Source organism: Arvicola amphibius, chromosome 12 (genome assembly GCF_903992535.2).
Source record: "Arvicola amphibius chromosome 12, mArvAmp1.2, whole genome shotgun sequence".
Taxonomy (NCBI): domain Eukaryota; kingdom Metazoa; phylum Chordata; class Mammalia; order Rodentia; family Cricetidae; genus Arvicola; species Arvicola amphibius.
Window position 1 is genome coordinate 152,743,656 of NC_052058.2, and position 144,179 is coordinate 152,887,834.

Below are 144,179 nucleotides of genomic sequence, written 5' to 3' on the forward strand. Positions count from 1 at the left end.
GGAAAATACCAGGGGGAAGAAAAATAGAAAAAAAAAACAACAATCATAAAATGATAAAATTAGGAATTTACATGTAAATTCCAAAGCTGGTTCTTTGAAAAGATGAATGAAAACTAATTATTGAAAAATAATCAGAATAACAACGCGAAGCATAGACACACAGCACTAAGGGAAAAATAACACGACCCCATGTCAACAGATCCCAAAAACTTAAAGACAATTATTATTTGGGAAAATTTAAATTTGTCAAAAATCTCACAGAATAAGAAACTCTGAAGAGACCAATGAACATGGAAAAAGATTTAAATTATCAAAAGATTATTTCTTTAAAAGGCACTAGACTTGGACAGTTTATGCTTATTATAAAAACTTCAAAGAACAGGGAGTTCTGAATATTATTTGAACTATCCCAGGGCCTAGAAAAAGATATAGAAAGTGTCCCAAGATATAGTTTAAAGGAACTTCACATAAAAACACCTGACAAAGACAGCAGAAAAACCACACTCATCTCAAATAAGATATGAAATTCCAAAATAAAAGGAACCCACCAAATCAAGAAGAGTATTTTCTCATTGTAACGCTCTTCATTTTATTATACAACTTTTATAGAAAAATCCGAAAGCACAAATAAGACAAAATAAAAATGTGCCAAAGACCAAGCGATCGTGAGTAGCCACTGTCAACTCTGGAAGGAGAGGTCTGGTAAATGGATACACACTGTGACTGCCTCAGGCTTCTGGACAAGCAGGAGAGGGCTCTACTAACATTACCGCACCCACGAGGATCACTCATCCTAAGTCACGACCGAGAAAAATCATTTCATCAGCGCGACAGGAGTTAAGATTTGCTCCCTAAAACCCCAGTACCCCTTACTGGTAAAATTACCGGCAAACTAGAGACACAGGAGCATGGCTTGAGCATCCAACATGGAGTCAGTCACGTGTGTGCTGCTGGAAAAGACTCACCGGGGGAGGGGCTACGGAGAAGCATGTTCCAGACCAGCACAATCATGGACAAATCGGGACAGAAAATTACCGTCACTAATCAAAACCATCACCTATGAAGAAGGCAAATGGCATTAAGAACAAAAGTTTTAGGATGGAAAGAATCATGACTAGCTGAATGCAGATGATGTAAACCTGTTCGCCGACACACACTCTTCTACGTAGAGGTAAGAATGAGGTAGATGGATGCTTCTTGGCGGCCAAGACCCTCCGAGAAAAAAATGCAAATAGCGGAAGGGCTGTATCCAACTGTCAAAATGATAAAACACGTGTGTGTGTGTGTGTGTGTGCACGTGCTTGTCTGTGAGACACAGCCAGTGTGTGTGTGAAAGTGTGAGACAGTGTGTGTGTGTGTGTGTGTGCATGCATGTGCATGTGTGAGAAAGACAGAGACAGAGTGTGTGTGTGTAAAGAAAGTGAGAGAGACAGTGTGTGTGTGTGTGTGTGTGTGTATTTTACATAATTGTTGAGGATCTTGGATCAGAGGGAAATGTGACTACAGGAGAGACATTGATTTTCTACAGTTTTTTTCGCGTTTACATTTATGTAACCTATATGTAGTGTCCTCAATTAGAAAACAAAGGGGAAGGATTTCCATTAACAATGCAGTGTTATAGAGTAAACTGTTGGAAAAGATCTCATTTACAACAGTAATCACAATTAAAAAATTACCTTTATTGGAAAAAATACACCAAGGGACATAAAACTGGGCATTATAAATTTCATGAAACGAAAGAGGTTATAAAGATGCTACTTCTTTTGTAATACAGAAATAGTATATAATTCAATTTCCAATTGTTCCAGAATTTATAAAATGGTCCCTGAATTTCTTCAGTAAATATTAGTATGTAAAATGGACTAGGAAATTTAGAAAATTCCATTAGTGGGAATTTTAAACCTAAAGTTAGGATTACCAAACACTATAGTACCAGTACTAGAATATACAGGCAGGCAACTCAGGAAAGTCTACAGCCACTAGAAGGGCGGGGTCAATAATAAATATGCAGTTTGATAACAGTAGAGAATGAATCATTTTCCCCCAGGTAGTGCAATTTAGAATTAAATTGCGAGCAGAATAGAAAGGAAGCTTTAGTTGTCGTTGTTGTTTTATTTTGTTTTGGAGACAGAGTCTCACTGTGCAACTCTGGTTGGCCTGGGACTTCTTATATAGACCAGGTTGGCCTCGAACTCACAGAGCTCCGCCTGCCTCTGCCTCCTGAGTGCTGGGATTAAAGGCGTGTGCCACACACCTGGCTGGTTTTTTGAGATGGGGTCTCTATAGCCAAACTGGTTCTTAAACTTGCTGTGCAGCTAATCCTTCTGCCTCCACCTCCCAAATTCTGGGATTACAGGAGTGTGCCACCACGCCTGGCCTAGATCAGGGATTCAACAGTTGAAAAAAGAAACAATGAATACACAAGAATAATATACGAACGTATAAAACGCACTAGAATTGGGAAACCTTTCCCAATCGTGACAGCAAAGGACTAACTATAAAGAAAAAGACACAGTTGACTAAAAAGGTTTCTTTTTAATGCTTAAGCATTTTTTTCTAAGAGCCATAATACAACTTTAATTTTTATATAATACTTCTGAAAAAAACTTTGAAATCAAAGAGACTGCATGTGGTGGAGAAAGCCTGCAGCCCCAGCACTTGGAAGGCTGAGGCAGGAGGACCGCCACGAATTAAGGCTAGTGTGGTCTACTTAGTGAGTTGCAGGCTAGCCACAGTTACAGAGTTGAGACCTTGTTTCAAAAAAAAAAAAAAAGATAAATAAAAGGGGTTGGAGGATGGAGAGATGGCTCAGTGGTTAAGAGTACTAGCTACTCTTTCAGAGGACCGGGGTTTGGCTCCCAGCACCCACATGGCTGCTCACAACCTTCTGTAACTCCAGTTCCAGGAGATCCGATGGCCTCTTCTGGCCTCTTTGGGCATCAGGCATCCAAGGGATACACAGACAGACATGTGGGCAAAACACCTATACATTAAAAAAAACAATTAACGAGACTGCTAAAGACCTTATAAGAAAGCTGGCCAGAGATGAACAGAAGATACAAAACATATAGTCTAATAAATATTTCTGCCAACAAGGATCCTATTTTAATACAAAAAAAATGTAGCTTTGTTAGCTCCTGCTTCCATGCTAATGACAGCGTTACAGAGGGAGCACGGTGCTCACACACATTGCTAGTGGCGGGACACTTGGGGGACATATTTCTGAAAGGCAATTGGAAATATGTTTAAAACCCTAAAAACATGCATGCCTTTTCTCTTACTGGTTAAAACAGGGGCTATGTTATGCTGCAGTAAAAAAATACACCAACCCTGAAATCCCAGAGGTAAAACCTGTAAGGTTTATCTCTGCTCGGGGCCACAGGTCCACACAGGTTGGTGGGTGGGGTGGAGAGAAAGGAGCCGTCTCATCTAGTCACTCAAGGACCCAGGCTGGAAGACGGTCTACCCCTGGGATGTCACCACTTGCCAAGTCAAAGGATCGGGGACACTACAGTCCTAGCTCGAGTTTCACACGTTCCTTCTGGATTCACTCACAGGGTCCCGAATCACTGACCACAGCGGGGCTGGTGAGTGGAGTCTCTCATGTCTAGGAAGGAGAGGAGCCATGGTCTGGAGATCAGGGAAGACTGGTTTTAGCAATTGATTCTAAGTCATTATTCTGAACAGTTTACAAAGATGTCAGAACAATTTCATCGTGTCCTGACTACAAGGGTAGAAAATGGGAAACAGCTTAGACATCCAAGGTATGATCCACACGGCGGCTAAAAAGCAGTAGTTTCGTATCTACCGATGGAGAAGTCCATTCACGAGTGTCCGTGGAGAGTGTGCATGAGATGGTATGTCACGGAAAAGGAACAGGAGCGGCTGTGCTGGGAAGCGTGTTAACAGTGGTTACAATCAGACAGAACAACAGGTGATTTTTTTTTTTGTTCCTTTTGTCTTTAGTTTCTTTTTGTAAAAAAAAAAAAATCTATTACTTATATTCCAAAAAAATCATTTAAAAAGAAAAAAGGTGTTACTCCTGAAATAATTTGCTTATCCAGTCCATACTTAGCACTAAGCTCTTATGGAGATGTAAGAAATGCCTTCCTGCTGTCACATCATGAGACATTGCACAAGGGACTGAAAGTCAGGCTCTCCTATCAAAAGAGGTACAGGAGAGGGGGAGGGGAGAGTGGAGACAGCCACGTGTACCCAACAGCTGTGAATCATCAGTCTCCTGCCAATCTCTCAACAAAGTGCACAAGTGTGGGCTCCACTGTGGCCCACCTGGGCTTCTGGAGGGGTCCCTGTGGCCAGAACATTCAGCATCACCACTAGAAATACTCCAAGACGCCTCCTGGTCACGGAGCTGTAGCTGATCTCTCCTAGGTGTTACCCCGGCTTTCCATCAGGCTGTCTTCCCCAATGCGTGTGCATGCACACACCACACACACGGGCACACACATACACACACACACACACACACACACACACACACACTCATGGACATTTGACACAGCTCAGAATTCCTACTGGAATTCTTGCCAGATTTGATTTTAAAGAGGGAAGGTGTAAGGAAAAGACATGAAGTAATTCACACTTCTGCTCAGGGCTCTGTTCCACGCCATCACACCCACTATCCCCAGAATATTGTCTATTTCTTCGGGGAAGCCACGTACTCAGAAGTCTTGGTCTATTTAAATCATGCCTTCTGCTCAAAATATGTACGTACGGACGTTGACTGGGAAGTGTCTGGTTTGTGTTGCAAGTATTTCAAATTCCAGCAGGGTCCCCCTGAATTTTGATAGTAACTTCTAGTGACTCACTATCAGTTCTTAGCGAACAGTAGCGGCTGGCGCTCCCTGAAGGGGAAGCTCCTATCAGGTCGCCTCATTTCCAAGAATGCATCTGGCTACTACACCTGAGGTTCAAGTTGGGTCTCATTCGCAGTTGCCCCTGGGGTCTGCAGGAGAGGGGATCTGTCTCTAGGAAAAGAGCCCCTGCAAAGTGGACACGATGCTTTACGGCCACACACGGACTATATGACACGCCACCCTTTTTTTTTTTTTTTTTTTTTTGATGTCTCACATCCAATGCAGTACATGCTGCCCATCACATAGCTGAAGGCTGTGGCTATGGAGCCCGCAGGTGGCAGAGCAGCCGCCCTTGCGGGCAGCTCATGCGTGCAAACCGCTCTAAGCCCTGGGCAAGCAGCGCCTCCCCAGCTGTGGCTCATCTGGACTGACCATCTCCGGGCGGGAACACCGTTTATGTCCTTGCAGTCAAAGGCCTGCTGCCTCTTGAAAAAGATGAGTGTGTGCCCAGAAAAACCATCACTAGAGAACTTAAAGCCAGTCTGCGTTCTACCAAACTGGCCTCTCAGAGCACAGAGGTTACTGAAGAGTCCCTACAGACCAGAACCATTCAGAAACAGGCCTCACTATGTCTGGTGAGAGGAAGTGCGATCAGCCTCAGTCCCCTGCCAGCTGTCCTGTGCTGTGGACACACACTGAAATAATACAGTGTGTTTTTTTTATTTATTTATTGGCATCTTATTTATTTATTTATTTCTTTATTTCTTCTTGGCATCTAAGAAACATCAGAGAACCACAATATGGTTCTGAGGAGAACAGTGGACCAAGGTCCAAGAGACCCAAGAGCCCAAGGTTGCTGGTAACAGCTGGGGTCCCCTGGGCACGCCACTCTGCCTCCACTTCCTGCTGATGATCTCTGCCAAGTTCTCTCCCCCAATGAAGGTCTACAGTGACAGCTCTTGGGGGGGAGGGGATGATCGGAGGGCTAGCATGGGCTCTGTGTGGCTCTCCTAATCTGCACTTCTAGTTACATTCCTGAAGCACCAGAAGCACGTCCTGTCCCTACCAGACTTGTCAGAAATGCACACGGGTTATGGTTAAAGGGTTCTCTGAGTTTTCCTTGGCCTCTTTTAGGCCCCGTGTGAACGGCTGCAGAAAGCCAGCTAAGCAAGGCATGGACTGCCAGTCTCGGAGTTGTCAAGACCAGGAGAGCTCAGGGGTCACCTGGTTTGGAGGCGGCACACACCGCAGCAGTAATTGCTGGGAGCCGACAGCTCACTGCACCTGCACAAGGTTAGAGGTCATGACATCAGTCCCAGGGCTGGGCCCGACATCACAATAACTGGAGGCACGTCACATGAGTGTGAATGGAGACTGAACAATTAGTGGGTTGTTTGCTCTGTACAGAGCCCACCTTTTGCAGGGCTGGAGGTTGTATTCGGGGTCAGCCTCCTGTTGGCCACCCAGGCTGTTTCTGGGTCACGACTGTTCTTAAAAGGAGAGCAGATGAAGAAACATGAGCTCTTTAGAGAAAGCAGGTGGAAGGGAAGGTCAGTGCTTAGTCTCGCACATGTTTGCTGCGGAGCCTAAATCACCCTGCGAGAGGTCTCTAGGCCTGCAGGCTCCTGGGTTGCGGCAGTTTGGGGGATGCCCCAAAACTCTAGTTTCCCCATCTGCTGGCTACGAGAAGCTGCCAGACTCTTCAATGGCTCACAACAAGGATCATGGACTCAGCCCACTGTAGTACTAACTTCCAGAACTTTCTGCATTTCCATTTTCAGCGCTTTTGGAAGTCACTGCCATGAGGATGAAGAAGGGGCTTTAGCAGCTATGTTCATACGGCCCTGTCACCAGCTCACACCCTCACCAGCCAAGAGCTCCTTCTACATGCCTACGTCTATCTACCTGCGAAGCCCAAGATGAGAATCCCGGTGTCTGCTGCTCCTGGGCAGCCGTGTGCCCAGGCTGCTGACAGACAGGGAGGCCAAGATGGTCTAAGAAGACAGCCCCTTACCCAGGCTGGGTCATAGCTAGCCCAGTCTTTGTTCCTAGTGGTCCAGCAGGAGCTGCTACTGATGAGACCTATTGGGAGCTGCAGGGGAAGGTGGGATCAGTCACACCCTGGGGTGAATTACATCACAGGTGACCACTCCCATTGCACAAGACACCACAATTTGACGGGTCCCCCTTAACACACCTCAGCACTCCATATCGCCAGCCTTCCTTCCTTTCCCATCCCAATAGAGTTCCTTGACCAGAGTGACTGCTACAGCAGGGAAAGATGAGGGCTTGGAAGTCACCACGGGGGCCCGGGTGGCAGACATGCCGGCCCGGCCCCTTCCTCAGGCTGTCTGCATGAATAAGAGAGTTCATGCAAAGTCACGAGGATGAATTCCTAACTGTGTGAATTCATATCTAGAGCTAGGGAATACCAAAGTTCCCCTTGACCAGGGCATTTAGAAGGGCTGGGGGTCCGGACTTAAAACATCTTGTTTCCCATGGGCATCTCTCTAAAGGACGGATGCCTGTGGGTGGACCTCAGTGCCCAATGGCTCCACTAAGAAGTCTGCGAGAGGAGAGCTTTAGGACTCCAGGTCCTTCCTTAGCAGGACCTAAGGGAAGGCAGACCCGGGCAGAGCAGAGCTGCTCTGTCACCAAGGCCAAGGGCTGCCACCTGAGCAGCTCTCTTACCCTCATGGCCTGTAGGACATCTTCTCGGTTGTTCAAGCCCATTGTAGGAACCCGGCCGAGCTTCTAGGCCCGTGGTAGCTCCTATCCCAGGCTCTCCCAGGATCCTCGAAGCCTCAGACTACAGGAGCTCTACCTGGAAGAGAAGGCAGTCCCACGGCAATGCCCTCTATGGGGATCACGGCTGGGCACCCTGCAGGAGGGTCACTCCATTGCCGGTGTCCCTCCTCAGAGCCACATCTGGGTTTGCCTGCAGCAGACTGCATTCCCTGCAGGTCATCTCTTCAGCCCTGGGAAGATGCTGCATGATTCAACAAGGGCCGGAACTCTGCTGTGGGATCCGATTAAAGCACTAAGTTTAATTGAACAAATGTTTATTAAGCACCTATGGTGTGCCCAGCACTATCCTAAGCACACTCCTGCATCCGTTCCCACAGCGTAAGCATATGCTCGGAAATAGAAACAAAACAAAAACCAACCAACCAACAACAAAAAACAAAAACAAAACAAAACAAAAAAAAGAAACACAAGAAAAGAAACATAGCCGCAACCGTAGTAATGGGGGAGATGGGGCACAGTGGATACAGTGAGTTCCTGTCTATAGGTACACCCCAAAAGTTCTGGGTTTTCTTCCCTCTGGTAAAGTTTCCACTAAATGGTTCCTTTTAAGAAGGTATGCCTGACCTACAGTCCGAGGGCCACATGTAGCCAAGGATAACTAAGAATGTGCTCCAACACAAAACAGTAAATTGGCTTAAAACATTGTAAGGTGGTTTGTTTGTTTGTTTTTGACAATTATTTCTTTGTAGGTAAGTCAATCCTTGAGTGTGAATTTTACGGATGACGAAGCTGTATCACAACGTCAAAAGGTTAGATACATCAGCTGAAGCATCAAAATGCAGACGGAGGGAAAAGATGATCCCCTCATGTGCCCCATGGACTAGAATCTGCTGGAGAGTCACACACCCTGAATGCTACTCAGTAGAAGGCGCCCAGTGGCCTGTTGTAAAGGATATTGATAGTTGGATTAGAAAATACTCCCCCACCCACCCAGTTCATAGGGTTGCAACAGCCCTTAAAAAAAAAAAAAAAAAAAAAAGATATAAACATCCCTGCCTGACTGCGTAAACGGCTAAGGTAGACCGAGTTCTGGATTCCTGAGTCAGAAGCTTCCAGTCGCCCACACCTCACGAGGCCAGAGAAGCGAGAGATTTTTCTATCCGGGAGGACTGGGTGGACGGCACGACTGGTCTGGAGACAGATAGGATGCACCTGCATTGGCAGAAGCGACACAAATGGAGGATGTCCTATGCCTACTTCACCTCACACACACACTCGCCACTCGTGGCCTGGCCTAGTTATCTGCGCCCAGCTTGGAGAGTCCCCGGCGGAAGTCGTGGAGGTCATCGATCTTGCCATCCAACACCTCCAGGAAGCTCTTCAACTCCCCCTTCAGGTGGCGCTGTCGGTATTTGCTCTCCTCGATGTCTGTCTTTAGAGACCGCACTTTGTCTTCCAAGTTTTGATTGTCTCTTTCGGCCGCCTGGCGAGACAAGAGGGAGAAGGGTCTGGAAGACAGCGACAGATGGAGGATGGAGCTGCCACTCAAGGCGTCAGTCCTGACGGTTCTCCAGGAGGAGGAGTCAAAGGGGTAGGTGACCAACAGCTGGCCTGAACACCTCAAGCAGCAAGCAGAAATGCAGACTGCAAGTTCTACCCAGAGGGCTTCCCACAGATTCCAGCAGAGAAGCTCAGAAATCTGGGCCCCAGTCCTGGAGCGGTTGGCAGAGACCGCCTTTCTTTCATTATAGCCTACCAAAGCCAGAACACGGGACAGTGACGTGGCTTGCTTCCTTGGCCCCACGAGAGCACTCCTTGGCCTCTAGCTGGCCACCAGTCCTTTGTGAGGGAGGAACGTTTAACACCATAGAAGAGCTTTATCCTGTGGGCCTGAACTACGACTTTCTTGAACCTGTGCCCAGAAACTGGTTCTCGACACGGCCCCCGGGGTTGTGTACTTCAGTAAAGCATCCCATGTGTGTATCAAAGGGACTGAAGCGAGGTGACCCCCAGGGGTGAAGACAGACCAGGAAGCTGATGCAGGTCAAAGGTCAGTACCCAAAGTCACAGGCTGGGGAGAGGCCAAGGTGGCCTTGTCCCTGACCCTGTACATACGGGGTACACATCTGTCCTTCCTAACCAGCTGCGGTTCTGCAGGGATTTTCTGTGGGCAAGGAAACAGTCACACACACTCTGGTTGTGCACAAGACCCTTCGTTCAAATGGGAAAACAAAAAACCTAACACTGGGGAGGCAGCCCCCAGGGGTGCTTGTAACACACAATTACTAGCATTTTTTCTTTGTAAGGAGAAACCCACCCTTGACCCTCCTAGAAGCATAACTGAAGGAGAGTGGAGAGATAAGGGATATGCCAATCACCTCGGGACCAAATCATACAACCACACCCCTTACCTCTAGTTTCTCAGAGACGTATTCACACTCGGACATGAGCTGAGGTATGATCTCACTCTGTTTCCGGAGGTCTTTCAACTCCTGGGGGAGACAGACAGTTTTAAAAACAAACACACCCACACCCCCACACACACCCACACACATACACATCCCCTACACACACCCCCACACTCACACCCACATACACCCCCCCCATCCCCCCCACCCCCACACACCCTCTTGGAAATTGCTGGAGCTGTGTGTGCAGTAGCAGGTGCTGTTCCCAGAGCCTGTCTTGCTCACATGAACAATGATGGGTGGGAGGCTTTTCTGAAGCCTCAATGACCCTCAGGGTGTAGTATCTTACATGGATCATCGCGTGAAATCTTTACCCACGGACATTGCTGTTCTGTTGTGGGGAAAACTGAGGCTTAGGGCGGTTTCGTTAACTTGCCCATGTTCCAGGGTTGTGGGCTTAATTTTCTCCTTCCCAAAACACAAATGACTGTGAGAATGGATGTTCTATTAGGTGAGGTTGGCTCCCAACGCCCCTTCTACTGGTGGGTCATCTTTAACACGGTGTGGGGCTTTAGCTAAGTCTCCTGTCTCTTTTCTTCCTTCCCAGAAAGCCTCTTAGGTATCCCAGGCTGGCCTCAATGAAGATGGCCATTGAACTCCTGATCTTCCTGCCTCTACACCCAAGTTCCGGGATTACAGGTGTGTGCCACCGTGGTGGGTTTATGAGGTACTGGGGATCAAACCCCAAGACTTCATGAATGCTAGGCTAACCTTCAACCTTCAGAGCCACACATGCCACCCTCAATTCTCTCCAGAGAGTCATAGGCACAATGCTACAAGCAAGGGGCAGCATGAGGCTTTGGCTCCAGAGAAGCTGAGCCATGGTGCGAGTCCTGATTCTCTGTGCAGGCGGTCCCAGAGCTCCCAACTCACCACCTCCTTTTCCCGGAGCTCGGACTCCAGCTCCTCGATCCTGCTCTTCAGCTCGGAGTTCTTCTCCTTCTCTCTGTTTATCTCTTCGCACTGCTCTTCCAGCTGCTCGACCTTAAAGAACACGGCAGTTAGGGCGAGGGAGCTGGTTCAGCCGCCAAGCACGAGCTCGCCATGACTCCTTTTGTGCTTGCGTCTCAAATGAGGCATAGGCTACCCCACTTCCATACTTTCCACAAACAGGTACCATGCAGCTCCCCTGTGCCGTCTGGCCCTGCTTGCCTGAGGCCAGTAAGTCATGAAAGGCGGCCTACGTGCTGGGCTTCTGGGTTTCTTTATGACCACACAGGAGTGGGTTCAGGATCGCTTTATGGATCTGTCACAGGCCAGAGGTTCCCCTGAACTGATCTGCTTTCCCCAAGAATGGCTTTGACATCATTTTAATCACGTTCAGAATTACTCGGTTTCATCTCAAGGATTTAAGAGGGCAGCAGAATTTAGCAACGCTACTGGACAGGAAGTCAAAGATAAAATCGCTGCATATCAAGGTGACCCCACCCACTGAGACACAGCAGGGTCCTGCCTGGGGAGCAGTGTACGGGGGTAGGTATCATCTTCAAGATGAACTAGTACAACCCAGGACTGCATCTTCTCGTGGCCTTGACCCTGCAAAGGGGCTAACCAGGCAGAGGGGGCGTACAGAGCCCTCAATACTGACAGCGTCATCAGTTGCTCAGCGTTTCTTGGAAACCTGAATGTGTGTGCGGAGTGGATGGCAGGAGCGGAGCCAACGTACAACCCACAGCAGACACCCTGGGTTGCTGCACCCAGACAATGCCAGTCTTTGACAGGAGGCCTCTTCCCAGCAGTGGCCGCACCAGCCCGCAGGACCTGAACCCTCAGCCCCCTGACACTGATGTCCCAGTTTCTACCGCCAGCCTGGAATCCAGCACCCAAAGAGCTTATGCTAGGGAGGCCCACGCCCTCCCAGGCTCTGGTGACATTATCCCTCACCTCTGGGCTCTGGTGATGATGTTAGCCCACACCTCTGGGCTCTGGTGACATTACCCCTCACCTCTGGGCTCTGGTGACATTACCCCTCACCTCTGGGCTCTGGTGATGATGTTAGCCCACACCTCTGGGCTCTGGTGACATTACCCCTCACCTCTGGGCTCTGGTGATGATGTTAGCCCACACCTCTGGGCTCTAGTGACATTACCCCTCACCTCTGGGCTCTGGTGACATTATCCCTCACCTCTGGGCTCTGGTGACATTACCCCACACCTCTGGGCTCTGGTGATGTTAGCCCTCACCTCTGGGCTCTGGTGACGTTACCCCTCACCTCTGGACTCTGGTGACATTACCCCTCATGGTGACATTACCCCACACCTCTGGGCTCTGGTGATGTTAGCCCACACCTCTGGGTTCTGGTGACGTTACCCTTCATCTCTAGGCTCTGATGACGTTACCCCTCATCTCTGGGTTCTGGTGATGTTACCCTTCATCTTTGGGCTCTGGTGACATTACCCCTCATCTCTGGGCTCTGATGGCGTTACCCCACACCTCAGCACTGCATCTGATTATCATGACCAGAGTGAGAAAAACATCTCTGCTTAAACAGGAGCAATCGATCCCTCCAGCAGGCAGATCAGCTCAGGCTCAAATAGGAATATACAAACTCAGCAACTGGCCCAGCGCCCTGACTGTTGGCATCCTCATCACAGGGATGGAAGAGAGGCAGCTCTGTGGGCAATTAACACTCAACAAAGGTGGCAACGTGGGGCTCCACTTCAGTGGAGCACAGGCCGGTCAGGGCAAGGGACTCATGGGGGCCAAGGGACAGGTCCCACCAAACCCTGCACTTACAGAGCATTTTCTGAAGCCCTCTGGGCTCATATCTAGTACAGTCTAAACAGAAACCTGAGAGCCTCTACAGGGGCATCTCTGAGTGCCCCAAACTACTGGATCAATGCCACAGGAGAACAGAGGAGACTGACCACAGGTCTGGTTACAGGGAAACTTTGAGCAAATTTAAACCCGTAGTCATCAAAGTGGGACAACAGAAAGCACTTCATAGTTGGCGCCCATCTTTCTCCTCTTTCAACATAAATCCTCTTTTTGCTTTCAAATTTATATTTTTGGAGATAATGATCTGGATGGGAGCAGAGTTTCTGTGCAAATAGACTCCTCAGCATTCTGGATCAATTTTCTCATTTATCCTTGGGTTCCCTTTCCTCCACTGGAGAGCCCAAGCCACAGAGACACTAAGGGAAGCTCACCTACAGCAAAGGTCAGCCTGGGAGAAATATGGGGGAACCCTTGAGAGGGGGTCTGGTTCAATCATCTCTTCCTTAGTAACGGAAGTTCAAAGTCGATAATTTACATCATTGACGTCCTACTAAGAAAGGAAGATGTTCAAGGAGAAGATAAAAAAATATCTTCGCCTGTGGGGTGAGGGCACGAGAGAGAGAGAGGCCAAGGGCCTTCAGTGACCCATCTCCGGCTGCCCAGGGCCCTAGTCCTGCTCCCTACTGAAGCCCACCTTGCTGCGGAGTCGGTCATTCTCATCACGACAGATGGAGAACTGCCTCTTCCACTGCTCCACGCTGGCCGCCGACTCCTGCAGGGCTGTGGTCAGCCGGGCGTTGCTCTCCCGCAGGGTCTGCAGCTCAATCTCCCACTTCTTCACATTGGCAGCACTGTAGGGGTGACAGGTGACGACAGAGATTAGGAGCGGTGTGGTGTCTGGTGTCCGTCACCCTGCGCCTCCATTTGCTGGGGAACAGGAACTCTGCCACTCATCGCTCACCCAAGGGAAGCTCAGACTCTTGTCTCGCAGTCAGCACCAACTGCCAAGGGGGACTGGAGTCTCTCTAGTGTGAACATGTCCCCTGACCCAGCCATTTTCTTAAAGAGTTGCCTTGAACAGGGGCCAGGACAGCTTCATCCTTAAGAGCACACACGGCCTCCCGTTTCACCTTTGATTTCTGTGCTAGGAGAAGACCCAACAGTGAGGATCCAGGTTCTCTCAGCCACCACACCCTTTTGTCGAGTCCAGCACGGAGTGTGACCTGACGTGATGGAGCAGAGCCTGACAGGACAAGGCTATAGAAAGTTCTGCTGATGGTTGGAGTGACAGCTTCATCTACAAAGGGCTTGTCACATGGGCAAGAGGGGCCGAGTCTGATTTATAACATGATGTAAAAGCCAGGAGCAGCGCACACGTCTGTAACCCCCATGGTGGGAGGCAGAGGCAGGAGGATTTCTGGGACCTGCTGGCGGTATAGCCCAGATGATTGATGACCTCTAGGTTGGGTGAGAGATCCCACCTCAAAAAAAAATCACAACAAACAAAACAAAACGGGAGCCAGGCATAGTGATGCACGCCTTTTAATCCCAGCACCTGAGAGGCAGAGGCAGGTGGATCCCTACAAGTTTGAAGCCATCGTGGTCTACAGAGCAAGTTCCAGGACAACCAGAGCTACAGGGAGACCCTGTCTTAAACAAAACAGAACAGCAAAAATGGGGCCGGATAAGAGTGATGGCCGTGAACATAAGAGGAGCAGAGTTCAAATCCCCAGCACCCTTGGAAAAGCTGGGCATAGATGGTCACATGTGCCTGCAATGCCAGCTCTGAGGGGCAGAGATGGACACATCACAGAAACTGGATGGTGAACCAGCCCAGCCGAATGGTGAGCTTCTGGTTTCATCAGGGAACCTTGACTCAAAAACTAAGGTGAGAAGTGACAGAGGAAAATGCCAGCATCCCCTTCTGGTTCCTGTAAGTACACATAGGTGCATGCCACCCACAGGCATGCACATGCCCCAGACACACAGACACACGCAGAAAGTCAGCCTCGCTCTCTACAGACACAGTAATTTGGTGTTTGTCTCCAAGGTAGATGACTTCAGAGGAACAACATGCAAGGTCGACTTTTGGCCTTCACATACACACACTCTCTTTCTCTTCCTCTCTCTCTTTCTCTCAAATGCATGCACACCTGCATGCACAGGAACATGCACACATATATACAAAGAGAATTTCTGCCCAGCAGAGAAATGCCCATTTTCTAATGACTGAAAGAAAAAATTGAGATAAATGCACTATACCTGAGCCACATGTTATCTTTCTAGCTACTGCCTCATGAATCTATGATGTGACTGGGAAATGCATGCTTTCGGCTTTAAATGTGACACATTGAATAAAAAAATCCCAGCAAAATGTTTCTATCTGATGAGTTTTAGAGGTGGTGAGTGTCAGCTAACTGACAATTTAGGGGATGGCTTCACGGCTTTTCCTTTACCTTTCTTTACATTGAACTCGGATTTAAAACATTTACTTTTGGGGTTGGAATATTTCATCTGGACATCCCACTGTGACTTAAATAACCAAAAATAGGCGAGAAAGGAGGACTGGTCAGCTTTGTCTTTGAAGCATCTAAAAAGAGGCGGCATCCAGACGCAGAAGGTGGGATTGAAAAGTCTCCTGTGCTTTCTGGAATTTCTAGGTCAGCTCACAGGAATTAAGTTCCATATGGCAGCCAGGATGCTGAGCAACGGCAATGACAGCCCTTTTGGGGTCTCCAGCTGGGGCTGCGGCGGGCTGCGGAGACTATCTGCAGAGGTAAGTGCAAACACAGCAGTCCTGGGACCGTGGGCAGGGAGTCACTTTACTAACTGTGTCTAGTTTCCTCAACAGTCCAGTGGGGAAAGTTAGACGGGACGGGCCTGAAGGTGATCCGTCTCTGACATGGGGAAGTCTGGAGAGAGTAGAGAGCCCTCTTAGCCATGACAGGAGACTGAGGGCATCTCCTCAGCTAGGTGACAGAGTAATTCTGAAGGTGTTAAGTCAGTCCTGAAGACCCGGAAACACAAGGGCAGCTTGTGTTGTCATCTGACATCTAAGACTTCTTGGTGTCAGTATTGGGATCATGCTAACGGGACAGAACCACTTAGAAGAGACCAAAACCTTGTAAACAACCCGGGCTTCTTACCCCTTCTCGGCTGAAAGCGCCTGTGTTTGAAATGAAGGGGCTGCTGTTTCTGATTTTATCAACACATATTATATTCACACCGTATGCAATAAATATGTAGAACGATGTGTTAAAGACAAATGTTTTTTAAGATCTGTGGTTTATTCGTGTGTGTGTCACGTGTGTGCCGGGGTTCTCAGAGGCCAAGTGAAGGGCTAGATTCCCTGCAGTGGCAATCATGAGCCACCAGTGTGGGCTTTGGCAACAGAACTCACGATCTCCATGAGAACAGCAAGCACTCTTGACTGCTGAGCCATCTTTCCCATCTCCATACATTTCCCTCTCTCTTTCTCCCCAAAAATATTTTTAAAGACAAGAAGTAACATATCTTTGCATTAATTTTTTCATCTGTGACCCTCAGAAATCACTTTAAAGAGAGAAGCATTTATGATCCCAGCACTGGCGAAGCCGAGGCAGGAAGACCAGGTCCAAGACTACCCTGAGCTACAGAGTGAGGTCAGGGCTTTCTTGTATTTAAGACCCTGTTTCAAAACAACAATAACCACGTGCTCTGCGCCATCCTGGACATTCTTCACCAACATTTTCCAGTTATTATTTATTTTGGTTTTTTGAGACAGGGTTTCTCTGTAGCTTTGGAGCCTGTCTTGGAACTAGGTCTTGTAGACCAGGCTGGCCTCGAACTCACAGAGATTCACCTGCCTCTGCCTCCCGAGTGCTGGGATTAAAGGCATGCGCCACCACTGCCTGGCTCCAGTTAATTTTATAAAGGAAACCTCTTTTCCAAATATTATCCTAGGAATACTACTGATTTTGTGTGATCTCATATTATTTTTCATGGTTTTAGGGGTTTTTTTGTTTTTTGTTTTTTTTTTGTTTTTTTAGCAGAACTGAAGGGCGTTTTCGCCTAGATCTGAAGCCCAGAGGCAACAGAAAGGTACAGGGCACACCTGAGCGTGTGGGTGAGGGCTTTTCAAAGACAGCTGATGTTTCTTAGGGTTTTATAGACTTCTCTGGGGTGTTTAACTCTTTCTTGTCGAAGATGAATAAATGTCAAAGGTTCCTCTTCACCAACAAAACACAGACTCTCTCTCACGCATTCACACATAACTATATCCTCCACACACACTGGCTCAGACTGACACACTCATACACACTGACGACCACTGGCTGGTGATATCAACTGGTCTTCGTCCTCCGACCAGGAGGTAAACTGTGATGCATGGAGCAGCAAGGACAGTCTTCTCTTCCAGCTCCCGACACCCTGCCCAGCGGGAAAGGCCTTCAGGAAATACAGAGCATAAAGAAGAGGGGGTGTGGGTGGGGAAGCAGCCTCACCTCTGTGTCAACGCTATCTTCAGCTTGTCATTCTCAGACTTGAGGTGTGTGTCGGCCGGGCTGGCATGTGAGGCCTTTTCATCGTCTGTTCCGTTGACGCTGGATGCCTGAGTGGAAGACGGGGTTTCACACCCAGATTCCTGGCCAAAGTGAATTATCTTCACATGTTACTGCTTGTCCTTATATTGGCAGCAAATTAGGCATAATGAGAAAATATGTGTTTATGAGTCTGGACAAACCGATTCATTGAACCAGAATGCAGTGTAGACTAATCAGCAAAAAGGTTGACCAAGACAACCAATCCCAGGGCCCAAAGGCCCTGAACATGCCGCAAGGAAGTTCATAAAGCCTGCAATTTACTGATAAGACCTGGGGCCACCACTCACAGATTTTTTTTTTTTTTTTCGAGACAGGGTTTCCCTGTAGTTTCTAGAGCCTGTCCTGGAACTAGCTCTTGTAGACCAGGCTGGCCTCGAACTCAGAGATCCGCCTGCTTCTGCCTCCCGAGTGCTGGTATTAAAGGCGTGCGCCACCACCGCCCGGCCACTCACAGATTTTTAATTCAGACTTTATGTTCCTATTTCCTGTGTTCAAGCTCTGTCAAGCTTGAATGTCCAGTCTCCTGAAATACCCCAGCACAGAAGTTACAACTGTCAAAGGGATTGCTATATACAAGAAGGAGCCCCGGGAGCAGCAAATCCTTGAGGCTACAGAAAGTATCAGAAACAGAGAGACAATGCACAGCTCCTGGCTAGGAGAGCTAGATCAACACTTATTAAAAACACAGGAACCAAATATGGTGTTTGCTGGCTTCAATACTGTTTAGCATCCTTATGAATATCCTGAAGTGCCTTTTTGTAATAAACCAAGCCACCAGGAGGAAAAACTTCATCTAGTCTTAAGATTTTAGATCTTATTTAGCCTCCAGTAGGCATGAAGGCAACTAAAAGCAGCATGAGGAGAATAATGTGTAAATCTGACTAACTTACATTTCTGCATTACAAAACAGAAACCATAAACAAAATTAAAATGCAAATGAAACCCCAGGGAAAACATACGCAGTAGGCATTGGAAGTGAAATTTAAATATCTTTTCTTGAGTCATTTTTTAAATTAAAACTAAGATTTTATATACATGCTTGTGGGGTGTGCACGCACGCAAACGCACACAAGCGCGCACGCGCGAATACATATGTGGAGTCAGAGAACAACTTTCAGAGGCCCATTCTTTTCAACTGCAGGGTCCTTGGACTCAACTGACGTCATTCAGTTCATCAGGCTTGTATGGCAAGTGCTCTTACCCGCTGGGCTGTCTCGCTGGCCCAAGACTCCTCAATTTTTAGAATTATATGCTGAGATATTTTTGGATGTATTCAGATATCTTGGATTTCCTTTAAAACATGGGACAGGCAACAGAAGTAGGGGCTATAACAAAACAACTGGTCACTGAGGTTTATTATTCAGTATACATCCAAAATCTTCACATAAATTAAAAAAGTATCTAAAGTCAGCAGCTGTGGCTGTCTGACCAAGGCTTGAGGCTTGCATATGATCAAGCCAGTCAATAGTCTGGCATGTAGGGTGGGGCTCAGGGGCCCCTACTCCTAACTAAGGAGCTGCTGACATGTGGTGTCTTGTGGTGGAGGGAGACTGAGTTTTCTTTAAGGGTGTGGCTCCTGGTAGGTCAGCCACGCTCCAGTGGACAATCTCACATCCAAAAGTGTAAAGGCAGCACAAACTGGACTTGTGTTATAGAAAGAAATAAAGGAAAGTAGGAAGGAAGAGAGAGAGGAAGGGAGGGAGGGAGGAAGGAAGGGAGGGAGAGGGAAGAGAAATTAAGGTCAGAAGTTAGGAGGGGAAATAGGGGTGGATATGGGAGGGGTTGGGGGTAAATATAATCAAAATCTATTGTATGGAATTCTCAAAAAATTAATATTGCATTACATATTTAATAGTATACAACTTGTCAAATCAACAAGTCGTCTTTTTTTTTTTTTTTTTTTTTTTTTTTTTTTTTTGGTTTTTCGAGACAGGGTTTCTCTGTAGCTTTAGAGCCTGTCCTGGAGCTAGCTCTTGTAGACCAGGCTGGTCTCGAACTCACAGAGATCCGCCTGCCTCTGCCTTCCAAGTGCTGGGATTAAAGGCGTGCGCCACCACCGCCCGGCTCAACAAGTCGTCTTAGTCAAGTGTGGGACGGGAAAGTTTAGTCACTGCTGGTGGGAGGTGAGAGTTGGAACTGATCATCGCTGTAGGCTAAGAGCAGACACCTCAAGACCTGTTTCCATCTCCAAAATTTATCCTGCAGAGAATTTATCAAATGCTCACAGATGGGCAGGAATGCTTACAGCCACGGTATTTATGTTAATGAGAAAAACAAACCAAAACAACTAGCTGCCCCAGATTGTAAGAGGCGAAAGGAATACGTCACGATACAAACCGGAATATTACCTGGGCAGTAAAGCAGTTTTGAAAGGGAATACTGGAAGTCAGGAGAAAATGATCATGACTTACAAAGTATTTTCATCAATGGTTAAAAGGAATAACAAAAAATGTACTAGAAAGGTATACTAAAAACACACATTTTCAAATACTACTGACCTATCCTTCCATGGTGGCACAGCACACAGGCGTGTGCTTGTTCTCTGGTGACGGGGTGGGAACTCAGGGCCTTGTGCTTGTCGGGCGAGCATTCTGCTCCTGAGCCGCAACCCCAGCCTGAGAGCAGGCTGGCTCCATTGCTTTCTCGACAGCAAGCTATGCTGCAGCTCTTTTGCTCTCATGAAACCTGTGTCTTTGTAATCTGACTGCATAACAATTTTCAACTATTTGTAAAACGTGGTTAGTGTTCATTCGTGGGAAAGATTCAGGAAGATCAGCGGCTGATTGTTAAAAGGAAAACAGACACCGACACATCAGCGAGGATGGATAAGAACTAAGGCTTACGAGACAAAACCTCATTTCTATTTAATATCTTACGAGGCACACTTTATCTATAAAATGTGGTATTCGGGAAAAGACTGTGTGTTAGAATTCTCTATACCAGGAACCATCTCTGCAGCTTTAAACATGCATGGGGCGTGGGGGCTGGAGAGATGGCTCGGTGGTCAAGAAACACATTAGTCTTCCGGAGGACCCCAGGTATTGCCAGCATGTGTATCAGGGGATTTCTAACAGCCGGCAAACACCCGGTTCCAGTGGACCTGATACCACTGCTCTCCTCGGCCACTCCCCAACACGTGACATACAGACACACATACGCATATGATTAAACACAAAATTAAAAAAGAGAGAGATAGAGAAGATGTCTATAGTTTCTACCCACATTTCCATTTCAAGAACTCAGCCTGGATGATTACTCAATATATTCCACTAAATCAAATTGTCACTTGGATTAAGGACTACTAATCCAAAGGTCCAGGGAAGCTCCTGTCCATCTGAGGCCTGGCATAGATTCCGTCCCATATACCCACCTGGAGTGTCTTTTACTATGGCAAGCGCAGGACACAGTGTGGCCATGTATCTCAAGACAAGCCTAGGCCTTCCCCATGTGGACCACCCCAGCCACCAAGTCTGTCACAAGCCTGTGCCCTGGTAGCCTCTCTCACCCTGAGGGATTGCTGGGTTCTCCCGTCAGTGTTCTTGCTCCTGACCTTCTCTTTTCCTTACTTCCTGGGCCCTGACGATTCTGTTTGGCTCATGGTCAGGTCGGGTGAGCTGACTACTTCAGTGTGCCTGGTCTTCCTGGCTCCTTCTCATCGCACCACAGCTACCCAGGCCAAACTGTTCTTCCCCCAGCAGCCTCCTGAGACACATCCTGCAGTGAGCTCTTACATCATCCTCACGCCAACTCCACATTACTAGCCATATAACAACCCTGGTGTCTGCTGACCACCTAGTTAATGAAATGGATTCCCCGGCTCACAGTATCTCCGGGCTCTATCTCCACACCTGATGCGGAAGTGTGCAAGGCAGATAGATATCCAGGCTGTCTGGTTCGACCACCACTGCTCCTACCTATAGGATCGCCAAGCCTTCACTCATCAACAAAGACACCAGGCATGCTGGTACTTTTCTAACTCTCAGGTTAAATGGGTCCGTTATAGCCATTATCATCACATTTTTAAGCAGACAGCTAATCAAATCCTGGCACAGCCAGGTCTCTTCAGACTTCTAGCTTGCAGGGGGCGGAAGCACCCCCCACCTATCTTTTGTTAAGATGGGGAGAGGCTTGGAGCTCTCTCTGTGAGAGCAGTTACTCTAGTGGGCAGGAGGTGCCCGCAGCACTGAAGAACCCACTGTGGACTTCCCAACAGTCAGTAAACACGGCCTCACCACACACACCGCCTGTCCTCAAGGTTGCTGGAATTCTAGAAAGCCCAACACTGCCCTTAACCTAGCAGGATGGGTCTAACGTGGACACTGTGCACTAACCAAGCCCCGCCCCTGCCCCCGCCCCCGCCCCCTTGCAATGCTGGGCACACACCTGGTCTTGAATATTGAATAGGCTAAGGGTTCTACCACCGCGTTACACCCTGACCTTTAAACATGGTCACCACACAAGCGCTTCGCGGCCCGGGGACAGGCAGCTCTGGCTGTATCTACAGCTCTCTGTCAAGAGTCCAGTAGTATGCCTGAGAAATCCCAAAGCCTCATAAACGCGAGTCGCTTCATCTTGCTGAGAGCAGGCTAAACGTTGAAAAATGCCTCCAGATTTTACTCCTGCTGCTAAAATTACCTACTTCTTGCCGAGAGCGACAAGGAAGAAGGAATCTCAATTACTGATCACCCCCCATATTTATTTTAGGGACAGATTACTTACTTGGGAATGATTACTCGAGGTCTCGATTTTCTCCTGGGACTTGTCTCTGGCTAGCCTGGCAGCTTCTTTCACCTCCTGGAACTTCTCTGCAAACTAAACATGCAGAACAGTTATCAGAACTGACTTTAATCTTATTCCCGGCCATACCCAGCAGCCACCTTTATTATTCTGTATCCATTTTAAGCCTATAAATTCTGTACAAATGGCAGAGAACCTTTAACTGTCATTAAAAGGAAACAGAGATAAGAAATCCCCCCCCCTTCCAATACCAATAAACACGACTGGTCCGGGGTCACACTGGGAGCAGTTTCAAAGTTACAGGTGCTAACTGGATACAGTAACTAAGAGAAACACACATTTTAAATTCCCTGGTTAACGGTACTTAATACAAAGGCGACACAGAAATAGAGCCTTCCTGCGCTGAAGGCTCTATTTTGAGAGTTTGAGAAAACCCACAAACACCATGGGAGGGATTCAAGAACTTGGAAATTAAAGCCATGAGAAAGGAAAGCGAGGCTGGGTTTGGTGGCGCATACCTGCACCCCCAGAACTTGGGAGGCTGAGGTGACAGAACTAAAATCTCAAAGTCAGTTCATGTCATACAAAGAGGTCTAGGGCAGCCTCATATAAATAATTAGACCCCGACAAGCATCAGCAACACAACCACAAAACGAACACCAAAAATGTCAGGGGTAATTTCAGGTACAAAATAGAAAAATGCAATAAATAGCCTATGACTAGCTCTTTTTTGGTTTTAAATGCTTCAGCAAGAAAGTTGACACATGACAAAATGCTAATGTGACAGTTAATCTTCACAGTCTACTTGACTCCCTTGGCAGCCACCTAGGAGACACACCACCTCTCTGTAAGTCTGCAGAAGTGTTTCCACAGAGGTTTGACTGAGGCGGAAAGACACATCCTGTTTGCTGGATCTCAGAACACATAAAGGTGGCGGGGGGGGGGGTGAGTACCAGCATTCTCTCTGCTTCCTGTACAGAAGCAAAGGGACCAGCAGCCACTTCCTGTCTTCCCTACCCTGAGGGACTGCACCCTCAAAGCATGAGCCAATAGAAAGCCTGCTTTAGGTTGCTTAGATCACAGCGATAAGGAACCGATACTAAGAAAATTGAAATCTAGGTGTTATGTGCAGTGTTTATTATTCTATCTTCTCTATTTTGAAAAATGTTTTAATATTTCCATAGTTTAAAAATCCTAAAGCCAGGGCTAGAGAGATGGCTCAGCAGTTAAGAGCACTTACTGCTCTTGCAGAGGACATGGATTTGGTTCCTAACGCCCACGTCAGGTAGGTGGCTCACACCCATCTGGAACTCCAGCCCCAGGGGACCCAACACCCTCTTCTGGGGTCTCTGTGCACTGCACTCAGGGCACAAATCCACACTCACATACACACAGACACATAATTTAAAGAATCTTTTTAAAAATCCTAAAGTCACAGGAAAATCCTGTCGATTGCTGGTTCATAGTCACTGACTGGCGAGAGGACTGAGTTCCGTTAGCAGGACACTGTTAGCCCAGAGAATGCTGGTATTATAAACCAGGGGAGGGTAAAAATGGCAACACCGGGAAACAAGAAAAGCCAGCAAGCTACACGACCTTGACATTTCTTGGGGTTTTGTCAAGTGCTCATTTGGGGTGAGCACAAGCTCCCTTCTCTGAGCAGCACTGAGCACTGGGAGCCCCGACAGACAGCAGGTGCTGGCAAGCCCAGAGCCTGCCCCATCCCAGAAGAAAACAGCATCCTTCCTGTTAGAGCCTGCGCCCCCTGCAGGCCTACTAACCAAGCTACAGACATGGGGCTTCACTACGTCTTGACCAGTCCAGAGCTGTAAAAGGAAAACTCACTTTACCTGCTGCTTAAAACAGTAGACTCATTCGGGATGGAGGCCACAACTCCCCCTTTGGGAAACACCTGATGGGGAAGGGCCCTGCTTCTCCTTCCGGTAAACTGCCCCTTCGCCCCCTCCCAGCCCCAGGTACATGTGGGTTTATTCCTGAATGAGCTCTTGCCTACTGAGAAGGAAACAGTCATGTCAAAGACTTGCTCCCTCTCCACAAAGGAACTCGAATTTTGTAATGGATTCTGCTAACATTCAATAGACACAAACTAAGAACGAAATTTCAGGGGAAAAAAGTTTTAAAGTAAGAAAAGAGGAGATTGGGGCTAGAGAGATGGCTTACATGACAGGTTTACTATATAACAGTTCAAAGCCTTTGAGTGGAGAAACAAAACGTCAAAACCAACCAAACAAACAAACAAACAAAAAACAAAACAAAAACCCTAATTCAGAAGGGAAACAACAGCCCGGGAAAATGCCCTCAGCCAGGACAGGACAGCAGGGAAAAAAAAAAAAAAAAAGACCATTATTTTTTTCAGAGTTTATACAAGATAAAAACGCCAATAGATAAAAGGCAAAATTCCTGAGGAAAAATGCACACAGTAAATAAACAACCTCAGGAGGGTTGCTCAGCTTGGCTAGAAATTTGAAGCAAAATAATGAAGTGCTGTTCTTTGCCTGTGAAATCAGCACACACTAAATACAATCATAAACCCCGGTGCTGGCAAGATCCTTCTGGTAGCATGTTTTGGTACAGCCCCACTGAGAAGCAGTTTGGAAGCACATATTGTAAGTGACAAAACATTCATACCTACTGACGCGGAGATATCGCTTCTGAGAAACTGCAGAGAAGGTAATTGAGAATATGAGAAAAGGGGCCTCCAATATAATGATCATTATCCTAGCATTATCTACAATAATGAAAAACTGGAAGCGGTCCAAGGCCTGCGGGGCTGGTGGGAGAGTGATCCCTTCACAAGCCTCCCACTGCCGGGAGAGCAGAGGCAGGCTCGAAGTTCCCAAAAAGTTATCACTGGCAGAGACCACCTCCGGGTCTAATATTTCTAATATTTCTCCTTGACTATATTACAAAGCAATACACTCGTAAGCTTGGGAAAATGCTGTTGTAGTTTTTTTGCGTCCGCGCGTGCATGCGGAGGTCAGGATGGTTTCTACAGTCAGTTCTTGCCCTTCCACTTTTATGTGGGTCCCGGGGATTGAACTCAGGATGTGTGGCAAGTATCCCTACACCTGCTGAACCATCAGTAGCCCCAGAAGATGTTTCTAGAACCTGTGGTCTCATCAGACATGAGCACAAAGCATGTAAGCTTTCTATATGTATTCATCGTCTAAAAATGAAATGATATTATATATCTCACAATCACTTTTGAAATTAATAATATGGCTTCAATACTTTCAACCATTTATATGATCTTCTAATAATTACCTTAATCTTTGTACAATATTTTCTTGAAAGATACACCAGACTATTTAATCATTTTCTTTTAATACAGGGTCTTGCTGGGTAGCTCTGGCTGGCCAGGAACTCACTGAGATCTGCCTGCCTCTCCTTCTTGAGTGCTGGGATTCAAGACATACATCACCACGTCCAGGTCACCAGTTCCCTTATGTTGGATTTTTTTAGTTTGTCTGTCTGTCTCTTTCTCTGATCCTGCAAGAAATCCCCATAGCAGCTGCATCTTGCCAACAATATTTCCTTACACCTACTCATGGATCGAAGGAGATCAAAACAGTTTTCTGAAATACACTGCCAAATACATTTTTAAAAAATTCTGAGGTCATTTTCTCAAGTTGTAATAATTTTGATCAAAATTATCATCATTTATGAAAAATGAGACTATTACCGCTTGATCTTATGTGCCTCTGCTTTGGGGTGGGGGTAGGGTCGCTCTGGAAGACCTGAACCCTATTGCCTGCCTGCTAAAAATTCTTTTTTTATTAGCTTAACAGAATCTCACAGTTGCCTGGAACAGTGAAGAGTGAGAGCAGTCTAGGCTGATCATGGCAACCTACTTTATTATTTATTTATTTTGGTGTGGTGGGCTGAGGACCCAGAGCTGACAGGGGAGCCAAAGATGATGCCTGTCTCAGTGTTTCTCAGGGAAGTGCTGGGTACCACTCCCTGCTTTCTTCCATGAACGCAGATGTGTTGAGTGCAGCTTGAGAGGAAAGATTGACAAAGCGTAAAACAAATGAAACTAAACGCAGCAAACTCTCCGGCCCCACAGCCTGGAGCCAGGCAGGGTGTCTCTGCCACGGCTCTGGCTCTGTCACCGTGCGGTGGCTCTGAAACACCACGGCCAAGGCCACTCTCAGGAAAGGAAGCGTCTACTTGGGTCCTCCTTCACAATATATCCTGAACTGGATCTGTTTGGATACCGCCACTGTTTTTCTGGTCCAGGCCACTGCCATCTGTGACCTGGGTGTGCACTACAGCCATCTGTGACCTGGGTGTGCACTACAGCCATCTGTGACCTGGGTGTGCACTACTGCTTCCTAACTGGTGATGCTTCCATCCGTGCCTCCAGCAGATCTCTCTTCAGTACAGTAGGAAGGCGTGGTAATGTACACCTAAGATCCTAGCACTCAGAAGGCAGAGGCACGAGGGTGACAAATCTGAGGCCAGTCCAGGCTACAGAGTGAAACCTGTCTCGAAAATACACACATACATATGTACATACATGCATGCACATACATACATATGTACATACATATATGCATGCACACACATTGTTTTAGTCACTGTCATATTGCTATGAAGAGACACCAGGACCAAGGTAACACTTAAAAAGAAAGCATTTTTCTCTCCCCATCTTCCCTTGGCCCAGTCTTGCCCAACCATCAAGTTCCCAATTTTGCCTGGCGATCGTGTCTACTTCCAATATCCAGGAGGATTGCCAACAGTGGGGGCTGACTGAGAAGCAAAGGACAATGGCTCTGGGCTCTGATTGTTCTTCATGGACGGGCTCTGTGGGAGCCTTCTCAGCTTGGTCGATCACCTTCCTGGACCTGGGGGGAGTTGGGAGGACCTTGGTCTTAGCATAGAGTGGGGAACCCTGATGGCTCCTTGGCCTTGAGAGGGAGGGAGGGGAGGTATGGGTGGAGGGGAGGAGAGGGAAGGGGGAGAAGGAGGGGAGAGAAGGGGGAGAAGGAGGGGAGGGAGGGGGGAGGAGGAGGGAAGGAGATGGAAATTTTTAAATATAAAAAAAATAAACCATGAGAAAAAAAAAAAAAGAAAGCATTTAATTGGGGACTTGCTTACAGTTTCAGAGGGTTAGTACATTATCATGATGGTGGGGAGCATGGTGGCATGCATGATGCTGGAGCATTAGCTGAGAGTTATATCCTGATCCATAGGTATGGGGGAAGAGAGAGAGAGAGACAACAGAGAGAGAGAGAGAGAGAGAGAGAGAGAGAGAGAGAGAGAGAGAGAGAGAGAGAGAGAGGCTGGGCTTGGTGTGAGTTTGAAACCTCAAGCCCACCCCCAGTGACACACTTCCTCCAATAAAGCCACGCCTCCTAATCCTTCTCCAATAGTGCTACTCTCTGATGACTGCGCAATCAAACAGATGAACCTATGGGAGTCACATGGTGTGAGCAACGGACTGCCTCAGGACTTCGCTTTACATAATAATCCTATTCTCTTCTGTTACTTGCAGCCAAAAGTACTCTAAAACATATTAGAAGAACAGCCCCAAGGTAGAAAAGTGGCCTTTAAATCAGACAACTGGGAGACAGGAGGCTGGGTAACACTCTTATGATTATACTCAATTAATAAAGGGAATGCCGGGGGGGGCATGTGGGTTATAGATTATTTTTATTTAAAATTTGCATCACATTTATGTATCCTGTGCACACATATACCCACATATACCACGACAAGCACGTGGAGATCGGAGGACAGCTTGCAGGAGCTATTTCTCTCCTCTCACCACGTGGGTCCCAGGGGTTGAATTCAGGTCATTAGACTTGGTGGCAGATGCCCATAGTAACCAAGACAACTCACTGGGTCCCTGCCTTGGTTTCATTTTTGTTGATGAGGTTAAAATACTCTGGGGGGTAGGGAAGCCACTGATGGGAGAAAAGGTTTATTTTGACTCACAGTCTCATGTTATATCCTATCATGGTGGGGGAAGCCAGCATAGGGAGCTTGAGGTAACTGGTTCTATCCACAGCCAATCGCTGTGAAGAGAAATGAATGTGTACCCATTTGCTTGTTTATGCTCATCACAGTTTCCCCCACTCTTACGTGTAGGAACCCCCCCCCCCCCCCCCCCCGCCTAGGGAATGGCACTGCCCACAGTGGATGGGGGGGAGTCTTTCCACATCAGTGAACTTAATTAAGACAATCCCCTATAGACACACCCACAAGTCAACCCAACACAGAGGATCCCTCCTGGAGATCCCCTCAGGTGATTCTCCATTGTGTAGAGTTCACGGTTAAGGTAATCACCACACCCAGATTAAAATATTAAAGCTGAAGGCAGTTATCACATAGGCGGCGTGTGGGTTGAGAAGCGTCTACCACAGAGCAGGGCAGACTCTACTCTGGGCCATTCACCCTACGGAAAGAACATATTTCCTCTGTCTGCAATGAATGAGAAGGAAGCAAAGTCAGAATGGTGGGCGCGTGAGGTCAGATGCCAGAGAGACCAAAATGCTAGCGATTCCTCTCCCTGGTCCACCCTTCCTTTGTCTCCTGCCATGACTTCTTCCTAGCAGAGAAGCCAGGCTCTGTCCCAGCAGTCCTCGGTAGGCTGACGTATCATGACTTCTCCAGGGGACACACGGATCCCAGCTCCATTTCAGGGATATACAGCTTTTATTATTTTTTGGAAAGCCTGACTAAAGAGCAGAAAGTTTCCGCCTGGTACTTCCTGGGCTGTGGCTGCTGAGTGCACTTTCTAAATGAAAGCTAAGAACAAGGCATCTATTTTCTTTCTGGGGGTCGGAGAGAGACGTTCACATAAAGTGTTCCTAAGCGAAAATGCCCACACCGGTGTTTCATTGTCCAGCCCACAACGTCTGATCACTGATCCCCCTGTAGGTCTGTGGGCGGCTGCGCGGAGAAGGCGGGAATACTGAGTCACAGCTGTCCTCAGGCACACAAGCCTCGGGAACCCCTCCGGCCCAGGTTCCCTCTGGGCGAGCTAATTGGCGCTTGTCGTGGCTGCTAGCCTCTATTCGTGGCAATTTATCAGTGTGTGGTTAATCGTTGCCTTCAAAGAGAAAGGAAATGCTGATCTGAAATATGTTGGACAAAGGACGTATTTGAGAGCTTGCTTCAGAAATCTCTGTGATGATGGCAGGCCACAGTCGGAGCAGAGATGAGACTGCAGCCAGAGGCCCCCCGGGTGACTCAGGAGGACGGGACGGGACACTCCTCCTTAATAACAGGACATTTTCTTTGTCTGGGAAGAACGGGAAGTAGCATGGATCAAGGTCTTTTTAGTTCTCCAGGGAAGGAAGAACTGAACTTTCACACTTTGTCCTACTTCTGTTTGGAGCTTTCCTTTTGATTCTTTCTCGCTGATGTTTTCCCCCCTTCATCTGTCCTCACTACCTCCTTTCCTCTATGGAGTGAAAGAGATCGGACCAGGGAGCTCGGAGTGCTTCTTTCAGACTTTCCTGGGCTCCAGGGGACTTCTGGCCTCAGACAGAAGCAAAAGCAGGTGCTGAGATGGGCCCAGACATGACTAGATGCTAACCCAGCAGCCCGAGGCTTGCAGACACGAAGAAGGTATAGGGGTGAGTGCTGGGCAAGATAAGGGTGCTCTCCGGCATCTCCTCTCTCTAGCAGGCAGCTCTGTGGGATGGAAACCACAGGAAGCCCTGCTCCACTTCAGAGGCTCCGGCCACTCAGTCTCAGGCACCATAACTGATTTCTGCTCCCCTCTCCCACTACAGAAGATGCTGTCACCATCCGTTCCTCATCATCCCCTCGTCTGTATGACAAAGTTCTGTCAATTTTTAAAAATTTGTAAAATTTCTCCATCTCTTACTCAAATCGTTATCAGCTCTACTCTGGACTGAATCCAACGCGCTTCCAGGAAAGGAAAAAAAAAAAAAGAAAAAGAAAAAGAAAAAGAAAAAGAAAAAGAAAAAGAAAAAGAAAAAGAATATCTGGACTGCAAATCGGATCACTTTACTTTTGGGGCTAAAATCTTAAAAAAAGGGGCGTGGAGCATCATGGCTGAGAAGGTGTGGCAGTGGATGGTAAAAGCTGGCCACCGTGAGTGGACAGGAAGTGAAGCCAATCTATAAAATCTCAAGGCTGGCTGGCTCCTAGTGACGCACTTCCTCCATCGGGGTCCCACATCCTGACGCTTCTACGGCCTTCCCAAACAGGATGAAGCTTGGGGAATAATTCCACATCTTAACTGTACCTGACCTCAACACTTCTGCTTCTTGCCCTGTTTCTGGACTCTGTGATGGGGGGAGGGGTAGCCTCAGGAAATGATAAGTGGCCTAGAGGATGCCCAAAGAATCACCAGGCCAGTAAAGCTTCTCAGGCTACCAAGGGAATGGCATTTGCTGGCGATGAACTTCCTTTCTTCCACAGTCTTCAAGGAGTCTGCTGTTTGAGAGGAGCCCCCTCGCCCACAGTGCCCTGTGCTGGAAGGCACTTACCTTGGTGAGCTGCTGCTCTGAGGAGAATCCCAGACCGAACACTGTGTTGGCTCTGCTGTCTGCCCATTGCCCAAACTTCTGCGAGGTTTTGGTGAACGTCATGTTCGGGGTGATGGTGCTGTTTATGATCACCTGAAGGAGACAGCCCAGAGGGGAGGGCGTTAGCTGTGGTCAGGACCCTTTTCTCCTGACAAAGGCTATGGCTACTGGATGCTTCCTCTGTCCTGCTGGATTTGCTCCTGGCTGTTCTTACCAGGGCAGACACACAACCATGACAAAGGGTAACTCCAGATGCTTCGCAATGGAAGCCTAAGATAGACCTTTCATAATACCAATAGGTAAACATCTCTCCTGAGAACTGTATCCAAAACTGATGTTTTATTGTACCACAGATGCCAAGTATCAAAGTTCCCTTAAAGGCTGTGTGTACATTCCCAGAACTGCCCTCCCCCTGACACCCCACTTCCCTTTTTTAATTCCCAGGTACTCTAACAGCCAGCTGAACCAGTTAATACTTCCACCAGCCTTTGCTTCCCAAGGGGAAGGAGAAGATTCCCATCTGGAGCTTAGGTAGGGGGCTAATCAATAGACTAGTCATATTGGTGTGAGCAGGGAGACTGTAAGGGATCACAGGGGCCTGGTGCTGGCTGTTAGCACCCCTTGGCCTCAAATATAGAAGTGGAGGGTCCATGTGGTGTATGTGTTTTCTAGCTTTGTATTTCTGGTTAACAGAATGGCTGCCATGAAGTTAATATCCAGTGTTTTGAAGGAATGAATGCAGCGCTCACTAGATGGCCCCTGGGTCGGTCACATCCATATCCTTAGGGGTTCTCTGGATGCCGGTAGATAGAGGCTGCCCAGAGCGGAGCACACGGGCTTTGGGGCTTTCTCAGAGTTCGCCATGCTGCAATAGCTCTTTAAAACTAAACAGTTTCTAAGTTATTTCATCTAATCTTATCTCTAAAGAAGGGGAAACTGAGGCTCAACAAAGTCAAGTGGCTTGTTAAAGGTCAAAAACCAGCAAGTGGTTAGAAGGGTGTGGTTAACTGATTTCAAGGGCAAGACCTATTCATCCTGCTTGAGGATCAGCTCAGCTTCTTTGACCTATGAACTTGGCAACTTTGGAAAGCTCCCAGCCATTCTTTTCAGATTGCTTCTGTGCCGTCTTTTCTCCTTGACTCCACAACTCCAGTTATACACAGCATGCTAGACCTTATGAGTGTGCTGAGACTGTTTTACGTTGACCGATTGCCACTGCCCTTCTCTCTTGGTTCTCTGTGGTTTAATTTGGGCATTTTAGAAAAAGATTTACTTTTTATTTTTAACTATGTATATGTGTTGGGAAAGACAGAATGCCTGTGAGCATAGCTGCCTGTGGAAGTTAAAAGTGTTGGGCGCCCTGAAGCTGGAGTAATAGGTTTGCTGTAACATGGGTGCAGGGCTTTGAAAACGGGTCCCAAGGAAGAACATTACGCGTTCTTCACCACCAAGCCATTTCTCCAGGCCCCAATCTGGGCATTTTTAATTCATCTGTTTTCTCGGCAGTTGATATAGTATATCTGCTGTAAAATCTACTCACTCAGTACCTTGTGGGGTTGGGGGTGGGGGCGAGGGAGGAACAAAGAGAAGGGAGGAGTTTTAATTGGTTAGCTAGCTTTGCTTTGTAGCTCCGACTAGCCTTGAACTCACCATCCGCCTTCTTCAGCCTCCCCAGTTCTGAGATTTACCACCATTCCTGCCTCCGCTGAGTTATTTTTAAAATCTAGCATATTCAATATTTGAAAAAATATATTCCAAAACCAGGCATGGTAGAGTGCACTTTCAATTCCAGCAACTGGGAGGTAGAGGCAAAAGGATCTCTGAGAATTTGAGGTTCCCTGATTTACAAACTGAGTTCAGTTAGGGTCCACTTTGTGAGATCTTGTCTCAATCAAAACCAATCAATCAATATTCTAAATCCCTGAGAATATTCCTCCCTTTGCCTGTTTCATTCATTTTCCCTCTACTTCCTCAATAAATTAATGTATTTATTTTAAAATCCTTGATGAAAACACTAACAGCTGGACCATCTCTGAATCTTTCATTATCTGGGCTTCCCCTCCTGACTCGAGGCATATGGTCCCAGATTTCTGAAGGTCTAGTCTTTTTTGTTTTTAAATCTCATGCTGAATGCAAAGACTCCATAGAATGTGACCATCTGCCAGAGCAAGTTCCCCTTCCTCTCAGCCGGGTGAATTAGGTAGACAGGAAATCCCTTCATCTCAGGGCTGGACTGGGTCAGGTTAGGTGTCAGCTCCCATGGGACTCAGTCTAACTTTGGCTCACTCCTGGACTTAGGACAGGCCCTTTAAGGAGTTCAACAGAGAGATCTTCATCTCCTCTGTCCTGAAGGACTGTGGAGAGTCAGGACTGCCCTTGAGAAGTTTTCAGCTTGCTTTTATAATCACTTGTTAAATCCACAGATCTTCCCAACTTGGCCATCCTCCTGCACTGGCTTCAGACTTGCTACAGAGCTGAGCATGACCTTGAACTCCTGATGCCCTCCCTGCCTCTACCTACCAAGTGCTGGGATTATACACATGTCCCACTACCCAACTAGCAAACTGTGAAGGCACCATGTGTTTGGGGTTACTCAAGTCTGCCCTCTGCCATTTAAGCAATGTGACCGTCAAGATCTCTACTGGTCTCTCTACCCATAGAAGCATTTCTGCAGGGCCCAGCTCTGTGTACGCCTTGAGCTGCCCCAGTCCTTAAGTGTCCAGGTGACAGGGTGTGACGGAGCCCATCATCCCTGTGTCATGTATTTTGTGCATTGTAAACCCTTGGCAGGGACTTCGTTTCCATACACTGTAAATTAAGAAAATGTCTTGGGTCGGGGAGAGAGGAGCCGACCATTTTGAAGTTCCTCAGTTTTCCGTTTTATCTCTTTGGCCACTGCTAAGTGCTGATTCCCCTCCCTCAGCAGGATGTCTGCCAGGGCCCAGCCCCAGCTGCCAGCCTGTATCCAGAATTGGCAAATGTCTATAGGAGGGAAGCCGCCCATTTTGGCTGAGTGGGCCCATCTCTCTGGAATTTTGGTCCTCCTAGCCCTCAACATTCTATAGATCTCTGATGCCCTCAAATCACATTTGTGGGGATAGGGATGTAGCACAGTGCTTGCTTCACGTGTTCAGTTCCCCAGTACTGCCCCCAAAAGTTGTATTTCTTCCACTTGTTACCAGAGAGAACCCCAGCCCAGGAGAAGCTATATAATTCTCTTAGAAGCTAAGTGCTAAATCAGGACAAACTCAGACACATGATGTCCTGGGACATTATTCTGCCATGTTTACGGGAAGCATGCAATCTCTCATAAGGTGGCTGCTCATGGCCTACTGAGCCAACCTGGGCTCAGGCAATGCCAGCCTAGTTTGTTGGACAGGGTTTAAGCCCAGCTACTCTCCAAGTCCAGGAACGCCCTGTGTTCACTCAAAGCAGGAATTCCAAGACTACTCGCCACCTGCTCATCTCCCTCCTCTTCCATCTGTAGTGTGTGATGGCAAACAGAACAAAGCTGTTGAATGCAGCTCATAACTGCAGACTCCTCCTGTCTCCTTCCCGTCTTTCTCCATGGGTCCTGTGTCTCATCTCTAACTCCAGGACACCCTCCTACCCACACAATTATGCTGTGCGCTTCCCTGGTAACAAAAGGGTTGTTCGTCCTTGGGATACAAAAATGCTGACCTTGCAGAACTCATGAGGATTTTGCAGAGGGAGCTGCAAGCATCCTCCTCATTCCTCATTAAAAGGTCTGTAGTTACCAGTGCCTGTCCTCAGCGTGAAGGCGCCAGCGCCCTTATCTACAAGCTGGAGGAGAGCCAGGAGGGGGAAAGTGAAAGCCACACTTTCCACACTGCTCTTGTAATTGCCCACGCCGGCTCCCTGCGGGCTTCAGATGCCTTAGCTGGTTCTGAACCGTTTACCCAAGGTTCTGAGACTTCCTAGATCTGGAAGGAAGGAAGAGAGGAGAGGAGAGAAAAAGAAACGATGGCAAGGAAGGCTATTAATTAGTACTACAGCGTCGCTTTCCTGCGCTTTAACTACTGAGGTGGTTAGTCTGAGTAAATGTCGCAGCCAGAGCAGTAGGTGAGACAGCTGGCTGGCTACCCTCCCAGAAAACCTAGAACATCCACCTCCGCAGGAGCAGCAAGAATGACACCCCTGCGAGCATGCTGTCAAAATATCCCCACTCTTGGGATCTTCTTCCTTTTCTTGCCACTGACGTGGGAACAGCCCCTGGCTGCACAGCCTTGTCCTTCAGACTGACTGGGCAGCAGCAGGTAGGGCCTGCTCCTTCTGCGCCTGCACCTGCCCCTACCAGGCTCTGTCTGTCCCTCTCGGTTGACCGTGTTTGCACCTAGAAGGCTTTGTATTTCTCCTGGTGACTCTGAGCTTTGGCTCTTGCCCTTCTCAGGCATGGAGGAAGGAAGGAAAGAATGTGAGCACATACATAGAAAGATGATGTTTTTGTTTTTTGAAAAAGCACTTTGCTGTAGCCCAGGCTGGCCTTGAATTCGAGAGCCTCCTGACTTAGATTCCCAAGTGTTGGACTATAGACATGTACCTCCAAACCCGGCTGAAAAAACCTTATTTTTTTAAAAAAATATTTATGTACTTTATGTATATGAATATTCTGTCTTCATGCACACCAGAAGAAGGAATCAGATCCTATTACAGATGTTGTGAGCCACCATGTAGGTGCTGAGAATTGAACTCAGGACCTCAAGAAGAGCAGTCAAGTGCTCTTAACTACTGAACCATCTCTCCAGGCCCCCCAAAAGGCCTTTTAATCTACTGTGGGTCACAATGGTGAGTGCCCTGTGCAGCTGGGTGGGCAGGAGAGACAGCCTGAGGTTCAGGACAAAGAGATGTAAACTTAAGGGACTGAGGGCAGTTTAGTTATGGGCAAGTGATAATGTGCACCTGGGAGAACAGAGAGCTAGGGAAGGCTGACAGACAGAACTTCCCAGCTCAGCTTTATTAGCAATGTGGAAATATATGATCGGCACAGTCAAAGTCAGTCAGATACCATCAAGGGTTTGGGCAGGAGTATGGAGCAATGAGGCTGCCGTAGGTCAGCAAAACTATTAAAAAATAATATGGGTTCTCAATATTTAGCAACTCTAGTTCTGAGCATGGGAAATGTACAGGAGTGCTCACGGGGCAGCGTTTGCAGAAGCAGCACCCCCCATCAGCAGGGTGGGCATATCATGAACCGTAGCATGCACATAGGAAATGCTATCTAGCAGGAGAATCAACCACGGCTGCAGGCATCACCATCGGTCAGTCATGAAACATGGCATTCGCTGTTCTTTATAAGGATCTCATCAAAGAACACATAAGGGATGTCTATTGCATAAAAGCCAGAACTAGATAAAATAAACAACATACTATTTACATCAGGGGTCAACACACTATAATCCTCAGGCCAAATTTAATAAGCAGACTATGTTTTTAAAAAGAGTTTTACTAGGTTACAGCCGACCATTTACATATAGTCTATGAGTCTATGACCATTTTCTTCCCACAAAGGAAAAACAGAGAAGCTGCAAGGGATTATAAAAGAAATTACTCTCTGGCTTGTTGAAAAGCCTTCCAACCTTTGGAACACGAACACACACACACACACACACACACACACACACACACGGCAACACTACCAAGGGAATGCTTGCTACAGTTTCAGGACAGGCTAGTGTGTTGAATGTAGTGTGAGCTGAGGCATTCAGTAGGTGAGTGTGTTTGATGTAGTGCGAACTGGGGCATTTAGTAGGTTACTGTGTTCAATGAGTATGAACTAGGGCATTTAGTAGGTTGGTGTGTTCAATGCAGTGTGAACTGGGGCATTCAGAAGGTTAGTGTGTTCAATGAGTGTGAGTTGGGAAATTCAGAAGGTTGGTGTGTTTAACACAGTGTGAACTGGAGCATTTGTAGGTTGGTGTGTTTAACACAGTGTGAACTGGAGCGTTTGTAGGTTGGTGTGTTCAGTGCAGTGTGAACTGGAGCATTTGTAGGTTGGTGTGTTCAGTGCAGTGCTTTGCTATGTTGCTTTCAATCTGCCATGAGCTTTTTGAGTTGTATACAGGGCCTCTGTGCTACGGGACTTACTTCAACTGAGTAGGAGATGCATGAGGGGCCACTTTAGTATTAATACATCAACGTTAACTGTTACCCAAGCCCGTAACAGAACTGTTAGGGAGGCTCCTCTTCAGGATGAGAGGAGGATGTAGCCCCAGACACTGGCAAGTCACACTGAGGACAGAGGGACTGTACTTGTAGAGTCTAATCTTAAGAGGAAAGGTGGGGCTCAAATAGACTGTGGGGCAAGCAAGGAAGGGGTCACAGAAGTGGGAAGGCCACAGAGGAAGGGGACAAGAAGCCTGGGGGCAGAGACCTGCCATCAAGACACACGTGAGGAAGAGCAGGTGACAAACACAAAGACAAACAGAGATGGTGTTGGAGTGGGAGGAGAATGAGGGCATTCTGATGGACACGGACACGGACGAGCTGGGCCTCCAGGGCACAAGGGAAGAGACGACTGGGGGAGAAGCCCACGCCCAGTGGGGAGAGGATCTCCTCTGTAAGGCATCCCACGCACAGACTTTAAGGTGGGCTGCCGACTCCTCCAAACACCTCCTGAGTTCTCTCTGAAACTTCCATGTGGAACGGGGCCCTGATAAAAGATCCAGTCCCAGCAGGGCGCTGGAGCCAAGTTTTCTTAGGATGCCCCAAACACTGTGACACGTCTTGGAAGAAGGCCAGCCGGGGAGAGGAAGCTGGAGGCTGGAAGAACTTAGTTTTCCGTGAAAGGCTACATGGTATAGCAACCAGAAAGTGGCTGCCCGCTACCAACGTGGATTAGCAAGATGCTTCCTCCCTGTCCCTTGTCTCCTTTGTGTCTCAGAGATGGAAGAAAAGAAATCTGACATTCATAAAAAGCCTACTGTGTGGTTCAGAACATTCCAGAAACTCACTCTCTTAACAGAGGGGCTCGACATTTTTTCAAAAGAGGAACCTATACGGTGGCTAGAAGATAGGACCTTTGTTTTTTGTTTTTTAATATTACACCTATTTGTGTGTGTATGTGTGTGTGAGAGAGAGAGAAAGAGAGACAGACAGACAGACAGACAGAGACAGAGAGAAAGAGATGGGAAGGGAGTACATGCACGCTACTGTGCATTTATGGAGGTCAGAGGACAACTTTTGGGAGCTGGCTCTTGCCTTCCATCGTGTGGGTCTCGGGGACCAAGCCCAGACTTCAAAGACTGGCAGCAAGCACCCTGACCCGCTGAGCCATCTTACTGATTCCCGATTGTGTTTTTCGAAAGCGACTTTACATTCCTAGAATACCCTAAGCATTCTAGGGTTCCAGCTGCTTCTCTCCTTTGAACCACCACGGTCGGGCAGAATTTTTGGCACAGTGAGCACTGCTAATATTTGTAGAACAGACGGCCTCTCAGGTCTCTGCTAATGTAGATTTTCTGTGATCCCATAAATAGCCAGGAGCCAAGGGCAGGAGAGTCATCCAGAGTCCCGGGAGAAGCACCTGCGCCAGGCAAGCCCCGCCCACAAGCGCAGGCAGTGATTAACTGGGTCCACAAAGAGTGCCACACCCACAGTGAAATTGAGGCTGCGAAGGCGCAGTTAGCAAATGCTCTGGGGATGGAGCTTCTTCATCATGGAGCCGGCCATCCTGTGCATGCTCACCACAAATCGTGTGGCTACTGTGATAGCCACGGCTCGCGGCAGTGCTCTGAGGAGCTGGGAATTAGGCTCAGTAACTCTGTGGCCCACATCTGTCCAACAGCAGTTAACAGGGTGCCCATGCCCTTGCTCACTATCCTTCTGTACACACCCAGAGGGGGATAGCCAGACCTGACGTCATCACAGCTTGCTACACCCCCATCACAGCTTTCTCCCCATCATGTCTATGGTGCTACCCATTGTAGCTTGGCTCTGAGACAAGTAAGCAAGCCAAGTATACCTCTACCCAAGCTCACATGCAGGGAACAAGTATCCAGGAGTTCCACACATAGACATGGGACCCACATCACCTCCCAGGGCTTGGGGAATGCTGAGGTAGAACACAGCGGGGCTCTCACCAGGCCATGTCTTTAGGCCACACTGGAAGAGACACTTGCCATACTGCACCTGAACAAAGGGAATGTCTTCATGGTTCAAGAAAAGTGAAGAACGGGGTAGAATGGGATTGTCCTACAGTAAGCAGCCTGTGTGTCTCAGGTAGGGGAGGCCCTCTGGTCACCTCAGGGAAGAGGCACTTGCCGTGCCTGGGACAGGACGGCAGCGTCTCCGCTGCTGGTTCCAGCACCTCCCTCCACGAGAGCCTGTGCTCTTCCAGCAGCTGGGTTCATGCAGCCCCTGCATCTGGTGTGGGCCTTAGCTCAAGATGACCTTCAGGTCCCTTTCCGTCCTAGCAACTTGTGACCAAAGTACATCTTTTCCATCCAAGAGGGACGAGACAGGATGCTTTCCTAGTAAGCAATACCCTGTGCCTTGGGAGGCACAGCCGGCCTACACATGCCAAGCATGAGTTTGAGGCCACAGGTTTGACATGTCCAGGCCAACAAAGAGAAGCATGACCTAGACCTGCCTTGGGTAACCACGGTACAACCCGTGAGCTGAGACGTGGTCCCCAGCTCAGATCCACATTTACAATCAAAGGCCCTAAATAAAAGTCATTCTCACGTGGTGGAGAACGCAGCGACAGCCGAGTGATAAGACAGCCATGATTATTCCCCAGGGCATGCGTGCATCCCTGCCGGAGTAGCCCACAGGAAGGTACCTGGACCTTGCATGTATGATTTATGGAACGTAAGGCCTAAGTGAACATGGAACCACAACGCATGTTCACAAACCTGGAGAAACGAGCCCTTCTGATTGCACAGGGATGTTGAGGGGAGACTACAGACCAGAGCCAAGAAGAAGTGGCGGCCTCAGGCCAGCACAGTGCCGAGCAATCAGCTCAGCATACTACATTATGGCAGCCACAGCAAGGAAGGCAAGAAATCTAGAGTATTCAGACAGAGCAGGAGCTTGAGACATCCAGACTTCAGATTGGGCAGAGAAGGGCAAAGTGGGTGGTAATAGCTAATGTGGTCTGAGGCTCTGTCTCCATCCCCTGCCTAGTTGTGGAAGCTGGAAGCAGGTTGCCTAGATGTTGCCTGTCTGTCTTACTTGCTGCGGGGTCAAGGGAGGGTCCAGCTGGACTGTGGTGACGTTGGAACGATATCTAGTACTACTCAGACCAGACATGGCCCCGTCCTCAGCTCCTGGCTGCAGGGGTAGTGACTCAGGGACTAAGTCTAACCCATTCCCACACTTTCTGGCCTTCTGCTCCCTTTGCCAGATGAGGCTCTGCCACGGCTCTATGCACTGCAGTGGTAAAGCTGGAACCCTAGGTGGACTTCCAGAACACAAGGTGACAGGAGACATGGCAGGGAGGGATCCTGAGACGCTCGTCTCGGTCTCTGGATTTCAGTGGTGCTACCGGGTCTACATTTCCAGTCCCGAGTGCCTCTCTAACTCAGTGGATATCCCGAGTTACCTCTACTGCACAATTACCACACCGCTCTCCTTCCCGCACCCATCTGACTCCTCCGAGCCATTTCAGCTGGCTTGGACTTCACCACGCTGCCACAGCTTGCAGAAACTGCAGGGGCAGGATGATATGGTGGCTGACAGTCTGACAAATTCCTAAAAAGCCTCGCTAATAATTAATGCACTGTGCTGTAAGGACGCTGCTTTATCTAGAGTTAAGTCCAGTAAACCCTCAGATAACTCAGAGTGCAAACCCACCTGAGGATGGCAGCTGTACTGACAGAATCTACGGATGAAAGCGAGCAGGTCAGCCTGATTCTCCATCCCCGTCAGAGCACCCTGGAAAGAGCCCAAGCGGCTCCGGCTCAGAAGCCCAGAGAAGAGGTAATTACAGCTGCAGCCCCGCTGTGCCTCCCAGAGGTGAAAATAAACTAAAACTTGAAAATCAAGGCATCGTTCGGATAGCAGTCCTTCGTTACAAATGAGGCGCTGTTACATGTCTGCCACTGTCACAGTTCCTTGTTACTAGCCACCCCTTACCACGTCCCCGACGGTCTACCTCAGCTGCTTGGGTGGGAGAACTATTTCCTTAGTCTCGTGGAAAGTTCATCAGACTGACTGCTGTTCTCTGAAATGACAAGGGCCACACAGTCCCTGCCTGGAAAATGTCAGGAAATGCTTCTCTGCTTGTCAGAGTGAACCTTGAGCCAACCCAGCAAGTCAGGACCTGCTGGTGTAGGGACAGGACACCAGCACCCACTTGCCACACCTCCCCAGAGTATACCTCACTACCTGTACCTGGACCTCAGCTATAAAAAGTGAGGACAGTTTGAGTCCTTTGCTGAGGGAGGAAGGGCTGTGGAAATTGGAAGAGAAAGAGAGGACCAGGACACCACTCAGCTTCATCTCTAGACATCACGGGGCTGAATGAAAGCCCAAAGGAGACACTGAGAGAAAAGCTGGGACCTGCAACAGATGTGGAGGCCCTGGTGGGTATCATGTCCTACCTGGGGGATCTTCTAAAGGAGGCAGTACTGCTCAGCTCTCAACTCTTTACCTCCTGTTGTCTAGAAAAGCTGACTTAGAGGCAGAATCCACAGGGGACCATGGACAGTAGAGAAGGAGTGGCCAGCTGCAGGGGTGCTGCAGGGGTGTTGCAGGGGTGCTGCAGAGATGCTGCAGGGGCACTAGGTCAAGAGCTGCAGGGTTTTTGTTCTGGTTTGTTTTTTTTTTTGGTTTTTGTTTTGCTGTTTCTTTCTTTGTTTTGAGACAGGGTTTCTCTGTGTAGCCCAAGCTGTCCTAGAACTTGCTCTGTAGACGAGGCTGGTGGTGAACTCAGAGATTCTCCTGCTTCTGCCTCTTGAGTGCTGGGATTAAAGGCGTGTACCACCACTGCCTGGCAAGAGTTACACTTAAAAAAAAAAAAAACTAGAAGACGAACTCTGTTTGGTTTTTATAGATACTAGAAAATAAATGCTAAAAAATAAAAACAGAGATGTGGTGTAGATGGTAAACGGGATTTTACCTCCAAACACACCGTACATCAGGTGGCAGCATAGAAAAATCACTAGCATAGCGGACACAGACTACAGACAGACAGATTATAATGCAGAGGTTTATTTACTTTCAAAGACATGGTAGTACTTTTGTTGGCATTCCTTCATTCTACACATTCCACAAAGAGTGTGGCAAAAATACAGATAGGGAGCAAAAATAATGGAATATCAGGGACAAAAAGTATTGTAAGGAATACTAAATCAAATACGATGGTACATGCCTGTCAGGCCAGTATGCAGGAGACTGAGGCAGGAGGATCACCTCTAGCTCACATCTTGCCTGGAGTACATAACATCATCCTACTCTTAAAAAAGAAAGGAAAAGAAATACTCCCAAATTATTTAATGAAAACCGATTCCCACGTCTAATAATACCAGAACCAGATTAGAGGAAATACTCATTGATTACAAGGGTGGACTAAACCAGCACCCTCACACGGGCTGCAGGAAAGAAGCTTTGGGAAAGTGCTCTGGCCGCACGCATGCACACAGGGCCATACGGGGTTAATAACAAGACCTGTGATATTACCTATAGGAATCCACCCCAAGGAAATAGTCCAAAGGAAGCAATAGGTATATAATGAACAACTGAGGTTATTCACTACATGGGAATGCTTAGTATTTGCAACAGCAAGAAACTGAAGACACCGTAAAGAATTAAGATCATGATAGGCCCTTATTGTAATCACTGCACAGGCATTAAAATGTTAATTAGGAAGACAGTGAGGTAACGGGGAAATCTGTTTATCACTCATTTGTATGATTTTAGGTAGAAAAGAAAGAGGAAGATGCGTGAATACGCAGACGTTATGGTAAGCTCTGGGATAAGGCAGAGCGTTTGGGGATATAGCCTTCCCCTCCATCTTTCAAAGATACCATATTGCTCTGGACAAAACTAAAGGAGGATGTCAAGACGGTCTGGCGGGGCAGTACCTTGGCTCCATCAACACTGATGATCCGATAGCTGTTCCTGGTGACATCGTAGAAGTAGGAAACAGTGACGGCCTGCTTGCTCGCGGGCACCCAGTTCTTCTTGGTGCTGGGGTCAATCTGGAAGACGTGCGCTCGGGTGGTGAAGATGGGCTGTTCTCTGAAACAGAACAGATGTGTGTGAACCAATGGAACTTGACCTAATGTATCAGTTATGATTTCTAGGCCACCCACCGTCTCAGACGACTTTAAATAGCTTGTCGGCAAAGATCCACCTGCCTGAGAACAGTCAGAGCAGGGAGGAGGGAGAGCTACCCTGTGAGTAGGTTCTGTAGCCCACAAACCCACACTCCATTTAGTGGCAACTACCTCGAGGCTGTCGGGCAACTGGCCTAATGAGCAATTGGTTTAAAACAAAACTCTTCAGTGAGAGTTTTTCATCCCTGTCAAGTGTCCTGTTTTGTTTTGTTTTCTTTCTGGCATCCTATTGACATTTGTAGTGGTGAGGTGTTCTTTGGAACTAATTCATTTTAGAAAAATTTTAACAAGTTTATTTTGGGAGATTTTGCATCAATTTTTAGGATTTTGTAAACCATTTGAAGCTTAATATTTCATCTGAGTATTTCTCAAATTTGAGGGAGTGTTTTGAAGGTTCGAACTATTTTATATCCTTAGAAGAAATATCAGTTTGCTTTTGCAGCTAGGAAGTGCCTTACAGCTCAGAGGAGCCATCACAGCTTGTGCAGACCTTCCATCTGGGTTTAAGGTGTTTTGTGTAAACTTTCTGTCTGGGTTTAAGGCGTTGTGTAGACCTTCCATGTGGGTTTACGCTTCACCGATCCCCTCTCCCCTCTGGTCTGACGCTGAACTGCTGTCTTTCTCTTCCTATATGCCTGTGATCATTTCCTGAGACTGCTAAAGATATTAACCAAGTTAACACATCATCTATGTTTCTTTCTGTTTAGTAAAGAATTAGGTCCCGACAACAGGCATTACTAAGAAGGACTTTAAAGTTCGAATAGAATTCACTATACAGCCATACTCTGAGGTACCTGCTTAACAAAGCCACAGAAAAATGAAACAGACTCAACACAAAATCTACTTTTTGAAGAAAAGCTTTATAGACAAACTATCTCAAAAATTCTTTTAAGTGTTCAAAATAAGACAAAAATGGGGAAGGAGAACCAGCATGCAAAAATAAAGTTAAAAAAATAAACGCTATTGTAAGTACTGATTAAAGATACAAAATTCAATCTGAAGGCTTGATTTTGGTTTAGTCAAATTAATTTTTTTAAATCTCAACAATGTCTACAGAAAAAAAATCTCAACAATGTCAACAAGATGATAAAAATGACAGCAGTGTCAGAAGTTCAGAGGTCAAGGGAGTCTCAGCGCTGTGCTTTCAGAGGGGAGATGGTGAGGAGAAGAGTCTCTGAGCCCTGCCCCACCCCCTCCACCAACAGCACCTGCAGAAGACTCATTATTACCGGAAACACAGCTCTCAAGGGCAAACTTTATTCTAGGAAAGCAATTTACTCTTCGAGCCTCCTACGAGGGATGTCGGATAACATCATGGCTATCGGCACAGGGCTAGAGCAACACGGAAACTTCTGGAAGAGCACAGTATGAATACAGCGCCACCAGAGCCGCTTCTAGAGTTGGTGTTTCTGAAGAGCAGCAGATGCCCGCATGCCTGCTCCTCTCTGGGCCCGGGGAGCAGGAAGCATGAGCGCAGGCCTTTCCTGCAATCAACCTCACGTTCACTCGCTTGGTTCCTCCCAAACCCACAGTCTTCCAGCGGCTGGGTGACAGCTGTGGGAACCAAAGGAAGATTCCGGCTGTACCGCTTCACATCCGCTGTCAAGAGGCCAAGCTGCGCGGAGCACACACTCATGAATGTGATACCGGGAAGACTGCGGTCTGGAGGGCCCAGCTGTGCCCTTCACAAGCAGGCAGTGCAGCTTCCTAATCATCAAAACACAACACGCTAGAGAAAACCACGTTCTCATGCAGCAGTCTGCGTATGTGAGAGGAAGGAGGGATGAGCAGCTGTCACTACGGAGAAGTTGGCCTATTAAATGATACCAAATCTCTGATGCACTTTCCTAGGTCAATAAGCTGTAGCCCCTTTCAGGGTTGGAGCCCAGGCTTTCAGGATCTCTGATCCTGATTCCCCCCTGAGGAAGAGGGGCTGCGGCGGGGGGATAAGCATGCAGCAAGGGGACACTAGTCTGCTAAGCCGTCGTGATAGCTGGAGCTGGAGAGATGGCTAAGTGGTTAAGAGCACTGGCTGCTCTTCCAGAGGACCGGGGTTAATCCCTAGCAACCACATGGTCGCTCATACCCATCTGTAATGAGATCTGGCGCCCTCTTCTGGCCTGCAGGCATACATGCAGGCAGAACACTGTATGCATAATAAATCAATAAATCTTTTTTTAAAAAAGATAACCTTCATGATAGCAATATCCATTTTTACAAAAATTACTAGTTCACAAGCCTATCCTAGCTCCTGGAACCTGACTCTCTAATAAAGGACCTGAGTTCTCACCTATAACAAGGTAACAGTTAGGGGAAGTGCTTTCCTTAGACACTATAAGGACTTGAAATACAATAGAGTACACGGTCTCCACAGCCAGCATCTCTCACCTAGAAAGACAGAGTTGACTGTTGGTGGCTCACCTACTCCTACAACTCTGGGGGGCCAACAGTGGGACCAAGAACCGATTCTGTGGAAGCAAGGGATAGGAAAGGGGGCTGAAAGGAGGCGGGTGGGGGGGCTCTGGTCAGAGAAGGAGGAATGGGGAGAAGGTAGGCGGGGCAGCCTGCTGTGTTCCCTCAGTGCCTTAAAGCCGGCAGCAGCGGGGAAGTACAGCCATCAATCACAGCGAGATGCAGGGAGAAAGACCGTAAGGCAAGGTGAGATGGCAGAGCTTGTGACTCGATATAGCCAGGGTAGCCTGCTGTCTGCCTGGCATGACTTGGCACTCAGACCAAAGGCCCCCATCTCCAAATCTGCCCTCTGAGACCTGGACTCTGAAAGCCTTGAGTTGTCCTCAGAACCTCAAGTAGAAAGACAGAGGTGGGTCCATCTGGACACACCCGTGGTCACCACCACAGCCAGCCTTCTACAGAAAGAGGCCCAGGAGGGACACTGTTGGTTCGCTGTACCAAGAAACTGTGGTTCTACTGAGGCCCTACAGCTGCATTCCTTGGCCCCAAGGTCTCAGCAAACACTGGTGGGGGTATATGTAGTGGGGGGTGGGGACAGACGGGACCTGGACCTTCACATCCAGTTGAACTGAAGCTCTGTACCCAGGAAGCCACCCACAGGACTGGGATTTCCACATGAATAACCCAATCTGAGCATACTGGGGAGCTCCAAGCCATTCTGATATTCGAAAAGTCTAATGTTATTTCAAGACGGGGAAAAAAGAGGCCAGGATGAAAAGAACAGCCAGGCGTTGACATTTACCAACTGCTTAGCATTCTGCATATGGGGTTTCTCATTTAGGATCACAATAGTCCTGTGGAGACAGTGAGGTACAGGTGGGGAGACAGACTCAGAATGGCCAGGAGACCTGCCTGGATCACACACTCCCTCTTAACCATGTCCTGTAAGAATAGTTAAAACAGCAGCAGTGGGCAGTAGACAGTCTCTGGTGTGGTCCCCAATGGAATGCCCTCCCCTCCTAGGAAGGTGAGACATTTGTTTTGGCCTTTGCTTGCTTGCTGGGGCCTGGGGATTTTAGGCAGGGTCTCTGTTAGTCCCCACGGGGTCCTCTAACTTGTGAACGATCCTCTTACCTCAATTTCAGGTTGGAACTTTAGTCTGACTCTTTCTCTTAACCAACAGAATATAGCAAAGGTAACAGATTGCCCCCCTTGTGATTAAGTTATAGAGGATTGTAACTTGTTTTCAACTAACTCTCCCCTGCTGGCTTTCCGGAATATTAAGAGTCCCACATTGTAAGACACTGAGAAGATTCCGGCCAGCAACCAGAGAAGAACTGAGGCCCTTGGTCCAATATCCCCAGAGGACAGAATTCTGCCAACAACCATGTGAGCTCCAAACCAGATCTATCAGCAATGAAGTCTTCCCGTGAGACTTGAGCCCATCCCCAATTACGGTCCCTGGCACAGGATGGCACCCAGCTAAGGACACCCAGATTTCTGCCCTACAGGAATATGGTCTGTTTAAGCTGCTGCATGTTCACTGAGGTGAGACAGCTAGCTAAGGCACTGTCCCTCACAGAAGGTTTACAACACACCACACCGATGGCAATGGCCTCACTGCATCGTCCTGACAGCTGGGAGTAGACACCATTACTGCATAGAGAACCCAGGGGTCACACGTTGATGCCAAGCAACAAGAAGCAGAGAAATTCAGAGAAACAGACCCCAACTTCATCAGCTCATTCAGCCTCACCTGAGCGAGTTCAAGCCCTGTATCTAGGACAAGGTTGTCAGGTCCAATGTGTGCCCACATCAGAGTAAGGAAAGTCAACAGAATTGGGACTTCCACACCCACCGGGCCACAGGCCCCTCCCAGCAGGGACCAGCAGAGCAGGGTGGATCCCAGAAACCACCTTCAGCTCCAATTCCATCCCCCTTTCTTTGGTGTGCAGCGCTCAGGGGGTATATTTGAAATACGCTCCCATTCCTTCGCCACGGCTTTAAATAGAAAGCAGATGTTTCCGGATGGCAAAGTGCTTCTTCAGGCAGACAATATAACCTACTGTTCTCTTGCACAGTCTTTTAAAAGCTGAATAAACACCAATTGCTGCTCATTGAGCACATTCTGGAACCTGACAGTAATTGTCCCTAAGAATAATTAGACGCTCCGTGCAACATATGTACGTTTGGAACACGAAACCGCTCGGCAGAGCCACCGCGCTCCGGCTCTGATCCGTCTCTGGCTCCGCATGAAGTGATTCTGCAAAAGAACGGCATGGTTACTTCTTTTCTTTTGCAGAAAAGAAAGAAAAATGAGGTTTTAACTTGTCATAATCTTTCACTTGCTCAGTGCCAGGCTGTTTTCTGACATAAATCCATAAAGCCTCGTGATTCTTATTTTCCAACTTCTGTTTGATTTGAATTGCAGAAAAGCGATTCAAAATTTATTTCTGCAGCTATTTAAATGTTTCAGAGTCTCATAAGGTTCCCTACTTAGTCTTGACTCTTGAGATCTTCAAATAAGTAGTACCTAGAGGAGAGTCTCCCAGGCTCTATGATAAGGTCCTACTAGCCAGCACCACAGGCTTCTTTGCTCCATCCCTCACAGGGCCAGCTCTAAGCTCTGGGAATATTCACAGGCTCCAGGCCACCTGCCCTGCTCTGCCCTGCTCTGCCCTGTCACCAGACTGGCTTCTGCTGTTCTCGTGTGTGTGTGTGTGTGTGTGTGTGTGTGTGTGTTGCTTTGAAGGACAACCTCAGAGGTCATTTCTCTGGTACCTCCCACCTGGCACCTCTCACCTTTAATCTGACACAGCAGTCTCTGATTGGCCTGGGACTTTTCACCCCATAGGCCAGGCTAGCTAGCCAGCAAGCCCTAGGGCTCCGCCTGTCTCTGCCTGCCTCCCATCACACCATTGCTGAGCTTAGGAGCATGCCACCAAGCCTGTCTTTTTACATTGGTTCTGGGGAATCTCAATTCAGGTCCTCGTGCTAATGAGCAAGAGCGCCATCTCCCTGGACCTCCAGCTGTTTTCCTTTAGGGTTTCTGTTTGGGAGCACTGGGGATCGCAGCCAGGGCCTCACACATGCTAGGCAAGTGTTCCACAATTAAACTACCCCAGCCCTCTTCCAGCAACTCTGAAAGCTGTGCTTTCTATGTCCGCTCCAACACCAGGGCCGTCTCCGGACCTCAGATCTCCTCTCTGCTGGCCAGAAGAGTCACGTCCTACCGTAGCATCTCAGGAGGTCTGATGTGTAATTCATTTTCATTTTGTTTGTTTTGTTTTTATGGTGCCTGAGACTTTGTAAATGCTGGCCAACCCTCCATTACCATGTTACACTCTCTCAGGATACAAGCAAGGACCAGAAGCATTGCTTACCTGGCCCCTGGCCAGCATTCCAGATGGCTAACAGGCCCCTTGCCTGTGAGGCCAAATACCCAGAGCCCAGACAGAGATACAAGAGGGGAAGGTGGGGATGCAGACAGAAAGTCTCACATATTCTCTCAAGCAGAAAATCTAATTTACAAGCACACTGGGGTTCTGTTCTCATAGAAAACCAAATAGTAAGGTTACCACTCTTGGCAGAAATGACTGCATACATCAATAGAAAAGTTTCATAAGGTGGTGAGAATAAGATCACTGATTAAAAAATAATCCAATGTGTACAAACAACCAGACAAATGATAATGAAATTTCAAATATTCCATTCACAATTGCAATAAAAGGAGTACAGTGTCTCGGAATCTATTTAAGAAGTGTGTAAAATCTGTATTAAAAATAAAAATTTCCAGGGTGCATGGAAGAAAACACTCAAATAGGACATACCCCATTCTTACATTAAAAAGTCAATATGAAGATGTCACTTCCCTCTAAATATGTAAGTATATAGTGAAAATATTACAGGATTATTTTAGAACCAGACAAGGTCAATCATATAGCAAACTCATTTTGTGAACAAAGTTCAAAAATACAAAAAAAATCTTAAAATGAAGAACAATGGGAGATATTTAGCTATATCAGATATTGAAATATATTATTACAAAGTTAATAGCAAACAAAAAGGGACATGTCATCAAATATGCAGACGTTCATGGACGAGAACAAAATCTATAAATAGAAGCCCCGGGAACTGTGTGCGGGGCACAGGCGGTTCTGCCTGTTTTCGGGGACAAAGAATTGTTCCACACATCTTGTTCCAAGGACACACAACTACGCAGGGAGCTTGAACCAGTCAGGCCTGAACCCAAAGCCCATCTCCCTGGCCTGAGCCCCTTCCAGGGACCACAGCTCCCTCACCGTGCTTAGGTCACACAGCACCAGATGCTAATTGTCACACCTGATAAATCAGAGACCTCAGAGTAAAAGCATTTGCTACCAATCCTCCTAGTCAGCCAGACAGGGGATTTCCCCTTCAGGTCCCGGTTACAGAGAGTAGAAGAGGGGGAGGGGGGGGAGGGGGCATGGATGATGTCAGGCTTGATTAATGATGCTACTCATTCCTTGGAGTGTCTGGCCACTTCTAAAGAGCATTTGGCACACCTTCTCCTGTTGTGATGTGGGTCTAATTAAGTTCCATAGGCCGTGGTTTGCCCCGGGGAGGACATCTGATCCCTTCTCACGCCTTTGGATGTGGACAGCCAGTAGTAGAGAAACAAGCAGGAAAGCAAGTATTTCCATTGGTGGACGGGGAAACTTCCTCCCTCTGAGAATGTGAGGAGACCCTAGAGCTTGGTGGGGCGCGTGTGTGTGTGTGTGTGTGTGTGTGTGTGTGAGAGAGAGAGAGAGAGAGAGAGAGAGAGAGAGAGAGAGAGAGAGAGAGAGAGAGAGAGAGAGAGAGAGAAGGGATAGGCAAGGCTGCACTGCTATTCCATGTCCAAATGGCCCTTCTCCACATCGGCACAGACACCCCACCTCCACTCACACTCCCTTCTCCTAGCCAGAGGTCACATTTACAGGAAGGGACATCAGGAGATGAAGTCAAGGACAGGATGCAGCCAGTCATGGATCTTGAACACCCTGGTAAGGAAATCAGTCTTTATCTCAGGGCCAGCATCTGTTGACTGGGTACCACAAAAAATTTATATCAAAGCAATTTTCTCATCCAAATGCGTTCCAAAAAATACATATGTAGGAAAAATGTTAAATGCATTTAGATTTCTGTTCCCATAATTATGCAATTACACTTTTAAGAAACTGCATTCTTAACCAAGTACTGCTAGAAAATAACATAGATACTACATGATACACACATTATCTGTCACACGAGTTTCACATAGGTGTGTAACCTGCACTCATAGTCCACCTTAGGTGTGCATGGGCACTATGTTCACTAGATGCTGCATCTTAGGATTATAGTAGACTTATCATTTTATTCTGTAGAAAGCATATTGAATATCTAAACCACTGTATTAAAAAGAACTCACCCCAGGGCTGAGGATGAGACTGAATGGAAGGAGTGCTTGTCTAGCATCTGTGAAGTCCTGGGATCAGTCCCTAGCACTGAATATGACAGGCATGATCGGTACACGCCTGTGATCACAATATTTGGGCAAGGGAGGGAGGCAGGAGGATCAGAAATTCTAGGTCACCCTTTGGCTACACAGGGAATCTGAGGCCAATCAGGGCTACCTGAGACCCTGTCTTAAAAAACAATCAGGGTGAGTAGAGAACGTTCGGAATACAGAAATCAGAATTTCACAGTTCACAAAACGTGAACCCCACAGCCAAGAATTGGAAAACATCCAAGTAATGATTTCTGGAAAAGCAGGTGGTGAATCGCCAGACTTACGACGATTAATGATCTCTGGGAGAGCCTAATTCGAGAGCGTGGAAAATGCTGCTGAAGGAACAGTTTGTGTTCTTCCTCCTGCTACAACACATCTGTGCACACAGATCTTCATATTAGACCACAGTGAGACGCAGTAAAGCCGGCTGTGACTCGGCAACACGATTTCTAATCTTAACTAAAGAGGATTTTTTTTTAAAGACGAGGAAATGATGTTCTCGGTTTTAAATGTTGAGGGAGCTTACATTCACCTACAATAAAAAATAAATTAGATGTCTGACTAAGTACTCTGTCTTAATAAACTAGAATTTTCTTTGACATTTCACCCCATACTGTTCAGAAGTATTTACATATATGTGTGAATAATTAGTAGTAATGGATTTATCTGTGAGATCTTATCTTGCTGCCTCCCCCCACACACTTTACCTTGGAGTATGTCAAGTTTTACAATCTGTTGCTCTCCTGTGAATATACCAAGATGGGTCAGGCGCAGTGACACCTACCTGTAACCCCAGCACTGGCAGCAGAGCAAGACAAGCGCCTCACGTTGGAGACCAGCCTTGTCTACACAGCAAGCTTCAAGCTAGCCAGAACTATCTAGTAAGACTCTGCCCCTGAAAGATGCTCAACAAATAAAATTAAATTAAAATTTAAAAATGCAAATTGGCATTTCATAGCAACTGGAAAACACTGAGTTTAGAGCAAAGAAGTAGCATAGTCCAAAAACGCCATGTAAAGGGTGCCTGGCACCTGTACTGGGAATGAACGGAAGGAAGAGACTAAAAGCTACGCCTGGAGCACAGTCCAGCCCTCCCAGAATGGAGAGGTGAGAGCTGGTATGAGCAATGAGAATGGGCCACCAGGAACAGGTCACTGAGACTTCCAAATGGCATTAGGAGAACATCTGGTGTCCAACAGGTGATCAGCTGAGATGTCGCCATGCACCCTAACTGATAACATGACCCGAGCTTAACCCCGTCACTGCTGTGTCACCACGGTCACAGCAAAGCGCAGCTGTCTACCCGGATATGGAGAACCACAGCTCCCCAGAGTGGAGTACTCCCTAGTACTAACCAGTGCAGGAAAATCCGCACTGCAGCTGATCGCCTGCTGAAGTCTCGTGATGGACAAGTCTGAGGATTCACAGTTGTGTGATGGTGGCTAGTGAGGTTTGGGGGTGTTGAGTTGAGAAGGAAGGAGCTGGATTTGAAATCCCCATAGGAGAAATGTCTCTTGAGCAGACCCGTGAGGGGGTCTCCGTAGAGAGGACATGCACTAAGTGCTGGTGACATGATTCAAAGACCAGGGTCTCCGGCTGCATACAGAAGAAAAGGGAGAAGCAGGCTAAGCACTCCAACCCATTCTTTGCTTCCTGACTGGGGATGCAGTGTGGCCAGCCACCTCACACACCTGCCACTGGTGGCTTCGCCCTGTACCTTTCTCAAACCGTAAACACAAGGAAAGCCCTCCTTCCTTTAGACACCTTTGCTACATCTGTGTGAAAAGTGGGGAACACAGGATACCTCTACTTGTTTAACTGTTTACTTCCAGGAGCTCCACCGCGTTCTGCCTTAAGAGTAAAGGAAAACCCAAGCATGCTGCTGTGGAGAGGAAGGGAGCCTTTAAAAACACCCATAGTGTTCTGTTTGCTGTAAGACACTTCTCTGTGTGAAGCACGACGCTGTTATTTGAAAGTGGGTTTGGGCTGAGAATGTAGCTCGGTGGTAAAGTCCTTGCATTCCTCAAACCACAACACATAAAAGTATAAAACCAAAGGGGAGGGTGGAGAACAAGAGCAGCATGGAGAAGCAAATAAAAATTAACATATCCGGTAGACATAAATCCAATTATATAACCAATCACCTTAAATGCCAATGTTTTAAATTCATCACTTGATAGATCAGACTAGATTAAGAAATAATCTTAATATATGTTATCAACAAGAGCTCCACTTTAAATATAAAAGTCAAAAATAGAATAAAACACAGGAACATGGGAAGATACATCACACTAACTCATCAACAGAGAGAGAAGACAGGTAGGACTAAGTTCACATGGAGCACATTTAGAAGCGCTGAAAGTTACCAAGGCTAAAGGGGCCTTACTCTTGAGGGTCACTGCTCAGAGAAGACTGGGGAGGCCTTCAAATACATGAGACAAAATTGGCAGATCAGAGAGCAAGAGCAAATAAATCCACTAGTGCTGGAGACTCCAACAACCCCCCCAGGACCAACGAACAGATCCAGAAGGCAAAGGTGTCAGTAAGGGCACAGCTGAACCCCGGTGTCACCATCCGTCAGCTGGGAAAGACTGAGCGCCACAGCTCGCTTCGTGAGAAAACAAGCTGACACACTCAGCTCAGCTCACAGGGAGGATTCGCCAAGACAAGACTACATTCTGGGCCACAAAACATAGCTTCACAAATTTAAGAGAATAAAAGTCACATAGGGTCTGTTCTTGGAGCGTAATTAAATTAAGTGTATAAGCTGATGACATGACCATTTCATGGCATGGTTAGGGGGAAGGTTTTTTTTTTTTTTTATTGTAGATATGAGCGAGAGAACGGACAGAGACGGTTAAGATTAAGAGTTCACGGCGGAGGGAGAGAGAAGAGCATGGCCAACAGGCTGGGCATGGCCAGGGCTGTCTGCAAGAGTGGGGAGAATAGCAGGGGGTAGAGGACAGAGAAAAGATAGTGGAGAAGGGGGAGCAGAGAAAGGGAGAAAAGGAGGGAGGGGGAGAATAGGAACTATTATAAAATAGCAGGGTTATAGAGAATGAATACCTGCGGGAGGGAAGTTTAGGGGAGGAGAGGACATGAGAAAGGCTAGGCTGCTAGCATGGACTTTGAAATGCATAACAGGTACTTGGGATACTGAAGGAGCCTGGGGGCCAGCATGACAGGTACTTGGGATAACGAAGGAGCTTAGGGGCCAGCATGAGCTTTGATGCGCTAATGGGGACAGGTAGTCATTTGTCCCTTCTTTAGGTGACAAGGGACATACTCCTTTCGGTGGAGGGGAACCAGCTTTGCAAGTTCTTGAGGGATGTTGGTTATCTAACCACCAGAAGTCCTCCTGTGGTCCACTTCTGGATACCTGGACTGTCTTTTGGAGTCTGGGGAATCAGCATCTCCTTTGGACCCAACACTAATGAGATGCATCAGCTTGCTTTCCTTGTGGAGTTGAAACACTGACCAAAACCAACTTGGGAAGGAAAGGGTGTATTTGGCTTACACTTCCACACCACAGCCCTTCACCACTGAAGGAAATCAGGGCAGAACTGGAACAGGAAGAGGCAACTGAAGAACGTTGCTTACTGGTTTTACCACCACGGATTGCTTAGCCTGCTCTCTTATAGAACTAAGGACCACCTGCCTGGCGTAGCACCACCCACAGCGGGCTGGGCCCTCTCACATCAACCATTCATCAAGGAACTGTCTCACAGACATGCCCACGGGCCAATGTGATAAAGGCATTTTCGCAGAGAATTCCTCTTCCCAGGTATGTCTACGATTGTGTCAAGTTGACTGAGTTAACAAACACAGAGGTGCTGGAGTCTGAATGGTAGCATGCAGGAGACCATGGGTTCTATGCCACAGCAGGGAGAAAAAGATGGGGAGGGAGGGAGGTTGGATAAATCACTAACAAACGGAGTTGGAAACTACAAAATCTTTGAGATACTCAATAACAGACTTCCAAATAGTACAAGGGTCAACGAAGAAATAACACAATGATTTTAAAAATCCATAACTACATGAAAATAAGAAGGGAACTTATCAGCACGGGTAGGATGAAGCAAAAGCAGAAGGAAAAGTACAGAATGAGAAGAGACGGAAGGTCAGGGTGAGACGGCTCAGCTGGTCAAGGCTGGACTTGTACTCATGAGGGCCTGAGTTTGGATCTCCAGTCCTCAGTGAAAGAGCCAGCACGGCAGCATAGACCTATACCTGTACATGCTGTAACTGTAAATATCCTCCATCCCGCTGGTCCCCGGGTCTGGTTTCTCTCCATCTGCTGGGTCCTGCTCACTAGCTCCTACAGCCACTTATGAAATCACCATTCTGAGGCTTAATATTAATATTACATACTCTTCGGCCCACTAGCTCAGGGTTCTTATTTAACTCACTCTTATATCTTAAATTAACCCATTTCTATTATTTTATATTTTGCCAGGAGGCTTGCGGTTTGTTACCTCTTGCTTCTTGGGTGGCTACATGGCATCTCCCTGATTCTGCCTTCTTCCCTCCCCTACGTCTGCTTGGATTTCCTGCCTTGCTATATTCTGCCCTGCAATAGTCCAAAGCAGCTTCTTTATTAACAAATGGTAATAAAACATATTCATGGCTTACAGAGGGGAATCCCACAGACTGTGGGGACAGAGGCAGGTGGGTCCCCGAGGCTCTCTAGCCAGCCAGTCTAGTCATTGGTGAGCTCCATGTTCAATGTACACCGTCTCAAAAACTAAGGTGGAGAATGAGCAAGGAGATACTCAATACTGACCTCTGACTGACAATGATCACATGCACCGGCACACACACGCACATGCATGACATGCATATACACCATATACATACATACACACACACGAGTGTGCACGCAAATTTTTCATTCATAATCAGCCTAAAAATCTCAGTACTTGGTCAAGGCCAGCCTGGAATCTGTAAAGAGATCTGTCATAAAGAAAAAAAGAAAGAAAGAACTAGACAATTGCCTCTGCACCCATCTAAGAAAACTGGAAAAGGAAATCAAATATAGAGTAAGTATGAGAACACAACTAATGGCCATTAGATCAGAAATTAGTGACAAAGAAGGAAGGCAGTCAATAAAGAGAAAGTCAACACGACCAAAGGCTTGTTCTTTCAAAGAGATCAGCTTTACCAGTAACTGTTGTCCAGGACAATTAGAAAAGAGAGAAAAAATGTCAATCTTAGAAATGCAAAAAGGAACTCCACTACACATGCAATGGTAATAAGAAGACAGAGAAAAAATTGTGAACTCTTTGCCTACGAATGTACATAACCTAGATTAAAATGTACCAAGAAGCAGACAATATGCAGATAGGATCCCTTGAAGCAATACAGTCAGTAAGTGGTAACAGGAAGCTCCAAGTTCGGGGGGCTCACTGGCAAATTCTGTCAAATGTTTATAGAAGAACTTATACCAATTCTTCACAGTCTCTTTCATAGACCGAAGTGGAAGGAGTGTTTCCTAGCTCATTCTCCTTCCTAGCTCATCCGAAGAGGACATCAGCCTAAAACCTACCCAGACAAAAATATTAAAGTGTGATTAACACCCCTCAGGAACACAAAAGGAAAATTCACCAATAAAATATTATCAAATATAATTCAGCAATGTATAAAAAGGATTATCCATGACAAGTGAAAAACCCTAGGTATATAAGGCAGATATTCGCTATTGAAAAATCAGTTACTGGAATCCATCACATCAATAAGATGGTGAAGGAAAATCACATTATCACATCAGTGAAGAAAAAGAGTGTGACAAAATTTAATGCTCACTCATGTAGGAAAAAAAATTCTGTCAATCAGCTACGACCAGGGAGGACTTTCTGAACTTCTCAAGGGACAGTTACAGAAAACTTGGCAACTGGCATAACAATCAGTGGCGAGAACCTCAAATGCTTTTACTGTTTTTCTTTTTCGGCACCATGATGAAAGCCTAATGCAGTAAGACAAGAAAAGGACATGAAGGCATGCAAGCTGGGAAGGAAGGGACAGATAAAAGTTCCTTTGTCCACAGATAGCATCGTAGTCCTTCTGGAACAAGTAGGTAATGACGGTACGTGGGTCTAAACTGAACCAAGTAAGTAGGCAATCCCCAACATTCTGGTAAGAAACAGCAAAGGGCTGGGTGAAGAGACCCTGTACTGGTTTTCCTGTCGAGACGCCACCTGTTTGGTCCTGAGAAGAACGCAGTGTCTGGGTCACACAGTGACAGCATCACCACGGGAACACAGGTGAGGAGGACCACGAGGAAGGAAGTTGGGCAGGGTTTTAGGAGACAGACCGGCTCTCTTATAACTAATATCCTTTCTGATGAAGTGCCTCCAATGGCCATGTCTCCTCCAATGGCCGTGTCCCCACCAATGACCATGTCACCCCTATGTCTCACCTTCTATAAGGTTCTACCGCTTCCTAAATCACAACATGGACCATATCCAAACTATTGCAGAGACATATCCCATATTCATGGACAGGAAGAGTTTAATATTGTCAATATGTCAGCTCATCACAACACTATCAATAGATTCAATGCAACTCAGTCAAGACGGCAGCAAGTTATTTTGTAGATATTAAGAAATTGAACAGATATTGAAACAAAGGGAGGCAAAAGATTCTTGGCATCTTTGAGAATTCCTAGAGGCTGGGGGTACTGTTCAGTAGTGAAGTATTGCCTAACATTCAGGAGGCTCCTAGTTCAATGTCCACCCCACCCCAAGAATCAAGTAAGAGGGGCAAGGGAGGGAGGGAGGGAGGGAGGGAGAGACTTATTACACAGAATAATCAGGACTGTGTAAAATTTGAAAAAAATAAATAAAAGACATCAATAAAACAAAATCCCAGAAATAGTCCCACATAAAGCCCAGGCAAATACCAACACATCTTTGGTTGGTAAGGAGGAGCAAAAGGCATTAAGATGGTACAAACATAATCTTTTCAACAAATGGTACCAGAACAACTCACACTCAGATGTGGAAAATAATCCACACATCTTACACCAGTCACAGAAAGGAACCAAGAGTGATCACAGACTTAAATGTAAAACACAGAACTATAAAATCCCCTGGATTAAGATAACATAGAAGAAAATGTAGATAACTATAGATATCTATGCAAAATACAACACCACAGCCACAACTTATGAAAGAAATAACTGATGAGCTGGGTTTCAATACAATGTAAAACTTTTAGCCGAACATGGTGGTACATGTGTGTAATTTTAACACATGGAGGGTTGGGTGAGCAGGAGAGTCCTGAATTCTAAACCTGTACTACAGAAAAATCTTTAAAAATTTAAAACCTTTGCTATGTGAAAGACCATGTTTAGCAAAATGAAAAGATACTGAGAAAATACTTCCAAAAGGCACACGTGAGAAAGGCTTGTTCTCAAAAATATACAGAGAATGCCCACAACTCAGCGATACAGTTCCAGGACAGAAGCACACACCTAACACCGAATACCTGACATTTGAGGATGTCCAGGACACATCAGTGAGGAGAACATTTAGTTGATGCATCTCAGGCCATTCTGTTCTGCATAATAAAATACCATAGACTGAACAATTTTAAAAAACATAAAATTGTACCCCCTTCCGCAGCACATATACTAACTAGCTCCTCTGCAAGCGTGGCATGCAAATTTGTGAAGCGTTTCGTGTATTTAAATGGCAAAAAAAAAAACCCAGAAAATTATTGTTCACAGCTTTAAAGGTCAGGGAAGTCAAGGTCCAAGGCAGGTTTACTGTCTGGTGAGCCCAAGGTGCACGGAATAACAACGGAAGGAAAGAATGGGGCAAATTCCCTCTCATGAGCTCTTTATGAGGGTTGCTGATCCCACTTACGAAAGCACAGCCTTTATGACCCAATCATTTCTGAAAGCCAAACCCCACCCTCAACACTGATGCATTAGGGTAAAATTTCAACAAGGCATAAATATTCCAATCACAGCAGCCAGCAAATAAGCCTACAAAAGGGCAGTCAACATCATATGTCATCAGAGACTTGCAAAGGAGAACGATATCCCATGACATACTTATTAGGGTGGGCCAAATCCCAAGCACTAATAACATCAAATTTCGGCAAGGATGTGGACCACATGAAACCATCACCCACTGCTGGTAAAAAGGCAGCTAATCTGAAAAACAGCTTTGCTGAACATTCTGTTAGCATATGATCCAGTAACCGTACTTCTGGGTACCTACCCAAATGAATGGAAAGCCAGCCACGCATAAATTTGAACGTGGATGTTTTCTGCTGTTCCACTTCAAATTACCAAGACATGGAGGCAGCTAAGATATCCTTCCTGGTGGGTGGATAATCTGTAGGGACAACTGAAATGAGAGCAAATGAGGACAAACCCTGAAAAGACACGGGGCCAGTCTGGAAAGGCTAGAGACTGCATGAGTCTAACTGTCCAACAGTCTATAAAATGCAAACCTGTAGGGCTCTACAGAGGCCTTCTAGAAAGATCAGAGACTGCCGGTGTGCAGGAGAAGACAGGGTCATGAGGCAGGGGACAGATCTTCAGGGCAGCGAAACTACTATCTATGATTCTACAACAACAGCGGATTCCCGCCGTTCCCCATTCATCCACACCTATGGAACACACAACTCTAGGGGTGAGCCTGTACACCGCAGACACGGGGTGACGACGATGCCATGCCAGCGTAGCTTCGCCGACTGTAGCAGATGCACACAAGCTGTGGCACAGGAAGCCAGCAGTGTGTATGCTGTTTGTCTTTCTTATTGCTGTGACAGAATATTTGACAACAGCGGCTTTGGAAAGGACGGGTCTACGTTGGCTCATGGGGTGAGGAGATCATCCATCATGGCGGGGAAAACATGGCTACCGCTAACACTGGGCGGGTTTTCCCTCCTCAGTTAAACTCTCAGGACATAACCAGAATTACTCTGAGTCCCTTGGAGATGACAACATAGATTAAATGGGCGGTAACGTGAGAACTCTCTGGAGTTTTCTGTTCCTTTCTCTTTAAGGCTTTTTTTTTTTTATTTGCTTTGTTGTTGCTGTTTGCTCAGTTTTGCTGAGAAAATAAATGCTAACTCATGGATGATGAATATCTCCCAGAAGCCTATGTGTTAAAGGGTTGTTTACACCCAGGTGGTGCTTTTGGGAAATAGAACCTCTAGGAAGTGGGGCCTAGGAGGTGGTCTTTAGTCCACTCCATAAGATGGAATCTATGTCTGGTATCAATAACTGAGTTAAAACTTGTAACTGGCTAGGACACAGGTCCTGAGGGAAAACCTAGTACTATAATTCTGCTAAATGGACACAGTAATAAATTGCCCCCTAAATTCATATCTCATATCTATAGATTAGTGCATTTCCCAACCCTCAGCAGAGAAGCTTCTTATTGCAGTAGATGGTGACTGATACACAGACCCATAACGAGTAAGCATGTAGAGAATAATAGTGTGGACCGCTCAGATCTAAATGAGACATCTGTATCCTGCTTCAGCCCCCCACACAAGGCTCAAAAGCCGTAACAGAAAATGGGGCAGGAGGGTAGTAAGAGCCAGAGGGGGCAGATGTCTGTAGGAAAACAGTATTTGTGGATAGGCCGGTGCATGCAGCTGTGCACATAAACACACAGTAGCTATGGTTACAGGCACAAGACCATCACAAGACCACGCCAACCAAAATCACACCATGGATGCAGTGGGGCTCACGAAGTCCCCTCCTTATATATTAGGAGATGTTGGCACGTGGTGGCTGCAGGCAGAATGTTTTCTTCGGGGTGACGAATGCCCCAGTAGATGGTCTAACACCCATGCACATGCAGGCAGCAATAAATGGTATGCTTTTATGCAGTATGATGCAGGGGGCTGTCTGTGAAAACAGAAAGTACCTTGTATACTTGGATGAAGCTGTCAAAGGCTAAGGTAAAGTCAAATTTAGAAATAAGAAAAGATTAGACTTGACAGCATGTATTAAAATCCCTTTTTGCTATGAAGGGCAACTTGCTGAAGGAATGTTGTAATACATTAATTTCAGCCAGATGCTGCAGCTGCACAAAACTCTTCTTCCCCTTAGACAGTTGAACCCGCCCGAAGAACCTGTGTGAGCCCCTCTCCCTGCGATCATCACAAGGTACACAAAGACATCTTCGAAAGGAGTATCAGTGTGCTTTCATAATTTTCATAACTTTTTTTCTAAGTTAAAAATGCAGAATTCTGGATCTTTTTTCTTCAACTGGCAAATCAGCACGGCTAGCTTTAGCTGTTTGAACAAGTCCTCTATACCTGTAGGGTCCTGGGTAAGGGGCAGAGCACAGCCTAGTCCCAGCTCTAGAAGAAAACCCTCCCCGGGAGTGGCTACCACCCTGATTTCCGGTTTGGGGGAAAAATGCTATTTTTGTTTTCCAAGGAACTAAACTTGTTTAAAATGAGAATGTATGGTGTGAAGAGGCTGGCAGCTCGCCAAGTCAATTACACAAAGTGTAAAACACAAAAGCAAAGGTGCAGGCTTCAAGAACGCCTATGACGGTTTTATTTCCACTACCACTTGGTCTCTCCAGCAAATGCTTGTTTCCTCTGTGTGTGTGCGTGTGTGTGTGTGTGTGTGCGCGTGCGCGCGTGTGTGCATGCATGTGCTCTAATAAGGCTTTATTCATTAAATAATGGCAAGAATAGAGTTGGCACACTTGGTAGATTAAAAATACAGGATTTCTGGCTACATTAACATTTTAGACAAACAAGGAATATTTTTTAAACGTTTTATTGAGGTATAATTTGGATACTGTTAAATGCACTGTTTTGAAGTCCAGACTCTGCTGGCTTCCGCAGGAACTGGCCAGCATCTCTTGCGACTTCGGAGCAATCTAAGCCCATCTTCACCAGCAGTCCTTCCAGGACAACTCTGCTTTGCTTCCTGACTACGAACCGCCTACTGTGGACATTTCCTATAAACGGTGCGAAGTCTATTACATTAGAAAACTGTCATGCGCTATTGGAGCTCACCGGGGAGTTGGTTCTGCCTGTGGGGTCCTCTCCCCTGCCTGTGCTCTTTAGACCCAAGCACACTGGTCTCAAAGAGTCCACCAAGGCTCCTTGTCTGGGGACAGGCTGCCGAACTCCCAGTTCTGTGACAGGGCAGGGGAGGGGGGAGGGAGGGAACAGCAAAATGGCCCAAGAGTAAAAACCAAGTCCTTGGGAACAGCTAGAAGGTGAAACGTGTCCAGCGTCTCCAACAGACGTTCCTATTGTTTATCCCATGATATGAAAATGCCTATAATAGAGGGAAAGAGTTTGGCCAGGTAAAGTCATTCGTGGAGAGAACGCTCATCTGGGGACGTCACCTGACTGCCTCTGCTCCCTCGCTGGTTTCTGCTGGGTGTTCTAAAGCCCTCCATTAGGTGATGCTAGTCATGTCTGCTGCTGTTTGTTCCTTTACTTGGAGGCCGCAAGCCGGGAGACATTGTTTTACCCGGGACTTTATCAGGAACTCTATCTGACTGCCTTTTTGGGGTTTTTCTCCTGGATGTTTTAAGTACCCAATTAGATGATTTTTATCCCATCATCTGTTTGTCTTTTGCTATTCACTATTTTACTCTGGATTGCTATATACTTAAAAAACTCACTCATTCAAAAATCAGAATGTGACTGTCATAGATCATTCCCTGAATTATACAGAAAAAAATGGAAACCATATACCATGTGACTCTCTTTGTTGTTTGGTTTTTGGGTTTTTTTCCCCCACTGAGCTTATTTGCAAAACTCATCAAAAATATAGCATGTAACAGAGCTTTGTTCTTTAAAAATATTTATTAATTTTTAAAGTGTATCTCTCTCTCTCTCTCTCTCTGTGTGTGTGTGTGTGTGTGTGTGTGTGTGTGTGTGTGTGTGTGTGTACAGTTGCTCATAGAAGTCAGAGGCATTGGATTTGCTTGAAGCTGAAATTACAGATGGCTATGCGCCACTGTGCATGGGAGCTGGAAACCCAACTTGGGCCCCTACAGAGCGGCAGGAACTCTGAACTGCTGAGCCTTCTCTCTAACCCAAGTACTTCATCCTTTTTAATGGCTGAATAATATTCCACGGCATGGGTATACTCTATTTGCTTATGCCTTCTGCAGATGATAGGTACTTCGGCTATTACAAATAATGAGGTTATGATTATCCATGTACAAAGTTTACCAAGACAAACGCTTTCTTGGATGTTGGATACATATTTATATCTGGGGGCGACTTAGTAACTCTGTCCTTAACTTTCGGAGGCCCCAAAGCGGCTGCACCATTTTGTCGTCCCGCCAGCAATACATTGGGATTCCAATTTGTCCACCTTCTTGTCAACACTTGTTATTGTCTGTCCTGTAGATTCAGCCCTCCTGCTGCATGCCGGTGAGAAAAGGATGGGGAGCACACCTCTGAGGGAAGCCACATGCCTGAAGGCAATCCGCAGCCCAGCTAGGCCCTTAGCGTCTGTCTATCCCGCATCCTCACAGCCACTCTGGGGCAGCTCCTGCAGGAGGAGTGAGCTCGCCTCACACTGGGCTGCTCACGGCAGGGTCTCTTATTAACAGAAGGAAAGATTTTTAACGCCTTAGAAGATACTGAAAACTCAAAGAGAACTGGGGATGGCGAGGACGGAAGGGGGTCAGGAATTAGCATCATAAATGACTCATCTGCGGTGCGGCCTTGGAAAATATGGTGGCAGGTGCCACAGTCCACAATTCAAACGACCAGGAAGACACAGCCCTAGGGTCTGCACTCTGTGCCTGTGAGGGCTGGCCCTACGGAAGGTGGACTGTAGAAGCCTGAGGGCCGAGAACAACCTCCACTTTTCTTACTTGGCATGCTAATTACTTCCAAGAAGGCCTAAGGTGTGTGGAGAAGCAAGCTTCAGAGCCTCTGGAGCTTCCTAAGTGCAGGCTAGACCCCTCATGTGGCTCCTCACGAGGCGCCACAGCAACAGCCCTCTCTGGTCCTTATTCCCACCACACCTCGCTTCTGTGAATTCGTCCCGGCAGCAATGCTGTCTGTCGGTCCCTTGCCCTTAAAACAACAGAAAGTAGTGCTCAGGAAGGACCTTTGCTCCCTTAGGAGGCCTTCCTGCTGCAGCTCCTCCCAAGGCCCTACACTCCCTACAGGGCAGAGGCTCAATCTGGCTGACTGTGAACTCCCTCCTCTGTCACATCTTCTCAGGCAGTCCGTCCAAACCGTGTGCTTAAGACCACGGCAAACAGTTTGGTGGAACCTGAAAAAAATATAAATACAGAAACGCCACGTGGTCCTGCCGTTCAGCTTCTAACCCAGACCCACAGCATGGAAAGTGGATCTACTAAAAGGCAACTTCTATACCCAAGCTCAAAGTGGCACTATGAGCGAGAGCCAAGAGGTAGAAAGGACCCAAAGGGCCATCAAGAGGTAAACGGATAACCAAAAACATGGTATACATGTTCTTTAAAAATAAACATCTGGGGGCTGGAGAAATGGCTCAGTGGTTAAGAGCACCCCCTGCTCATTTCAAGGTCCTGAGTTCAATTCCCACCAACCACATGGTGGTTTGCAACCATCTGTAATGAAATCTGGTGCCCTCTTCTGGCCTGCAGGCATGCATGTAGGCAGAATACGGTATACACAATAAATAAAATAAATCTTTAAAAAAATGAACATCTGATACCGTCTACAAACACGGGCAAGCCTCACAGAGACCGCGTTCAGTGATACTAACAGCCACGGAAGGATAAAGGTCGTGAGCTCACTTATGAATCAACTGTCCAAATTCACGGGGACAGAAAGAATCGTGATTACTGGGTGGGGGGTGGGGGGAATAACTGCTTGATAGGTACAAAGTTTCTCCTCGGGGTGAAGAAGTTCTGGGCCCGAAGGAGGTGACAGCCATGCTGTAAAGGTACTGAATCCACTGACACAGACTGGAAATGACAAAACAGTAACTTTACAGGGGGGCATATTTACTAGAACAATGTGCTGGTCGGTCGCCGACTCTCGATGAGGTTGGGGATGGCACGTGTCCTCGGTGGGGGGGGAGGACGAGGAAGGGGAGGAGGAGTGACCTGAACTGCCCATTGCTGCCCAAGGAAGACTAGATGGTCAGTAGTGGAAATGAGGCGAACAAGAACACAGAACAAGGCGGGCGGCGCCGGGAGTTGGGGAAGCCCTGTTTTCGAGAGGAAACGGCCTGCACGGTGGGAGGACTTAGGGGAGGCAGGAGGGCTGAGGACTGGAGAGTTCCCAAGAAACAAAACTGGCTACAGGCGCTTGACGGAAGTCACATATGCTCAGGCTCTCGGGAAGGGGCTCGGTGGTGGAGAGCCTGCCTGGCACACACAAGGCACCGGGTTCCATTCCCCGCACGAAAAAAAAAATTACACCTCAGGAGAAAAAGAAATGTGAGGTAAGATAATGAGGTCCTTTTTAGCATCAAATTGCAGAAGTTGAAAAGAAAATTATCAGACATTCTGGAGCTGGTAGTTAGCGCTGTGCAGCAGTGTGAATACGGGCAGTGCTCCGAGCTGTACAGCAGTGTGAACATGGGCAGTGCTCCGAGCTGTACAGCAGTGTGAACATGGGCAGTGCTCCGAGCTGTGCCCTCCGGATGTACCCTCCGAGCTAAAATGGTTCTGTACTGGATACATTTTACCACAGTTTAAAAAAAAAAAAAAAGATTGGAAACCCTGCTGTTTGCTCGCCTTTTTCCCCCTGCCACTGTTGTTTAAGGGCTATGGGGTAGCTCTCTATAGGAGTCTGTGGTTGTCACATGTCCAAAGCCTTAAGGCTGCGTGTTCCAGGAACCGAGCAACCCTATCTCTAAGAGTTCAACAGCAATAAAAAAGGATACTGCAGAAATCTTCTGCAGAATGAATATCACTAAAGAGATGCTTATTAAAAACAAAACTGGAGGCTGGAGAGAGAAGGCTTAGCAGGTAAGAGGGCATTGGGCCAGAGTTGGATTCCCAGGGACATGCATCAGTTCACAACTAACTGTAACCCCAGCTCCAGGGGCATACAAAACACAAGTGTGCATACCCCCAACACAAACACGCACTTAATTAAAAATAATGAAGGTAAATCTTTAGAAACAAGGGAAAATAAACCCCAAATAACCAATACGCCTTGCAATGGCAAATGTACAATACACCTTGTACGTGTTCGTGCACAAAACACTGTTCATCTTCTCTAACGATGATGTATTCTAATGAGTATTTCCCCCATGGTAACATGTTCTTTTAGTTTTCACCCACTCTGCAGCTTGTTAGAGTTTCAGTTTTCAGTGTTTTCTTTTTAAATACAAAGGCTCATGTAGCTCAGGCTGGTCTTGAACTCAATCTATAACAGAGATTGTTCTTGAACTCTGGTCCTCCAGCCTCCACCTCCAAAGCGCTGAGGTTAGGCTACCGACCCGAGTCCATTATTCTGTATTCTCTTCTTCACTGTTACACAATTAGGTCACCGACTACTGCTGAGTCTAAGACTAGGTGGACCTTCCTAGTAGGTCTCTTCCTCTTGTGTGTGTGTGTGTGTGTTGTGCATGTGCGTATGTTTATGTGTTTGCTTATGTGGGGACACGTGTGAATGCCCATTCATGTGTGTGCCTTCATGTAGAGGCCCCAAAGTGACATTGGGTATCTTCCTTGACTTCTCTCATTTTGTTTTATTTTCTTGTGACACGGTCTCTCAGTTGAACTCAGAGATCACCAGCTAGTCTAGCTAGCCACCTGGCCTTGGCCATCCTGTCTGCCTCAAAATGTTGGGATTACAGGCACCGGGCATGCCTGCTTAATTTTTATGAGGGCTGGGGGGAGCGGTCTGAACTCTGATCCTCACGTGTTTGGCAAGCACTTTACCCGCTGAGCCATCTCCCCATTCCTCTGGATCTTCCTCACCAGACCTTGAAGGATTTGAATATCACTTGGTCACTTGGTATCTACTGCCTCAAAGAACTAATCCCCACACACACAACACACATACCCCAAATCAGAACTCAGAGATTCCAGAATTCCAGCAATAACCAGTCAACACTAGGACTCAGATTGTGAAGTGAAAGGGGCAGGTTACAAAACAGTTATTACTCTATGATAATCCTCATAAATACACTTACTAATAAATACTTAGGCTACGGAGACAGTAATCACCTCTGCTTGAGAGTACAGGCTGCTCATAACTGCCCATGTGAGCACCCGTGTGTGTGGAAAGGCACATTAAATGCTGACCACAGAACTGGGGTTTTCCCTGAAAAGACCAAGACTTGGTTTGTTGAACGCATGCAAGGTCCAGACAAGGAGCTTGGACTTTGCTGCAATATAAAAGCCATGTCCAGGTAAGAGAGTGGCGTATCTCTTGCTCCCCAAGCTAAAGACTGAGTATAGAACCATCTGGACCAAAGAGAGCAGGAGTGAGCACAGTTAAGGATGGTAGAGGGAGCCGCTCCATAGAACTGTAGATGGCAGGAGCAAGACAGGGACTTGGCACTGTCCCCAAGAGCCCAGGGACTCTATTCAGTAGACCCAAACCACAGGGTCAGGGTCTGTGCGTTCAGTTCTCATCTGTTTAGTTTCTAGCTCATAGTGAAGGTACTGGTTTCCAACCTACCAACCAAGAACCTATTAATCACCTGTCCTTCCCCTGGGGTTCCCATTATTGAAAGACTTTTGTCTTTCAGGCAATATTTATAAAAGAGAATTTGTTTCCACATGTATTGGTCCGAGTCACATGAGACTGCCAAACAGCTTGCTAATCTGCAGGATACACCAACAACGTGGCCTCAAGAGTGCTGGTTTCCAGCTCAAGCCGCCTGGGCAAGAAGCAGCTGCCTTCTGTCCACTAGATAAAACGGAGTCCTGTGGGCACCCTGTGCCCTCTCCCAGGCTGCTGAGTGAGGCCTGCTCAAACAGCCAGCTTTTCCTATCACACCCAAGAACAGTGCCTGGCACTGAAGGTGTATGTAGAAACGTGAAGCAAGGCAGATCTGCTTGTGGGGATAGCAGCACGTTCTAGGATACACGTAAAGAAGGGACGTATTGAGAACTTGGTATCACAGAAGATGGAAGTGTTAGGGGAAATCTTCCAGAAAGGAGGCCTGGTCAGTAAGAACAAACTGTTCTAAAGCCGGGGCACATTTACTCTGCTGTGGAGACAGTATGCCACCCGCCATCCCTTCATTTGCTGGAGCCCTAAGCACACAGTAGGTCCAAAATATCTACCGAGCTAATAACATGGCCAGGAATAGCGAGTGGTGCATTCCTGTAATCCCAGCAACTTGGGACGCTGAAGCAGGAGGACTGCCATGAGTTCAAAACCCAAAGCCAAACAAATCTAGTTATTTGGTTTTAACATATTGTGGAGATTGTATCACAGGTGTCCGAGAAGGCAAGACTCTATTCTGTCACTTCCCATACTGTCAAGGCCAGGAGCATAAACAGCCCCATCTTGCCTACTAGGACAAGCTATGGTGATCCCAGACCAGATGTCCTTCTATGTCTCAGGGACAGAGGTGGACAGGTGTAGAAGGATCCCAAGCAGATGCTGCTCTAAGGACAGTGGGAAATCACAGGGTACCCCTGAGTTCAGACTGCACTCGAGCTGGGGCTCTGATTCTCTCCTCCACCCGAATATTAGACCCTACCTTAGCAGACAAGGCTTGCTGGGCTGCTGGGCACTCATTTCCCAAATTCTTTACTGTGGACTTTCTTCACCATGTTCGCTTCCACGCTTTAAGCATCATCTCTCCCTGATAATGCCTGGGTATGTGTCTCCTGCTCACCCGTCCCTCCTGAAGCCTGAGTATGCACCTCATCTCCCTGCATGGCAACTCACCATGTGATCTGTCCCCATGGCAGACTCCTGGGAGCTTCCCACCAAGGAAGAGGAATGTCCCCCAGCTGTGTCTGTCCTTCCCAGCAGTTGCCTGCCATGAGTCACAGGTGTGTTAAAAAATAATGCTAATGGCTGCCGAGCATAGTCTAAGAGTAGGAGATGGACACACCTTTTATGTTAGCCAACTGCCTGGGAAGTAATGGGTATCTGGAAGGGGGCAGAGAAAGAAGTTAAATGGCTTTTTCTGATCTGTAGAAAGATGCCATTTTTAGGCTGGAAGTGGCCTTTTGGGAGGGTATGTCCTAACCCTGAGCGGGTAGGGCAGGGCCCAGGCAAGAGGAGTCCCGTGGCTGCATGCTGGGGACGGTCTTGTCTACTCGCCTAGGTGCTCTACAAATATTTCCCGTGTGTCCATGACACTGGAAGATTGGGAAACACTGGCTAGATCACAATAGCCTCTCTGTTTCTTGATCTTCTCTGCTGGCAGATAAGCAAGCTCGAGTCTCTCCCTTTCATACCTCAGCATGTATGCTCCACCCAACATCCTCTTTGGCAAAGTCACTATAGGCTGCTCGTCAACGCAAGACCAGGGACGGGCTGGTCTCTACTGGCCAGATGCCCAGCACAAATGGCTCTGCCCAGGAAAGAGACCAATCATTCGCCACGCCAGTCAACCACCTCCTTCCAGACTTCAGCTGGCACCTGTGCACTTGAGGCCCCTCCCACTACACATAATTATACATTACTAATACAATAATTCGGTTCTCCCATGGTTCCAATAAAGAAGCTTTGTGATCAAAATGAACTCAAAAAGTCCTGCATTGTGCATAAAAGGTCAACCAGATATTAACTGCTAAGTTCAGGAAGAGTCTGGTCAGTCTAGAAACACAAATGAGCATTACGTGACCATTTGAGAAAGAGGGCGGCACTGGACTAGATCTGTCCCCTGTGGAGGCAAGGCACGTGCTGGGAGTGGGATTCTTTCTGTGTGGTCCCGATGCCACGACCTGAGTGCACATGGGGGAAGAGCCAAGTCTGGAGGGTGGAGGGAAACACCCCCTTCTTAGACTCTCCCAACTGTCCCAAAGCACACAGTGCCTTCATGAGGTATCTGGGTCTCTGAGACAGTTCTATCGACCCCTTTTAAGGAGAAAAAACACACAGTCCATGTTCCTATCCCACGCCGACCATTGTCTAGAATCCAGCCCCATCTCTGCCCTGAAGACAGTAGGCAGGGAGCCTGTGACTTCCTGTTCTAACTTGGACTGAGCGCTTCAAGGAACCATCCACAGCCTTCCGTCTGGAGTTCTTTTTCCTCTCAGGAGCCACTAATTCTCCTTCCCTGCTAACTGCCCCTTCCACAGCCTCTACCCTGTTCTGTTGGTCTTGATCCTCAGGATGGACACGAAGTCAGCTGGAAATCCTGTCTCTCTGCTTGGCCCTCACACTTGGTTTCTGTAGCTGGGTGTACTAACTTTGTAAGCTCCTATACCAAATTATCACAAATTTACTGGCTTTAAAAAATAAATTTATTCCCAAACACTTCCAGGGGCCAAAAGTGCAGGACAAGCTTCAGTGAGCTGAGACCATGATGCCAGCAGCGTAGTGCTCCCCTAGAAGCTGTGCGGGAGAACCTGTCCCATCCCTTCCAGCTTCTGGAACGAGCTCGCCAGCTCATGGTCTCTTCTGTCTTCAACACCTGCCATAAGGTATCTTCCAATTTCTCTCTGCCTAGGTGCTCCCAGCACTGCCATTTTCTGACTGTGTGGCAAGTTCTCCCTTGTCATCTCTGTTCCCATATTCAGGACTGCACTGGTAATGCAGGATAATGTCCCAGTACAGAGTCCACTCATGACAATACAGGATAATGTCCCATACAGAGTCCACTCACGACAATGCAGGATAATGTCCCATACAGAGTCCACTCATGACAATTCAGGATGGTCTCCCATTCAGAGCCATTTGCTTATTCGCCTCTGTAAAGTCTCTTTACCGTATGTGGTAAGATGTCTAGACTCCAGAGATTAGGACTGTTATCTCTGGGGCATTCTTTTCAGCCTACCATAGCAGGAATAAAGAAAACTTGGGCTGAGGATGTAGCTCCCTTGGTAGCGTGCTTGCCTAGAATGCATGAGAACATGGGTTCATTCCCGGCATCCTATAAACAAGGTGTGGTGGCTCATGCCTATAATCTCAACACTACAAAGACAGAGGCAAGAGGATTGAAATTTCAAGGTCAGGATCGGGAGGAGGGACACATATCACGAGGTGGATAGTCAAGCCCGACACCCAAGGTTGGCCTCTGGCCTCCACTCTCAAGCTCTGGCACAGACATAGCTGCACTCTCACCACACACATACACACATATACACACACACATACACACACACATACACATACATACACACATACACATACATACACACATACATACACATACACACACACACCCACATACACACACATACACACACATACATACACACATACATACACACATACATACACATACACACACATACATACACATACACACATATATACACACATACACATACATACACACATACACACACATACACACATACACAGACATACACACACATACACACACATACACATACATACACACACACATACACACACACACATACACACATACACACACACATACAAACAAACATACACACACACATACACATACACATACATACACACCCACATACACACACACACACACACACACACACGATTAGAATAATGATAGCAATTTCTCCAATCTTACTTTCTCTCAGCAACCATTTAGCAGGCCTTGCCTAACTCTTCATGTGTCCACCTTATTTGAGGTGAGGTTCAAGGCGGTGGCTCCTTCTCTTCCCACCCCAGTGTTGGCAAGTCTGTGCAGAAGGAGGAAGCCACCCCACACTTCAGGCCTGGGCTCATTCAGTGATGTCCTCATGCCCTCTGCTAAGCAGTGTTCCTAAGGCTTCCAAATAAAGGCCCAGCTACCACCCCGGTTCTCACTCCTGTCTTCTGATGTGTGGTGGGCTCAGCCGAGACCCTCTGGGGATCTGCAGGCTGGACTGGCTTCCTCTCACTTTCTCTGACATTGCCTTTCCTCCCCTTGCTCTTTGCCATCCAGAAATTTGTGGAAATCTTTCGATCGCCGTTAATTCCCTCTTATTCATTGGGGCGCCCTGGGATTATACTTTCCTAATCTCTTGATTATCATTTAATGGGTTCTGGGCAGAGAAGGTATAAATACACCCAAGATGACTCCTCCATCTTGAACTCTAAGTTAATCTCTAATTTTCAGTTACAACGTGCGTACGCTTAAAAGATACCAGACACTCTGGTCTAAATCCGCAGGCTCCTGGCAGTGGGTGATCACGGAGACTGGCAGGTTCAGATGTGCATCCCAGCTTGCCAACTGGCCCTGTCTCCAACACAGAGCCCTTCACGGATGCGCACTGCTGCCTGCCACAGATCACTCAGCGCACATTAAGAACTGGCCAACCACACGAGGGCTTCCTCTTTCCAGGATTTATTTTAAGCAAATGAGTTCTTCCTTCTAATGCCAGAGACAGGCATTTGACATGGCATGACTCAGGAACACCTTCGGTGGGTCCCATCGGCCTCAGAGAACCTTTTTACTCAAAAGCAAAGATTGCATGATGCACCCCACTTTACAAAGGCTCGGGTTTAAAAATAAACACGGGCATTAGAGCGAACACAAAAATAGTTTGAGCCCTCGGCTCTCCAGAGCCCAGTGGCACTAGGTGTATGCTGGCTTGGAGGATACCCAGAGAGGCCAAATTCAACACAAAGCCCTCACGGACCTCAAACAAGCGAGAGACCAGGAAAGAGAGCCTTTGATGTGTGCTTGGCTCACTTTGTTTCCCAGGGCCATCCGTGCCCCATTCTCTCCAGCCGCAGGCGTCCACCCTGCCGTGCTATTCATAAACCAGTTGTAAAGATGGTTCCTGACCTGAAACCCAGTCACCACCCAACACGGTCTCCACCTGCATCTGATGTCACCTCCCCCTCCTCTTCAATTTCTGTACTCGGCCAACAGGCATTAACACAATGGAAGCTCCTGGCAGGCTAGACCTGTCTTTCCATGAGCTATGCCCTCCCCAGAAATGCCTTTCTCATAGCCCCCCAACCCAGCCCACACCACCTAGTCAAAACTCTACCACCCTCCAAGGCCAGTACAAGTTAGTCACTTCTTCCATTAGAGCCACCAGTCCGAGCTCTCTCACTGAAGCTCGCTTTCTCTGTGCTTCTTCTGTGACCCCTGTGCAGCACCCTGACTCACCCCACAGTAGCCTGAGGTGACCCTTCGATGAGTCTCTGACTCCCTTAGGCAGGGATCAGATCTGCTCTTCTCTGGACCCTGAAGTCCCTCAGGAGAGGAAGTGTCAGGCTGGAGAGACGGTTCATCAGATAAGCGTGTTTACTGCTCTTGCAGAGGACCCAAGTTCTCAGCACCCCACATAAGGCAGCTCACAACCACTACAACTCCAGTTCCAGGGGGGAATCTAACAACCCTGGCCTCCACTGGCACCTGCACTCACGAGCACATACCTACACACACACACACACACACACACACACACACGCGCGCGCGCGCACAATTTAAACTAATAAAAATAAATCTTAGACAGGGTTTGAAGCCGAAGCCTTGACTAAACCCAAGACTTACATAGCATAGAGAAACCAATACCAAGTTAACAGGACCCAACGTAATTCCAAAAGTCAAGCAAGCAGAGCCTTGTTGGATGATATCAGGACCTGAGAACCCTTTCTATGGCAGAACTGCTGGCTACGCAAGCACGTAAGCACTCACACGTACACATGTGTCCTAGCCCTCTCGGTTCCATATATCTGGAACCCCAGCTTGTTCTTCCCCACTGGCAATCTGTTCCCTGTGTCCTGCAATAGTGATCTTTCCCAGTGTGCCCTTCCTGGCCTAAAGGAAGTGAAAGCACAGCTTACGGGGTGAACTCGCAGGTTATCACCATGCCTTACAGGCTGTCTCACAGCCAGATTCAAGACAGCCGGACCCCCAAAGCTTGTGTCAACAGAGAGGCAAGAGGGAAGGACACACAGAGAGAGGGGGAATGGGAGGAGATGGCACAAACGCCTCGTAAGGCTCTGTTCGGATGTCTCTGGGAGATCTAAGTGATTCAACAGCAAAGAATCACGTGGTTTCCCTTAACACTGTGGATACACGGGCTGCTGTGTGGATAACGGGTCGTGGCCAATCAGGCTGGGCCTCCATTCAGGGTCTTCTAGAGCCCCTTCTCAATTCTGGAAGAGGCTGGGGGTTTGACTGCCAGCAGGAGGGTCCCAACAGCTGGGGCTCATATGTCTTGGCTCCAGCCTGGCTCAGAACAGCCCGTGCTTGCTTCCATGAACTGAGGGCTTGCCACCCGGCTCCTCCTCGGGGCCAGATGCTCTGTGTGTGCCAACTCGTTCCCACTTCATCGTCACCTTCTCAGAGCACACTTCAAACTTCTGTTTGCCTGTTTCCGAGCACACTTTATCTTGGGCTTCAACTCAAACTCACAGAGATCACCTGTGATCTGCCTCCCAAGTGTTGGAATTAGAGGCGTGCGCCACCAACATACAACTTCCATGAAGGGTTGAGGACCAAATCCTGAAACCTACATGGCTACAGGTTCCTTCCAGTTTAACAGTGGAGGAGAGACCAGCTTTTGAGCATCTCGGACACGAATAAGGAAGGTAACCACCGAGTACGGACGGCCAGAGGAACAGAGGAAGGATTCTGAGTCAGAGCCCAAAGCAAGCAAGTACTGTGGACTCCGGGGGGGGGGGGGGGGTTGTAACCACGCTCTGTGTCAGGGTCCAGATCCATTCAATGGATCCACGGATCCAGCCCAGCAGGTTTGCTTCTCTGACATTTGGATTTCTGTTACATAATCTGTATTAACACCTTAAGAAGTGTGACTGTGAGGAGCAACACAAAAGGACGAACGTCCAGTCATTCTGAGAATCTCTACCGAAATCTGGGGGAAGGACCAGGAAAATAGATGGGAGACAGAGATGGGGAAGGGAAGAGAGCTGTGTCATCGTCTGATCTGGGCGGATGGAGTCAGGCGACTGACTGACTCACATCGGGGCAAATCTGTACCTTCCACCCCTGCTTCCTTAAAGTGCTGTGGCCACAACTCCCTGAAGGTACATCCGGGCCTTATCCTTCAGATCCCTAGGGTAAGCTGGACTCTTGAAAGGCTTCTTTCCCTTTCTTGTGGGACCGTGAAAGTCTTACACAATATGAACTGTAGAGTGGCGTGCCTCTGAGAACAACACAGAAACCACCACTTCCATCCTGTGCCTTGGCTGTGTGACTTGAATCAAATGGCTTGACTTCTCTCAGCTCCAATTTCTTTATTTTTGAAACATGAAGCTTGGATGAAATGAGTGATCAAGAAAGACTAGATCTCTTGGCCCGGCAGAACTCCCTCTTCCACAGACGGCCACCCCACGTCTGTATACCATATCATTCTGTGGCCCGAAAGGCAAAGCCCGTGAAGTCACAGAATGGGCAGGCAGCCAAGAAATGATGGGCTGATCCCAAAATGTCACCATTGCCAGTGAAGAAAGGGGAAAATAAGTAGCCTTCTCCTTTCCTCAAAGATTCTCCAGAAATTTCCATAGAGTATGTGGGGAAGCCAGTGCCCATATAGCAGTGGTAGGGAAGACAAGGACCTTGTCTGAGGCCACAGTCACCTCGCATGGCCAGCCCTCGGCAGTAGAGAAGCAGATGAGACCAGACAAGGGGTCACTGGGCTGACACAGCTGATCCCTCTCGGAGGACGCTCTTGTGGTAACATGTGCCACCTCCCCCTCTTCTGTGACATTTCCACAGTTGTACCAATTTTGCCAAATGCTTAGCAGGCAGCATTTGAAGCTGATTGATTTTTTTTTTTTTTTTTTGCGACCTCCATAGGTCCCCCAGCTGGTTTTACCCTTGAGAGAGAGGCTCCTGGGGCCCACAGTGTGACCAGCCTGGCTTGATGCCGCCACTCTCAGTGTTCTCCGTTTAATTATTTAAGACCACAAGGCATTGTTTTCTTCATGGGGCAGGGCTCGTAGAGCATTTAAAATTCATGGGGGAAGCCAAAGAGTAGCTTTTTTTAGATCCCTCCCTTGAAGCAAATGATATGTCTTTCAGTCAGGCCTCAATTCCAGCTTTCCAGAATATTCTTCCCTTGATAAAGCACGCCTGCTTAAAGAGGAAAAAGAAAGGAAGGAAGGAAGGAAAAAGGAAGAAAACAAAAACCAAGCCAGGTACAGGGTAGCTGAGCAGGCCTGTGATCCCAGCACTTGAGACCGGGGCAGGAGGACTACAGCAAGTTCAAGGCCAGCCTGAGATGTACCGCAAAACCCTATGTCAAAAGCCAGCAAACAAAACAACAACAACAAAGCAGAACAGAACAAAAAAACCTACCAAAAATTGGGGGGTGGGGGTGGGAATAGCAGAAAAATCTGAAGAGGCAGCATGAAAAAGCCAATGTATTAAGCAGTTTGGTCCCAGGGGAGCCACCTTTAAATTTAGCAAAACAGATTCTGTTGGTGCCAAAGTAAGGGAGTTTTCTCCCTCCCCGTCACTGGGAATACAGAGTGCCAGGTGTTAGGGTGGGTGGGGTAGTGTGCTGACTCCAGGCTTTGTGATCTCCAGATCACAAGAGAGCCTGGAAGCTGGGTGGCTGAGGTCACAAAATGGTGGACTCTAACACCTAAAGACGATATATAAAACACCTCCCACTGCAGAGGAGGAAGCTGAGGGCCACGGGCACTGGGGTCCTAAGTCCTAAACACTGGCTAAGGCAGGATTTAACAGCTGTCTTCGGGAAGGAAATGGGCTGGAGTCCGCAATTACTGTGCCTTAGCCGCATACCTGGGAGTCTAAGGGCTCTGTAGCTGCTGGCAGGGCTCAGCCCTCCGTCTCCTGGGGACCAGGAACAACTGGCCACACTCAAGCTTGCTTATTCCTCCCCACAAGAAGCTATAGACAGAGCCTCTGCCAGCATCACAGGCCACCTACTTCTGCCATCTGCCTGGGCAGACCCATGGTAACAGATGATCTCGGGTTCCTTGACTGGTCGCAGGGAACCAAACAGGTACTCTTCCCGCTGACCTACACCCCACCAGCTGGCTAAGTACAGAGCCAGGCCCTTGCCCCTCGGGAGCTATGAAGAGAAAGCCCTCTCCTGCCCCTATCCTCACCCCTGGGTCCAAGGGTTGAGGTTCCTTTCTTTAGGTCATATATGCCCAAGTTCTTTAAGCAGGGTCAATCTCTTTTGGGGTCACGGACCCTTTGGAAATAGGTAAAAAACTCTGGCACATCTATATCTACAACTTCTGTTAGAGGGGGAGTCCCAGACTCCACACTGAGAACCCCTTTTCTCATCAAAGTCCAGGAACTTCATAGAAGAGGCCACGGAAAGACTGAAAGAGCCCAAGTTTTAGCCACTGTGTTCATGAACTCCTAACAGCCGTGGGTGCCTACACAAGACTCACACGCGATCAAGCCAGTCAATATTCTAGCGCGGAGGAGGAAGGGGTTCTCAAGTCCCCCACCCTTAACCGAGGCGTGAGCCACTGTCAGCTGAGGGCTTCTGAGAGAGGGACCATCAGTTTTAAGGGTGTGGCCCCTGGGAGTTTGGCCCCACACCCAGGAGCACACGGGCAGCACAAACTGAACTCGATGAGTGATTTAATAAAAACAGCAAAAGGCATGAGGCTGGGGTGGATCTGGGAAGAGTGAGAGAGAGGAACAGGGCCGGGACTAATATGACTGAAATACAGTGTATGAAGTTTCAAAGAATTAAATATATTAAAACATTGAAAAAGAGCCCTTCTCATATACAAAATAGATTTTTGAAGACATGAAAATAGAAGGGGACCTATTTGGATAGAGTGGGGAACAAGAGGAGCCGGGGGACAGGAGGGCAAAGGGGGCTGAATACGGTCAAAGTGCCTCACACACATACGTGAAAATGTCACAGCGGAACTCATGATTTTATACAAGTAATATGTGCTAGCAATTAATAAAAAAGTTATTCACACATATTTATCTGAGTAGACAAGGGAAAGGCTATCATAGAAGAAATCAGAATTATAAAGGGGGAAAAAAGCCTTTTATGGAACCCTCGCATCCAGGCCCAACACAGCTGTTGCCACTTTAAACCAGAGTTGGAAGGACTACCCTACAAGACCCTGCCGAGATGGGCCCACTAACGTTCTTCCTGGAAGGAGGAAGGGGCCCTGGGCCTGGCCTTCCTAGAGAACATACAAATGGATCTCTAAGTGCTGAAGTGGGAAGTGCTTTCTTCAGCGATGGAGCTGCCAGTAGGTTACCCACTTCCTGTAGGTAGCCCCCACCCACCCTCCTGTAGGTAACCCCGACAGAGTTCACTGGCTCCCCAAGCTAGACTTTGGTGGAACTGTTTCTTCAGTCCATCAATGATGATCTAGGATGGACGGACGTTTGTTCATCCCCCCTGGAAAAGTCACATAACAGAACCCTTCTCTTGAAGCATTCCCGTAGAACATACGCCGAGACCCTCTCACATTCTGCTTCTCAAGACAACCCTTCCACCATCTGCATTTGGATGGCTGCCCTTGGGCACCTGCCCAGAGCTAAAATGTAACATTGCTTGCTCCCTCCTTTCTTAGAATTCCTTCACTTTAGCTAAAGCCTTACCCACCTTTTGGGGCAACCACCTACTAAGATGAATCAGGTCTCTGGGTGCCCCCAGGTCTCTCTCTCACACAAAAGCCCTGTCTCGGGTTCACGCCCCACCCCAGGGAGAACCCAGTGGAGCTACTGGTCACCCATCACCCAAGATCCCACGGCTTTATGAATTCCAAGTCTGGGTGGGTCTTCCTTTAATCTCCAAAGACCACATGGGCTCTGTGAAAACAGCAAAATTCGGTCAGCACCGGCTGTCCCTGCTCAAATACCCCCTCCCCTTCACCCCTTAACTAAACCCAGATGACTGAGGACAATCCCCGCCAAACACACAAGCTGCTCTGTCCCCTCTACACGAGCACACAGATCACAAATGGAGGCAGCTGGTGCCCTTGCAGCTCACTCCAAGCCCTGGGAGGCCAGGCCATCCCAGGCACCAGCTTCCTATGCTCCTGATCAAGAACTCCAGCTTCTCCCCCCAATCTTGTCATGTCGCCCTCACAGAAGACCCAACTACACTGTACCAGGTCCCTTGGTCCCTCCATGGCAGTGCCTCCTTCCTCATGCTCCTTCGGTGACCTTTGCCCACAGCCACACGCGGGACCCACCTTGGACTCCTCGTGACCCATCCTTCTAACCCATTCAAATTTTCCCATCTCGCAAGACTCTCCAATCCAGACTTAAGCCCTCTCCGTCAGCCACGACCTAGCTTCACAGTCTTCATTGGACAGCCCACACCCACCTGTAGTCCATCACTGTTACAGCCCTAGGAGAAACCCTGCTTCCCAATCTGGGGCACCCTGACCTAATGTAGGCAGCCCACACCCAAGCCACTGGGCAAACAGGGTGGATGAGTTTCACTTCAAATTCATGTTCTCTGACCTCAAACTGTCAGTCTCCAACGGCTCACAGGCTTGTGTTTCTTTGGTGGGCGTGCCGTCCATCCCAGACAAACCTCTCATCCTCCCCTTCAGCTGCCTACCCTTCTCCACCCCCTCCCCGCTCAGACCTGGGACGCCTGTACCTTCCCACCACACCCAAGCCTCACAATGGCCTCCTGTTTCAGAGAAAGACGTCCCCCTTGCTTCTCCGAGGGACAGCCCTTCCCTGTGGCTCTGAACCGAGTTTCTCGTCTTGTCAAGGATGAGACTTCTCTGTTTCCTGCCTTCTCCCATAGCAGCCATTCAATTCCACAGCCACGCTCACTCCTGGTCCTCCCATATGGTCCTTCCTGCTTCCCATGGGCCTTCCAACCCACCTGGCTCCTCGCCCTGCCTTGACACTGACTTACGCCAGGACACCAGCAGCCACCACACCACCTCCCGGGAGCTCGTTTCCCTCCCCAGCTAGCCACCCCTCCTCCATCCTCTTTGCTAGCTCCTTCTATCTGGCCACCCAATAAAGGATGGGTGCTCCAGGCTCATCCCTGCCCACTCCTTCAGTGACACTGTCCAGGCTTTTCTGCCAACGTCCCTGCTGAGCCGGGTCTCATAACCAACGGCTTCCTTCTCAAAGAGAGCACACTGGTATGTGACTGGCCCTTCTCGCCTCCCTCCTAATGGTTCCTCTTCTAGGATCCTCCAGCAGCATACGCCAAAGTCCTTGACTTCCTCTCTCTTCTTGACCCTGTACGTCATGTCCTCCTGTGACATTCTAACTTCTAACAGGCCACGTACGGAAACCGCTGCGACGCGGTGTGCTAGCCTCGGCATTCACTCTGACCTTACAGAGTCTCCCTGCTTTAAGTTTTGCCCCTTCCAACTCATTTTCTACAGAGTGCCACTGCCATTGCCTTGGAGCCTAACAAGGATCTTGTCATAACCCTTCAGTATCACTCAGCTTTTCACAGACAGACAGACAGACAGACACACACACAGACCCAGAGAGAGAGAGATTAGCTGATTGACAGATGATTAGACAAGTCAGTTCTCTCCTTCCCTCAGGTGGGTTTTGAGGATTGAACTTGGGTCGTCAGGCTTGACAGCAAGTGCCTTTACCCACTGAGCCATCTTGCCAGCCTTGCTGAGGCTTGTTCAGTCTCCTCATACCCGTGTCCCTGCCACTTCCCACAGTCACATCTGATTTGGGCCTGGACTGCTTCTTCCTCCAACCCCTACCTGGGGCCCTTCCCTCCCTTGCTGAGTTCCTTCCAGGATGATCTGCTGCCAGTTTTTCAAGCATTCAGGACCACTCTCTCCACTCTGGGTCTGTGCCCTGGCTTCTCCTTCCACCAGGACACTGGTTCCCCGCTTTGCATGCAAGGCAACGTCAGAGGCGCAGCTCCCATGCACCACCGTTTCGGAGTCAGTCTCAGCCTCCACGCCTTTCCCTCTGAGGACAACTTGCAGAGACTTTTACTGATGGGTTCATTTATAGGGTTGATTTCTTGGAGGTGGAAGAGTTTGCTCATAGGAGCAAGCAGAGTCTGTCTCGCTCACTAAGACGCAAATAGCAGGGGATGGGGTGGGTGTCTGTTTTACTCACCAACGATTCCATGTGGAATAGTATTTTGGACTTGGTGGATTAAAATACATATTAAAATTTTAGCTTCATCTGTCTCTTCTTTTTTTAATGTAATATTAGAAAATATTTAATTACCAATGTGGCCGTAATTGTTTCCAGTACAGAGTACTGGTTCGATTATGGCACTGGTGGCATGACTTCAAATGATAATGACATGTTTTATGTGGTAAACAACACAGAGGGGCACAAGATGCTGCAGGGTACAGAGAGGACAGGTAGGCTGGGCTAGGTGACAACACTGGACATGTCAAACTAATGAGGCTGGATCCGGGGTCGTCACTGCTCAGCAAACGCCTCCTGAGTAGCTTATGTCAAGTATCCACACATGTGCGATCTAAGGCCATCATTGGGGTGACAGAGGAGAAAGTGTGTTAACATGGCCACACAGGACCACGGGAAGGGCATGCTGTCTAGACAGTCCCATCTGCTCACGGCTCAGTACTCCCGTCTCCACGTTCTCGTCCCCATACCCAGAGAACGGGAATTACCTGAAGAAACAAGGGCTTCTTGTTCTGTTTCTCCATCCTTCTCAACCAGGGGCTTCTGAGCGGGCTGAGGGACAGCAGTGTGGGGAGATCACCGGTCCATCTCCCGTGGGACGGGCGCTAAGTCACACAGTGGGGGAGAGCAGAACCCCCACAGCCACGCCCACACTGACCATGCTCTCAGCTAACCCTTCAAGTCTGTACATTAACGTTCAGTCCCTCCCGGAGATTATCCGCTCCCGTGGAGCAAGAAAATCCACTTCTCCCAGAGGTTAATAAACTTACAGATCTCATTACTCACAGGGGTCATGCTGGTGAGAATTTTAATGCATTTTTTAAAGAGAAAGTCTGGAAGGATATTAACAACGGAACAATGTTACTGTAAGATGCAAGGGCAGAGAGGTCACCCAGAGGATGGAGCAGGTCTCCTTTCTCACGAGTCCCCCTCCTATGGACTGCAAAGCACTCAGGATCTGGTCAGAGTAGCCGCTGTCACTGACCACGGGACCTAGGGCTGCCCCTGCTGCTACACCCAGATCTCTTAGTGCACTGGCAAGCTGCCTAGCTGTGGCTACCTTTAAAACAATCTTGACTCTTCAAGAGTCCCCGGAAGGCTGGTGATAAATCTGTATTTGCTTTAGCTAACTCCCTGCCCCAATCCATTACAGCATGCGATCAATTCATTCCCTTTCTCCTTGATCTAGCCCCTGGCTCCAGATAATCCTAAATTTGCGCTGAAAGGGAACAATCCGCACATCAAGTCCCCTCCTCCTTCCGCCAGTGTAATAATCCTAGGGATGGACGTGCAGCTCCGTGGCGGAGCCCTTACCAACACGTGTGAGGCCCAGACTTCCATTTCCAGCACTGCAAAACAAGCAAGTGGATAAACCAGAGGGCTGCAGTACACACCTGCTCTGAAGTTCTTTCTGAGTCTCTTCTGGAGGCTCCACTCCTCCTCCATCCTGTTTCTGCCTCCAACCTCACTGCCTCGTTCTCTAACTTCTCCAAACGCCCCTTTGCTTTGCTCTCTACCTCTTGCAGAACAAAGCTTCCTCGGACCCCAACTCGTCCTCACTCTCACCTCTGTCTGCATTTACCCTCCCCTCCCTTCCCGACAGTCACCCCTTAAGTGAGTTTCTGCTGTGCTATCCCACGGAGCTGAACCTGCTCTCAAATCCATCATGGCCCTGATACCCCCACCGCCACAATATTTACAGTAGCCATCTTCTGGGTCCCAACATCCTCTACGCTTCAGGAAGTCCCTGGTCTTGTTGAGGACGATTCACATAAGAGCCTTATCTCCCATGGCTTCTCCAACCAGCCTTTCATCTCGGTCTCGTTCCCTTCATTCCTTGTGATTCCTCAAGTGTTATCTCTACCTCTAGATGGGTGGTCAATCCATCTCAGGCGACGGCTCCTGAGACAGTGTGTGACTCGATTCCAATTGCTGAGTTTGCACTTCTAGAGGGCCATACGTGGAAATTCACCTCCTCGACACTAAACTCCTCCGGGAAAGCCGCCTTTCCCCCCTCTTCTGGGCCTAGCCTGAGCCAGGGTCACCACCATCAGCCACAAACCCTAGAAACAGCCGCAGTGCTGACAACTCAATCGACATCCCTCATATTCCAGCAATTCCATCATGAGGATGCTGGCCTCCAGAAACTGCACCCAGAGAACGTGAACTTTATTCTCTAACAAGATTACGCTTGATTTCCCAACTCAGCCACTTCCTGGCTAAGAGCTTGAACAGGCTACTGAACCTCCCAAACCCAGTTTCAACTATGAAAGGCGAGCCTCTCTCGAGAATGAAATGAGATGTGAGAGTACGGACACCAGAGTCTCAGATAGTGTGCTTAGCTGAGTCCAGATTAAACAAGTCCATAAGAAAGAGCCCCTTCCCCATCCCCGTGAGATCCCCGCAGGCGTGTCTATTGGCCTGTGCGGACTCCATCCCAAGGTTCTCACAGTACCCTGCACGGTGTCTGCTCTCACCTCCTCCTGCCTGGACCGTGGCTCTTTTCTGTAAGGTAGTGGCCCTCAACCTGTGAGTCACAACCCCTTTGGGGTCAAATGACCCTTTCACAGGGGTTGCCCAAGGTCATTGGAAAACACAGGTATTTACATTACAACCCATAACACTAACAAAACTACAGTTATGAAGTAGCAACGAAAATAACTGTGCAGTTGGGGGTCACCACAACATGAGGAGCTGTACTAAAGGGTCACTAGCATGAGGAAGGTTGAGAACCATCGCTGTAAGGTCTCTTTTTTTTCTAATCTCCTAACTCTCCGTGCCACCCTTCATTACTGTCTCTAGAATAATTTCCCTAAAATAATTATTCTTCCCTTTGAAATGGCAACCATTCCCCCACCGCCCGCAGACTGAAGTCCAATGGCAGCAAGTGTCTGCCCTGCACCCACGGCCGCTGCTTCATCTCCAGCCAATGCGCCCACTGCCCGGGTCAGGCCTCACTCTGGTAGCAGGATTAACTGCTCCCTGACATCCCCACCAGTTAACAGGTGAAGGACAGTGGGTTTGAGACTCTGGTGTAGCTCAGCGAGATGAGATGGGAGGAGGGGAGGAGAGAGGGGCTTCTTACAGAGATAAGATGACTCGGTCATGCTCACACAGCAGCCGGGAGCCCAGAGTTTGATCTATTCGCTCATACCCATTCTAGCTCCACTGAGGACACACTTATCAGCAGGTGAAACAGCCACACCTAGCTTGAGTCCACCAGGAGGAGGCAGAGGCCACTTCTTCACATCATCTGAGCTAAATTATGCCTCGGTGCCACCATCACCAACAGCTCCTAGCCCTGCCCCTTGGAACAACCTGGCTGGCACAGGCGGCATCCCTTTTCCCATGAGGCCCTTCTCGGTTACCCTTCTCTCCCAGGACGGCAGAAGCCAAAGCAACCCTCTATTCTCCACTTATCTGAACAACTCCAATTAAGCACTTTCCCAATTAAAGATCTCAGAAGGGCTCCAAATCATAAGCAGTGAGTCTGCAATGTTCCTCACTAATTAGGTCCCCGTGGACAGCCCTGCCCCATGACCCAGACAGGATACCCCAGGCTACTGAAGGCTTGGCTGGCCTCAGCTATTCTCATGAGGGATCCAGACCCAGGCTTCCCCAGGCAGGGCAAACAGCAGAGGCTGCCTGTGCCCCCCACGCCAGCACAGTGGGAAGCCAGGATCAATAGTCCTCCTTGGCCAGGAGGCACCCACATACCAAATGGTTTCTTAAGGCAGAGAGTCCATGATCTCTAAATTCTCTGAGGAATATTGAGACTAGCAAGTTTATGAATAAAAATGTTGAAAAAAATCTCTTTAGTCTTTGACAAATGTCTAAATGTGTTCCCCACAAGCTAATTTGAAATATAATTTAAATAATTTCTACCAGGATGATACCATATGACTAACGGCACCTTGGTGGCAGAAGTACCAGAGACTTCATCTTGCTTTCAAAGAGGCTCCCATCCTGCCTCTTCCCACACGGAACACACCCTGTTAGGAGCCTGGTGCATGACGCCAGCTCTCACCTCCAAACCTATAAATACACCGGGGGCCGCCCGCACACCCAATACCTAGAAGATGCGGGAACACAGCAGGGCTTGAGAGGCCGGGGAACTGAAACCAGCACTCCAAGCTTTCCACCCCAGCTCCTCACCTTGCAGCTCTTTGCTCGGTTCGTTAAGAAAATGTGACTCTCAACACCCACAAGATCAGGGCCTGTATACCAGGGGCTTGTGTTCCGCGAGTCCCTTCTCTCTACTGTAAATACGCCGTGTGGATGCTGTTTGCTTCCCATGAGACAAAGCTGAGGGACGCTCTTGTCTTCTCAAATGAAAGGTCTCTGTGTCTACCCCACTGGCCAAGGAGAAGTTTTAGAAGCTGCAGGCCGAGGAGACACTGCTGAGTTTACACGGGTGTTCACTCGAGTGTATTCTGTCGTGTTGGAAATTGTACCCAGGGCCTTGCGCATGTGAGGCAAGTATTCTACCACTGAGCTACATATCCCCAGTCCTGGTGCTTTTTTAATGAAAAGAAAAGTCTTAAAATTAAGAAAGGAATATACTGTCCTTCCTGCATGCACACACCTGTCAACCCTTTCCTTACAGGAATTTCCTCTGAAGAGATAGAAGGACAATGGTCCTTTGAAACACAGAAAGGTTCCTAAGTGGGACAGGATGCTTTTGCTCATGAGGAGACTTAGGGCAGAATTACGCTGCCTCGCATTTCTAAACAGGGAGGTGTGCTGGGTCTCAGTCCACCACCCGCCCTTAGCAACGATGAGAAGTCCTTACCGTCCTCATCACGGTTCACTCCAGAGCAGTGACTTCACCCAGAACCGCACAGGCTCCCAAATCACCCGGTGCTAATTGTGATCTTGGTCTCCTCTGCCAGTTTTTTTTTTTTTTTTTCCTTCAGTAATTCACTTAGAGCCAAGAACTGCCTTTAGGAATTCTCAAAAAGTCCTTTTAAAAAAATACTCTGCCTTGTTCTTAGCAGGTTTACAAAAACATATCAGATTTGTCAAAATGACCACTTAGAATTAGGTGTAGACGTAAATGATGACGAGTTCTGATAATTACTGGCAGGAGAAGATGGCCCCTCAAGACATTTTGTTGTTGTTGTTGTAAAAATTGTGCTACAAAACAGACATATAGAGTGATTTCATCTTGTTAAAAATATGTTTCCCTTTGTAGACATACATCTAGACACTCAGTCACACACACAGGGAAGAGAGTCTGCAAAGATAGATACCCAAGTGCTGAAGAAGGCTCTTCCTAAGACGTGGGACGCAAACTCACTTTCACTTCCTTCCTCAAACTGTTCTTTAGTACGAGCATGCAGTGTTTTTATAATTAGAAAAAAAAGCAAAGCTATTTTCATTTTGTTTAAAAACAACAACAACAAACCAAACAGGAGAAAGGGTGGAGGCAACATAAGGATGGGGCCGTAAACCATGCCAGAGTATTGTTAGAGGGTTGTGGGCTCGGCCCAGAGGGTAAAGTGCTTGTTGCAGAAGCAATAAGAACCTGAGTTCAGATTCCAACACCCACTTAGAAGCTGGGTGTAGTGTTACAGCTACAATGTGGATCCCAGGGGCTCACTGGCATGGTGAGTTCTGGATTCAGTGAGAGACCCTGTCTCAAAACACAAAAGAGAAAGTCAGAGACAGACACACACAGAGAGAGATAGAGACAGACAGACACACACAGAGACAGACACCACAGGCACACAGAGATGGACACAGAGACAGACAGACACACAGGCAGTCACAGGCATATACACAGAGAGAGACAGACACACACACACAGAAACAGTCACAGGCACACAGAGACAGACAGGCATACACAGAGAGACAGACACACACACATACACAGAGACAGACAGTCACAGTCACAGAGACAGGTAGACACAGTCACAGACACACACACACACAGAGACAGTCACAGGCACACAGAGATGGACACACACAGAGACAGACAGACACACACAGAGTCACAGGCATATACACAGAGAGACAGACACACACAGAGAGAGACAGTCATAGGCACACAGAGACAGACAAGCATACACAGAAAGAGACAGACGCACACACACAGAGACAGTCACAGGCACACAGAGACAGGCATACAGACAGAGACACACACACATACACAGAGACAGACACATACAGAGACACTCAATGCCAATCTTTTGTCTCCCTTCACAGGTGTGTAGACACTGAACAGTGCACACATGTGCGCACACACACACTCTAGGAGCTAAGAAGAACAATTATAAATGCGCTCTGATGGGTGTGCCAAGGGTGACCACACACTTGATGCCAAGTTACTCCAGAGGCATTACAGAAAAGAGACATGGTAATGTCTACAAACCAGAGTCCATTAAGAAAAGCAAGCCACCTACTCTGTTCCAAGTCCTTCTTCAGGGGACTGTGCACAGGCTACTCATGGGACCTTGGCCAGTCCTAACAACCAGCAAGGTTAAGAATGGCAAGAGGCTTACAATATGAATGATGATATCTCCCCAAATAGAAATGACCCTAGACACTCTGCCCAGCCCCTGCTACCCTCCACCTCCACACCACTTGGCCTTCTTCACTGCTCACTGACATGCTGGGCATGCTCCTGCCTCAGGACCTTTGCACTTGCTTTTGACTCTGCCAAGAACACTCTCCCCTCAAATATCTTCTGTGGCATGCTTTTCTTCCTGTAGGCCTGGGAGCCGCCTTCATAGTGAGGCCTTCCAGCTGGTTATCTGAAATCTACTCTGCCTCAGCACCTTGGAACCCATTCCCTTGTTTTTTAAGGTTGTCGAATAAGTTGAATTTTATAAAACAAAACAAAAACAATCCAAAGAGAATGTTGTTTCATACCTGTATACCTGTTCAGCTGATATCTATGTATCTGGTATCTAGTCCCTTCCCAACTTTGTGGCTTTTTCCAGTGCAGACACTGAGGGGGACCGCTTTTCAACTGAACCAGCGTGATCCTAACTGACAGAACCAGCGTGATCCTAACTGACAACAGCCTTTGGGTACCTCTTCAGTGTGACATCTTCCCTAGATTCCCCAAATGTACATATGGCCATCCCACCATCACCTTTTATACCCTTCAGATGGGAGCATCTTGTTTCCAGCACAGAATTAAAAACAAAGCAAATACCTGTACATGTGGCTTATCTCCCCTTTAAAAGACATAAACCCCAGAGGCAGAAATTAACCATGGGCCTGCTCATCCCTGGGTCCCCAATAGCATTGGGCAACCGCCTCACAGATGAAGGATTCGAATTAACCTTGGTGAAGCTGAATAACAACAACAAAAACTGGACCAGGAGAAGGCAAACTCATTTTTAAATGTGTAAATATTTACTTCATGTGATGGGTGCTTTGTCTGCACGCGTGTCTATGCACCACGTGTAGACCTGGTACCCGAGGAGGCCAGAAGAGGGTGCTGGACTGACGGTTGTGAGCCATCCTGTGGGCACTAGGAAGTAAGTTTGTGTCCTCTGGAAGAGCAGCCAGTGCTCTCAACCACTGAGCCAAGTTTCCGGTCCCTTAAAGACTGACTCTGTTTCAGTTAGCTAAAAGCCCAGAGGAAAGCCCTGTGACTTGTAAGAGAACACAGGGTGGCTCTGAGGTGGGGAAGAATACCAGAAGTTAGGCAGTATAGAGCACAGGAAGCTGTATCAGATCACCAAGGCTATGGCCTTCATCCACTACAAGTAATTGAGGCTCAAGAGAACAAGCGCAAAATGCAGGCGGGCCAGGAACACAGTGGATCTTACAGTAAACACTGACAGAATCAGCTAGGAGTCCACAGCTGACAAGTGGCCTCTTATAGACAGTAAGGCTAATTCACAGCTCCAATGCTTGGGTGACGGCGCACAGCCTGAAAATGAACCCGCATCACCATAAAAGCAGAATGCCCGCTTGGGCGTTAAAACAAAACCGGATCCAAATGGGATCCCTTTCTCTCTTGGTCCTGGGACTCCCCACTCAAGAAAAGAATATAGGAGGTGATCCAACAAAAAAAAAAAAGCATCGTAACTTTCAGGCTGGCATCCAAGCAAGGCTCCCACCATGCAAATGGTAACTCGACCTTAAACAGGCCTACGAGGTCAGTCAGTGTACCCACGTTGGGGTGCAATGGTGAAAAGGTAAGCTCTATCATTGTGCAATGATTGGAGGATGATGGGGTACAGATGAGTCAACTTAACCTGAATGGCCACAGGTGTGCGAAGGCGAGGGGCTGTGGGCTACACAGGTGAGGCTGCGTGAGTTACGGGAACCAGCGTTCTGGTTGTGGTGGCTGAAAAGGCTCATCCTGGGGTCCAAGTGTGAAGGAAGGGGAGAGGGTGTCTGCGAAGCCAGAGTAGTTAGGGGGATTTCAGGTACCCACAGCCCCCAGGAAAAGGGATTAGCACATTCCCAGCACTGCGAGAGTCCTCCAGGACAATGTTGAGCTCCTACACTAATGCTGAGGGGAGGTTAAGAAAGAAAGAGGACCTCAGGAAAACTGGGAGGAGAGAGATGGAGGTGTTCTTCCCAAAGGGGGGCCAGGAATCTCCAGAATGTATGAAGTGGCACCGTGAGTGACTGGTGACGCTGGAGATAAGGCAGAGCCCCCCTGCCTTTGTCTGCTGGAGGGTGTTTGGACAAGAGAGTGAGAAGATCTGATTTGCAGTCTTAAAAGCCAGTCCCCTCGGCTCCCAGGAAAAGAATGAATTGACAGTAACCCAGTGCAGAAGATGGTTGTGGGCTGAAAAGCTTATCCATCCAAGAAGGAGGCAATGGTGGCCAGGACAAGAGTCGGCGCTATGGTTACCGGAGAGTGGGCATGCTCCAGATGAACCTGGGAAGTAGAACTCACAGGGCCAATGGCAACTCACAGGATATGGGATGGGGTGAACCAAGGGTGACAGCAAATTATCAGAAAGGCAGCGGGGCCACCGATCAGGGTGGGAGGATGAAGGGAAGCTGGGAACTCGAGGCAACGGCAAGGGCTCCAAGGATGGATGAATTAGAAGCACCAAGAACGGCCTGTGGTGGAAATAAAATGTAGGGTTGACAGCAGACAGGCAGTCATACTTCAAGCCATGTGGGCAGGGAGGGTAAACCGAGAAATCGGATAAGACCAGGGAAGAGAGGATCGGCAGAGACAGAGAGACAGGAACCGGGACAAGCTCCACAGCATCCCACCAAGGAGTGAGAACAAAGACAGGGTGTGAGGCTGTGGCCTCAGACGAACTGGGAGGGAGCAGATTCAAGGGGGTTGAGGGGTGGGAAGAGACAGGGCAGGGTCTATGCGGAGGGAAAGGCAGAAGCCAGGCTAGAGCATGGAAATCAAACAAACGGTAGGAAGGGAAAATGAACGGAGACTGAGAGTTTGTCCGATCGATATCCTCAGAAGGACAAGGAAGTGGAACAGAAGCAGGACAGGCACCACAGGACAGGCACACAGGATGGGGACGGGACAGGGATAGGGAGTAAAGCCAAACTGTGCTGCCCAATATGGCAGCCGCTAGCTCCATGTGGCTATGTAATAAAGCCAGGTCCTGAAACACACTAGGTGTATCTCAAGTGCCCAGGAGCCTCAAGTGGCTGATGGCTGCCGTAACTGACCATAGAGATTAGCACATTCCCAGCACTGCAGAGAGTTCTATCTGACAGTGCTGAACTGGACCACGCTCCTATACTGATGCTGGGGGACATTAAGAAGGCAGTCCTGGGAAGGAGGAAGGGGATGGGCGGAGTCTACACCAGTAGAGAGCCCTTGGACAGCAAGAAAGACTGGCCTTTCCGCAAACAGGCAGGAGAAGCCTGGCTGTTTCATTCTTGCTGTTGGCCAGGCAGGAAGACGGAGGTCTATAGCCTTGGTCTATGGCTGCTACTTTGTCTGTGAAAGGGGAGACAAGGAGTATATAAGGAACCGGATGTTTGTAAGCAGCCTGTACAAAGTAGTCGCCTCAGGGAATGCTAGCACCAACCCTGGAGATATCAGATACTTAATGCTGAACACTTCACAAAAGTGAAAGGGCAGTAGACACCTGAGGGGAAATGCAGCCTCAGCGGAGAAAGTGAAGTTGGATGGCAGGCTGGTTTTCTTGTTTCCTTCTGTCTTTGCCAGGTCTCTCCTATAGAGCCCCCAACGGGGCTCTGACAAGAACCACAGCCAGGTCGGTCTGCTACAGGCTGCTCTTATTGGCTCTTCCTTTCCATCCCACACAACTCTCAGAAAGGATGGCAGTAGTCCTGGTTTTTTATTAAAATGGCTCCCTCCATCCACCTCCTCTGTCTGAACCCTTTATCCAGCCTTTAGCGCCATCTCAATTTACCATTATGGCTTGCACAGTCTCATAAACTACAGAGGAAAATATATTTTAAAATGGCAGGGAGAGGTAAGAGCTACACATCAGCTATTAGCTACAAGGATGAGTAATACATATTTATTGAGTGATGTTAAAATTACATGAAAGACATGTTCGGTGTTTAAACAAAATGCCCAAGCTACTCCTCCCTGTTTTTTCCAAAAACAACACACACAAAAAAATATTTTCTGGTATTTTCTTTAAGCTTTTGTGAGTAAACATTTTCATTTTCCACAGACATATTTTTAACCACAGAGTTTCAATATTTGTTTTTGATATGCAAGTGTGCTCGGCTGGGTTTTTGTCAGCTGAGGGGGAGGGGCGGGGGAAAGTGTTAAAATTACCAGGTCCTTTTATCTTCCATCTTGAGACCTACATTGCTAACTCCCTCCCAAAGATTTAGTTTTTAAGTATGAAATCTGAGAGCCTCAAAGGTTCCCCACTGCTCAGAGATCAGCTCTTTCATATCTGCAGAGAGACGGCTGAAAAATGTTACCAAAATCTGCCTCCCAGCTAGGGTAGACGTTGTCTATCACCGCCCCCCCACACCCACCGCAGTTGCTCAACATGTTAAATCTCTTGGATAGGCATCAATATTCCTAAGCAAAGTTCCGCTGGGCCCCTCTGTCCCCCGTGTTCCTGTTGGCCACAGTCAAGTTCACTCATGCTTGCCCCCACTCCCTCGGAAACTCTACCTGCCCCGGGAAAAAGCCACTCCAGAGACTTGCCGGGAGCAAGGCATTGGAAAGCTGCTGACCTATAGGGACTGGTCAGGCCACCGGGGCAATCTCGCCTCTTTCCACTGTACCCATGCCTTCCCATCCCCAAAGGGAAGCAAGTTCTCTAGACCTATACAGCAGAAGCAACTGGGTCCCACGAAGGGCTGTTTGAAGAACTCTGTGCTCAGCAGCAGGGGACAGAGATTCAAGACCTCTGGTTCACTCAGCCATCCTCATGGCCCCTGTCAGGCAGCGTGGCCTGGCTTCTGCCGATGAGCAACCACCACGCACTAGTTTCTCCCCTTTTACAAAGGCAGCAGCTGTGCAAGCTGGAAGAAGACGCCCAACTACTTGGGCCTCAGTTTCCTCAGGTGGAGAGCAAGCACTCTAATCATTCCCTGCACGGAGAAACACCGTGAGCGTGCGCTCACATTGGTGAGCAGAGGTAAGCAGTTACTGTGTTATTAGCACCGTGGCTCCTGACTCACAGCGCCTGCTGCTCAGAGAGACGCCGAAGAGAAATCAATCGTGCTTTTAAAATTACTTTATATACTCAGAAACATTAGTCACTTCAACCGAGTATTTCAACTTCCCTCCCAAGCATCTGGAGCCTCACCTAGGTTCCTTCGAGATTTTCACTATCCTCAGCCATCTCAACGCTGACTGCAAGTCCACTCTCCCTACACCGAAGGGTTATTATTGGGTGTGTTTCCTTTCCAGGAAAACTTCGATTTCCCTGTCGCTGGCATTAAATGCAGCCGTGAAGACAGCAAGCTGCTTTTCACAGTCCCAGACCCAGGCCCTGGAGTTGGTCGCGCCAGGGGCAAGGAGACCACAGAATGGCTGAAGCGCCGAGCCCAGCCCGGGTGCGGGTCCCCGCCAGGTGTCCCCGCGCCCGGCTGGCTGAGAGGGGAAGGTCCGTGGGTTCCCGGCGCAAAGTCCGCGCCCAGGCCGGGGGACACCCCCGAGCTCCCGCCGCAGCACGCCACCGGCGGCCCGGAGCCCCTCGCGGGCTCCCCGCGAGCTCACTCACCCCATCTCCGGCGCTGCTCCTGCGGCCGCTCCGACGGGGCCCCTGGCGTTCGCTCTCCGGCCGCTCGGCAGCTGCTCCCCGCGCGGCACATGCGGCGGCCCGAGTGCGCCCGGCTCAGCCCCGGCGCCGCTCCATTCGGCCGGCTGCGCGGCTCTTCTGCCGGTGTCGGGGCCGCCGCCAGGCGCAGGCGGCCGGGAGGGCGGGGGCTGGGCGGCCGCGCTCGGGCGGAGCCGCCGGTGCCTCCCGCCCGCTCCTTACGTAACCTCGTGGCCCCCGGGCCGCCGCCGCCACCGCCCGCCTGGAGCCGGGGGCGCGGCAACGCGTGCAGCGCCCCCCCCTCCCGGCCCCCACCACCGTGCGCGCGCTGCCGCGCAGTCGCCGCTTCTTCCCGCAGCCCCCTCCTCTCCTGGGTCGACCCCGCACCCGCGCGCCGTGCCAGGCTTGGCGCTGCGCCTCGGGCGGGATGTCCCGCCTGCTGGACTTGAAGTCGCAGCTGGCAGGGACTTTTTTGGCCACCTCTAATTTGCAGATGGGGGAATCCAAGCCCCTCAGAAGGGGTAAATGCTGTGACCAAGGTCACATACTCAGATTAGAGCTCAGGTCCCCAGAGTTTGAGACGGTAGGACCACGTCTTGCTCCCCCTTCCCCCTTAAAAGCCCACCTTCGTCTTCCTGCCTACTGTATGGCTTGGTGGCCTTAGAGTGACAACACCATTAAAATCCTGGAGGCTAACATAGCAGGGAGGTTCCTACAGTCCAAAGCTGCTGCCTTGACTCTTCCCTGGGTAAAGAAAGACTTGCACATCTCCAACATAGTGGGTTAGCAAAATTTAAGAGGCTTCCTTAAGCTTGGCTAAAGGCGGTCTCTTTAGCCCCCTTCAACACACCAGGTCCTGATTCCTTACCAAAGACCAGCACTGGCGTCAACCTAACTATCACCCCCGCCACACCTGGGCCTTCCACGGGATTGTCCGCTGCCGCGCGAACATAGCCCACATAAGACCGGCCATCTCTGAACAGGGAAGTCAAAGACAAGCAACTAGAACATGCCCCTGCCATCATACCCCTTTGGGCAGCTGTTGCCTGCTAGCTAACTTCTTCACCCCACGAGAGCACCAGCTCCCTGTCTAAAACGTGGTCGGAAGTTTATCCAATACAATTTGATCTGTGGCTTCCCTTCCACTGCCCTTGGGATGGCACTACCACCTCAGCCTTTTCTCCTCTCACTTGCCCTTGCTCTCTGCCCTCCAGCCAGCTGGCCATCCTCTCAGTCTTCCCACGTACTATTTATTCTTTCTGTCTGGGAAGATTTTCTTCTCCTAATTCCTACTCGTACCTCAGATCTCGGCTAAACTGTCACTTCCTCTGGAGACTACCCAAGGCCATGGATGGCATGGTACATGTGCATTTTTTCTTCCTTGTACTCATTGATGGTAGTATCCGATGTAAAATTATTGGTTCATTATTCCAGACACACCTGCAAACTCTTAGGAAGCATGGTGTTTTGCCCATCATTGTAGCCCCACTCCCTATCATGGGAATTCAAAGTCTTCCACAAATAGTTGTTGACTGCATAGGCAGATGAACCCAACCCCCTCTACGCAAAATTGGTTGCACAGGTGATCCCGTTGAGAGCCAAGACTAATTACCACTCAGTCCTTGAGAAAACCCATCTAACACAAGCTAAATTCCAAAGCCCAGGCCTGTGCCAAGGTGCCTACGGGTACGGTGTCACTAGTAGGGTCCAAGAAAGAAGCCAGCAGATGGGGAATAGCAAACAGAAGCCAGCTCCTGTGTACTGGGGGTATGGAAGACAGAGTCTCTGAGTGAAGGAGCCAAGGAGTGCCCCAAGGCCTGGCTGGGAGTTCCCGTCTGCTCCATTGATGGAGAGGGCACACCCACACCCCCATCAGCTTGGCAAGATGCAGTGCGGCTGAGCCCGTGGGCTGGTGAATCACACCGGCTGCTTCGGTCAGCGGAAGGCAGAACCATCTTGGAGGTTGAACGCTCTGTGATTAAATTGGCTGTCCTCTGGGTAGACAGCTCTGGGGGAGGAAGGGCAGGAAAGGTGGCTCAGACTCCAGGTTTGGGAAGGGACTTGCTGTCTTTCCTCCACCTTCTCCAAGCTACTCCCAGAGGTGAAGCATTGGGAGAGCAGCCTCTGCTTCTCGACCCGTCTCCTTCGACTAAGGCTGGGGGCTTCTCTGGAGAGCCCTCTCTGATGGCCCTGCACTCCGTTTCATCCTCTGGAGCAGTCTTTACGGGAGCTCGTTCATCATCTTGGACCCTTCCCAAGGGATGGACGTTTCATTTCCCTATTAGAGAGGCTTTCCACGGGAGCCTGTGCAGGCAAACTGCATTGTGAAACATCTCTCCCTGTGATCTCGGTGGCCCTAGCTGACAATGGAGAGAGGGTGAAACCTACTATTTCAAGAAGGCCAAAATGAAGAGAGAGATTTTGTGCTGGCTGGTGGTTGAGTCCTGGCCAAAGAGAGCCTGTGTAGGTCAATCACCTGGGTACAAGAGGGGACAGTGCTAGGGACAGTGCTGGGGACAGCTAAAAATGTGAGAAAGGGGCGTGGTCTTGGAGAAAGCCAGGAGGATGGGATCTAGGCCTAGTAGGAGCTGTCCTGGAGAGGGGAAGAGGTACCACCTCAGCAGGCAGGAAGGGCGGAGGGAATGTTTACCTGGAGGACCTCTATGGAATCAAGGACCTAGCGAGCAAGCCAGTGAGAACAGACAGGGGAGAAGTCAGAAGAGAAGCAGAGGAGTTGGGAAAATGAAAACGAGCGTTAGGATACAGCCTTGGAAATAAGCAGGGCAATTGGTGCTTTAGAAGACTGGAGGCCAGGCTTTGACCACCGCAAGCTCAGGGACTTGCCTGTCATTCTGTGCAAGCATCAGAGGCTTCCAGAAAGGACCACTAGGCACAGATGTTGGGCCGAGGAGTCTGCTTCCTAACTGGACCATGTCACATAACCTTGGATGGCTCTTCAGCAAGCTATTGCCATCACTTCACCATCATCATCATCATCACCACCATCATCACCACCACCACCACCACCATCATCATCATCACCACCACCATCACCACCATCACCACCATCATCACCACCACCACCACCACCACCACCATCATCACCACCATCACCACCACCACCACCATCACCACCACCACCACCATCATCATCATCACCACCACCATCACCACCATCACCACCATCATCACCACCACCAACCACCACCACCACCATCATCACCACCATCACCACCACCACCACCATCACCACCACCACCACCATCATCATCATCACCATCATCACCACCATCACCACCATCATCACCACCATCACCACCATCATCACCACCATCACCACCATCATCACCACCATCATCATCACCATCATCATCACCACCATCATCACCACCACCATCACCACCACCATCATCACCACCACCATCATCATCATCACCACCACCACCACCATCATCATCACCATCATCACCACCACCATCATCATCATCACCATCCCCATCACCGCACCCCTGCTCCACTTAAGCATAGGCAGGGCTTCATGGCATGACTCCAAATGACAGGCTATAGAAAATGGAAGTTTTCTATAAATATAGAAATAAATATATATAAATGGAAGTTCCCTTATAGTGAAAGCCCCTCACAGCTGCTGTCTTAACACAAGGCTACGGTTAGTATTACCAATGATGTCTCGTGGATGTTACATCCTTCTTCCAGGAAGGTATGGCAAGGAAGGCCTTCACTTAGGTGATATTCCCTCAGAGCCCATAACACCCGTCCACTAGAGAGAAATACTACAGACAGAGCATGAGAACCGTCCTCGAGACACCCGACCAGTCCTCAAAGCTGTCACATCATCACACACAAGAAGAGATGGAAGAGCTGCCAAGACCAGAGGAGACTACAGAACACAGCGACTTCCAATGTGGGGCCTAGATGAGATCCTGAGACAGGAGAAAAAACTGGTTAAATCTTGGGCTGATCAGATGGCTCATTGGGTAAAGGTGCTTGCCAAACAGGCCTGGCTACTAACGGGTTCAATCCCCAGAAACATGTAAATAAGAGAGAACCCACTGCACAAATGTACTCTGACCTCCACATACATGTACACATGGTGTGCAAGCCCTCCCTGCCCCCACAAATAATAAATGAAGATTTAAAGATTAAAAAAAGTTAAACCCTATAGTGAGTTCCAGGACAGCCAGAGCTACGCACTAAGACCTTGCCTTAAAAACAAACAAACAAACAAGGGCGGGTGGGAGGGTAATCTGGCAGAAGGGACCATGGAAAAGCTCTACGCTATTTTGTTTGTTTGTTTGTTTGCCCTGGCTGAACAGAAACTTGATATGTAGACCAGGCTGGCCTCTGCTTCACAAATGCTGAGATTAAGGGTGTGCACCACCACAACTGACTTTTCTATACTAGTTTTGAAACGTTTCCCAGAGTCTAAAATCAACTAAAGTAGAATATTAATTAATTAAAAAATAAATAGGCGGAGGTGATAGCTCAGCAGTAAGGGCACTTTCTGAACTCTGAGGACATGAGAGCAATCCCTTGAACACAGTGAAGAAGAGAACTTACTGGTAAATTTTCCTCTGATACATCCTCCTGTGCACACAAGTGTGCATGCATACACACACACACATACAACCATAAATAACTATTTTTTAAAAAAGGAATATTCTTAAGACCCTCCCACACGTTCAGTCCTGCATATATATTAGCCAACTGCAGGACCGGAAAGGTGAACAAGCAGAACAAGTGATCAGAACAATATCCGGTGTCCGTGTCAGTAAGGCAAAACCTGAGGATTTAATGATGTTTGCATGCCTCCTACATCAAGCCATTGAAACCAACAAATTTCAGTGTTTTCCACTGAACCCGAGTTAGAAATACATTTCACGCTACAGCTGGATCCTTGCCCTCTCTCCAGTCTTATCTACATCAAATGCAAACAAGTTAACACAAGATAATTCTTCTCCTCCCACCTGCGGAGCAAGCTGACACTTCCTTCTGGGCTGTCTCTGGAAGCAGTCCTGCTCACAGCCTACTAAATTGATTCCGAAACCTGCATTCTATCTATGCATAGTTTTTCTTTCAACAGCAAAATCAGGCTGGAGTGTATAGACGTGATATTATTAGGGAACAAGCTTTTGGGGGAGAAAGTGTCAGATTTCTTCAGAGATGGAGTCCCCGGCTGATGGTCAACGCTCTACACTAGGGTTTAGTGGACAAACACCACTGGATGGATGGACACCCTCTACCCTTGTGAATACTGCCCTGGTTTCCTAATTGGACTCAGTGAGTTTTTAAAAAGAAAATAAAAACAGGACATAAAGATGGGAAGGAGATTGGAATTGGGAACGGGGAGTCTTAGGAGGTGGAGGGAAGGTGGATATAACCAGAACACATTGTATATCTGTACAAAATTCTCAAAAAATAAATAAAACATACTTTAAAAAAGAATCTTAGCTGAAGTGTGGCTTAGAAAGAGTGAAAGAGGCCCCAGAACGGGTCCCAGCCCAGCCACCATCGAAGGGCAAAGGATGGATCAGAGAGAGACTCAACAGGACTCAGTGGCATGCGCCATGCGTGTAAAGACATCAACTTCCTGGGATAACATGGATTACAGCTGCTCTCTACGTACGCTGCCTATGGACAGGGCTGTAGGATCACAGGAGAGACTGCAGGGGATAACGGGCATTACACTGGGCACAGCCCTGAGTTCTGGCTCAGCCACTGGCTGTCTCTGCGACCTTGGACAAGTTCTTCCCCCTCTCGACCTCACTTCTCCCATCTCTGAAGTGGGCTGCTTCATTGGACATTAGGGAGATAGATGAGGTGGTGACCGTTCGTGCCTAGGTCAGTCCCTGTTGTATTACGCCATTGATACAGCAGAGTCGTTGTTAGTGTATCGACTCAGGTGCCAGAACTAGGGGGAAATTTCCACTCCCTGAATTGATATGGCCATAATAGTCAACATTTTACCCGGAAGCTGGATATAGTGGTCCTTGTACGCAGTCTCCACATCTGGGAAGCAGAGCCAGGAGGATCAAGAATTCAGTATCATCCCGAACAGCACAGTGAGTTTGAGGCCTGCTGAGCCATATGAGACCCTATCTCAAAAAATAAATTTGATTAGAGTCAGTCAGAGGATCCTGGAGGCTATTCCCTTCACGGAAGCAGCTCATGCCCTCCCCGCCACATACTTCCTGCTCACCTATGTGGAGAGCCTTCCACGGTGGTCAGAGAGGAGTGTATAACCTGTCTCTTTAAGACAAAACTGGACCACCAGCCTCCAACCTTTCCCAACTAGCTAAGTGCTCTCCCTTAGAAAAGTGAGCTGTTTGACCTGAGCGAGTGGAAGCTCACTGACTCCGGGCTAACAGCAGGGGAACCTGCATAGGACCAAACTAGTCCCTCTGAATGTGGGTGACAGTCGCATGGCTGGGGCTGTCTGTGGTGCCAATGACAGTGGGACCAGGATTTATCCCTAAGGCTTGAACTGGCTTTTTGGAACCTGTTCTCTTTGGAGGGATACCTTGCTCAGCCTAGAAATAGCGGGGGAGAACCTTGGTCCTGCCTCAAAGTGATCTGCTAGACTTGGTTGACTTCCCTTCCATGGGAAGCCTTATCCTCTCTGAGGAGATGATGGGTTGTGGGGTGGGAGGAAGGTGGAGGGAGTGGAAGGATGGGGGGGAGTGGGAACTGGGATAGGTACGTAAAATGAGAAGATTGTTTTAAAATAATAAAGTAATTAATTAAAAAAAGAAAAGTGAGCTATAGACAATCTTCTGTGTTCTATTGGCTTGCATCTTTCCGAAATCCATCCACCCCAGAAATCCCCAAGATTGTTGATAGGGTTTAGCCACTGATTGAATCTTTACTGAGCAACTGTTCTGAGCAGGCCTGGGACCTCAGACAACTTAGCCAGCAAAAGAGAACTAATAAATTTCATGAGGTACTCCTCTGCCAAAATGAGACCTCAGAAAAGGCATATATGGCGTTAAAAGAAATTTGGGAGGGAATGCCAACACCCAGAGAGATACAAGGGCATTACTGGGAATGACACCAACATACTTTGGTGACAGAAATGCCCAGGCGGCTGGCTCAGTGATGGATGGTGGGAAGTGCCAGGGAGTCACGTGAGAAGTCTGAACTTGTTTCTGTCTGCTGCAGGGGATACCTAGTGTAAGTTCTGATGTAGGGAGACAGCACACTCAGAAGTGTGTCTTAGATCCTCTTAGCATCGGAGGAGAGAGTGATCTAGAAGGGCAGAGACCAGAGGCAAGAGAACCTTGTTAGAAAGATCTACAAGACACAGCTTCAGTCAAGATAAGGAAAGGAGAGAAGGGGTGTGAAAGAGCTTGAAGTTCAAGAGGGCTGGGAAGTTGCTGCTGCTGGGGGAGGGGCCCGTCCTCTGCAGCCCACAACCTTGAGAGGCTGGACCTCACTGGCTGACTCCCAACAGAATCCAACCCTCTGAGGCAAAAATAGAAATGATTGTAACTACCCAGCCAGCTGAACTTGCCTACAGGGGCACAGGGACATCCAGGTCGTGCTGCCCAGACACCTGAGCTGCTTGTAGACTGTCACCTGCCCTATTCCTTCTGTTCCTTTTGCCTTCTGAATCCCCTCCGCTAGACTGTGGTCTTCAAGAACAGGGTCCCTCCCCTGGACTAGGTTAGTTTTTTCTCTCTTTGGGCCCCATGCTCAGAGAAGCTCTCTTCTGAGTCCCATTCCTATGTTCAAGTCTAGCAAGAAATACAGGTCAAGCCAAAACGTATTAGGTCTCACTGTGACTGACAGGCCTGCCTTGGGGACAGGCCATCCACCCCCAAACCCATCGCTGTGGTTAAGGGAAATGGATTGTTTACGTGCAAGGTGGGGGAAGATATGGAAGCAGCGTCTCAAGACAGCCACTGTCCGAGACTGAGACGAAAGCAGAAACCTAGAAGGAAATCAAGAATAAGAGATTTGGGGCAGTGGCAAAAACATACCCAATACCCATGTAGGCATATAATTACATTTATTTCCCAGTCCTAGCTACAGAGTAGACAGATAAATTCCTGGGTGAAAGATAGCGGGCAGGGTCAAGCTATTGCTGGAGGACTTACAAGGAGAAATCTGGAGAGTGGACGCAGTGCTGAGCCTCTCAGGTGGGTGGAGTGTAGAAATAGATGCTTCAGGCAGTCTATTCTCAACCTTGGCTAAACCTTAAAATCACCTGGGGAGCCTTGACAAATTACTCACACCAGGGCCCCACCTCCAGAGAGCATAATTGGCCCAAGAGGTGTCCAAACACCAGTTATCCTTTAAACTTCCCAGCGGATTTCAAAGCGTAGCCTCCTTGAAGCCTACTGACGTTCAAAGAGAAGCAGACGGTAGCCCCAGAGCGCCGGGCATTTGGAATTTCTGGTGTTGAAAAGGAACATACCCTAGCTTGTCGCCTGGGTTATCCTGAGAGTTAGGGCTCTGCAGAAGAAGAGACAACAAAAAAATCCAAGGACCCTGTGAAGCCAAATAAGTGTAATACTTCCTGTTGACAGAGGTTTCTGTCCCACCAGGTCCTGCAGCCAATCAGTCAGTCCCAAAGAAACACAGAGGCTTTGCATTAATTATAAACGATTGGCCTATTAGCTCAAGTTTCTATTAACTCTTATAACTTATATTAGCCCATAATTCTTGTCTGTGTTAGCTATGTGGCTTGGTACCTTATCAGTGAGGCATTCATCTTGCTTCCTCTGTGTCTGGGTGACGGACCTTTCCTCTTCCAGAATTCTCCTGTTATGGTTTCCATGCCTATACTTTTCTGCCTGGTCGCTCCACGTATCCTTCCTGCCTGGCTACTGGCCAATCAGCATTTTATTAAACCAATACACGTGACAAACATTTACAGGGTACAAGATCATTGTCCCACAGCAACTTCCTGTGGACATGGGGCTGAATTTTAAACTCAGTGGTTCTCTCCAGGAGACACCAGCACTGTAGGGACTGTTTGTATCCATCGGCAGCAACAGAACAGATAGGCACATGTTTGTAAATCAGGACTAGCTAGGATGAGCCAGGTTCAAACCAGCCAGGCCTAAGCTATGGAACCAGCCTTGGTGTCCATCAGCACATGATGAACAAACACAATGAGATACGATACATGCGGGGGTTTCAGCCAGCGGCAAAGGCAAAGAAAATCCCAACATTTGCAGGGAAATGGGTGGAACTGAAGATCATTGTGTTGAGCAGAATGCATCAGACTGAGACAAATACTACATGCGTTCTCATGTGTGGAGTTTATATTTAGACTATATAGTTGTGCATATATGTACACATGAATATGTAGCTATGAAGAGGCCTTAAGGGAGAAAGGAGAGGGAACATATGTGAGAGTAATGTAACATATGGGGCATGAAAGCAGAAGCAGGGACAACTTGGGGTGAAGAAGAAGACCAGCAATAGTGAAGGAGAGTGGCCGAGAGACACATAGAACAAACTATGATATTGCATGAACCCATTGCCATGCATGTTTAACTGCTGGTGAAACACATAGAACACACTATGATATACATGAACCCTTGCCATGCATGCTACTGCTGGTGAGACACATAGAACACACTATGATATTACATGAACCGTGCCATGCATGCTAACTGCTGGTGAAAACACATAGAACACACTATGATATTACATGAACCCTTGCCATTGCATGCTAACTGCTGGTGAGACACATAGAACACACTATGATATACATGAACCCTTGCCATGCATGTTAACTGCTGGTGCGTTTCTGTCAACTGGACACAAACTAGAATCACCCGGAAAGAGGGAACCTTAACCGAGAAATTGCCTCCATCAGACTGGCCTGTGACCATGTCTGTAGTACTTTTTTTGTTGGTTTTTTTTTTTTGTTTTTGTTTTTTTGTTTTTCAAGACAGGGTTTCTCTGTGGCTTTGGAGCCTGTCCTGGAACTAGCTCTTGTAGACCAGGCTGGTCTCGAACTCACAGAGATCCGCCTGCCTCGGCTCCCCGAGTGATGGGATTAAAGGCATGCGCCACCACCGCCCAGCTTGTAGTTCATTTTTTAATGATGATTGTGTAAGACATCACAAGGGTTGTGTAAGAAAGCAAACAGAGCCAAGCCACGGAGACAAGTCGGTAAGCAGCGGTCCTCTGTGGTCTCTTGCCATGGTTCCTGCCCTCCAGCTTCCGGCTTTGAAGTCCTACCCTGACTTCCTCAACCAAGCACGGTAACTTGTAAGATAAAAACTGGTTTGGGTCAGTTTTTTTTTTTTTTTTTTTATCGGCGCACTAACAACAATGACTAGGTCACTAACTAAAAAAAAGAAAATTAATGAAGAAACAAAACACGTGAGACTGACTACCCAGAGCCATGTCTGAGGTAGCATCAACAAGATGAGAGACCCTGGAGTCATGTGTAGCACCGGCGATACTAGGGTGGCACATGTATGTGGACATGTATGTGGAATCCAGGCGGGAAAGAGGAACTAGACGTACTGGGATGCAGGGATCTAAGGAACAAACAAGAGGAACCGTACTTGGACTAGGCATCTAGTTCCGTGATAGGGCGCTTTCCCAGCATGCACCAGGACCTGAGAAAAAGAAAAAGGACGATGCCAGCAGGCAGTTAGATAGCATATGTAATACCGTGTAGAAGGGGAGACGGAGCCATTCAACAAGCTGGTTTCTGAATGCAGGAGATGTGTTAAGTGAACAGAAGCAGAGAGAGGGAAGACATGGGTGGAAATACCCAGAAAATAATTAAAGTAATTATCAGAAGTCTAGAGATGAAAGTGTTGGTCCTTACACCCAGAGGGGGGGCACCCTATTCTAGATGTAGACAAGTCCCCTCCACTCCAATTTATCTTCATCGAATATCAGCTGTTTAAAATATGAAAAGATCTTTGTCAGTACTTAGAAACATACGGAACAACAAATAAGACAAAAACAAAACCCAAATAATACAAAATAAGACGTATGTAGGCTACCTCCATTTCAATGTAGCAAAATTTACCTGAACGCCTACTAAGTGCCAGATTGGCCACAGATGGTTTGGCTGGCTTTGGTTAGTTTATCAGGCACACAGCCCTACTCCCACACTCTTCCCAGCCCCATCTGGGAGACCTCGGTAATTCTGGTTCCTAGAACCCGCCTCCAAGTCACAGGTTCCAAACAGTCGTCTTGCAAATCTAGGTCCTCACAGTAGGTGACATCTTTTCTGGAAATTGTCTATTTCAGAAAACCTTGTAGCTTAGCAGTGAGCTCTCTGGATGTCTCACAAAGCCCTTGCCTATGCTGGGCCCCCCAAATCCCTGGCTTCTGTTTTAAGGCCCACCTGTGGTCCTCTTCCTACCTCCCGCAACAAGGCAATGACGATGTCGCCGGCTGGGCTGGGATAGAAGGCTAGCAAGGATGGCCACGCCACACACCTCTCCCACAGCCGAGTCTGTTGCGGTCCTCGCTCAGTCACTTCAACGATGACAACCGAAGAGTCTACACAACACCGCTTTGAATCAAGACAGTGTTGCTCTAACCACATCAGGTAAAAGACCAGCTGATCCCCCCCAGCCACGCCCCCCACCACAGAGACTTCCGCTTTTGTCATTTTCTCTGCTGTTCCTTGTCTTTCTCGCTCTGGGTTGGTTAGCCCATAGATAGGATGAGGGCTGCCTCTCGAACAGACTCATCCTTTTTACTCATGTCTGCTCTGTTCCGTGTGATTTCTTCTTCTCTTTGCACGTGAGAGCTCTTCCCGTGGAGGTCTTCAGTCAGACTCCTTACTTCCTTCAAACCATCACAAAGCTGGGTTTTACTGGGTTCTACTCAGAGAGCCCCATAAATTACGCGAGCCTTGCATTAACTGCTTTATCATTTTTGTCTTCTGAACAAGTCGCTTTTGTTTTCAACCGGGGCAAAACGTGTAAAATTTGCCAGCTTCTTCAGTCAAGCGACACTGAGGATAGTCGCAGTTTGTAGACACCCTCAGGATTGTCCCTCTTCTGGACTTTTTCATTATTCCCAAATCAAAATAAATTGGGATTTTTTGTGTGTATTTGTTTGTTTGGTTTGGTTTTGGGTGTTTTTTTTGGGGGGAGGGACTTTGATTTTTGGTTTTTCAAGACAGGGTTTCTCAGCATAGTCCTGGAATTCCATTTGTAGATCCAGATGGCCTTGAATTCACAAAGATCCACCTGTCTCTGTCTCCTAAGTGCTGGGATTAAGTTTGTGAGCCACCACTGCCCAGCCAAAATAAGTTTTTAAATACTCAGAAAGTAGGGACATATTAAGCTAATTTTTATTATTATTTCTACATGTAGCATGTGCTTTTTAAAGGCTGCTTTCTATTGATATAACAAAGTACCCAAAACTTGGAAATATATATATACTCTAGTTTAGAATATTGAAGGTTGGCCAGATGTAGTGGCTCATGCATTTAATTCCAGGACTTGAGAGTCAGAGTACTGTCTAAATTCAGAGTACTCTGAATTCAAGGCCAGCTTGGCCTTCATAATGAGACCCAGTCTCAAACAACAACAACAAAAGCAGAAGGTGTAGGAGCATGGCCGGGGTCCCCGTGGCTGCTCAGACTGCTCACTGTGCTACAGCCCGCTTACCCATTTGCACTGCAGCTCTGAGGAGAACGTAGAAGAGAAGCTGAAGGTCTTTAAGAGGCAAGAGACTAGCGTGCACACGCTCTCTCCCCTCTCTCCCTCTCTCCTCTTCCTCTCTCCCCTCCCTCTCTTTCTCCTCTTATTTTGCACATAGTACATGCTGTTTGTGTGGCGTCGATTCATGACAATGTGCCCTAGAAGACCTAAATCGCTGAGGTATCAACCCCATGACCTAATCGCCTTCTGCTAGGCTCCCCCCTCCATCAGGTTCCACATCTCAACACTGCCATACTTCCCCAGGCATGTAGCACGTGACCTCTGGGGCATGAAGTCTAGCTTTATCGAAACCACAGCGATGTTCCATGAACCATCTTGGCTAAGGCTGAATGCCATGTCCTCAGAAGTCTGGGAGCAGAGAGATTGCTAAAGCCACAGGTTCGAGAGCAGCTGGGCAACACAGCAAACGTCCATCTCAAAACAAACAAACAAACACAACAAACAAACAAATTCCTGGCTAGTTAAAGTAGACGAGAAGTTTAATAGAAAAGATATTGAAGTAGCACCAATATCAGTTCTTCAAGCTGCCTCTCCCTAAAATTTCCTGCTTCCACAATGAGAAAGTCAGGTCTACAGAGAAGGAGGAAAACCATTTATGAACTTATTCTAGTTGAATCCGAATCAGACTAAGCGCCAACCTTGGCCACAGGGTCTGAGTTCCCCCAAACCCTAAGAAGATGAAGATGAGGCCTATCATCTCTTCTGCCTTGCCACCAGACTTTTCTGGCATCCCAAGCCAGCTTACAAGATTAATTTGGGGAGGAAGGGGCTGAGCCCCTTGCTGCTGAGTAAGATTCCTGAACAGCTAGAGCGGCGTTTCCCAAGCTCGCCTCATCACCTGAGTCACGTAGACATTTATTAAATGCGCCGATTCAGTACTGTTGGAGTAGACTATGAGGAACGGCATATTTCATAATGGCCTGGAGTGATTCTTAGGAAAAGCGAGTTTTGGAAAGAATGAGTGGATGTGTTCCATTAGCAAGGAGGGGCTGAGTAAGCCGCCTGGGGCTGCAAGGTAAAGGCTCCTAGCCAGACTCCCTGCAGGTTCCTGGGAGCTGCTGGACCATTGTGCTGTAGCCACAAACCCTTGCAGGTCCTTGGGGCCCGAGACATCTGTGTCTTCTGGTAATCCTCCTTCCGCATCTTCCACGTCATACCTGAATACTCCATCGCTGCTGCCAAGACCTTGGATGATCCCGTGTTCTGGCAGCCCATCCCTGTCTGGGCTCCCCACAGTGGAGGAAGGGCCATGAGAAGTACTCCTGATTTAGAACAAAGGAGCCATGGAGTCTTTGCCCAGGTATTAAGTAGAGAATGGCTACAGACAGCCGCTGACATCAGATTCCACCTTTGGAGCCAGTTGGATCGCTTCTTGGAAATATGCTGGGAAGCTTATCTCTTTGGAATCTGATGTAGTGTTTACAGAAGACACTGGATACCGACAATAATTGCTGGATCTGCATTTCACCATTTCGTTATTAAGTCAGCGGTGTGTGTAGGGCTGGAAGGTTCACTGGTCAGATGGGCTCCAGGGTTCCCTACAGTCACAGACAGCACAACACTAAGACAACCACCTGATCCCCCCAGCCACCTCGGTGTGCAGTGGTCAGAAAGAAAATGAGACCAGTGAATGCCGTTTATACCTCCTCTAGATGAGGAAGGCTTGTCTTAGCACAAACCCGTGGACCAGTGCGGGAGGTCTTCATGGGGACCAAGCAATGGCTCTGTGCTAAGGAAAGGTCCCATGCTTCTTGGAGTGTGGGCAACATGGGGCTGAAAAGGCTGTCATGCAGGCTTCTCACTGCTTGATTTGCAGCAAACCTTTGACACAATCAGTGTGATTTCAGAACCTCTCAAAACGAACAAATGTACAATGTTTCGCTAAACGAAGTGACTTTATTAGCAATGAAGTGTTAAGTAATTTCCCAGAGAAGACACTTCAGGAAATCCTGAATCAAGATTCTGGCTCTGAAGAAACAAGCAGTCGCTGCGCTTGTCCTTTGTTCCCTCACAGGGGCTCTCCTCCTAACTGCGTACTAGAGTTCGCGTTAAGTGGTGGACGGGGAATGGCTAAGTGTGCAAGATGTCTGGGTTTTATCTTGGGTCTCCCAGATAACTCCAGACAGGCTATCAGTCTGTTCTGGGCCTCAAGATGCCCGTATGTTAAAGGCTGTGGGGAAGATTAGATAAAGTCACACACGGAGTTATTGTGAGGCCGAAGCAGCCCATCTCCTAATGGAGGTGAGTCTATCCTGATTCCTCTCCCGGGTAGATAAGCAGTGGTTGCTATGGTGAACAGCGAACAGACACAGCTTAGTAAATAGAATAGCAAGATATCGCTGAAGAGGGTGATTATATTCGGAGCATCTGGGGACACAGCATCTGGTGGAGGCCAGGACACACAGGCATATGATGAAGAAGAAAGTTCCCTAAAGTATTAATAAGGGAAAATAAAAAATCAAGTCAATCTCAGACAAGGTTGTATAGAAATGCATACTTATGGGGCTCAGTCGTAGAGTGCCTGGGTAGATGCACCAGGCTATGGCATCCGTATCCAACACCGGGTGGAAAATAGAAATAGATCTTTATGTGGGTCAGTAAATGCTTTCTAAATACACACACATGCGCGCACACACACACACACACACACACACACACACACGCGAGATCAACAGAGAAAGAAAAAAGAGAGAGAAAAAAGAGAGAGATAGAGAGAGAGGGAGGGAGGAAGGAAGGGAGGGAGGGAGGGAGGGAGGAGAAGGAAGAGGAAAAAGATAATGAGGGGGACTTAAATTCCACAATTTCCTTTAGACAACAGTTTTTGTCACCTGTGGTGTTTAAATGAAGCCCGTTGCTCCTTGACCATCTTGGGAAGCTGACAATCAGTAGTTCTATTATGGACAATATGCAAAGTGAATCTCACTACAATCTCCAGGAAAGAAGAGAGTATATAGCAGGAGCTAGTTCTTCCTGCAGAGCCCCAGGCATGAACTGGAGCTTCCCTTTTGAATCTCGATGGGCTCCCTGGCATTTCACAATCAGCAGCCACGTTCACGCAGCCCTGAGGGCCACTGCAGGAAAGGGGTGCCTCAGGGACACTCTGGGAGAAGTTTGAGTGGCAGCACTTGCCCCACCCTGCAGTCACCATCAGATTAGAAACTTGACTCAAGGTCCCACAATGGCTCACAGTGTATTTAATGATCTGCTTGGCCGAAAGTGGTTTGCTTTCTTTACAGATCATAGAGCAGTAAGTCTAGAAAGGATGTCTGTGAAGTGGCCTTGAAAATCATAATACCCTGCTTTGATGATTTCTAAGGAATCATGTAGATAGAAGAATTGTCCCACCCAGTCCCACAGTCATTCAGTTCCAAAGAAACACACAGAGTCTTGTTTTAATTATAAACTGTTTGACCTATTAGCTCAGGCTTATTACTAACTAGCCCTTACAACTTAAATTAACCCATAATTCTTGTCTATGTTTAGCCACGTGGCTTGGTACCTTTTCTCAGTAAGACATTTTCATCTTGCTTCCTCTGTGCCTGGCTGGTGACTGTGTCTCTCTGCCTATTCTCTTCCCAGAATTCTCTTAGTCTGGTCACCCTGCCTATACTTCCTGCCTGGCTACTGGCCAAATCGGTGTTTTATTAAACCAACTCTACAGTGAACAAGAGTTATCCCAATTTTTAGGAATGACAACGTATTTTAGGTACATGCAAACTGACCCTGCTTTCCTAAGTGAGCCCTGAGTATCTACCGTTTGTCTCAAGGCCATCCCGCAGGTGTGGGAGAGAAGCAGGTTAGGGTAGGAATAAAGTTAGAGGGGCTATGAGTGGCTAATTGTTGTCACTTTGGGCAAGCATAGCACAGTTCATTGTTCTAGTTCTGTATGAGATTTCCATTAAAAACTCGAGAAACAGAGAGCTCTCACGGAGTGGACAAGACATCTAGCACACATCTGCAAATATCATGCACATTTTAGTCTTTCATCCACTCATTTATATTATGGTCTCACATGTGAAATCCTTGTAAAAGTCACATAACATCTATTTTGTGTATGGGGGGTGGTACGTGCCATGATGTGTATATAGGGGCCGGAGATCATCACGAGGAAGTTGGATCTGGGCATCTCTTCAAGTCATCAGGTTTGGCAGCAAGTACTTTTACGTCACGCACCATCTTGCCATCCCAAACTCTGTATTTTAAAGCATGCAGTCTAGTGGTCAGGAGCTTGTGCTTTGTTCTGCAGCTGCTCGTTTTCCACTTATATCTTGGAGATGATTCTATGCGAACAAAAAAACTCTTTTTTTTAATAAAAAAGATGTATTTTTTTTTATCTACGTGTCTGTGAATTATATGGCACATGGGTACAGACACCCTCAAAGTCCAGAAGAGGGTTTGCATCCCCGGGATCTGGGGTTAAAGGCCAGTATGGGCCCCCCAACATGTGTGCTGGGAACAAGACCCCACCTCCCTGTAAGAGCAGCAAGCAAGCTTAGCCGCAGGGACCTCTCTGGTCTCTGAGCTCTTCCTCTGCACAGCGGCACAATATTTTATTATCTCACCCCGGGCTCTACAGTGAGGCCAGTACTCTGGGCCTACAGAAATGAATACGATATGGCCCCTTTCCCAGGGAGAGGCTGGAAACGACCTTTTTTCGAGAGAAGGACAACAAATGAGAAGCTTTAGCTTCAAAGTTGACCGTGATTTCTGAGACCTCCATAGCCAGGCCATGTGGAAGGGTGGAGCTCTGTTGCCGAGTATGTAAGAAATATGGGACTGCTAAGCACCACTGGCAAGGGAGACCGTAAATTTCTGCTTTGCTTCCACTCCACCCTGCGATCCACTCCACCCTGCGATCCGCTCTACCTTGCGATCCACTCTACCTTGCAATCCACTCTACCCTGTGATCCGCTCCACCCTGCGATCTGCTCTGCCTTTGACTGATTGTATCACTGGCTTCTTCTCTTACTTTTTTCCAGATCATAGAAAGACTTCCTTACTGCGGAAATTGAGAAAGTGCATAGAGAAGCAGGAAAAAAAAAATCCATACATGGCTGTAAGCATTTTAAAGAGCTGCTTAATTCGTCCTTTATAAACACAGCGTGACATACTGCAGGATCTCCCCCAGCCCGCCTCAAAGCACAGCGCAGATGCTGAGGCTGGGGGAAATCCCATTGGGAGGAAATAAAGAAACATCATAGTGCACAGGGTGAAGGGCAGGTAAAGCATGGCAGGCACCCCATGCTCATTCAAAAATTATCTGCATGAGATTGAAGCCACAGTAACGATCAAGCTAGGGAGGGCACAGGAAGAGAAAGAACAACGGCCGACAGCCAAAGCTTCTGGATTCCCAAGTACTGGACAGCAAACAATCAAAGCTATGTGTATTAACTAAAGGAAGGTGCAACAGAACAGAATTGCTAAAGGATTTTGTTTTGTTTTGAGACAGGGTCTCACTCTGTGGCCCAGTTTAGCCTGGAGCACACTATGTAGTTTGGATTGACTTAAAACTCCTGGTAATCTTCCTGCTTCAGCCTCCCAGATGACAGGAACCACCACACCTAGCTAGAATAGAATCTCTAGATCCTCTGAACCCAAGAAGATCCTGCCAAGCCCGTGAAACAGATGTCTGTTGAATTGAACGTGGAGCCTGATGAAGGGGAACCTAAGTTGTCTGAACAGAGTGAAAGACTAGCTGTGGGGTATACATGCTGAACCCCCACAACCTCTGCAATACAGGTGTTGGCTGAAGCTATAGGATACATGGGTGAACACTGGGAATGAGAAGAGGCCCAGGCTAGCATCCTAGGCACCCTGACCTTGGAAAGAGCAGCACCATGGAGGCCAAGAGGACCCAGCAATTCCTCTTCAATCTCAGACCAGGAAGTCTTCCCGCCTGAAGGACAGGAGGACAGAGATCTCAGGAGGCTTGGGGAAATTGTAGGGCATCCAGTTCAGCAAATGACTTGAGAGGGTCCAAGGAGAGGCCTAAGCTTTGGAGCCTATGAAGAGGTTCCTTACCAGTCAAGCACATCATCACCAGGGCTCTGACAAACAGACAAGACACTTCCTTTACAAACAATGTAATTTTCACAAAAATGGACCTAATGGCATGCTTCACACTCCTCTCGAGGCTAAATTGGACACTCCTGACTCATACTTCTTTTTTTGTCTTCAGTTCCGATACTTGTTTCCCATACAACTCAGTGAATAGCAGTGCCGTTGTTCTTCCTCCTGGAGAATCTATTTCAGGGCCAGGCAGTGGACGGTCTGTGGTTACGTGCGCTATTATTACCCAGGCCCGGTGCAACCCTTTATAGCTTTCACTTCAAACGTAAAGGGAACAAATGAACTCACGTGAGACTTTGCCAGGTGACTTCTCCTAAAGAAAAAGGCAGTGTAAGAGAAGAAACCCAAACAACAGACTTTATCCCTGGTCTTGCTGAGCAGCCTTGTACTCAGTGGGGGATTAAAGCGCACCTAGCTCCTGTCCAGTCAAAAGTGATTTAGATAAAAATGTCTTGACCCTGGCAATATTAAATTCCACCTGGCAAATATTTATTGAACACCAACTGTTTCCCAGAGCCTGCTGGAAAAGAAATCTGGTTTATGGGCTCCATTAGCACCAGGACACCCAGCTGGGAGGAAAGATGCACCCTGGATCCCTGGTGAGAAGAAGGTCACTCATCTTAAATGAACAAACTGGCATCTGGGGCACGGAGTGAGTTTGGTCAACAAAAGCCAGTTCTTGATGCTGAGCAGACACTGGGATTCTGGAAATTCTCAGCTCACACCAGGGGGCTGGGTCATGCCCGCTGTGGGTGGGAAGAGGGAGCACATAAAAAGCCCATGCCTCCCTCCCGGAGCCCAAAGCTCCCACAGAGTATTGGGATGATTTTGTTTCACACACATAAGTAAATCCTGTCTCGTCTCTCTCAAGAATTCTGAAGTGGGAAAGAGAGGTGAAGAGCGAAGGAGAGACAGAGAGAACAGGACAGAGAGGCTTGTTCAGGAAGTGCAGGCAGGAGGTTACCACTTTCTGCCATGTTTTTTTTTTCCTGGTTGACTTTGCATATTTATTTGTGCAAATAGATGTAACAAGAGTAATTAGAGAATAATAGGCTATAAACTTGAAAGGGAGCTGGGGGTGCCTAGGACAGATTGGAGGGAAGAGGGGATGGTGAGGAAATGATTTGGTTACATTTTATTAAAATAGAAAAGACATCGAAACTAGCAACAAAAGAAAATTTTAGAAAACAAACTAAATGTGTCTACCATCTTCCGTTTCCTTGTAGGATTGAAAACTTATATAACAAGATAGATTTTTCCTTGATTTATAAGGGCCAGACAGTTGTGGTTACACAATGGTTGCCTCCAAGTTTGTCCTTTCTCATTTCGGTATGTGATCTGTGTTGTCCCAAAAGAGGAAATATAATTAGAGATGGCAACATTTATAATTGCATGGGCGCGTACCGCTCTTGTTACCATAGGTTTTGTTTGTGTTTGGGGTAGTGAATGAGGAGCAGCTGTAAAACATGGTGATTAACACGGGCTTGGTTGCTGTCATTCATTCAGCCTTATCCTCCTATGAGAAAACAAAAACACAGGACTGGCATCGTCTTAAATAAAGTTTGGTGTCGTACCACTGAGGTGGGAGGACAGAAGTACAGCCCGACTGGCTAGCTAGCCTCGCTCTGCCCTTGCTCTGTAGATGTAGTTTTGGCTGTGGAATAATTTTAAAATTCAGATAGAGTTTAGAGGATTCCTGGAAGCCAGGAACAGCAGCACCCCTACCAATCTCTGACTGTGAATTCCGCCAGGGCTGGACCAGTGCCTCAAATCCTCCTCGTGGAAGACGAAAATGGATCTGGAAACGACCCACGTCTGCCACCGCCATCGTTGATGTTACGGCTGTCATCTTTCCAAAGTGTACGCTGGGAATCGGGTGAACTCTGAGTTAGCTGTCTGCATCCTGGTTTTCAGTCTGAACTCCCGACTTCCTGTGTCCTGAGGCCATCACCCTGGGGCTTCGCCCCTAGGTTCAAGCTCGTGGTCTCTGTCCAGAGCTCTTCCTTTCCTGCCCTTTCACCCCTTTTGCTCCCCCCCTCTTCTCTCTCCAAGGTGTTATTTGCAGGTTAGAGAACTCACTCACTGTACAGGGGTTAATGAGTTGCAGTGAACCTAAGGACTGATGTGATGTGTTTTAGAACATTCCCATCATCCCCCGAGAGATTCCCCCTACTCATGTGTCGTCAGTCCCCTCCCCACATCTTATCGCTGTCAATCACAGGTCTGCTTTATGTCTCTCTGGGTTTCTTAAGTGAATGAAACCTGGATCTTAGTAGTTTCTTTTCTGTGACAAACAAAACAATCAAAAGCAACTTAAGAAAAGAAGGGGTTTATGTCATCTTCAACTCAGATCATCATCGTTCACGGCCAGGAGTCAGGGCAGGAACACAGGCAGAAACCTGGACCAGAAACGTTGGGAGGGTGCTGCTGTCCGACTCACGCTTAGATCACTTTTTTTTATACATCCCAGGACCATTTGTTCAAGAATGGTGCCACCCACTGTCGCCTGGGCCCTCGTGCATCAAGAGAATCCTTCACACACATTCCCACAGCATTCCTCCAACAGGGCCTCCCCTCTTAGACTCCAAACTGTATCAAATTGAGGGCTGAAGCTCACTGGGATACTATCCAAGGACTCCTATACCCCTACCTTGGGGTGCAGTGGTCCCTAACTGTGCATGTAAGAAGATGCATCCCTCAGTTCTTACAGTCTCATGCCTGCACACCTTAGGAAGGTGTGGGCAGGCTGCTCACAGAAAGCACTATGTGGAACGGGCTGGGAAATCCTTAGCCCACCAGTCAGGGTGTCAGGGAAGCAGAGACTGCCTCTGGGGCTGCTGCCACGGAATTCGGGGCCCCGGATGATGTGGCTGGTTGAAATGATGCTGTGAATTGTTCTGGGGCACAAAGAAAGGAAGACAGTAGAGTGAGTCAACATCTCTCTCTGTGTGAATGCTAAGAAGACTCACATCAGTCTTTGGGATGCAGCCACGAGGTAGGAAAGGGCAGACAATAGGAGTCTCTTGCTTTCTTGTCTCCCTTGCTTTCTTCTTGCTTCAGGGATGAAGCAAAAGGAACTATGAACATGCCACTTGGCTACCAGACAGATGCCACGTTCTGGCTCAAGTTGTCTAAAATGAAAGCAGACATTACATCGCCTCACCCAATGTCATAGACCATCTGCATTCTAAACTCTTAGCTCCGAACAATCTGGACCAGCCTGCTACACAGCTCCCAGTTCCAGAACTACGGTTCCAGAGTGTTCTGTAGACTTCTCGGTATCTTCCTATGTAGGACACAAGCTTTGGAGAGATGAGCAAGCTCAAATCCCATTCTTTCGGGTGGTTTGTATGACCTTAGGCAAACTGCCCATCAACATTTGTTAACTTTTGTAATTTAGACCACAGGCAGAAAATAATAATCTCATTTCAGAACCTGGGAAAACTAAGCCTCAGAAAAAGGTAAGTTTCTCTAAGTCACTCAGGTTGGTCTGTTGCAGTCAATCCCCCTTTCCACTAAAAACACTGCAGATCTCCCACAGAGCCTGAGCTCTGCACCAGCCCTGACAGGAGTTGGGGGTAGCGGTGGGATGGGGGTGGAATCAATGCTCAACAATGCAGATGAACCACCTTGAACATCTGAGAAGTGCATTCTCCAAGTGAGCCTAGATCCACAGCTCACATTCCAAATATGACAGGGAAAGGATTACACAAGGAAGGGCTCCTGGTGGGACGTGGGAGAGAGAAGGACTAGTCGGGAGCTCTGTGACGGGGTTGTGGAGACCTTCTGTAAACCATAGTCAGCAGAATGGGTCAGTGCTCACCTACAGCATTCCATCTCCAGCAGGTGTGTGTATGTGTGTGTGTATGTGCGTGTGAATGCATGTATATGTGTGTGCATGTGTGTGTGTGCATGTGCATATGTGTGAGGAGAGAATTGTGTGCATGTGCGTGTACATGTGTGTGCATGTATGTATGTATGTGAGTGTGTGTGCATGGTGTGTGTGAAAGAGAGTATTTGTGCACATGCATGTGTGCGTGTGGTGTGAGTGTACACACATGTATAAGTGTGTGCATATGTGTACATGTATGCACGCGCACACACTGAGTGTGTGCATGTGTGTACATGCACATGTGTGAGTGTGTGTGCATGTGTTGTGCTGAGTCTATAACTTGTTCAAGTGACCAACTCCTTTGCTTTGCTCTTGTTTCTTCTTCATCCTGAATGAAAACCCTCTATTTCATGGGTCTGGTAGGAAATACCTTTCTGAGCCCTATTAGGTTGTCATTATTTTATAATAATGCAGACATACCTATGTTACACCATATCTATCTTATGGATGAGTTTTCAATTAATCTTAAGGTTTTGTGCTACATACACATTTTCTTTGCTTTCTTTCCACACCCAAGATGCTAGGCATAGAAATAAAGAAATGAATATCAACAATGTTTGAAGAATTAAACCTAGGTGAGGTTTAAATATTCTTAAGAATATTTAGATTGCCAAGTGGTGGCACAAGCCTTAATCCTAGCACTTGGGAGGCAGAGGCAAGCAGATCTCTGAGTTCAAGGCCAGCCTGGTTGGTAAAGTGAGTTGCAGGACAGCCAGGGCTACACAGAGAAACCCTGTCTGCGGGAGGGGGAAAGGATATTTTAGATTGGAGTCTTTTTTCCTAGAGTTCCATCAGACTAGAAACAAAATTTTAATGTGAATGGCATAATTTTGAGCTTAGTTTACAAAAGTGAGCAAATCAGAGTGAAACCCAAAAAGTCTCCCCCCCCCCCCCGTACCCCACTGAGAAACGCAAGCCTGAAGCTCATTTCCTGCCAGCGGGGTTTAGTCACAGGACGGTTGTTAAACAACTACCTAAGAAGCTCTCACAGCACACACATTCTCGGAGGGAACATATGGGAGCCACCACCGGGTGCGGGGGGGGGGGGGGCCGCCCGTGACTCTCCGACACCAGCTTTGCTCGTGTTCCCGAGCCTTTGGGGTGCTTCACCTTCATCCTGACTCACTCTCTTCAGTGTTTACCTCGCTATCCGCCAACCGTTGGAAGTGGTGCTTCGTCTGTTCAGACCATCTGCTGAGGGAGAACTTCTAGATTATGACACAGGTTTTGGAATCATAAATAATACAGTTGGGATTGGAAGAGACTTGGAACTCAGGCAAGTCTATGCCTTCATTCTTCTGCTTGCAAACGTTGCTTACTCCTCCTCTGTGTGGCAGCCCCAGAACTAGGTGCTGGAGACGCAGGACTTCTCACACACAGCCCCTGGACCCCTGGCGCTTCTGTTCTAGCCAGGAAGATGGATTAGAAAATGTCACTGGCAACTGCAAATGCAACTGATGTTGCTGGCAGAGAAGGCCGAGGACCCCTCAAAGCCCAGAGACCTCCAGCTTCGTGCAGGTGAGGATCTTGGCTCAAGCTCAGGAAAGAATTCAGGACAGGTCATAAGGAACAAAACCAGAGAGTGTATTGATGAACAGAAGAGCAGGACCAAAGAGCCCTCAAGTGTCAGTGTAGGGGAGGAGCCCTCCACACCTCGGCAGGCAGTCATGTCTGTGACGGGGGCTCTGGAACTCAGTCCCACCAAGTTCAGATACTAAGGGAAGAACCATGTGCTGGTGCTTATATTCTTGAAATCTCACAGAATTCTGTCCCTAAGAGGAGCCTTACACATCGTGAAAGTCCTTCCCTGTTGAGAAGGGGTTTATGATGTAAAAACATCAGGTGAAAGAATTCCTACACGTGGTCACTGGAGGGTTGGAGCTAAGACATGGCTCTTTGGCCCTTTACCTCATCGGTAGGATTGTCTCAGAAGGGAGAGTGTGCGGCTTTAATGGGTAGTCCGGGGGTTAGCGATGTTGAAATCCCAGGGTGTCAGCCACTGTGAGTTAGAGATCAGAAACCAGGAGGGTGGGGAAACCCCCCTTTCTTCATGATCCCTCTAACTCAAACTAACTCCTACCTAACTCCTATCTCAAAACAGACTCGAATAAAGTCAGATGGGCTCAGAAGCGGTAAGTTTTAGATATGTGGCTGCGGTGATTGCTGTAGGAGGAGAAGTGGGCAAAGGTATTATCAAATGCAAAACTGGAGGAAGCAAGCAGGGGCCAGAACTGACAAGCATCACCGAGTGCCGACTGCGCCCTCAGGATGTCTGGCTCTATGCTAATTGCTAAAGATGAGAAAGACATAGGCTCAACGCGAAGAGTCCTAGCAAGAGGTGGATGATGGAAATGAATCACGAGTAATCGTGACAAAGTCATAGCTAAATATGTGAAATAAATAACCTTCCAAAGAGGAACAATCACTTCTACTTGGAGGTAGGGATTACAGAAGACTAAAAAGATGCATCTGGAGGTTTACAGGGGAGAGCGAGGAGAGACTGCACACAGAAGGAACCGCGTGTGGAGAGCACAGTGCGCGTCGGCCGGGAGCCTTACACAGCCTTACACGGATGTGCACTGAGCTCGTAAGGGAAGTGGTAGGGGACGAGAGGGAAGATGGGACAGAGGTTAAGTGTCTTTTATTTGTGATGCTAGGGCTGAGCCCCACCCCCCAAATCCCGCCAGGACCTTGTGCCTGTGAGGCTAGTGTTCATTACACTGAACTGTACCCAAGTCCCTAGCCAGATCTTAAAGGTTGTGCATTACTCTTTTAAAGAGTTTGAACTGTATCTTAGAAGCAATATCTATCGATAAAAGGGGCTAGAGATGTAGCTCAGTTGGTAGAGAGCTCTTAGCTTTGGGTTTGGTTTCTGGTCTGGGTGAGGGACGGGGTCACTAAAGAATCAAGGGGTAGAGTAATGGGTTTTTTATTTTAGAAAAACCGACTCTGAGACTAGCTGGTAGCCATGCATGAAGCATCTGTATATTTCATACCAAAAAGACTATTTGTGCTAAACATAGAGGAGGTCTGGGGAGCAGAGCTGAATACAAGGATCAGTTAGATGCTAGCGTATCCTGTATAAAATGATGCGGACCAGAATCGACAGTGACCCAGGCAGAAGAGGAACGGACCAACAGAACAGATGCCCAGGGGCTGAAGTCCACAGCCACTGGGGAGAACTGGGTGTGCGACTGGTGAGAAAAAGAGAAGAATCAGGAAGAGCCGCCAGGCTTCTGGCATTGCTAACAGGAAGGAAGACATCTTTGTAAAGTGGAATAGAAGCAGATAAACAGGTTCCAGAAGAAAGATGACTACTCGTTTAGACGTATCGTGCAGATGCCTGCGGGAGATCCAGATGGAAATTCTAGTACGCAGGAGAGTCTTTCGAGTCTGGAGCTCAGATGTGATGGATGAGCTAAGATCTCCTTCATTGAGTCATCAGCACAGAGATGGAAGCCGAAGCCACTTAAGGACAGACTGCATGGTCAAACAAGGCAAGTGTGTTCAGGGTCACACAGGTGGAGACACCAGCGTTTAAGGGCCCTTGTGTGGTTACTTGCTTGAGGGAGGTGGATGTGATTACAGGCATGTCCTACCATACCCTGGTTCCATGTGTTACTGGGTTTTGAACCAAGACTCATAGACCTCACCTGCGAGCACTTACACCAACTGAGTTACACTCCCAGCCTAAGCATCACATTTTTTTTTAAAGAAGAAAACAAACAAACATGTCTGCCCTGATGAGACCAAGGGTCTTCCCACCCAGGGATAGCCAATTTGAAGATGAAAGGTTCTGCCAGAAGACCATCTTGGGCACAACGGTTTACTTTATCTGTCTTCGGCCTCTTGATCTCCTGGTTCTGAGTGGGTCACTAGCACCTGTGAGTGACATAGACTTTGTCTTCTCTAGCTGTGCTGTGCCCCCAGTGACCACATCAGATATCACAGAGCAGGACATATCACAACGCAGAACGATGAGAAACAGCAACAAGAAACAAGAATAAGGGGAGAGTGAAGCGGAGGACAGGAAGAGGAAGCATCGAAGCTGACCAGGTAGGAAGGAGACTGGAGACAGCCAGCCTCAGGTTCTGCCTTGGGGAGCCTTGCAGTCGGTGTCAGTGGAGCACCTAAGGACACAGACCTGGCTAGTGACTCAGAGCACGAGGAAGATATGTGAACTGCAGGACTGCAGGGGAGAGGCACTGCTCTGGAAAGGCTCCCCTCAGGGCCCATAGTAAGGGGCTGCATGGGATGGAGTGCAGGGGCCTCGGTTTTGACTCTGAAGAAACCTGAGCAAGTCTGCAGTGGGAGCAGGAGAGTGGAAGGACAGAAGAGGGGGCTGGACGAACAGCAGGAGCAGCGGACAGAGGAACAGAGAGGGGGGCTGACCAAAAAAATTAATTAAAAAAAACAGCTGCAGCAGGGCCAGGACACAAGGAATGAAGTAAAACTGAGGGAACTGGGCCCTGAGGAACAAGGGGGAACTAGCGCCACAAAGCTCTAGCGAACGAGAAGACTTGGGCCCAGAGGTTGGTCCAGTTAGCCTCCCGGAGGGGGATAGAACTCAAGCCTCCCGACTCCTGCCAGTGTTCTTATCTGGCCTGGTAGGTCCACAATGCTCACCCGCAGCCCCCGCGTTTTAAATGCTCCCTGTTTAAAATGAGGCTTTTTGTGTTTTCTTTTCGAAAGGTACTAGAAAAGGGGCTGGCTTCACAGAAGGACAAGTCACCTGTCACCAAACAGCAAGTTTCCCAAGACCCCTGAGTTCACAGCCAAGGAGGGGCTGGAGGGATGGCTCAAGGTTAAGAGCAACTGGCCAATCTCATGGAAAATTGTCTCTATGCAGTTAGCTTCTTCCCAGATGATTTTAACATGTGTTAAGTTGACATAAAAACTAGACATCACAATGCTCATACATAAACAAAATAAAAATTTTTAAAAGAGAGAAGGACAGCAGTTTCAAGACCAGACAGGCACCCTGATTTGCATATACCATCTGTAAGTTCTCAGAAAATGCTTCCAAAATCCAAACTATGATTACAACTTCACTGACAAGATTGTGGAAAATTATCCAGAGGACAGAATATGGTGTGGGGGAAGGAGTGGTTGAGAGAAAGTTCTGGATAAGTCCCATGGCCTCTGCATATTCTCTATGTTCCTTCTATACACATTCAATGAGGAAGTACACAGGACCAAGGCACTTATGCATAGGACAAGAACTAGCCAACAGCACACGTAAGAGAAGTCACACACACACACACACACACACACACGGGATATACACAATAATAAAAGAAAAAAATAAAGGAGGATGCTAGAGATCGGAGCCATGGCTATCCAGGCAGCAGCTGCAAATGCAGATGGACCAGCCAAGAGGGCATTGGCTTTCTCAGCAAATGGGAACGGTGTACTTGTTCTCTGCAAAGCCAGGACTTATGTATGCCCACTGACAATAGACTAGGGCACCAATAAAGCCTTTGCACTAATAGACAAACACTGGAAGGGTTGTGAGCATGCTCCTGGAGACAAAAACGCAATGTCCTCTGTGATGGGAAGAGTGGCAGGGCTGTTGATGCCTTGAGTCCTGCCCATGCAATAAGGAGACAAGTCCACCCCCATTTTCCCATTTCACTAGGGACAGCAATACGACGTGAGTTTTCTCTATGAGATGAACCTTCAGGAGATTTTATTTTCTAAGCAATCAATGGGAAGACAGAAGCAGCTTGTGGGTTGCTTTTTGGCAGGGAGGCTACAGGAGCAGAGTTCCTGCCTTCCAGGACTCTAAACGGACGGTTTGTGGCACCGAAGGCGCCACTGCAGAGTCTTGAGGTGTGATTTGGGTTGATTGTGATTATTTGGAAGGGACACAGAGGACAGAAGAGCTGACTCCCGAGAAAACCAGAAGCTTTGGGGGTTGAGGGCTAACAAAGAGGTCAACACGTGAAGACGAAATGATTACAGAGCACAGGCAAGAGTAAGATCCATAATCACTAGGTAGCGGCGGTTATAGGCAATCAGGGTCCAAAGTTCAACACGCTGCCAAGGGCATTGATTCTCAAGGTCACTTCTCAAGTGCAGCCAGGTTTCTTGGCTGAACGCTTGCCCACTACAGAAAAGAGTCCCGGGTTGACTCCGCATGAAGCAAATGGTGCACTGTGGATGAGGAGGAGGAGAGATGCGTTTGAAGAGAAGTTGAGCACGGGGTTAGGTGAGAAAGGAGCATGCCAAAGAGCTGCAGCAGCCACTGGCTCACTAACCCTGGGGCTCTGGGAGTCATATTGTTTGAAAGATTAATATATAACCAAGTTTGAGGAAAGAGAGGAGAATGTGTTGACCCCACTCATTCCTTATCACGGGAATTTTTTTTTATAGGTGAAATTACAGGGTGACTTATGATAGTACTGAGCAGGCTTGCGTACGAGGAAGAAATGTAGCCAAAGGTAAAAACATAAGTAAAATAATATAGTAAAAGAGTAATTTGCTATGCATAGGTCACTCAGAGAAGCTAAGACACATATGTTTATCCTCAGCATGGCTTATGAGTCATCTTATGGTGGTGTTTGTGGTATCTAGGAAAGGAATACAGTGTCTGTGTTCAGCGCTGAGTAGGGCCGTTCTGGTCAACAGGAGCAAGGTCCAGACTGAAGTGGGTGAAGGTGAGTGCTTACATTCCTACTTCCTGTTAACCTTTTTCCCATCTTTCTACCCTGTCTCTAGGCTAACAAGATGTTTAATGTGCTTAGGTTTTTGAGCTGGGGAATCAACTAGTGAACGCAAGGCTTTTTAAGTTCTGGAGACCGATCGATTGCCCCCTTTACCAGCAGCACCCTTGACTGCATTATATAACCCTTACTCCGCCTTCAGCATTATCTTTAAAGTCCTCGTAAGCCTTTGCCTTGTGGCACCTGCAAAATAGGTCACCAGCAGCTCTCTGGAGCCCTGCGTGAAACTCTGACCAGGGTTTCTCATTCTGGCAGTTGCCTACTCAAACTAGTAGCTGATCCAGAAAGGTGACCTCAATATCTGCCACTAATGTCCCCATCGGTCTGTGAAGGATATAGGTCTCGCAGAGCTGGGTTAAGTGATCTTCCTCGAATGAATTATCCAAACATTCATCCAACGAAGGAAACCACGTATACATCATAAAATAATTAAGACACTCAAACAATAAGGTTCATTGCCTCTAAGATGACTTATGGCCTCTGAAAACTGGGCTTTTACATGTTATTATTACGGAGGAATGATCTAGTCTGTTTCTGCATCCAGATCATTGAGCCAAAAGTAAGGCTTAAAACTCTAGTAATTGTGTTGTCTTGGTTACTTTCCTCTTGCTGTGCTAGAACACCATAGCCAAAAGCAATTGGGAGGAAAGGGTTTATTCTATCTAAAGCTGTCAGGTGGCAGTCCATCACTGCGGGCGGTCCAGCAGGAACTCAAGGCAGCAACCTGAAGGCTGAACTGAAGCAGAGCCCGTGAAGAACTGCTGCTTACTGCCCTTGCTCTCTTTGTACAGGTTTTGGAACTACTCCTGGGTGGTTCCACCTCCACACTGGATGGTGACCCCCCCCCCCCTCAATCATTAATCAAAGAATGCCCCACCAACTGCCTACAGGCCAATCTTATGGAAGCAATTTCCATAAGATCCCCACTTCTCAGACAGGTCTAGTTTTGTGCCAAGTTGACAACACACCAACCAGGACATGTGCCCTGCTGGTGGGAAAGGAAAATGCCACGGTTACTATGGAAACATGACACCAGTTTCTCAAAAGATTAGTCAGTAACATTTCTCTAATAGAAAAAGGCATTCAAGAGGTAGGGGTTGCTTTTCTTCTCCAGGGATCCTTCTAAGAGGGACATATCTTCAAAACCTGTGTGGTACTCTCTAAGACAGCTCTGTGAGGCCCAGGGAAAACAAGGTGCCTGGGAGCCAAGAGCTTTCTTTTCTTTCCTGTGATTAAAAAGCACTTATTTATTTATTTGCAGGTTTACCATTTGATCCAGCTATTCCAGTTTTAGGTACATGCCCATCAACACTGATAACAAAGACTCAAGTGGTCGTCCGTGTCCACATAATCCTTAAGAGTAAAAAAGACAAGCTTCAAGCACGCATCAGAGGACGTGGGTCAGTAAAGCACAGCACAAGCACACAATGAAACATTACTTAATCTTAAAGGGAAAGATAAGCTGACATAGGCCACAATATGAATGAACCACGGTTCATCTTTAGGACTTTCATGTTCTTCCTAAATTGAAACTTTGCACCAGAGGAGCAATGACTTCCCATTTCCCCTTTTCCCTAGCCCTTCACAACCACACTTCTGGTCTCTGTTTTCTGTGAATCTCACTATTCTAGGCGATCCCTACTCAGTGCACGCATACTTTAGTTTCCTTTTTGTGATGGTCTTAGTTCACATCAACACAATTTCTTTAAGGCTCATTCATATTGTGGCCTATGTCAGTTTATCTTTCCCTTTAAGATTAAGTATTAAGTAATGTTTCATTGTGTGCTTATGCTGTACTTTACTTACCCACGTTCTTTGATGAGTGCTTGGTGATCCTATCTGGATAATTATCTTTCCCCTTTAGGAATCTAGATGTCCAGGTATTTCTGAAGATGATTTTCTTGCAAAGACAAGGGCAGACCCCTGCCCCCAACTCTTAACAGGTTTCCTTACCACCTGTATGGTTGTCACCTCTGTGGATGAGCCACCATTTCTCTTTCTCAAGAGATTTCTCTTTTTCAAACTGAATCTTTATTAATTTTGATGGTATCCAAAACTTTTCTTCTCCTCTTGAAACAAGAGCAAAACCCCTTCCCTAACGTAGCACATCTCCTGACTTCTATTGTGAGGTCAACACATCCTTGAAATACACCGGCTGATTTAATTTAAGACTTTTCTATTATCCAATATCTCTCTGCTGCTGTTATCCCTTTCTTATTAGCATTAAGAAAATTCAAGGTTAATAAAGCATTATGTTTTATTAACATTATTTCCATCCCTTTCTGTTTGTTTAACATATCCTTTATAGTTTGATTTGATCTTTCTATAACTGCCTGACCTCTAGGATTGTGTGGTATACCTGTAATATGCTATATATTATAATAAGCAAAAAACCATTTCATTTTCTTAGACACATATGCTGAACCATTATCTGTCTTTCTTTGTGCAGGTATACCCATGATGGCCATAACTTCTAATAAATGTGTGATTATTGAATCAGCCTTTTCTGAGCTCAAAGCAGTTGCCCATTGAAAACCTGAATAAGTATCGATGGTGTGGTATACATATTTTCTTGAATCCTGTCCCAAGCATTTAAGGCTGCTTTGTGGCACAGGGACAAGATTTGTTCATCGTAAAGAGCTTGAGCCTGTGGGTCAACATAAGTGCCCTTGCCAAGAATTTGCATCTTGGGAAATCTCAAGTTCTTTTGCTTTCCTTGTTGTTCTAAATTTTTTTGCCTCGTCTTGCAAATAACATTTCTACAGTAATTGTGGCCCATTATCCAGGACTGCTGAAACTAACTGAAACTAGTCATGTGAGGTAATCTTATTGATAGAAGTCCATGTCTTTACTATCTCCCTAACAAATGCTGAATGCAAGCTATAAGATACTATTGCTTGCTTAATTTCTTTTAGAGCATTCATTCCTATAGGTATCCATCTACCTTCTTTGGATCCTTTTGTGTGTTTAGAACTTGATGCTTTGTCAGAGTAGATTACAGGGTAGGAAGCTAAAACCCTAAGTAAGTCATCTCTGACAGCTGCTAACAATGTTGAATCCTGTCCTTGTACCTTCTTTCCCTGTTCATCAGCTCCAATAATTTCCTCAATCATTTAAAATCTTTTACTACTGTCTTTTGTAAAGCCTGAATCTCCTGGCCTGTGTATATTCTAGTGATTTCATCAAGGCACCTAGCCTCTGCTCCTCATTCTGCACATGTGATTCCAAGGTCTGAAGTTTTTCCTTTAAAGGTAACACCTCATCCTTGGACATTATTTGGATAGCATGCAGATTGCCTTCCTAGATAGATACTCTATCTGCTAACCTATCATGACTTTTTAACAAATTTTGATTGTTAAATTCAACAGTATGAATTCTTTCAGACAATTTCTCAGTACCCTTCGTCATGGATTCAATGTTGTCTGTTAAATTATTGTTACCCTTTTCAATAGTACTAATTTTTTCAGGTAACTTTTGATTTTCGATGGTATTAATCCTGTTAGCTAGCTGTTTATTATTAGTCTGTAAAGACTGTATCATTTCTAAAAGTGTCTCATTCTTGGCTCTGTTATCCAACCATTTTCTTAAGGATACACTATGAAGAAAATAACTGAGTTCCAACATCCAATAAATGGATGTAACACAATAACCATATAAGCCTTGCAGAATACAATTCATAGTATTAGCAAAAAAGTTACTAAAATTCTCGATGGTAATATTGTCTGTAATTATATAACTTTCAAGTTTATGGGTCCAGTAAATTGTTTTAGATGTAATAATTTTTATTGTCCAGCAGGTGTTGTGGTTACAAAGTCACAACTTGCAGCACAACCTGGTGCCACGAACAGTTCTGAGCCGCTTTGGTTTCCCCACCTTGGTGCTGGTTAAATACTGAGAAATATGCTTTGCTTTACAAATTAAAAGCAATTAAATCAATTCTGTACACGAAGCAGGAAGCTCAGAATTCAGGAGTAGGGAGTACAAATGGAAAGCTGAGCAAGTCGCCAGGCGGCAGGGAATGCAGCAGTGGGAGGGGTTGTACACCATCTTGGGAAATTTCCAAGTCACCACACACAGTTAACTTTACTGTGGCTCGGAGGGGGTTACAAAAGAAAAAAAACCCTTAGTAAAAGCAAGCCAAGTGGGCAGGGGTGGGAAACTTTCCGGGTTGTGGACTAGTTAGGCCTTTAAGCTGGTCCACCCACTAGGTGTGGAGTTCAGATCCACGTGGGGCACCAGATGAAGACAGACCTTTAAAAGAAATCCCACACTAGTTCAGAATTGAGTATAATAGAGGGTTATTTATTTAGTGGTAGACTAAGAGATTATAGTCGTCTGCTCAAACAAGGAACAGCAACCGAATCCTGCAGCCGGAAGAGAGAGGCCGGATGTGCACTTTACATCAGCATATATAGCATATGAGGCCACGCCCAAGTGGGTGGGTAATTTAAAGGCTACTGGCTGTAGGAGTTCCTGCAGCAAGGCTATGGCTACTTGTTGCTCACATGAGACCGTACAATGTTAGGGGAATATGACAGGCTATTCTGGAATGTTCTGCTTAGCATGCCTTGTAAAAATGAAGGAAAATGAACCTAGTTTCTGCCCCACACAGAAATGATGACTATCATGATGAATATGGAGACAGAAACAAGTGGGTCCTGCTTGTTAATGTCGGGTGGACTGGGGAGAGAGGAGAAGGTGTTTCTGGTTTCCTAGTAGAAGACCCCAGGAGGAGTAGATCCAGCTTCTAAACTGAAACATTGTGTTTGCAAGAAAACCAGAGCTTCTGCGGGATGAGCTACACCTCAAGGAAACGAAGTTTGCCATTGTCCATGTGGGACCTCAGAGGGAATCCATTGTCACTGGTAACTGGTAATGTGTGCCACTTTGCTGGAATCATCAAGCTGCTTGGATAATTACACATGATGATTAAAGAAAGGCCCTTGTCATGCACCATTGGCTTGGGATTTATTGATCCACTTAATATGTTAGAAGACCCTTGTATTAGAATGCTCACTTTGGAGGGTGGATTCAAGCACTCTTTTAAACTGTTTATGCAAAGAATTTTTAATTCTTTATACATTCTACGGTTAAGGACATCTTTCAGAAAGATGTGCTGAAAATGGAAATTTATACTTCTAAAAAAGACACAATTTTTGGCCGGGCGGCGGTGGCGCACGCCTTTAATCCCAGCACTCGGGAGGCAGAGGCAGGTGGATCTCTGTGAGTTCGAGACCAGCCTGGTCTACAAGAGCTAGTTCCAGGACAGGCTCCAAAGCTACAGAGAAAACCCTGTCTCGAAAAACCAAAAAAAAAAAAAAAAAAAAAAAAAAAAAGACACAATTTTTGAAATAGATCAAGAACCTCTGTAGCTATGAGTGCTGTGATGTCCAAAGACGTGTTTACAGAGCAGGACGAGCCTATAATGTACCCGACAGCAATGGGGAATGGAGAGCTGACAGTGCAGAACTCTAGCAGAACATTCAGCCCGCATCTCCGTAAGATCGTCAGAACACAAACACAGGGTAGGGATAATAACCACAATCCCAATGTCCACAAAGCCAAAATCCATGCACTCCCCAACTCTAATGTGTTAGGCACACAATGCACTATTGGAAGGGTCATCATTTAATTACCTGAGCATCTGTAGCTCAGTAAAAACCTACTGAGGTGAGGCAACAAGTCTAGATGAGATGGTTCACTAGGCTGGTAAGAGACTCCCCCCAACACACACAAAAAGAATCTAAAAAAAAAAAAAACTTAGCAACGAAGTCACTATCTGTAATAGTGCTTTACATGAATTCAAAAATACAAACTTGGGACTGGAGAGATGGCTCAGTGGTTAAGAGCACTGACTGCTCTTCCAGAGGACCCGGGTTCAATTCCCAGCACCCACATGGCAGCTCACAGCTGTCTGAAGATCCAGTTGCAAGGGATCTGACACCTTCACACCAATGCACATAAAATAAATAAAAGTTAAATAATAAACCATAAAAAAATACAAAACTTAATTCATATATAGTTGAAATGGTCTGTGTTAATGAAAATAGTAATTCTGAAAGAAAGCACCTAATATCAGAGTATCAAGAATTTCTAAGTCTTTTAATGCAACAGCTTGAGAGCTCCTTGTTTGTCCTTGCTAAAGAACGTACCTCTAAATCTGAAGCTCTGAAGACAGTCTCTACTCTGGAGCTGGCAGGATGCTTAACCTTTCTTCTGATTTATGACGATCATTATTTACCTGATTTGTTTGCTAGTTGGCTGGTTTGTTTCTGGGTTTTGTTGTAGTTTTTTTTTTTTTTCCGTTAGGTTTGTTTTGGTTTTTCTTTTACTTTTTCTTTCTTTCTTTCTTTTTTTTTTTTTTTTTGAGACAGGGTCTTATGCAGCTGAGGCTGGCCTCAAATTTCCTATACTGTAGAGGATGACTGGCACCCTGGACACCCTTTGCCTTCACTCTCGGGCTGCTGGATTGGAGGCATGCACCTCTGTGTCTGGCTAAAACTGTGTTTAACTCTCTTGTTTGTGGATCAGAAAATAACCAACCAATTGCAGATGGTGTTTCACACACTGAAGGTACCAATTACAATCACGACAAACGCTACAACAAATATGCCTGATTTAAAATTGATAGTAAATGAATTCTGAAACTACCTAGAACTTACCGGCTATCTAAAACTTACAGCAGCGTTAACTGAGGCATATATGTTGATAAAAGAGACATATCTGTCTAGCTTGAAATATTAGTCAAAGTGACTTTTGGGGCTTTTAAGCAGAGTCTAAAAACTTTAACCAGAAACATTTGATAACATCCTCTCTCACAAATATGACACTCTGCAAAAATCTGGTGATTTTTTTTTATAGTACACATGCTGTCAGACATATTAAAGCCTTAGGGCTTTTTAAGAGACCATGGAGAACAACAAAAGTCACCCTTCTGTTTCCTCCTGGATGCAGGTCTATTCTGCCTGCTGGGTTTAGACCCAGTCCTTCAGTAAGTGTCTCTACAAGGTTTTCCCTGTTGGAAACAACTGATTGACTCTTCCAATCACTGATACATACAATAGTTTCAAGAAAATCTGGACTTCCCCCTAAGAAACACCAAATTATTATTGTATTAGTACTAACAGTTTTCTATGGAAACATTCTTTGCTACTGATACTTTTCTTATGTCTTCAAAAATCAATTAATCATAACTTTTGAACAAATTTGACAGTTTCTTGTTTTCTATTTATTCTTCTCTCATGCAGTGCATCCTGACTGCAGCCTCCCCTCTCCTCCTCTCCAGCCTCCCTCCCCCCCGTACCTGGCTCCCCCTCCCCCCACATCCACTGCTTCTCTGTTTCTCTTCAGAAAAAAAACAGGCAGGCTTCCCAGGTATATCAACTGAACATGGCATAAACAAGATGCAATAAAACTAGGCACAAACCCTCCTATCAAGGCTGAATGAGGCACCCCAGTAGGAGGGAAGGGGTCCCCAAGAGCAGACAACAGAGGCAGAGACATCCCCAATCCCACTGTTAGGAATCCCACAAAAAAAAAAAAAAAATCCCAAGCTAAACAACAACAGACTGTATGCAGAGGACCTAGCACAGACCCACGTAGACTCGGTGATTGCCAATCAATCTGTGAGGGTTTTAAGAGTTACTACAGACCGTGAAGACAACAAAAGCCACCCTTCTCCTTGAAACTGGATGCGGTTCTATTCTATCTGCTGAATGTGTCCCCAAAAGACTTTCCCCATTAGGAACAAGTGATTGAATATGAGTCTTGCTTAGTTGATTCTGTGGGCTGTGTTCTCCTGGTGTCCCCTCTGGCTCCTACAATCCTTCCTCCTCTTCCATGGGGTGCCCTGAGTTCAGCAGGTTTGGTTTGGCTATGGGTGTTTGTGTCTGCTTCCACCAATCTATGAGTAGAGCATTTTTTTTTTTTTTTGGCAAGTCGTGTTTGGTTCTACCCTAGGTCTCTGACCATCCAGCTTCTGGCTCCTCGTCATCCAGGCAGAGGCTCCCTCTTGTGGTGTGGCCTCAAGTTAGACCAGTCTTTGGTTGGCCACTCTCACAAGCTCTGAGCCTCCAATTGCCCCAGCACATTTTACAGGCAGGACAGGCTGTAGGTCAAAAGTTTTGTGGCTGGCTTAGTGTCCTAGGCCCACCACCGGGGAAACTTGCCTGGTTACAGAAGCTGACTGGGACAGGCTCTGTGATGGTTCTTCTTGGCTGTCAGCTTGACTACACCTGGAATGATTACAATCCAGAAATGGAGGGCACACCCGGGATCTGGATCGTGAGGCACGTGGACCCTGGCTTTTGATCTGAATCTTGAGGTGGAATGACACAGGCCTTTAATTCAGTCTCGTGGCTGAGAGACTCACTCTTTTGATACAGATCTTGAGGGTGGAAGACACAGGCTTTTGATCTGATCTTGAGGAAGATGACGTACGCCTTTGATCCAGATCTTGAGGCACACCTTTAATCTGGGCCACACCTTCTGCTGGAAGCCTGCGTAAGGGCAGTGGGAGAAGGAAGGGTGTGTTTGCCCTTGCCTCGTCAGCACGTCCATTCCTTCATTGGAGCCTACTTCTTTGGGGTTCCAGCATACACAGAAGACCAGCTGAGACCCCAGTCTCTCGGGACTGAGCAGCTACCAGATTCTTGGACTTTCCATTCACTGCTAGCCATTGTTGGACTGCAGCCTGTAAGTCATTCCAATGCACACCCACGTGCGTGCACACACCCACACACATACTCATTCTGAAAGTTCTGTGACTCTAGAGAACTCTAATACAGTTCTGTATCTTCCATTACTAGGAGTCCTTTCTAGGGTCACGCTCCTCCAGGTTCCACTGTACTGGGGTTCACATTGCCCCCCATTCAAGTCGTCTCTCCTCATACTCTCTTCCTCTGTCCCCCAACCCCCCCACCTGCTCTCCCTGTTCTATTCTACTTCTCCTTTCCCAGGGAGATGCCTGAATTCCCCTGCCCCTAGAATCCTCCTTGTTACTTAGGCTCTCTGGGTCTGTGGATCTTATTGTGATTATCCTTTACTTAACAGCTAATATCCACTTATAAATGAGTACATGTCATGTTTGCCTAAGTCTGGGTGGCCTTGCCCAGGATGAATTTTTTCTAGTTCCACCCATTTGCCTGCAAATTTCATGATGTCACTTTTTCTAACAGCTGAGTAATACTCGATTGTGTTTATGCACCACATTTTCTTTATCTATTCTTTGATTGAGGAAAATCTAGGTTGTTTCCAATGTCTGGCTATTATGACTAAGTCGCTGTGAACATAGTTGAGCAAGTATCCCTGTGGTATGATTGAGTATCCTTTGTGTATATGCCCAAGAGTGGTGTGGTGGGTCTTGAGGCAGATGGATTCCCAATTATCTGACAGACCACCATATTGATTTTGATAGCAGCTGCACAAGTTTGCACTCCCACCAGGAGTGGAGGAGAGCTCTCCTTGCTCCATATTCCACACCAGCATGAGCTGTCACTTGTGCTACTGATCTTAGTCATTCTGACAGGTGTTAAGATGGAATCTCAAATTTGACAGTTTCTTGATCCAATAAAATTCATTATATAAAAGGAATTTTTTAGTCATTTAAGAAAAAATTACAATGTCAAACTGGTGGAGTTTTTTTAGTCTTCTTTATATGCTTCATAAATCTCAATATTAATTCTTTGGAACAAATGCATGAGTTCATTCACCTATATTAGCAGCATGATATATGTAATAAAACTATAAATTAATTTTTTTATAAATTATGATTTCCTATATGCTACTATACTGGTTGGTTTTCATTAACTCCCACACAAACTTAGACATGTCTTGGAAGTAGGAATCCTATTTGAGAAAAATGCCTCCACAGTATTGGCCTGTAGGGCACTTCCTTGATTAATGATGGTAGGCGGCACCATTCCTGGGCAGATGGTGCTGATGCTGTCAGAAAGCGAGCTGAGAACAAGTGTCAAGTGGCACTCCCCCATGACTTCGGCTTCAGTTCCAGCCTCCAGGTCCCAGCTGTGACTTCCTTAGATGACAGTCTGTAAGTTGGAAGTAACCCTTTCCTCCCCAAGCTCTGTTTGGTCATGGTGTTATCACCGCAAACCCAAACTAAGACAGAAATCATAATATTTCTAGTTGGTATAACTTTCAAATTATTTATTATTTTAGAAGACAAAATAGAACAGCTAACTAGTTAGATTCTGTTACACAAATGTGAGGTATATATTCTGAGATATGTGTTTATTGTAAATGTTTCTAGGGTGAAACTGGTTTTACACACGGTTGAGTCTGTTGATTTATATCATTATAGTAAAATGACCAGGATTGAAATTAGATTATTTCTAATGGGAAGTATTATATAGAAAGCAAAACTACAAAATGTTCTAGAATTTTTAGATATCTCTGAATACTTCTGAGTTAGATAAAATGTAGTTGAAAATACCTTGGAAAGTCTATCAGCTTTAAGGCTTCGGTTTTAGTTGTAAGACTTGGTTTCTGTACACTGTGTGGCGTATTTGGAATGTCTTCTCCACAACCATTAGGTATTTGAATACCTTTTGTGGACGTCATCTGGCAGGTTTGGCTATTTGACATTTACTACGAGGCTGACACTGTAACATCCCACACTTACCTTCTCTGATCTTAAAAGATAAGTTCTTCTCTCAACAGCGCATAAAGTAAAAAGGAAATTAGACAAGTAGAGTCTACAAACCCACTCCAGCCTTGCCTGCAGAGACAAACACTGCATTCCCGTGCCCTCAGCTACAGACTCTTGGGCTTTTTCTTTTTTTTTTTTTTTTTTTTTTTTTTTTTGGTTTTTCGAGACAGGGTTTCCCTGTAGTTTCTAGAGCCTGTCCTGGAACTAGCTCTTGTAGACCAGGCTGGTCTCGAACTCAGAGATCCGCCTGCCTCTGCCTCCTAAGTGCTGGGATTAAAGGCGTGCGCCACTACCACCCGGCACTCTTGGGTTTCTTTATGTTATTTATTTATTTATTTATTTATTTATTTATTTATTTATTTATTGGTTTTCAAGACAAGGTTTCTCTGTGTAACAGTTCTAGCTGTCCTGGGACTCATTTTGCAGACCAGGCCTCTAACTCACAGAGATCTCCCTGCCTCTGCCTTCCAAGTACTGGGATTAAAGGTGTGTACCTCCACTGCCTAGAAGGTTTTATTTTCAAACTTTGCTAATACTAAAAATAGCAAGAAACCACGTGATAACAATTTGAAGGCATATTTGTGTTCCTATATTAGTATTCCTGCAAAAAAAGAAGAAACTAGAAAGATCTAAAGTCCTTTTATCAAATATTAATAAGACAAAACCAGTTTTACAATAAAAAATAAGTAAAAAACTGTTCTGTTTTATTTGAGACAAGGTCTTATTCTGTAGCCAAGGCTGGCCTTTAACTCACTTTATAGTCTAAGCTGTCCTAGGACTCATGGCCATCCTCCTGCCTCAGCCCCCTGGTGCACGTGCCACCACATCCGGATTTGTAGATGTCTTAATGGCATTTGTCCTGACACACACCAGCTACTGCCATACTCTCGGCCCCCTAGGAAACATTCCACTGCTGCTCTTCTTTTTAATGGCAAGGTTGACAGCATGAAAGGAAAGCCAGTTGTTCTTACTTCATATGTTTTCCAAGTAACAGTTACCAACAGACATAAACAATTCAAGTTCTAAGTATTTAACAATAGAGCTAAAGAGATAACTCAACTTCCGCCCTTCTTTTGTTTCTTTGGTTTTGGTTTTGAGAGATGGATTTCTCTGTGTCACAGCTGTGACTGTCCTGGAGCTCACGCTAGAGGACCCGAGTTCAATTCCCAGCACCCACATGGAAGTTAACAACTGTCTGTAACGCCAAGATCTGACACCCTCACACAGACATGCACGCAGGCAAAACACCAACGCAAATAAAATAAAAATAAATTTAAAAAGAGAGAGAGCACACTGGGAATGAAGTAGGCTTTTTTTTAGATTTATTTATTTATTATGTATACAACATTCTGCCTCCATGTATGCCTGCACGCCAGAGGAGGGCACCAGATCTCATTACAGATGGTTGTGAGCCACCATGTGGTTGCTGGGAATTGAACTCAGGACCTCTGAAAGAACAGCCAGTGCTCTTAACCACTGAGCCATCTCTCCAGCCCTGAAGTAGGCTTTTGAAACTTCAAAGCCAGTCCCCAATGAGACACTTCCTCCAACAGGCAAGACTTCCTAATCCCTCCCACGTAGTTGACCATCTAGGGACCAAGTACTCCAACATGCGAGCCCGTGAGGGCCATTCTCATTCACACCACTGCACTAAGTTTTGGTGACATTTTTTTAAATAGCATAATTTTATTGATTATTTTGGAATTTCACATCATGCACCCCAATTCCATTCACCTCCCAGTCCTTCCATACTCTCCCCTCACTCCTGCAGCATACCCTCTCAAAAGGAACCCCCCCCCAAATGAGTTTGATGAAATTTTAATAACCATCAAACCAATACCTCCAAAACTAATGAAAGCTATTTTCTGGTGGATAGTTTTAATTAATTTCCCCTAGAGTAATAACTAAGCTGATGTAATGCACACATAATCAACTTGAAGGAGGAAGGACAGAGGGGTGGTATGCCTGCGTAGCTACAGTTTAAAACAGTATTTCAACTCCCCACTTCACTTGTGTGTAGACATGTGTTGGTCAGAAGATGGGGTGTAAATAATAATTTAGAGTGCTTGCCTTGAGAAAGGAGCATAAGTATTCACACAGCAGTGGATGTTCTAGTTTCAGAAGAGTGATTTTGAGGTTGCTCTGTATCGTCAAAGTAAATCAGAGAAGGCTGCAGGCTGAGTGCGTTCTAAAATGTTTCTGTGTGAAATGGTTGATATTACAATCTCATGAGGCAGTGGGAGGTATTCCCTTCAGACACGCCCAAAGAAGAGAATGTTGATCCTATTTCACAGATACTTGCTCAGCCATGTTCATTGCTGCTCTGTTCACAATAGATAGGAAATGGAAACAACCTAGATGTCCTTCAGCTGACGAATGGATAATGAAAATGTGGTACACAGACTCTGGAATATTATTCAGCTGTAAAGAAAAATAAAATCATGGAATTCTCAGATAATCGGGCAGAACTAGAAAAGATTATACTGAGTAAGGTAACCCAGACCCAGAGAGACAAATACCACATGTTCTCTCTCACCTGAGGTTTCTATCTTCAAATATTCAGATGTGAGTACATAATCCGAAGGAACTGCAGAAACCAGGAAAGTAAAGGGGAGCATTGCATAGTAGGGGTGACTGAGCAATAGAGAGAGGGAATAGCAGGGGACAAGTGATCTGAAGAGAGAAATGGGGAAACAGAGGGGATAATTAGAGAGGGAAATGCAGAAGGAGGGGAAAGATAACAATAAGGATGTCTGAAAATCATAAGAAATTATACTTTTCAGTATCTACCTGAAATACCTATATTACATGTAAATCTGTGTATACATACATAGTTTCATTAAAAATTTCCATATGGAATGACAATGTTCTCCATGAGAGCCATAGACTATCAAACAAAAATCCCAACACCAGGCATGAACAGCCTTCTTTTGAGCTGTTGGTAAGGGTTTTCCAAGAGTCTCAAATCACAAGCTACTTCTGCTGCCCTTCATTCCGCACAGCCCCCAGAGGTGGAAGGTAAGTCCCTATTGCTGAAGATGCCACGCACTTTGGACACAGAACCCAGAGGACCTGAAACGAATCTGACCTGAAACCTTCCTCTCTGAAAACTAGCTTTCATGGGACCGGAAGTTACCATGCAGGCTTCCAAAAAAGGGAAGCGACCAATAGTCCTATCTAGCTATGACGCCTATGAACCACAACAGTTAACCAGCATGGCAAAGGGTGCCATAGTGGCATACATACCTTGGTGGTAATGAATAGCTCTCTAGTTGGACTTAAGGCCTACTCAGCAAGAGGGAAATCATGCTTGGTCCTGGGAACCTAGCCAACTCTCAAGGGCTAGAGAATTCATAGATCTTGGAGGAGAGCCTACAACCATCACTTTACAAAGCGAACAGAGTCCCTAATTACAATCTAAATATTTATCCTTATACCCACAGATAAATATGTTCTCACTTCACATCAAGGAGAGTTCTTTGCTACACTGCAGAAAAACACAACCAATCAAAATGCAGAGTTGTGGAGTTTCATCCCAACTGATACATCTACAACACAGCCTCTAAATCAGGAAACAGGGAGGATCAGGTGAAAAGAGTTTTAAAGTCTTAGGATCAGTGAGTTTGCTGTGAGATTGTGTCTCTTGGAAATGTCAAAGAAGTCACTATAACCATGACACCTCGTCAACATGGTTGCCTAATCATGACCCAAACAAGGATGACACCAATAGGCATGCTAACCCAGAAGGGACAAAGCTCACAAGGCTCCAACCCCAGACAAAGAGCTACAGATAATGAAGGAATGCTGAGAGCAGCAGAAATAGTTGTTTCTAGGGAAGAGCACACTAAAGTGGAATTCCCTTCTGCATGCTATAAATATGCTTTATTACCATTGGTTAATAGAGAAGTTGCTTTGTCCTATGGCAGGGAAGAATATAAGTAGGTGGGAAACTAAATGAATACTCAGAGAAAGAAGGCACAGTCAGAGAGATGCCATGTAGCTGCCGAAGGAGAAAGATGCCAGAACCTTACCAGTAAGCTACAGCCTCATGGTGATACACAGATTACGAGAAATGGGTTAATTTAAGATATAAGGGCTAGTTAGGAATATGCCTGAATCATTGGCTAACTAGTGTTGTAATTAATGTAAGCCTCTGTGTGTTTCTTTGGGACTGAATGGGCTGTGGGACCAGGTGGGACATAAACTTCCATTGATAACACACCAAACTGGTTAGCCAATACCAATTGGTCAGCCCTGAAAACAGACATAGATAACATTACACAAGCTTAACGGGTTGTATTTCTATGTGTAGGAATATATAGATATTCAAAGACACAGGTGTAACAACAAAAGAAGGAAAAAGGCCATGAATTTGAAAGAGAGCAAGGGAGATGGATGGGAGGAGTTGAATGGAGGAAAGGATTTAATTACGATCTCAAAAACTTTTAAGTTACCTTTAAACAAGAAGCTGTATTGAGAGTGCTCTGATGAGATGTGGATGATCTTTGAGTCTACAGAGACTGATGGCTGTGCTGTCACTAACAGAGAACATTTGTCCACAATGCAGAAGAGGAATTTTTATTGCTTTCCATCCTTTTTATAGGAAAAAAGGCATTTTAAAATGGGGGATATTTAAACTATGCTTTATAGTTACCACTCTTTCAGAGGAACTGGGTTTGGTTACCGGCACTCACAAGGCTGCACACACGTGTAACTCCAACAACCTCTTCTGGCCTCCAAGTTTCCTACACATGCACAGTGTACACATGCAGGCTCACAAACAGACACATACATAATTTTTAAAAATTTAAATGTGTCTTTTTAAAAATGCCTTGCTCTATAGCCTAGACTTACCTTAAAAAAAAAAAAACCTCACTTATACCTGAGGCCAGACCAGGGTGGCCTCAAACTTGGGGCAATTCTCCAAATGCTGAGATTACATGCACAAGCTACCATGCCTGGCTAAACTCTGCTTTTATAAACTCTGCTTTTAATGGACTCTTATAATATGGCTTACTACAACAGATAAGTAATTTAAATGTTTTATATTTTCATTTACTATTTATGCTGTGGTAGTTTGAGCAGGAATGGCTCCCGTATACTTATGTGCTTGAATGTTTGGCACACAGTGAGTGGCCCTATCAGGGTTAGGTGCTGGGAACTGAATCCAGGGTCTCTGCAAAAGCAGTAAGCATTCTTGACTGCTGAACCATATTTCCAGCCCAGAGAAATATTTTTTAAAAAGAGTTCTGTGCTAACAAATGTTTGTAGGTCTCTAATAGTCACATTTAAAATTTATCTTTTTATTTTATGTCAAAGTTAATCTTCTAAAGGAGTCAGAGATATTTGTATTTTACAACATTTATAAGAAATATGTTGCCTCAAGTCTAGTGGTTTACTGAATTTTATTGGAGATGTGTACATATTTATACTTGGGTATGCTTGGGTCTAAATGTGTGTAAGCATTTTAGGATTCCTGAAACTGTAATGATATACCTTCCATTAATGTTGTAGTTGTATTATAAAAACATTAATGGGCAGTGTTATAACTGTGCCTTATAAGACATAACATCCTTGATTTGATGAGATAAGGCATTCAGAAAAGATCCCTGACAGAGAAATTATAGAGTTTAGTAGCAAAATAACTGGCGGGAACGCAGGGACCCGACCTGGACCCAAGTCCTGTGTCTGCTCTGTCCTCAGTGGGACGCTCTGGACAGGGACCGTTTCCAAACCTTGTTCCCAGAATATCTGCTGCTTTGCTGGGATGATGGGACACAGAGCATGGACTCAGGGTATCTGAGTGGCAAATGCTTTTATCCACTGTGCCATGTCATTGGCCCCGGGAATGATTTTTTTCTTTTTCTTTAAAGATAGGGTTTCTTGTAGCCTAGCCTGTCCTTAAACTTCCTGTGTAGCAGAAACTGACTTTCAACTCCTGATCCACAATACCTCTACCTCCCGAGTACTGGGATTACAGTTCACCACCAGGTCTGGGCTGATTGTTTCCGGGGAAAGTTTTCATTTTATCGACAGTATGAGAATTCACTGTGGCATCTACCTTTTATTTTTATAAGTGCCCCCATTTTAAGGGCGCTTTCGGAACCCTGCACTAAATGCTGTGAAAAGGGGAGTATAGTAGGTTGGTTTCCCCAGTGACTTTGCCTTTAACTGTTAATCAGTACAAGAAATTGATAAAGACAAGATTCTATTTATAAACGTGATTCTTTTATATAGTGATTACCACACATATTGTTATTTTTATAATGAATTATTAGACTAGGGATTTTTTATTCCTAAGACAGGGTCTCCAGGCTGTCTCAACAAGTAAGAGCACTAGCTGCTCTTCCAGAAGACCTGAGTTCAATTCCCAGCAACCACGTGGCTGTAAGTCCAGCTCCAGGGGATTGGACACCCTCATACATGTAAGCAAAGCACCACTGCACATAATATATATATGTACATATATACATATATACTTATATATTTGGGTTTTTGAGACAGGGTTTCTTTGTGTAGCCTTGGCTGTCCTGTAGACAAGGCTGGCTTCCCAACTGTTGGAATTAAAGGCATATGAATCACCGGCTGGCTAATTAATTTTTTTTAAGATTTATTTATTATGTATACAGTATTCTGCCTACATATATCCTATAGGCCAGTAGAGGGCATCAGATCTCATTACAGATGGTGTGAGCCACCATGTGGTTGCTGGGAATTGAACTCAGGACCTCTGGAAGAGCAGTCACTGCTCTTAACCTCTGAGCCACCTCTTCAGCCCGCTAATTAATTTTTTTTAAAAAAAATAGATTCTCAAGTAGCTGAGGATGGCCTTAAACTCGTCATCCTCTCTCCTCCACCTCCCAAGGGCTGGGACTACTTGGCGGCAGAACCACACATAAATCTGTGCTCCTTTTACACTTTGATGAAACTGAAATTCCTTCTCAATGCCAATTTCCCAGACTCAAAGAAGTGTAATTTTCTCTGTTTCCTAGTGTTCTCCTGTCACCTACCCAGTTAGCAAGGACATTCCATTTCTGTCACCTTGATTATGGTATCTCTTCCTACTGGACACCAAGACTTACACACACACACACACACACACACACACACAGAATCAATCCTATCCTATTTTTGTTACATTAATGTTTCTAAACCCTGGCCTCAGGCTGGAGAGATGGCTCAGCGGTTAAGAGCATTGCCTGCTCTTCCAAAGGTCCTGAGTTCAATTCCCAGCAACCACATGGTGACTCATAACCATCTGTAATGAGGTCTGGTGCCCTCTTCTGGCCTGCAGGCATACACAAAAACAGAATATATAATAATTAAATTAAAAAAAAGACCCTGGCCTGGATTATTCATAGCTCCACTGTTCATTCCACAAGTATGTACTCAGTGCTTACTTTATGAGAAGCACAACGTTATATACTGTAAGGTGTACAAGCAAACTAAAGGTGTGTATGGGTAACTGTAGCCCAGAGTCAGGAAGTGGCAATAACACATAAAGTTCAGAAAGTATTACGGAACCCAGTAGAGGTAAAACTTATTTCCAAATGGTGATGCCACACTGTGAAGTCTTAGAGAATGTATATAAGTTGTCAACATCAGGAGGTGTGTGTATGTGTGTGTGTGTGTTGTATTTGTAGGGGAATGGTAAGTATTCCAAGCGTTAAGGCACTGGCAATCTAGAAAAATGTAATGAATGAATAACTTATTAAGTACTGCATATGGTCTGGTTTACCAAGGGCGAGAGAATAAAGGAGAAACGTCAGAAAATAGAACTTTGAAACCAAATTAATATTTTGGGCCGAGACAGCAAGGGGCTGTTGAATATCTCGCACCCTGGCTGTGCTTGAATATAGCTCTAGCAGTTATGAGGTACATATGCTGGGGGCGGGGCGGGGCGGGGCGGGGCGGGGAATGCTTTAGGAAGAGGGGCATCAACAAGAAAAATGCTGCCTTGACACTGTTCACGGGGTGAGAACTCGGACGAGGAGCGAGCAATGGGTACCCATGGAGTGGATGGATGTCGGAGACACTGCAGGGACAAACGGACTACGACGTCTGACTGAGGCGTGGGAAGAAAAGGTCTCCAATTCAGACACTGAATTTTTCCAAGTTAACTGTATTCCCGAGAAGAGTGGACTGCCCGGGAAGCAATCTGAAAAAAAGGTCAAGTTACACCCGGGCTAGTGAGCGTTTCCACACTGGCAAACTCTTAGAAGAAGCCGCTCAGACGTGGGGCGGGAACGGAGCGCGGATAGCGGAGAGGTGGAGAAGCAAAAGGTGGCCGCAGGAACCTTACTGCCGAGGCGAGCTCAGGAGCGAGTCGGCGCCGCTCAAGCGGTGCAGTACAGTCCGCTCGTCACCCCCGCCGCCCCGGCTCCGCTTCCGGTCTCCACAGACGCCAGGGTCGCGAGTCACCTTCCCGCTCGGTCCCCGTGCGTCAGCGACTGCCAGGCCAGGGGATTTTAATACACGGCGACGTCTTTTACCCTTCAGTAGGACCGGCAGGCGGTCCGGCAGCAAGAAGCCAGCACGGCCCACCTCCGCGACGCCACTCGACCCCTCATCCCTGCCCTTCCGCCGCGCCGCGAGGGCCGGACGGAACCCCAAACCCGGCGACCTCTAGATATCGCGAGATTTGATAGGCAACTTTGGCTTTTTTTTGCGCCCCGGAAGCGGAAGTGGAATAGTAAGGCATCCCTACGCGTTTGGTTACCTTGGAGAGCTGTTTTGGGTGCTGCTGTGTGGACGATCGAGGCCTCTCCAGGGCATCCCGCGGAAGGGTGAGCACAGCCCTCGGCGGATGGCGCTTCCGGTTGGGGCGGCGGAGGGACCGGGGAGGCTGCAGCCGGGAGGACGGGGAGGCGCGGCGGTCGCTCCTCGTCTGAGCCTCTCTGCCCTCGGGGCGGCTCTTTAAGGCGCTTCTGGAAGGAGCCGCGTGTTCCGACCTCTGTGCCTGTTGCTTTTGAAGTTGAAGGCCCAGACGATGAGCCTTGTCGCCTCTTGTCCCCCTCAGTGGAAGAGCGAGTTTCCTCTTTGGGCTGTTAGCGCTAAGATTCTAGAGCCCTTTTAAACCAGTCCCCTTAAACCGACGCGAGTATGTGCTCGCCCCGTCTGCCCACATCTTTTATTAAAAATGTGTGTGTGTGTCTACAGAGGCCAGGTGTGTGTGTGTGTACCAGAAGGGGCGTCGGATCCCCTGGAGCTAGAATTACAGGCAGTTGTGAGCCGCCCAGTGTGGGTACTGGGATCTGATCTGTGTCTTTGAAAGAGCAGTGAGTGCTCCTGACTGCTGAGCTATCTCTCCAGCCGCTCCCCCAACCTTTGAGGTTTCCTTTAAACCCTGAAGCCGTATTTGCTTAATTTTCTTTATTATCTATATTTTTTGAAATTATAATTACATTTTCCTTCCCATGTATCCTGCTTGCTCTCTTTCAAATTCATGCCCTCTTTAGTTGTTTGCACATGTATACTATATATGTGAGATATATACACACACACACATATATACACAACCTGCTCAAACCTGTTTGCATAATGTTGCTTATACGTATATGTTTTTCAGAGCTTTTCTTATATTGTATTGAAACACCGGTTTGTGTGCTCAGCTCTTGGGAGGACTACTGTATAGACCAGGCTGGCCTCCAGTTTAGAGATCTGCCTGCCTCTGCCTCTGCTGGTATTAAAGGCGTGCACCACCACCACCTGGCAAAAGACAATTTTACTTTGTAACCAAGTTGGACTCAAACTCGAACTCCTTCTGTTTCAGGCTCCTGAGTGCTGAGATTATAGCTACTGATTCGATTACCCAAGCTTCTTAAAAATTCTAATTTCTCATCTGACAGTTAATTCTCAGTCATTTGCAGTGCAGTTTCATTTCCTACTGGCGGCTGGAGAAACGGCTCAGTGGTTGAAAGAGCTGACTCTTATACAGAGTGTGTAAGAAAAGATCCTTCTGGGAACTTAGTTCTGAGGGCTTTGATACCCTCCTCTGACCTCCAAGGGCACCAGGTGCACACATGATGTACATACATACATGCAGTAAAACACTTGTACACATAAAATTAAATAAATTTCCTACTACTCTAAAACATCAATCACCTGATATCTGAATCCAGCTCTCTTTGTGGTTCTGTCTACCATTGTCTGATTTGCCGATATCCACCACTCCTCATTCTCTTACCTTGTATGGCAGTCTTGTCTGGTTGGCTTCTGTGCATTTTCTTCTTACCCTTTGTCTTTGAGTGCTCTCTGAATATTGATGTTCTCCAGGGTTCTTCCACACTCTCCCTCCTGAGTCTCATCCTCTTCTACAGCATTAGCTACCAGAAACATTGCTCATGTTTCCCTTATTCATCTTCAATTCTTCTCTTAGTCTCAGTGGACCGAATCGACTCTCAGATGTGTGAACCACAGCGAACCTTATTTGTTTTTGGTTTTTCCAAGACAGGGTTTCTCTGTGTAATCCTGGCTGTCCTGGAACTCACTCTGTAGACCAGGCTGGCCTTGTACTCAGATCTGCCTGCCTTTGCCTCCTGAGTGCTGGGTGTGCGCCACCACTACCTGGCTCACAGCTCACTTTAGTTCAGTGTACCTTACCCGCCTTTTCATAGTTTTGGTGGCACTATAATGTGTCTAATCATTTGGCAGGAAGAAGAATAAGAGTCGTCCCTATTTCTCCTTCTCCCATGTCTAGTTGGTGATTATTTCTTCCTGGAGATTTTAAAATTGTTTTCTAGTCCCTGCCTCACATTGTCAGTGCGCTACCTCCATTCCTGCAGCAGTCTGCTTTAGCTGTGCTCCACTGGCCTCTGCAGCTGCAGGAGTCCTCCGAGTTTTTATTTTTGTTGAGATGGGATCTTACTCGTAGCCCTTGCTGGCTAGGGATTAACTGTAGACCAGGTTGGCCTGTAGTTACTCCGGCCTCTGCTTCCCCTTACAGGTGTGTATCACCATACATAAAGGTAGATTGGCTCTTCAGGCTTCCTCTCATTGCCTCCCAGAAAGAAGATACAAAAGTATTTGCTTTGGATTCAACATGTTCCACAATTTGCCCCTTAATTACCTCTCTAGTTTTATTTCTTGTTGTCTTCTGCTTCTCCCTTTGTGTTT

The 144,179-nt window shown here is 47.1% G+C and overlaps 2 protein-coding genes across 3 annotated transcripts in view; one reads left to right on the forward strand and one right to left on the reverse strand.

The window, feature by feature from the left end:
* Positions 1-5,685: 5,685 nt before the first annotated feature.
* Homer2 (homer scaffold protein 2) lies at positions 5,686-93,145 on the reverse strand. 2 transcript variants are annotated; one of them, XM_038313764.1, is made up of 9 exons: positions 93,000-93,145; positions 42,641-42,797; positions 30,558-30,689; positions 22,051-22,143; positions 17,233-17,339; positions 13,446-13,602; positions 10,907-11,017; positions 9,977-10,057; positions 5,686-9,048 (listed from the first exon to the last, which is right to left on the reverse strand). In XM_038313764.1, the coding sequence occupies exons 1-9, from the start codon at positions 93,002-93,004 to the stop codon at positions 8,860-8,862; spliced, it is 1,032 nt and encodes a 343-aa protein (XP_038169692.1). In that variant the 5' UTR covers positions 93,005-93,145; the 3' UTR covers positions 5,686-8,859. The 2 variants fall into 2 exon arrangements, with proteins under 2 accessions (XP_038169692.1, XP_038169691.1); XM_038313763.1 differs by having other exon boundaries at positions 17,233-17,372.
* A 48,335-nt stretch (positions 93,146-141,480) lies between these two features.
* Positions 141,481-144,179, forward strand: part of Ramac (RNA guanine-7 methyltransferase activating subunit) — a 5,217-nt gene continuing 2,518 nt past the window's right edge. The window contains exon 1 of the mRNA XM_038313783.2: positions 141,481-141,850. The gene's annotated coding sequence lies outside the window, so the exon portion shown is untranslated. The remainder of the gene's footprint in view (positions 141,851-144,179) is intronic.

Coding starts and splice junctions, on each gene's coding strand:
- Homer2 (XM_038313763.1), bottom strand. Junction 30,690..42,640: donor TCAGTGTTGATGGAGCCAAG/GTACTGCCCCGC, acceptor TGTCTCCTTCAG/GTGATCATAAACAGCACCAT. Junction 17,373..22,050: donor CCTCGAGTAATCATTCCCAA/GTAAGTAATCTG, acceptor CACTTTGGCCAG/GAATCTGGGTGTGAAACCCC.